The sequence below is a fragment of the Helicoverpa armigera genome, chromosome 17 (assembly GCF_030705265.1).
Source record: "Helicoverpa armigera isolate CAAS_96S chromosome 17, ASM3070526v1, whole genome shotgun sequence".
In the NCBI taxonomy this organism is placed as follows: domain Eukaryota; kingdom Metazoa; phylum Arthropoda; class Insecta; order Lepidoptera; family Noctuidae; genus Helicoverpa; species Helicoverpa armigera.
The window spans coordinates 614342-758520 of NC_087136.1; the positions used below are offsets into that span (position 1 = coordinate 614342).

Sequence of the window (144179 nt, forward strand, 5' to 3'; positions counted from 1 at the left end):
CATGGAGCACCTGACTATCGGCTGGCTAGTATAAAGGTACCTATCCCCAATATATCTTTTTTTGTATCTATATGTGCTTCTGCGTAAAAAATACGACTTGCTTCAATTGATAGAATCAAGTTGTTTCTAGATTTTATGTAGGTAATTCTACGCTTGTATTGAAATACCGAACTTACGTTTAGGGAGATAAGTACTGATCCAATAAAAAATTGCTGTCATATCAATATCACCTTCACTTCACTAGTTGGCATTTGACTTCATGATGATTTTTTTCTTTATTTAAAAAACTCTGGGAAAATCAATTAGTCTCTCCTATCACACACAGCGGGTGAAAATCTAAGTTATCCAAACATCATAGTGGAAATAAAACCTGGTCGTTATTTTTAACTATCTGCATAACCTGGTCACGTCTAGTTTCCAGGTCAGTTGCGCCACAGTTGTTCTGCGCCATTATCTCCTACTGATAAATTGATGTACACCTACTACATTCAATCTCTGATTATGTTCCCAAATTGTTTTTCAGCCTTATCGTAACATCAACCTTAATTGGGGGTACTACGTAATTGTTCCGTTATTTCTATGAGGCCTAAAATAATAGGAGGTGCCATACTATCTACCTTCGTAAACTTTTTTTTACAGATACCACTTCAGGCCTGGGTTAGGGGCAAGAAGGCAAGAGGTAAGTCATCAAAAGATGGTGGGTAGGTGTCCGCAGGCAAACACACACAGAATCCCAGTAAAGAGTCTCCATAACCATCACGTATCTAAGGCTTGTTCCAACGAACAACTGACTGTCTAATCTTAACTATAGTCTACATCACGTGCATCATTACTTAGTCTGTTGACAGCTACAAAAACTAGCTCATAACAAGCTGCCGGCTTGTTAGCACTGTGTACATTGTAATGATGAAGATTGGCTGCCATCAGCCGTCAGCCGCCCCCGCGGAACCGATGCACCTGGCAACACCCGTAGGTAGATCTTAAATAACCTACCTTATTTCTGATAAACTGTCAGATATTGCTACTGAAGATCCTGAGAATGAGAATTACAATTTACATTGTCTGTACTCAACTGAAATACAGCAAGTTGATCCGAAAATGTCTGAACCCTAAATGTCGGAAATTCTGTAAAGCGGTTGGAGACTAACCTCAGGGTTAAAACACAAATCTCAAGCGCTGGAGCCTTGCTAAGTGTACATATAATTACTGTAGAACTAAATCCACCACCTAGTCTTTAAGTAGTAAGTTTTCCTGTTTTTGAACGTTATCACTAAAACCGCAAAGTTTTTCAATTCGAGTTTTTTTTTTTCTAATGAATTGTAACAGCCCTGCATCTGCACAGTAGGGGCAGCCCTATTGACGACGGAGCGTAACTTATCAGCCTGATGCTATACTAATTTTACAATTTACCATGCTCTACAATTTGCTATACTTACACCTACGCACGATAAAAATATGTGATGGTTATGTCACTTGTGACTTGATGCTTATCGTCAGGATACTTAATCGACTCCTTGAGGAATTTCCTTTATTAACATCTAATATGATGGGTGTCAGCTCGACAATATGTAGCTAAAGTTAGTTAGAAAATATAAAGTAATTTTCCTCATCTGGTCATTATAAAGTTGAGTCCAGTTTCATGATTCCCGTAAGTCATTTTGTTATAGATTATAGTATTAAAAAGCTGGGTGATGAATTTTTGTGTGACTAATTTATACCTACTGGAAATCTTAAGCGATACCATAATCCTCCCATTCATTGCCGACAACTATCATCAGGCGCTTACATGAAAAAGACATTTAATTTAGTTACCTAAGTAGTATTGTTATGATTTTTTAGAAATTAGCATAAGTGCTAATATTCTTACGCTATAAGCTTTATTTAGAACTGTGTAGATTCGCAGTAAATGTGCCTAGATATCATATTGTGGTTTGGTTCTAATGCATTCTTTAACCGCAGCTGTATTGAAATGAAAATAATTCAGAGTTATGTATGATGTCATTCATTTTTTCATGTGAATTATAAAGGAACATCATGTTCCCTTCCTACTTATAAAATTGGATATTACATAGTCAAATGCTTTTTCGTAAGTATTGACTGTTGCAGATTTAAATACCAGAATAATTTAACTTCAACGAAGATTTGGATATATTCTGAAGTCTTCGATATTTCGTACCAAAATCTATGATAATATTATTAAACACAGCAAAATATATACCCGACGAACAAATCGTTGCAATACAAATGCATCCAGGCAAGCCTGGCCTAGTTATCGCGCACTTTGCCCATCCTAGACCCCAATGCAGACACCTGACGATCCGATCAACACTAATGATGATGGAATAGAAGCAGCTAGGATAATCTAACGCCTACGCTGTCACACTTACTACTTGTATAAATAGGCCTAGGTAAGTAAATCATACGAAAGGCTGCATTTGAAGACTTGTTTCTTTTTTTCTGCAGCGATGCTAAAGCACTGTCATGCAGTCTACAAACGAGTGAAAAGGGGAAACCAAAGCAAAAACAAGGTAGAAAGAGATACATAGAAAACTTAGGCTCTAAAAAAAGATTAGAATGAAACGAAATGAAGCGAAAATCTCTTGCTAATATTATTCGTTTGGTATATGATTTACTATGCGAGCCGTCAATTATTTTATTGCAGTTTCTAAAGAAGCACATACTCCTTAAGCGCAGTCAGTGTAACAGCATAGCTTCCTTTCAGAGAAGTATCCAACTAATAAACAAACATTGTTCAAGACATAAACGTTCCAAGGTTTCCCTCGATCGGCATAGTTGAGTCAATTACAAAGAAACGAATGCCCCACACGGCTTGATTCCGCAAGTGCCACAAATAACGAGACGGTGTGGGAACGCGCTATCTTGATTGGCCAATCAGCTGCTGATCTCAGATAAATGTATCAATCAGTCCAAACACGCAAAGGATGAGAGCCTGACGTCATCTGCACTACTCACACTTGGATACATGCATATACAATAGAGATTTTACCGCCTTCTATCAAAGGGGAGAGGGAGCATATGTAAGATGAATTATACTATTTTTATAACAGAAAATAAATATTTTAGGTGAGCGTCTGTAACACCAAAACACAAAATTAAAGAATAGGGAAAGGTAGGACGACGAAGTCTGTAAAGACGAAAACTCCTTATCTACCCTCCTTCTCTAACATCACCACTTATTTCATACGGATATATATATATATAATAGGCATTCACAGCTTGACACCCGAATAAAAACCAATACATTTGAAGATTTATTTTATTTTTTCATTCATAAAAAAACTCGATTTTACTTTTATCGATACAAAATCGGATATTCATCACAGGAAAATTATAAATTAAACTTACTTATAAATAGCTAACATTGGCAAAGGTCCTAAGGACCTTATTATTGAAATACGATATTACATTACTAGAGAGCAATACATATCATATTACCATTATAACCTTTAATTTTCAATCATGTTTGGGAATAAAACCAGACCCGTACATAGCGCAAAGAAAAAAAGTAGCACAGCCTAGCTAACTTTTATAACAAACAGTTAACAGCTACTTAGTCTCTTCCCTCAGCCTTTTTTAAAGATCGATTCCTTCTAAGAAGGTTCGGCCTAGCCTTTTCCTAAATTAATTACTTGCACCCGTAGTATGCTGCGGCACAGGACAGTATGTACCCTTGTTTCCACTTAATATTATAGTTACACTTTCATACATTTTTATCTTATATAAATAATAATGTATCATATGAATCTTACATATATAACGATTGGATATGTGATTATAATTATAATTTAAGGCATGCTTTGATTTCCTATAATTAAGGAAACAAGAAAAGTAAATATCTGTTCCTAAAACCTGTCTGTAATGTGTATTTCTTGTTGGAAATCCAAATAAATTAATAAATAAATAACATTATTAAAAAAATGGACTTCTACTTTTTTTTCAATTCTACTGGATAGTTCAATAAGGGACGAGTATATTAACAAGGTTTTGGAAGCGATTTGGAAGCGAAAGATTCACCTATTTAGAAAAGTTTCCTATAGTTAAAGATTTCAATTTTCATCTAGACACACGGCAGTGTCTCCGCCAAGTTCGAGCAAAAAAGGCGACACACCGGCCGTGGGTTATATTACACGAACCATTTCGGGCCAAATTCGACCCCCCTGTAACTCAAAATCTATTTTATTTACGCATATCAAATTTCTAGTATCTGTTGAGACCCCCTCACTTATCTAAAATACAAAATTTCATTAATATACCTATTGTAGGTCTTGAGATATTGACGTCAGAAAATCGCTATTTTTACTATACACTCACTGACTGATTCACTTATTCACTGATTCACTGATTCACTGACTCACTCATCAAAAACCTAGACCACTTCCAATGGTCGTATTGACTTGAAATTTGGCATGGAGGTAGGTCTTTATGTCAAGGTAAAGGGAAAAATCTGAAAATGGCCAAGTGTGAGTCGGTTTCAAAATAATGAAGGTGTTTTATACCCGGTGTAAATTTATACCCCTAAGGAACTAAAACGAACTAAATTTATCTATATTTATATAATATATCTTCGAATGGTACAAAGGTTTGTATTTAGTCAAAGTAAAGTAAAAATCTGAAAACGGCCAAGTGTGAATCACTTTTGAAAATAACGAATGTGTAACTTTGATCCACGAACATAATATATGATAACATGTCATGTCAGTCAGTTGGTAAATCTAGTCATAGTTAATCTAGTTCATTTCTTTGTAAGAAACATAGTGCATATTAAAAAATCTAAAAGATAGTATAAATGAGACATTTCTTTAACTAACTTCATCATAAGAAAAAAATAAAATAAACAACCTTACAAAAATAAATGAAATCCCACCCAAAACAAAAATGTGAAAGACTGCCAAGTTCGATAATATGGGAATGCTTCGCCTATAAAAGAAGTGAGATCTGAATAAGTACCAAGTTCCATACACATACCTCAGTTAAAAATAGTTACTTTTTAATGATGATTACTTGGCAAGTTTTAATAGAAAATTAAATACTTGATTCATTGCGTTTAGTAGGTTTATAACAAGGTGTATGAAAACTTGCCAAGTAACATCATTAAAAAGTAACTATTTTTAACTGAGGTATGTGTATGGAACTTGGTACTTATTCAGATCTCACTTCTTTTATAGGCGAAGCATTCCCATATTATCGAACTTGGCAGTCTTTCACATTTTTGTTTTGGGTGGGATATTGACTTACGCCCGGCTATAGCTATTGAGTCATTGCACATGAACTTTGTTCTACAAAATCAAGCTTTGCTCTTGAGCTAAAACTCATATACCGATACTGTTTTACAAGATAATACCAGAAGACAGACAATGCCTCACTTTATAAGTTTGTATAAAACCAGATTATGAGGAGGTTATGTGGTCAACTGACTTGTTTTATGAGTACTGAGACTGTCAGTCTATTCTCTCTCGCAGAGGCTCATTATAACCATACTCCGCAACCAGAGCGCCCCGTCATTGAGGTTTCAACACATTTAACGCGTTCCCCCTATACGAGTACGCTTTGAACTCCCCAATTTTCTGTCCGTCTTTGTATAAGTACTGTCTGAAGCAAGTTTCACAGAAGAATGCAGGATCGAAAGGTACTCTAGCGCACCCGACTACTATCCACTTAGCTGGGAATTCTGCGCAAGTGGTGCAGTAAACGGTTTGGTTCTGCGCAATGGCAGACGAACACGGGTAGTTGTACAAACGTGGCGGATCGCTTGGAGAAAGTAGGCGGATCTCGGAGAATAGGAATACATGTTCACAGTTACCTTGGTGGACGTACACCTGGAAGGAAAGTTTTTGGTCAATTAGAGGTTCTTGAAATAGTTAAAAACAAACTATTTCCCTCATCCTGAAAGAAGCAATTCATGCGCCCATAGAAAATCCTCCGAAATCCAATGAAAATCTCCTTTAATTGCAAAAATTATATAAACAAAAAACCAGTTCAGATTTTTTATTAACTTGAAATATTATGCCTTCCCAAAAAGTAGGTATCAAGACGTGAGAAATTAACAAGTTAAATAAAAGCTGTTAAGAACAAGTTGGTGATCAATTTTTCCTTATTTTATGTACCTCAGGATAGCCCAGCTTGAGCACGAGTTCTTCGAGCCGGACATCGCACATGTCGTACTTGGGGAAGGCGCCGATCTTCTTGCGCAGCGCCCACTCGCGGATGGGCGCGCTGTAGTCGATGCAGCCCTCGCGGCTGTCCACGTAGAACGCGTTGTTTATGAACAGGAAACCCGACGGGAACACTTCCTGGAAGGTGAAATATATTTTTGAACGCCAGAAGTAAAAAAAAATGTTTGTACTCTGCTAAAGCGGTTTTGCACTTGAACTGTGAATATCTTCTTCGGCTAAATAGGCAAAACAAACAATGTTTACTTTCAATGCGCTATGTACTGGATTTATTTGGAAAATTCTTACAGTGCCCATTTATGGAGGATGTATATTTTAATTGCGTAGGTATTTTCTAGATGCGTATGAAACCGCTGGTCATGAAAATAATATAATCCACAACTAAAATAAATTTTTGTTTTCAAACATGATACAAACCTTAGCCTTAGTATTAGGCAGCATATCAGGGTTGTTGGACACGTCCACTCGCATATCGAAGTCGTTGTGGCACACGAAGCGATCCCGCAGGTCTGACAGCTTGTGTCTGCCCGTCAGAATGATGTCGGAGCAGAACACCGAGTGACGGGTACGAGTCTGACAATCGAACAAAATCATAGGATTCTTAAATGTAACAGTGAAGTGAAGGTAAATTACTATTTTGTGCTATATATTGCATGGATTATATATTGTCTTCAACTTTTAAACTTTTTGGATTCTTATTACAAGTAGGTACTTTTAGTTTACAATGCATGTCAAATATACTTAAATTATTTTGTTACAACAGAAAACTATTAAAAAAATTGAAAATCACTTACAAATCTATCCCTAGCCAAGTTGTAGGTATAAGGCCTGTACACCCTCACTCGATACAGTATATCTTTGCCTGGCTCCAAGTCTACATCAGGACTTTCTTCAGTAGGAGTGCCGGGCTTCAGGTGATATACCTAGAAATAAAATAAAAAGGTTTTAAACTGAAATTGAAATTCATATTATACAAACTTAGAAAACAAAAGATAACATCAATATGCATGCTTAAAAGTCATACTTTGTTTTTGATGATTTCTCTGACATGTTATAACTAAAAAATACAGTGATTGCAATAATTATAACTGCTGCACAAGCAACATCTCGTACCTTAATCTTTTCCGAGATATCTGCTTACCTCCTGTGTAAATGGCAAGTTCCTCACACTCCTGTATTTGAGCTTCTTAACAAACAGTCCCTTGGTATCCTTGTCATTCCGCATCTTGTTCTTCTTGACGATGCAGAGGTCTGGCTGCTCATCGCGCTCAATCAAGTGATTGTCTTTGGGTATCATGCCCATTACCCCCATGAGCGGCACGTTTGTTCCCATAATAATTTCTTTTCCAGTTTTTAAGTGCTCTGGACTGAAAACATTAAAAAGATAATGTAATCCATAAGTCAAGAGTCAGAAACATGATAATACCTACATAACTCTAAGTTATTAAACAAACTCTTACCTGCAATAATCTTCCAATTGTTTAAACTCATAATCGCTCAAGCCACAGCCAACAAACTCTTTAATTTTATTAGAATAGTATTCTTTCAAGCTTTTACTTTCCTGTGGCTTGCCATGAATGGGCAAGTATTCAAAGACTTTAGGCAAATTCTTTGTGATTATTGGTGCTGTGACTAAATTACCTTTAAGATGGTACATTTGAGGACCTGTGTCCTCAGTGAACAACTGAACATTGCTATTGTGGAATAGTGGTGGTATTACAGGATCACCAGTGCAGGTGCCAGAGCAACCAGGAATCGGATCTGTTCTTTCAGTAACCACATTTTCTTGGCTTGCTTGATCCTTATTTTGTTCTGAATCTGAATTACAAGGTACATTGACTGTCATGGCATTTTGAGCTTCTTCTACTGAAGTATTAGGTGCATTTTCATTTGAAATTTTATCATCTATGGTTCCTTCATCTGAGTCTTCTTTATCAGCAGCAGTTATATCTAAAAACAGTTCACCATTTAGAGATTATATTATCTACAAGTAAAGTCATATCCCCTAATATGACCTGCAGACAGCATGTTGTTATATTAACTCTTTTTTTGCTTCGTTATTTTATTTACATGTTTGAGTTTATCACCAAGCTATGAGCAAGTTAAAACTTCCTCTTAAGGGTTTAGCTCGGGGTTGTGTCGTGATTTGTACGGGTTTCTCCGGATTTGTCCTCATTTGGAGGCTGTCCGGAGGCCTTCCGACTGGGTTTCAAGAAGCAAAATATCAAGGTGTAAGGAAGCACCTCTCATCGAATTTAAGTATATGGTTATATTAAGTATACTTAAACTAAATGGATTAAAAATGAGGTCTTGTTTTGTTTAAAAAAATCGGACTCATCTGGGAAAAAATTAGATTTAAGCCATTGTCCGGGTTTGGCGAAATTTGAGATGGCGGCCCTACTCAGAAGTTTGTAACTAACGTAAGAAATAAATGAAGGAGATAAGATAACATGACATACCTTCTTTTGAAGAGTTTAACATCTCCAATTCTATTTCTAACTTAATTTCCTCCTGTGATGTTACAATAGAATTATTACCGTTCGTGTTATCACTGCCTTCTTCAACATTTGGGTTTTCGTTGCACGACGGCGCCGGGTTTTCACTCGACGACGACATCGCTATCAAATTGTTATTACTACTACTAACTATTACATTTTAATTATATTCTTCTGGTTATCGCAATTCGTGACACATTTATTCTAAATAGATGCACAAATCAATCTAATATTGATTATTGTTATAAAAAGTCTCTAGAAAAGGGTTTAGATTTGACAATTGTGTGTGTGTGACATATTTTGAAAGTTTTTTTATGTTTTTTACTGACTTGTCCATAGATTTAAAATGTGTTCGCGCCATGCGTACATTATGTGTCTATGGATAGACTTGTCTGCAAAATGTCTCTGCAAACCGATGCTGCAAACCATCTGCAAACGTGCAAACTTGCTGTCATTTGTTTGCCGTTTCATAAAAACTTTTGGGCTGACAAAGTGTAGTTATATGACATACTATGACATATCATCGACACGAAAGAAGAAGAAACTTTTTTCCATACGAATAGGTCGCTCTCATCATCTCATACTATATCTATCATTAAGAGGATAATGAAATGAAATGAAAATATTTATTCGCCGATATATGGTTTACACATCATCATCCTTCGAGCCTTTTCCCAATCATGTTGGGGTCCGCTTCCAGTCTAACCGGATTCAGCTGAGTACCAGTGCTTTACAAGAAGCGACTGCCTATCCTGATCTCCTCAACCCAGTTACCCGGGCAACCCGATACCCCTTGGTTAGACTGGTGTCAGACTTACTGGCTTCTGACTACCCGTAACGACTGCCAAGGATGTTCAATGATATGATATGGTTTACACAAAAGGTGGTAAAAACAAAAAAAGTCGCTTAACATATCTCGCCTTCAGTAGGCATGCGAAAATTATAACATAAATTTTATTATGCTTAAACCTATAACGCTTATATATAAAAGCTAATTTCTATAATTAAAATATTCTTCTATTGTGTAGAAGCACCCTTCAATAAGCTAAGCTTTTAACTTCTTTTTAAATTTTACTTTAGGTAGCTCTCTAATTTCTCTAGGAATTTTATTATATTTTTAAGAACCAGAAGCAGGTTTATTTAACAAGGAAGTAACAAGAAAATAGTTTTAACATGAAAATCAACTATGATTGAACAAAAGTATTCAAAAACGCGGCAAAATCGTATCGCCGTCAAACTATAACATGTCTTGTCACAATGACGTTCGAAACTGGAATCCTCCACGCAGAGACGCAGAGATACACGACTGAATGGTGGGGTGTCGATGGTCGATCGTCCCTGCTGCCCTTTAGTTAACCACTGGCAGCTAACAATATATATATAAGGAAGGCTATTGCTATTGCCTGCTTCAGTTTGATATACGGGTTGAATTGACAATATTCAATAGCCATTATTTACGTTCCATGTCAAAAATCCTTTATTAATACTAACTTACACAGAAGTGTTTTTTGCGTAAAAAGGGGTGTAATGTATATCTGTCAGTGTCATTACTACGTCATCGCATCATACGTCTAACGTCAGTGCCGTTCTGTCAGTATTTATTAATACTACTGTCATAACAAAGCCGAGTAACTTTAATTTAATAAAAAATATTCATTTAAAACAATACGCAAAATGCTCACTTTGTGGAATTTGTTTGAAGCTTCATTGCTTTGCTTGAATGCTGTCTGCGTTCTGCACGAAGAAAGATTTATGCAAAAAAGTAAGTACTCATGATAACCTCTTTTTCTAATTAGCTTACAAAGTACACTATATATTATACTTGTTATTTTATAAATACTGCATTATTTTAGTGGGCTGGGGTGCCAATAATCAGAACCAAGGATTCGAAGACCAATCAACAGTGAAGTTCCAAATTTTAAACTTGGTCAGATCTATTAGGACAGTCACCAGAAGTAAGTGATACCAGCTTACTGGAATTTTTAGCTGCTTCTATGTTTTTTCAAGTTATGTTAATATTCTGATACTTTTTCTTTTCAGTTCCATTGATTATACTCAATATACTAACAATAATTTTTAAATTACTACTGGGATAAGAGAGGAACATATTTTGTACTTAGGCTTATATGAAGAAACCTGTACCAGGAATACGGAACAAGAACTCGTGAAGGACATTGTTTTTGCTGGTAATTACGAAGCTTTCAGATATTAAAAACTTATTTCTATGCTCTAGTTTATTTATTTTTTTCCCCTAAGAACTGTTAGGAATGTTAACTTTACCAAATGGAAGAGACTTGAAACCAATATTTTTCTTATCTTGGAGTGGTCAAGAATAGATACCTAAATTAATAAAGTTTTTACTCATGCAAAAAGTTAAAGGTTAATACCATTTTAATCCAAGCTTTTAGACTTATATTTGTTTACAACTTTTAAACTCTACTGCATGTTTTATGGGCAAAGATTAAAAAATGGGAAATTCAACAAGAAATCACATAAAATTCGGCAGTAAGAAAAGTTGGAGATGGGAGTGAATGTTGATATTTTAGTTTTAGTGACAGAGAGGGGTGCACAAAACATATTCGCATACTCTCAAATAAAATTGGAAACAGCAGGAAGAAGAATTTGTAAAATAATACAGAAATTAATCGGTATAACTTCGATTAATGAGGGTTTTTGAAATTTTTTCTGCCACCGGGTGGCGCCACGTATGCGTCTGGTCCAAACAGCTGTCAAATAGTATGGAATTGTAGGTGCCGAACTTATTGTTTATTGAAATTCTGTTATATTGGAAGTGTTATTGATTTTATTATGGACTACGGTCAGAATAAGGTTTCCGAACTAAAAATTGAGCTAAGAGAGAGGGTGCAAAAGTCACTGGTACTAAGGAAAAGCTTGTTGAAAAATTTGTTAACACAATATGATTTAGTTTTTTTTATTTACTCAACCTCAATAGTAAAACAATAATGCAGTGCTTTAATTATAAAATAAAAAAACCACTAAAATCGTTCACTATTCATAGTAAAGATAAGCACTTTGACAGTTACCTGGACCTGACGACTCAGTGCGCCACCTGGTGGACGCCATTTTAGAAAACCCTCATTTCTGTATTATTTATTTCATTTTATTAGATGAACGCAACCTAAATAATTTCGGATCTCATTATCTATGACAGCCTGTGTATCTATTTGATTCTGCATAAATACTCGAAAAAGTTGGAGATATTGCGATTGCAAAGTCTTGAACTATTCAAAAGCAGATTATTATAATTGCGCTCATCCAAACTTAAATTAGATTTGATTTAAAAAGCATACATTATTTGTAATAGTTTGAATCTTTTTTTTAATAATTGTAACATTTCCCGAAATATGTCGCATCCATGCATAAAAGTTTTTTTTTACTAGAAACATTGACTGGTCGATAAAATTGTGGCCGCCATATTTGTCAAAGACAACCAAAACGCCGGTCTTTTCCGCTTTGAAGCGTCTGTTGTTTCGACGCGGAAAATTGGTAAATGATGGCAGCAAATAATTATTTTGGGTTTACTCATGGAGGAACCCAATACGGGTAAGTTATTTTTGCAATATCCATAAAAAGTATGATGTAGTATATCTTATGAATGTGGTATGAGAGAATTGTGATGGATGTGCCTTGTGCTCATGTTTGTCCTAATCAAAATGGCGTCTGAAATGTATTGATCGTGGGATTTTGATAGTGAAATGTGATTTTATTTGTAATGTGAGTTTGGCGTGATTTTAGAGCGGCAACGGCTAGTGCAGCGTATGGCGGTCAGACTGGGTATGCTGTAGCACCGGCTGCGACTGCCGCTACGTACGGTACCCAGCGTGCGGCCGCTACTGGGTACGACACGGCATATCAAGCGGCAGCGGCCACGCAAGGTGAGTAAAAGCTTCCAAATATGAAATAAACATTGTGAAACGTGATTTGTTTACAAAATAAACAGGTACTGGTCCCTATCTTAGTTGTCTTCATCTCCATAACGACAGGCCGTATAATCGATAACACTTCGAGTAGATCGTGTAATGGAGCTATAAGCACTAATAGGAGCCCTGGTTACTGAAAAAGACATGAACTCTGTCCAGTGTTTTGCTCTTAACAAACAACTTCCTGTCAGTGACCTGTGATTCATTGGTTAGGCAAATGAATAACTGTACTTCTCTGGTTGGCTGACTACACTCAATAGATGTGAAGAGTATCTTATTCACATTACCATTTAAACACTGTTTTTGTTATTATCTTTTCCAATAATCTGCAACATGTTCTGTTCCTGTATAAACATCTATATAAATATTGCTGTACAAAGCAATAGAAGCACTGTTACTGCTTGTCAAAATCAGCTGTTACAGTATAATATCTCGGGTCCATTAATAATTACCACCAATAAACATTAATGTAAATACATATCATCTAGGCCCAAGTGCATCAACAACATAAACATCAGATTTTCATAAAACAAATGTTTACTTTGAATCTCCTATGTGAAAATTCATAATAAACTGTTGTATTAAGAATACTGATGTTTATGTTGTTGATGGACTTGAGCCTAGATTATATTTACATTAATGTTAATTTGTTGCTTTGTTTCTGTTCACCATATCATTGCATTATGTACACTTGCATTATGTAGATGTCATTTCAATTATTTCTTGATAAAACTCACTTTTAAAAAAATATACTATATTAATTTCACTAAAGTATTAGCATCAAGATGTTCAACGTGACATGTTGGCAAGCATAGAATGTGTAACGGATACCATGGTACTAGTAGTGGTAACAGGCATGGTTTTACCAGCAGCGGCTCACGCGCACGCACACGCGGCGGCCGCGGCGGCGTCGGCCTACGACGCCAGCAAGTCTGCCTACTACCAGCAGGCGGCGGCCGCGTACCCGGCGGCCGCGCCGCCGCAGCCCCAGCCCACCTACGACGCCACAGCCGCCAAGCCTGCCTACTCAACTCCTGCTACATACGCTCAGGTGAGATCATACTCACATTCTATTTCAAACATGCTGTCTGTCTTTTCAAGACCATTAGTCTGGAGATACAGTCAGTAATGTTGGTTACTGAGATCAGCTAATATATTTAATAATTTATTGACACGTTATTATAACAAACCATGTCTAAGCAGGAAACAAAGAAGCAATATTTTATTTCTTTCAAAAGAGACTATTTATTGTTTCTGGTGTTGACAAACAAGAGTTTATAACTTGTATATCTAAATAGTAATACTATGATTATTCCGTTCCATTACCACAGATCCATTTTCACTATATCTTGAAGTTTTTATATTACCTACTAGATTAAACATAGAATAATTGTTAGTTTTGGAGATTTGCCAGTTTTTTGAATACACATCTAGACAGGCTACTTGCTCCTTTGAATAGTTGTAAAAATTTCTTATGCCTGAAAATGAGTGATTGTAGGTTTATTTACTTGAATACATTTTATTAAGACTAGTGATTTTCTGAATATTAAACACATTCAATAGACCCAAGATTAGAGCTAACCCAGAAGCCATATTAACATTCAATTTCACCAGAAATGTATTGCAACCTTGGGGGTGGGACAAACACCAACCAATTTGTGCGATTGATTTATAATGAAGAAGCCCCACACCATCAAACAAGTAGAATTTGTGTCATGTTCAGAATCGATTCTCAATTGCTATATTGAACCCATCCAATTTATTATACCAGAGACATCCTCTATTATTAGTATTGTTCCTGGTACTTTGTTTGGTTAGCTTTATTGGTTCCTTCTTCAGATAGTCTCATACAGCCATTGGTAATAAACCTTCCTATTTGTAGATAGATATCTGCTCACTTCAAGTTATGATTTAAAAATTGATAGTCGAACGAGTTTAACATACATATTTTTTTTACAATGTCTGTATCCTCTGTGTAGGAGCTGCAACAAAATACAGTTTATTATTAATTGATGTTAGACCCACTTGTACCAGTGCTAATTACATACCATTTGAGTTAACATGGAGACAATGATATTTTAAAACACATGGAGGTGTAGCCATGTTCAGCAAGCAGTGGTGCAAGTGAGCCTCGGTGTGTGCTTTTTAGTGAGTTTGTCGGACGGTATAATGTGGGGCTGAAGTCCAATCCCATGTACCAGGGAGGCGCGCGCGCGGGCGGCGGCGGCGCCAAGGCGTACGGCGGCGTGTACACCGCCACCACGGCCGCGCCCTCCTACCCCAGCCAGGCCTACAGCGCCGCGCCCGCGCAGCCCGCCAAACGTCAGTATATACACGTCAACATAGGTACCGTACTCTTTGTACACTGCGCCGCGAGGCACTGCGGTTCCTTCTCCTAACGATACACGACTCTTTGCAACGAAAGGGACTAAACCTCCCTCTTGAGCCTTCTCTAAATTCCTTCTATAACCGCACTCCCTCGCGGGCGCGTACTGTACTTGTTTGTGTATCATAGCCACAGAAGCTGTAAGCAAATGGAGTGCAACGTAAATCACGACAACATTGCTCTAACAGACTTCTGTCCTGGAAACACTTGCAAATATAGTATAAGCACATTCACAATTCATTGTTACTCCACTTGCTTACTGATCTGTAATCTAAACCTTATAGTGTGAAAAAGACAACCTATTATACTATTTTCATTATTAATCATAAATTAGTTTTGCTTATACATAGTAACAGTAGCACATTAACAACAACTGAAATGAATTTAATAAATAATAAATAAAAGTAGCACATTGTTAGAATGGTGTTACTAAGCTTGTCTTGAAGAGTTGCATGTGAGCAATGAAGAAATCAGCCGATTTTTTTACGCTTTATAGTTGACCAAATGTGTGTGAAAACAAAAAAAAATAAGTTATGTAGGCAGTTGTATTTATTTTACTAAAGTTTAGAGAGTTAGTATTATTCTAAAGTTTCTTGTATATTACATAGCAGTCAACTTCATTGGCCTCTGTTTAATAGGTGTAATTCATACTATAAGGTTTCTGCTAATGCCCCTGCCTGTGCATTATTGATGCTTATCATCCGAGGTTGAGAAAGAAATGGAACAAACACATTGTTAATAGTCTGAATAATTCCTGGATCTGCTGATCCATGTTTATGCTTTATTGAATGTTGTTATTCTATCTGACATATCTATTTCTTGCAAAGCCTTGTAGAATTGTTATAATTCATGTCATCATATTACCATCATTCAAGATTTTCTATAAGAAGAACGAATGTCTTCTGACCTTTGCAAACCATATAGTGGAAGATTATCTACCGTTATCCTTTACTTTAACCAGTTATTGGTACTTTGGTTGCTGCATTTTACAATCAGACCAGACTTGCTTTGGTGATCATGACTTTCAAATTGATTCATTGATTCACAAAATGCATCAGCTATAATTTAGTTCAGTACATAGTATTTTTCCTACATATTTCTTAATGTTTTCTAAATGCCTTTGTAACATAGAATGCTGAAAGATCAAAGTTTAACAACTTAGCATGCTGTGTCCTCTGGTAATAGTTTCTTAGATGTAGATTCCAGCATTTCTATGTTACATGATTGTAGTATTAGCCATGTCAGCAACAAAGCTCCTAAGCAACAAACTGACCTTGTTATTGTTCCCTCATAGAGCCGACCAACAGAGGCAACACAGCGTATGACACAGCTCTCTACAACGCCGCCACCATGTACGTGGCTCAACAGAACAAGACTGGAGGTGGAACGTGAGTTACTCACACTTGCCATTTTCTGTCTGTTTACATATTCGAACTTGTTACCTTCAAAAACTTCTGTTTGCTAAATATATTGTCATCAAATAAGAGACACTAATATACTTGTTTTTGTCTTGAACATTGTAACAACTTGCTAATTACTTAGACTAAGCACTTGAAATGTATGTGTACAGTGGCTGGAAGAACTACAACAAGAGCGGCGTAGGCGCGGGACAGACGCGGCGCCCCAAGCCTCCGCCCAAAGCGCAACAGCTGCATTACTGCGACGTGTGTCGCATCTCTTGTGCCGGTCCACAGGTTACTACTATAAACGATCTTGTTTGTTATTCCACATAGTAAAAAAAAAACCATTATTGAAATTTATAAAAAAAAATCATGGTTATTTTAAAATATCCGTAGTTATTATTTCGAAATGACTGAAAGGATATGTTTTTGTAATGTCTCTGTTTAATCTAACGTAACGACGCAATCTAAAAATAAATGCTCACGTAGTCTGTTTTTACCAAAATAGACGCATAGAGAACAAGGTCATTGACACTAAACACTAATAAATATTCCACTGAAATATTGTTAGAACTGAGGAATTATTTGTTTGGTATTTAAGATTAGCTACATTATGAAGGTCACATAGTGTTTTGAAAGCATGGTGTATGTGTGCGTTGCGCAGACGTACAAGGAGCACCTGGAGGGGCAGAAGCACAAGAAGAAGGAAGCGGCCGTGAAGCTGGCGGCGGCGGGCGCGGCGGCGGCGGCGGGGCGCGGCGCGGGCGGCGGCGCGCTGCGCTGCGAGCTGTGCGACGTGACGTGCACGGGCGCCGACGCCTACGCGGCGCACGTGCGCGGCATCAAGCACCAGAAGGTCGTCAAGCTGCACACCATGCTGGGCAAGCCCATCCCCTCCACCGAGCCCACCAAGCTCGGACAAGGTATCTTACTCTACATGCTGCTTTACGTCGCTATTACAAACATTTCAACCAATATCTCAATCGATATTTTTGACTGAAAATTGAACTTCACGCTATTTCTTTTGAAAAAAAAAACAATAAAAATACGTCCAATTGAGATAGTAATAAAGACACCTGCTGTTAGTATAGTTTTTAAAATTAGATTGCTTTTCGATCATAAACTGTGCCTTATACTTGTAATGTTTGGTTTCGTAATTCAGTTTTGCTAATTTACATATGTTTTATAGTTTGGTTTTAACATCTTAATAAATTACAAAACTACTACTACTTATTTTTACATAATTGACATTTATATTTTTTAAAACATAATATACTTACAGAAAAGACAAACCGAATCTTAATATAATGTAATAGAAGCAACTCTGTATCCCTGTTTCATAATAAATGTGTTTTTGTATAGCTGTCATTTGTAAAATAGTGTCAACTGAAGTAGAAACTTCTGTGTATGATTGTTGTAACAAATCAGATATGCTCTCCAAGTACGACGCGAGTTGTACGGAGAACATATTTGTGGATGCCCCGCATCTGTGCTGACACCCGCATCGCCACAACGCCATATCTGTATAAGCGCGCGTCTAGTTGGCAGTTAGTATTGCAATAGTCAAATTTTCTCAGCGTTTACCATTTGGACACCCAGTACAGATATGTGGAGTGTGTAATATGGGCCTTTTTTATAACATTACAAAATTAACTTCAACAAAACGTAAGACAAAAACAAAAATAGAAAATAAATAAAAAACATGTAGAAAGGGCCCAAAAAGATCCTTTTCAAAACGAAACAATAAAATCTAGGGGCTAATGAGTAACGAGAGAAAATTTGACTTTTCCGATCTATCAGCCAAAAAGACGGTGGCCGGGGCGCCGAAGATCGCATTCGTTGCGTCCGGCGGGCTCAGTACCGTGGCGGGAACATCCACCAAACAAGCAATCCCTGCCCAAGGAGAGAAAGACAAGGAGGGCTCCGACAAGGACGACGACGCCGACGCCGAGCCCGAGGTGCAGCCCGTCGGCCAGGACTACATCGAGGAGATCCGCGGCGACGACGGCAAGGCGCTCAGCTTCAACTGCAAGCTCTGCGACTGCAAGTTCAACGACCCCAACGCCAAGGAGATGCACATGAAGGGCCGCCGCCACCGGCTGCAGTACAAGAAGAAGGTAAACCCCCCACATCACTACCTCACCTGCCATTCTGTCTCATTACACTTGACCCGATGATTACTTAGTAAAAGGTTTGAGTCGCGCGTAGAGCCTGGCGGGCTTCACGCTAGCCAAGAGCTCCGCGCGACGTATGATTACACTCGCGCATGAGGGTACACTCACTCTTTCACACTCACTAATGTACCCTGGCACATGCGCTGATGCGTCTCCGTGGTGCAGGTGCAGCCCGACCTGGAGGTGAAGGTGAAGCCGTCCATGCACCAGCGCAAGCTGGCGGAGGCCAAGGCGCAGCGCATGATGGTGCGCGACGAGATGTGGGCGCGGCGACGCATGCACGATGTACGTATCATTATTTGTTCATATTGTTGGTCCAGGCTTTACCTACAGATATTTATTCAAATTCCCTTTTCTCCTGGCTTAGTAATGTGTAAGTTTTATATACCAGAGCCATGTTGACTTGCTGTATTATAATAATAATCCTTTTGTACCAGGGTATGGAGGAGGAGGAACGCATGTACTGGGAGGGAGGCATGGAGCCGTGGTGGGGTCGCGGGCCAGTGCCGCCGCCTATGCACCATCATCATCATGTCAGTGACAATAACAATGACTAGACTTAAAATTTCACCGATTTAACTCTAGCTAAAAGAAATCGTATTTAAAATTGATTGTTTGCCTTGGGTGTGCACAGGGCATGGGCATGCCGTACGGGCCGGTGGGGCGGCGGCCGGAGACGTCGGACGACCGGCACGTGCTGGCCAAGCACGCGGAGATCTACCCCGCCGACCAGCAGCTGCAGGAGATACAGCGAGCTGTCTCGCACACTGAGAAGGCACTCAAGTCGCTCTCCGACGCGCTCGCAGAACAGGCCAAGCCCAAGGTACCCACTATATTACATCTCTTACTTATAGTCATGTAATGTGCCACAATTTTGCACCAAAGCAGGAAAGCAATCCTCCATTTTAATATTCAATTAAAACTTACATGTTGTTTTTTAGTGTTTATGTAATTGTAATTTTATCATGTTTTCCTTCAGCAGGGTGCTGCTAAACCTATTAAACCTGAAGACAAAAAAGATGATAAGCCCGAAGGAAAGGAAGACGGCAGGGATAATCAGTTGTGAGTAATCGTACTTTATTTAGTTTATGTATTTTGCTGTTACTGTATTTTTTTATAAGTGTAAATGTTCGTTTTAGTACATAGTTTATTTTTGTGTTATATTGTACAGTAAACATTGGTGGTGTGTCAGGTTCTCGTTCGTGTGCGAGGGCGAGGGCGGCGCGGCGGGCCCCGGGGCTCGGGCGCTGAAGGGCGTGATGCGCGTGGGGCTGCTGGCCAAGGGGCTGCTGCTCAAGGGCGACCGCGACGTGCGCCTCGTGGTGCTGTGCCACGACCGCCCCACCGTCACGCTGCTCAAGCGCGTCGCCACCGACCTGCCCGCGCACCTGGCGCGGCTCAAGGTGCGTGTGCTACTGCCGGCGCCGCCGTGCCGCCACACCCGCACTCACCACCACCTCCCTCCCGCAGGCCGGCGACGAGCCCAAGTACAAGGTGGAGCTGCTGGCGGCCGAGGGCGCCGTGTCGGTGTCGGACGGCGCCGTGTCGGTGCTGGTGAGCCTGACGTCGGCCGTGATGCGCGAGCCGCAGGGTGAGTGTGGCGCCGGCTGCGGCGATGTCGACCTCGCCAATTTCGCACACACACCTCTACTGTCACTTCTGATGCTGTCGGCCGTCTTATCTCTTCTAGACTTAACTTAGCGCTGACGATACTGACACGGACGAGTGGAAATTGGTAGTCGAAATCGTCACTTTTTACTCCACCGAACGGAGGACCGATCAGCTCAGAACAAACTATCTAGATTATGGTATCATATATTTTATATTCTTTGTATTATGTATTTTACTGAGTATTTTTGTTTTAAATCTCTTGTGTGATGATGAAAAAAAAAGATAATTTGTTCAAAGTTTACCGCCCGGCGCTTGTTGCGTCGGGCAATGTGTTGAATGCTTATTTTTAGGTGTGAGTAGGTAAGATGCGGCGAGAAGAAAAGGATTTTTGATCATCTATCACGATATATCACGTGCGTTGACGCCGCACTGGTATATAACTCTACTGAAACGGAGCAAACATTCATTGTATATCTATCCCTATATATTTATTATTTTCTTTATTTACGATTATGATATAATTATAATACTCGTTAACTGATTAGGACTAATTTAGTAGATTTCATCAATTGTTATTTAAACTATTGGCACATAACGTACGATCCATATAAGTAGTACTGGTGTAAGAGCGCAGGCCACTCGTCTCCAGCGCATGCCACTGGCCCCGAGCCGGTAGCAGGCGGTCCCGCAGGCTAGGGCTAGGGCTGCTCATGTTTGCCCCGTTTTTGTCGATGTTTTGATGGTCAAACACCCTTTGTGTTGTTGTCGCTAGACGGTGGCGACATAAAGCGAGACGACAAGGATGTGCTACCGCGGCAGAAGTGTTTGGACGCGTTGGCCGCCCTACGGCACGCCAAGTGGTTCCAGGTACAGCGCCTCATTCTACTGTGTGCGCACTCCACTGCTCCTGAGCCTCACTTTCCTAACTCTTTGTTGAGCTTTACATTTTTTATCATTTCAATGCGGGAGTGCGCACGTATTTTTTAGTCACATGTTTATTTATTTTTACCAAAGTAGTAGTCTTTTATTTTAAAATTCGAGTCGAGCGAACTCCCATGAACATGTGGCTACAAGTGCTTGTATGTGTGCCCAAGCTGCGTTTCCCCGCACTCTGTAGCCAATGGGAGGGTACACGCGAACAGGAAACGCAGTTTCTGTGAAGCGTCCCCACTGCGGCCGGTCCGTGGGCGACGCTCGCTCGCCCGCGGCGGCGCAGTAACCGCGTGTTGTGTGCAGGCTAGGGCGGCCACGCTGCAGTCCTGCGTCATCATCATCCGCATCATGCGCGACCTCTGCCGCCGCATCCCCAACTGGACGCCGCTCAACCCCTACGTACGTACCCCGCTACACACACACACCCAGCTTACACCATAACGTACAGACATGATGATACCTGATGACGAGTCGTAACGTGCTCTAACAGTGCGGTGATCTAGCGATAGTGTCGAGTTATTCGACGCTTCGCGATGTTCATCGCCGGTTGGGCATTTAATGACGACATGGCACTCTGATCCTACGTTATATCTTAAAGTACCTGCTATATTACATACATATTTACTAATAGACATTAGATTCAAAAGATATTTGGTAATTGGAAATTAAAAAAAAAAAACAAAAACAGACAAATTTATTTAGTATGAGTTTTTTTGAAGTAATTATTCGTTGTGGCAGTGTAGTGTATAGGGTGTGTCTCGCAGGCGATGGAGCTGCTGGTGGCGGGCGTGATGCAGTCGGCGGGCGCGGCGCTGTCGCCGGGCGAGGCGCTGCGCCGCGTCATGGAGGCGGTGGCGGGCGGCCTGCTGCTGGAGCACGGGCCCGGCCTCCGCGACCCCTGCGAGAAGGACCTCATCGTCAGTACACGCACATTCTCTATCCAATTCTGGTTCACTACCATTTACAGGGCTCCATATTTTATTAACTCTTTATGTATAAACAGCATTTTCTAATCACTAGAACACTTAAAAGTAATAATTAAACAAAATTACAATTTTAATAGGTGCCCATTTTTTGCAAATGTTTTGTAATATTTACTTATGAATCACACGAAATCTATTTCTGTTATTAGGATGCCCTCGGCAACCTCCCACCACAGAAACGTGAAGATCTGACTGCCTCTGCGCAACAATTCCTTAGACAAATTGCCTTCAGGCAAATACACAAGGTAAGATGGAATCTTTTTTGTACCTATGTATGTAAACTATTTAAATGGGGACCCTCAGAGATAATCGTAGCATCTGATAATGTACGATGTAAATGTATAGGTACTGGACATGGAGCCGCTGCCCAAGCTGAAGCACGCGACAGGCGCGTGGAAGTTCCCGCGCAAGCGCAGGCGCTCCAACACCGACACCGAGCCCGACACGCCCAACGGTACCTAGCTACGACATTATACTACTCTAGCTCTTTGAGAATATAACTATTTTTGTGAGAATTAAATATTTTAATTACTCTTGCAAAACTCAGCTATGAATGAGTCAATTGGATTAATTCCTCTAGTGAATATTTTCTGGACATGATGAGACTTGATGACGAGTCGTAAGATCCTCGACACTGCGGTGAGCTAGCGACAGCGTCGAGTCGTTCCACGCTCCGCAATGTTCACTGCCGGTCGAGTGTCTGATGACGACATGGCACCCTGATCCTAACAGTAACACTAGCATGTTCGACTAAACATCTTACAATTAAATGTATTTGGACTTATCTGTGGATGTACTCTTTCCTTAGGTGAAGGTAAGGTTGTTAAAACTGAAGAGAAGATGGACGCGTCAGAGAATCAAGCCAAGAAGTAACGCTCCCGGGCGCCGCGGCCGCCGCCGCCGCCGCTGCCGCCGCCGCAGCTGGAGTGGCGCTGGCTGCCTTGCGGCCTGCTGCTGCCGTGCTGTCGCTACACTCCTCGGAACATCTAGCGCGTACAGCGTTACTCTTATTCTATCGTATTAGTTAATATGTGCAAATCGATCCAATATTTTGTATTATCTGTGTATTTCATTACATGAAATTTATTTTATTGGTCACATGAACTTCGTGATGATGATCTGTCCATAAAAAGATATTCTAATACACAGAAATTAAATGCCGCGGTTTACAGTAGTGTTTAATATTAGTTAGGATTAGACTATTCTATATAATGTAAGTAGTTTTAGCGAACGCGAAGAGACAGGGATAGTCGAATTGACCAGATACTGATCGCTGTGAAGGAATTGTCATAGAGATGATTGCGATTAGACTATATGGATCTGCCTCAGGCTGGCGATACTCGGGGATCATATAATGGGGACGAGAGCTGAGACCGTTGTTAGAAACATTACACAGTGGAGCATCGTGTTGTGAAAGCCTGACACGAAGTCAGTCTCGCGTGTGGCCAGTCTGCGAGCAGTCGAGAGACGAGTGTAGGTTACAGTATTGACTTTATTCATATTTAGTTCCTTACCGGTCCAGCCTCGCTGGACCCGGTACGTTATCCTGCGACAATGCAGTTTATTTTTAATAAACTATTACCTATATTTATTAGTTTAGTAAGGTGTATATTTTTCGTGTATGTATTTTTAAGCTGCCTCTAAAGACGGCGATATGTGAAAGTATACATAGTAACCAAGGATTCGTGTAAAGAATTGCGTATTCGTTCTTCATTGGAATCAAAAATAATGTTGAGATATGTGGCAGTAGTGTGTCTAGTATCAAAATGGATACGTTAGGCTCGCGTCTATAGTTTTATGTCTTTTAGGAAGCAAAATATTTGGTGATAGACATAAAGGACAGTTTTTGATGTTCATCTCTTTATTCAGTGGTCTCTTAATTCAATGTAAAGCTCAAAATGCATTACTAGCGCGAGATCTAAGTTTGTACGATTAGTTTGATGCTAATCAATGTTAAGTTTTTCAACAGAGATACGCGAACACGATGTTTCCGGCAGGCACGAGTATTACATTTGGCTCGACTAAAACTCATATTGCACCATGTTATAATTAAAAATGAAAATTCGGTTTGATGTTTTTAATATATTGATTAATTTATAGGGTTATGATGAGACCCAATTTAGATAGATTTAACAAAGACTAGATTCTGTAAAACCTTTTTTATTTTTATTCTGTAAACTATGGGAGATTAATGTCAATAAAGATAATGACGTAACTTATTCATAGTTTTATTTCACGAACGTTAGCTCATTTATTTAAATTTTGAAATAAATAAAGTCGCAACCCTATCAAGAGTCAAGTCTCCTAGTGTTCCGTAGTCTGCGTGTTGAAACATATACAGTGAAAGTGAAACATGGTTAAGTGGGACCTGGATAAGTAAAATACCTCCATAATGGGAACTCATGCTGCAGTCCCGTCACTTTGGCATTGAATGACCTCTGTTAGTGAATATTTGTGCCAAGTGCCAAGTTTCATCAACATCCGGTTTTTGTTTCCATAACGAACATACAGACACACAAAAAATTTACAAGAATCGGGCTCTTATAAAAACGATATTTGAAATAAAGGATAAAAACGTTTATTTCAAAGAAAAAATAGCGGAATGCCACATACGCTTCAATCGTAATTGAGTCGAACGTGAATCGTATATCGCTTAAGTAAAATTAGGAGAATCGGGCCCCAGGTCCCTTGAAGTACCACTTAGCCAGGTTTCATCAGTACAAAGATATTGAGCACCTATTCAGATTTGGTATGATATTATCATGGCAGCTGTGGTTAAGACTCATGGTTTATTTCAGTAAAACACATTCGTTTGGCAGTTGTATATATTTAACTATTACAGAATATTTCTTTACAATAATTTCTTTGTACAATATGGAGATAAAAATCTTGCTTGTGTTCAATAAAAATAAAATGCAACACAAGGCTAAAGTTGTCAAAAACGCGACAAAATATATATCTTTACAAAAAAGAGGCCATTAAGAGACGAAAATATATTACATGGTCACACTATACAGATAATTACAATAGTATACTACTTTATATCATCAATACATATATTTTAACTAATGGAAACAAGTGATTGTAAATTCAGGACGATCAATTTGCATTTTATTCCTTTGAACCACAAATACAATTGAAAAGAATTAAGTACATGTAAGATATACAGTTAACTTAAATTTTGTAACAAATTCAACGGATCTAGGGCTAAGCGAGAATTTAGATTGGAAATACTGCCAAGGAGATCAAGATCAAATAACACCTTATAAATGAACAACATTATTATCTATTCAATCAATAAATATGGAACTGCCAATCTTTACAAATATAGGACGTGAACATGGCAGTGATGTTTACAATAGTCCAAATATAGCCCGTAGTATAACAATAGTGTGTGGTGACGCTGACCGTCGCGCCGACAATGCAGTGCCGAACAACTACCAGTCGGCATAAAGTTACATGTCTAAAGAAATGACTGAAACCTGCGTATAATCCGGAAAGTTAAGGTTTTTTAGTTAGTTTGTATCAGACTATTTAACGTAGGTTTCAATAAATCTTTAGGAAAATATACTAAGTTGGATTAACATAATTCTGATTCTTGTAGTGTTACATATGTAGGTGTTGATTCTACCTAGCGAGTTTCTACAGCCAAGAGTTATTAAAGAGGTAGATTAATGGTTATTTGCCATTAAATTCCAATTGGCATAACTCACAAAATCCACAATGTGTAACTAAGAGATTGAACAGCCTGTAACCATAAAATGTAAAAAAAAATATATAGCGTTAACTCCGCGAGAATCCGCAAAGTTATCTAACGGAATGAACGCTACACATATTTCTTAACATTTTAAGTTATGGATTTCTGCAAAGTAACGCCTGATTCCATAATTTATCAGTCTGTCACCATTTTACACAAGAGTTGCCTGGCGTGAAGGCTACGAAAGGGAACTTAAACTCTTGCGCAATTATTGGAATTATGAAATGATTCATTTTTATTTACAGCTTACATCAGATTTAGTGGCCAATTGTTTATTACTTTACTGCTTCGAAATAAATAATTGGGGTAAACTATTAGTATCTTCGGAAGTTAGTTTTTTTTCAAAACAACTCCAAAGGTAATGTTCTAGAAATATTTGAGAGAAATGCATAAAAATAATCATACATAAACATTGATTTAAACATGTTTAAAAACAGTTATAAGAGGCAGGTGGAAGCCAACTAAACATGCGATAAATTTAAATTGTCAAATAAAAATAATTTTTTCTCAGAATTTTACACTTTTTTATATTTTTTTTTCGTTTTTTTATAATTTTTTGTATTTTTTTGTTTTTTTTTTGGTTTTATTTTTTTGGGAGTTCAATTTTATATTTTTTTTGTTCTTTCAATTGAGTGTCGAATTTTTTTATAACTTTTCAAAAAATTAAACTGTTTTGAGAGACACTTTTATTTATAACTCTAATCAGTTTTCTTATATATAACTTGTTTTTAAAAATTATTTATTGTACTTTAATTATTCAGCTCGGCCAAGTGCCTCTTATGTAAAATCTTTATAAAACTTATACGTAACGCGATATAAAATGCCAGGTGTTTAGTAATACATCAAATTGTGAGTGCTTCGGGCTATGAGGGACAACGTCCTGATGGTGAAAATTTACAATTAAATAAAATTAAAAAACAAAACTTAACAATTTCTAGTCTAGATTTAATTCTAGGAGCTAGCTATTGTAAACATAACGAAACAATTATTACGAGGCATCGATGAAAACATATCGGTAGATGCCGAATCTTAACCAGAACAATAAGCTAACATGTGATCTAACGACTAATTTATTCGACTAAAATTATTTTTCAAAAATGTAGAAATATATGTACTTTAATAAACAACAGAATTTCGATTCGAGTTCATGCGTAAAATAAAAGGCTGTAAAACTGTGGCCCACATAAATAAAAAAAGTGAATTTCATAATAATAAAGTATGTTCAGTTCATCAATGTGATCTGGCGACGTCGCACCCCTCAGAGGGACAGAATTCCTAAGTGTGTAAGTTATATTTTATACAATCTTTTGTATTACTTTAAAGATATGCATTGTTAGTATCCTCACATATTATAATAGGAATTCTGCTAATCGCGTACAACTTTTATCAACAAGAAAGCATCAAAATACAATTTTACTCATTTCTATTCATTTTACGCGTGAAAAATGACAATAGTGAAATGGTAAAAACAATTTTGACGCAATCTAGTCGTAATGCTAGATATCTTTATATTTAACATTATACATACATAACAAAGAATAGTTTTCAAGCGTTTCTCAATTTGAGATAAGTTAACATGTCTAACAACATGTAAATAATTATTATAAGACTATGTGGCATGAAAGATTATAGAAGGCATATAGCAGTAATTTGACAAGACTTGGAAATATTCGTTGGACGTATGTGTGTTATTATTTCAGTCGAACGATCTTTATATTTGACACTCCTTATATTACAAGTCAAAAGCAAACAATGTGTAAATATATCGTATAAAACTTCTGTGTCCTCTTAGGAAAGCCTTCAATAATCTTATGGTATCTAGCAACTGTATCATCACATCGTATATAAAGCATAGCCCAGCGCCAAATATAAGGCAACACAATCTTATAGCACCATTATTTAAGTTTTACGCGTTCGTCTGAACTTGCAAACGAATCGATGTGGCTGCGCGAGCTCCGCTGCGGCGGACTGCCGAGCGGGGTCCGCGCAGCCGCGGCATTGAGCTGCAACCGTCGCCTCGGAGCGTAACATCTAATAGTAGCACCTTTAAACGATTACTTCAACATCAAACACTGTACACATTCACAATATAATTTAGTTTCGTATATTATCACAGGGAATTTGTCTTCTCCCATCGCACGCTCTCCCACATATGCGTCGCGTGGCCGGGTCCTGGCTCCCTCCACGCAAAGCATGCATATCGTTATATTACTCTATATAATATATATTTTTTTGTCATTTACTCTTTCCTCATCACAAAAATACTATTTACATAAAAACCATACACGACCCTAAAATGAATATTTATGTATTTTTTTATTTCTTACTATTTACATGTATTAAATAACTTATAAATAAACAATAATAAATATTTAAAAACGAATAGGACGCCTTTTTGTCGAGGCAGCGTAATGACTTGTATTGCGACGCTCGTATCGTGTAACAGAACTGAAGGACTATCGACTAGTGAACATGACTACTACACGGGTACTAGAGTCTAGGCTCAGTCTTGTCGGCGATGCCTGGCTACTGCTAATTTGTGTGGCGCCGGCCGCCGCCGCGACGCCGCGGCCGCCGAGCTGGCGTCACAGCGTCGCGGCGGCCTCGCTCAGCGCTCTTCCTTCGTCCAACATTAGTTTTGAGGTGCAATTTGTATTGTAACAACAAATACATTTACATGTGAGTACAAGTTTATAATAAATCTATTTTCACTTAACTTTGGTCCGAATTGAGCACTGGGCTTACAATAGAAGGCTATTACAAAGTGGCTAAAGAAATAATAACACTAGCTTGCACTATAACATAATAAAACAGAACTTTAAGTAATTGAGATCAATGAATAAGCAAATGAAAATGTCAAAAGCTGCATGTTGGCTTTTGTACATTGTGTAGGGCTGGGCGTCACGTTCGGCTGCAGAGCACTGGGCCGCCGGAGTCCGGCCGTGCTGGCTGAGCGGCACTTCGACATAAGCAGCGATACAACGGTCGTTTCAATAAAAAGTCCACCTCAAAACGAAGCGAAAATAACTAATAAATACAACATGGCACTATGGAATGTAAACATATAATTTTCATAGTGGCACATTTATAGTAGGCAGTAGGTCTAGGCGCCGGCGGCCGGTATCATCGCTGCGGCCAGGCGTCGGCCAGGCGCAGGCCGGCCGCCAGCCGCGCGGCCGACTCGCGGAACGTGCTGACGATCTTGTCGAAGGAGTCGGGGTCGTACACCGACCGCGCCGTGTTGGTGAGGTCGAAGGGCTCCTCCACGCACAGCAGCTTCCACTGGTGCGGGTCGTTCTTGTGGGCCCGCGCCGCCCGGCAGGCCGCCACCGGCACCCGGGCCCCCGCCCGCACCGACACCGCCATCTTGTCGTACGGGAAGTCCGCGTAGTAGCGCAGCATGTGCAGGAACAGCTCCGCCAGCGTCGTGCGGTTGTGCTGGCGCCGCGCCTCGCTCGCCTCGCTCGCGCGCGGCAGTATCGCGGGCTGCGTGCCGCCTGCGGGAGGAGGCAGGTCAGTACTAGCACAGTGGACACACACACTCACACAGGCAGCTACTCACACTGCAGGAAGTGGATGACCATGAGGGTGAGGGAGTAGGAGGACAGCGTGCGGTGGCGCGCGTCGTTGATGTCGTGCGCCTGCGCCCACAGCTTGGTCAGCGCCACCAGCGGCCGCACGCGCCAGTCCACTGCCACACACGAGATATAACGTTACTCGCTAGTTACATTCAACAAATAACAAAGTAGAAGGGAAATCGTATATGTCATACCCTATTTGATAAGTTTTAATGTCCCGTGGTAAAAAATCACCATGATGTTAATTGCTTGAAACAATATCGATACTCACGTCTTGAGTAACAGTGTAGCAGGTTAGTATTCCGGATGCCGACGACATTGTTGCAGTTGAGGTCCACTTGCAGGCCGTTACGCGAGTCGCGGAACTTCAGGATCGGGACCTTCGCCTGTATCAGCTCGGCATCTGGAAAACACAAAATTTACTCAATATCGTCTTTCAATTCCACAGGAACCAAGAAGAAGATCAATCTTTGACAGATTGGTTTTGATTTAAAAAGGAAGCCGAACGCCGACCGCACGTTACTTGAGCTACGAGAAGGCGGCTGACCTACCTTCCGTATGGCATCTCCGGCGATGTTTCGTTGGTCCGTGGTTAAAATACTCACTGGGATCGAAGCTGCGTATATAGCTGAGTATGTAGTTGAGGTGCAGCAGCGCATTGGAGCGTGGGTCGGGCTCGTCCATGGGCCGCACGTACAGGCACAGGTCCATGTCGGACGAGTCCAGCCCGAAGCCCGACATCGTCGACCCCACCACGTACAGCCCGTACCGAGGGAATATCGTCTGCACACAACGTTTAGTTATATCACTCGCATAATCAACATAATTAGTGCAAGTCAACTCACACTCTGTGTCATCAACAATTCATTGTTACAATAGTACCTCATGGATTTTATACAAAGTATTGAAGGTATCCAAAGGTACACTTTTCTACAGTAAAAATAATTAGTTGATTGTTCCCGGTAGAGGTGTAAATTCTACTGACATGAAATAGCGAAACATCAATAAAGAAAAACATAATTTATCAATCGGAAAGCTGCTAAACCTACCTTGATTGTGATGAAGAGATATCTCCAAAGGTTCATTTTCTTTCTGAAGGTTTCTTCTGTTTGTTGTGACTTTATGAACTTGTCCCAAATCTCTTGAGACAATGTGTCCCATTTTGAACCTAAACATATGAATTACTTAATTCCTGTCATACAAAGAAAATAATATATATTTTTTAAAGTGACTGGGTCAGAAAATTATGGTCCTCATCTGTTAATATTTTTAACATTATAAATCAAACGCCAGCCAATTAATAAAGATCCTTGAACCCAAACTGTCATGTCATTATCTTGTTTTGATCAACTTATCGCCAAGATCAAATATTATTATAACATACATATGCACCTCACCATAATACTTGCAATTAAACTTATTTGTACATACTATTATTTTCATTGTTTGCAACGCGTTTAAATTTACAATTTCAATACATTTGTGCAAATAACATCGTTTTATGAAATTAACAACCAAAATGCCTTGTGTCGATGGTATAAATTTTAAAAATCAGTTTTATCGCCATTTTGTTTTAGTATTTTAGACCTAATCGCTTTTGTCGCAGATCATCATCGACATTCATCAGTCACGAACAGTTCAGCTATATTTTTTGGCTAAAATAAAAATAGTACTTTTTATTTAGAAAATTAACCCTTACCCTCACATAAATATTTCATTTTACTCATCCAGTTCAGCTTAATTATCTACCTACTATGGGTAATCAAAAACTTTGAGTAATTTAAAGAAGTGTCAAATCTGTCAGAAAGCAATTAAAGGTTGCCTAGCAACGCTAGTGTAGTACTCACCATTGAGCAAGTCGTCGGGCGTGAACTTGACCTGGAAGGGGTAGGAGCCGTTGAGGTAGCGCTCGGGCGCGATGCGACGCTGCGGCCGCGCGTCCCGGCCGCGGCGCCCGCGCCACTCGCGCACCTGCCCGTACGCGCCGAACTGCGAGCCCGCCGCGCGCTCCGAGCTGCGGGACGACTCCTCACCTGCACGGAAACACACAACCTTACTTATTGTATTGGGAACTTATTGGATGTGTGACACGGGACTACTTGTCAGATTCCTTGCAATTTTGTTTAGTTCTGTTTTCAGTCTGTTTATGGTCAGCTCGCAGATGTACCTACAAACTTAATATGAACTCCTATACATAGCAGTTGCCCACCGTCAGAAATCTTGTTCGACAATTTGTTTATAAATTTGCTACCCTCGGGTAAGATTGCTTGACCTGCCATCTATAATGATGTTGCAGGGAGAGAGGAGGTAGTACATATTTGACAGTTGAAGCTTAAGGTACAATCTTACTCGCAAAGAATGTTGAAATTACCTGTTTATGAAAATGTTAACTGAGTCAACTGGTAATTGAATTACAAGAAATAGGATACCCTAATAACTACTAGTACCGTCTGGTTGAACCCTGACTAAGAATTGCCTCGCAAATTGCGCCAAGTAGGTAAAGTAGATGAGGCAGGCCTTTAAAAATATTTAGTTTAAGCTTGTTATATCGATGGCGATCGCCATAAGACCCATACAAGTATCATCATCATCTGCCTAGCCGTTACCCAACTACCAAGCGTTGCTTAGCATCATGATTGATCGATCTAGGTGGCTGTTACTTAGCCACGAGCTACAAGCATAATAGTAACATCAAGTCAACTGCAGAAATTCAAAAGTAGTCTGATCAAGATTTGTGCAAGAACAAAAAATTGTGGGACGATTTTTGCTTCTTCACATCAAACACATGCAATGTAATGCGCAATGTATAAAGAAAATATATTTTTGCTAATGGATTTAGTATAACCGAATAAAACCGGCCTGGTAACGGTAATTATTGAACGTTAGTGGAGTGGCGATAATCATGTTTGCTACGGATTTTTTCAGGTTTACGCTGACATCTATAATTTTATTTACACATATTACACTTTGTTCAGAATTGTCATGTAAAAAAGAAATAACTTGAGTAAAAGTATTGAAGGAACAAAAACAAACAGTAAACCAAGTGTTCGTTTGTCATTCACCTTAAATTTTTCTTACTATAAACACGGGGTCATACCTACCGTAGCATTATTTTGTATGTAATATAATTTAGCATGATTAAAATGCTCGAATGATTGAGTTCCTGTATAGCTCGAAAACGGACGGTGTTTCAACATCCATATTATTGCTGTGTGCTTACCTTTTGAGCTAACGTCTAATTCACAAGGCATCTTGGGGACTTCTCACTTTATATCAGCTGAGCGAGAATACTGCATATTTGATGCATTTGACGCATCAATGGTAATGCGCATTATTCGAGAACATTCGCAATTACAACATTATTTCAGTGTTCGCGTAATCTATGTGTCACACCAGGTACCTACTCACATTCTACGAGTAATCATTTCAAAATAGTCATACTATTCAATACGTCGTTTTATTTTGCCTATTTTTAGAGGGAAGACACAAGCTTTTGCGTAGTTGTATGCAATGTGTGAAAACCTTGAAAAGTTGTAGAGTCTATATTGTAAATCTTATTTTGAGCACTATTCTATATTTTAACCTTGACCGATAGATTCCTTGTGACAAAGCTTTTCAGCATTGTTATTACACGGATTATCTGGCAAATGATCGTGAAGTTTTGATGTTTTACAATTTAGTTCTGAAATTGAAATAATGACATTCTGGTACAGAACCGTACAGAAGTTATAACCACTCCAAATATGCATAGATAGATGTGCAATAAGAAATTCGGAATTTCGAATTGTTAGATTGCAGATTTGTGTAGAAAAGTGGTAATTTCGTATTTATAACAAGCACCCACGAAACGCCTGAAAATAATGTATAATTGTATTCGCGCACCACACGGATTAACGCCACTGTTTAGATTTTTATGCTAATTTGGAAATTGAACGGGCGATCCGTTCTATGAAAGCGGATACTTCGCAGCTGTTATTTGGGTCGTCAAGCGAAGTAATGATGTTTTCTCGTTCTATTTACCAACGAGAACAACTCAACTCCAGTCGAGGGAGCGTTCAATTCAATATCTTTTAGTTTTTCGAGTCTTACGTAAAATTATATCGCGATTGTAATGCGCAGTTGTTTCTTCAATAGTTTACGATATAGCTATGCATGCATATTTCTTTTGTTGAAACAAAACCTGTTTTCTCATTAAAGTCGTGATTTCCGACTTAAGTTTAGAATATAATCAAGATTGAGGGTAGTAAGGAAAACAGTTTTCTAAAGATAGCGTTTTAGGAGGACGATTAGCACAAAACGTGCTATAAAAACACCTTTTACGTCATAGAAATAAAATATAAGGTGTGCAAACGTAGGCATGCTTTAGATTTAGCGCGTCATTGCCCCAGTCGCTCATGAGTGCAAATGGAACGGGATAAACTGACTGCGCGCTATTTTTCTATTTCCCTCACATCGTATCTGTACCAACAGCTTCTCGAGAGATTCACACCGATCTATTTACTTATCTCTGACGTTCTCAAGGCGAAATCATTTAGATATTATTTACAATGTTATCTAATATTCAAAGTTAACGATAACTAAGCACACGGCAGACGATTGTCAACCTTTATGTATGTGCAATAAAGCATAAAGTGATAGCGTCGAGTTAAAAGTATTTCAAGCATCTAAATATAACGACGCACCAGAAAATGTGTCTACAATGGGTTTTTATTCTGGGTCTACGAAATGTAGGTGTAGATTTACGCGTGCGAAAGTGTAAACAGGAGCGCCTATGGTTACGACATCACAGCTTTATAAGAATGTTTTAGGCAACAATAAACTTGTTTACATGTTGTCCCCTTTATTTTTAAACGTGTGAGCGTAACTAGTGTGAACTGGTTGTTGTCATTTTCTCGCGCAATTTAGGAGAAGCTTACGTACAATCCGTGAGATATTAATTGCTCGCGAGGGAATAATATTTAAGTCTGTTATCAAATCACGTTTTTAGTTTGTAACTAAACTACGCATGTAGTTTTGGCGCCGGGAAATTGAGAAATAAAGATTAAAAATAAAATGTGTGGCGCGTGAGAAGTCGCGTGTTGCGACCAATTAGCAACAACTGGCCCACTTTGTGAAGGATACTCTTTAGTTAGACAATGTGCTTTAAAAACTGCACATATCTATCTATTCAGCTGTTTCCAACACCTACTGTCCTAAGAAGAAAATATACTTTTTGCCCATCCCAATTAACATGATTCTACAATATTCTACTACATAACTTCCTGTTTATTCACTTACTAATTTTCTATGGATTTGTTAATTTGAAATTAACAAATCCATAGAAAATATTTGAACATCCACAGCGTACTTAATAGATACAAGGCATGACTTTCCACTTTCATTTAACATTACTTGGTCACCTACCTTCATATCTTAACATCATGATAAAGTACTAGTGATAAATGTAGAAAAAAATAGCAGTTGCATATTTCAATACATTACTCATACCTTGGCAAATCACACAATACTATGAAATGTTCTAGCGTTTTAATTAACATGCTTAGTTTTATTTACTAATTTATAATCAGACTTACACATTTTTTTACCGTCACCCTCACTTCTAAAATAAATAACAAAAGGCAGAAAATAATGCTTTTTGCTATTTCAAAAATGATGCTTTGTTGATGAATGAAGTTTTTTAGCACTTGTAAGCCCAATATTTACATCTGACTATAATCTAAACTTAATTTACTGTTTACAATCACGTGTCCGGCTTATTAATTCTTAGCCATCTTAACAAATGTTTACACACAAATTGAAGGAAAGTGTTATCTGCATCACTTCACTTAACAAATTTTAGAACGTAACTGGTTTGGATTTGTGGGACATTGGTGGAGAATTTAGAAAATAATGTTATGACTTATGAGGGTAGTATAATAATAATATAAAAACTGTTACCCTTCCTGAAATTCAAATTGGATCAAGATTTTTGGGAGATATTTTTCCCACTACAATATAGGCGTTGAGGATACAGTAACTATGATTGTTATGGAAATAATTATGGGTCTTACCTTTCTCTCCGGACTTGTTGGAGCCAGAGGCATTGCTGGAGAGGCTGGAGTCATCCGAGTCATAGCCAAAGGCTGTGTTGTCCCCCGCGGCCTTGGCGCTGGGGTGGCGGTCGCGGCGAGGCTGCCAGCGGCGCGGCGTGGCGTGGGCGGCCGGCGAGCCCGCGCCCAGGCTCTGCAGCCCGTCCAGCGGGTAGTGGCGCGGGGCGCGCTCCTGCCCGCCCATCATGAACATCTGCCCCGGCCCCCCGAACGCCCCGCTCCCGTGATACATCATCGGCGCGCCCTCGTTCATGTCCGCCTCTATACCCTGCCGGCTGACCAGGTTATGTATGAGCGACGTTCACCGGCGAATTATAGACATAAGTTTTTAGCATACCGACCTGTATTTCGACCGTTAAATCCGATGGCGTCCGGCGTGGCGGGCGACTATTGCGTCATAGTAGGCGTAGTAAATTAATTAGAGTATGGTGCGACGTCGAAATCGAGTGATTCTATTTATCTTGAGTACGCCGAAATTCGAGACGATCGTCGAGTGGGAAGTTTTTTCCGATTCGATAGCTTCCGGCCTTCAATTGTGTCGATAATAACGTGTCGCTTGCCTCCCACTGTGTGAACAAAACTAGCTATAATTATTTCGACGCCGGTAATAATAAATCTACCCACGAATTATGGCAAATCTGTAAAATCTAATGAGGAAGATCCGCCATGACTTTAGGGAGCAACACTAGCGACATCTGACGGCTTTGAGTGAAGTAGTACACGTGATTTTACTTTTTTCTACTTCAAATTCTGATGTTCCATTTTAAGCCAGTCATAAAAATTTATAAATTATGTCTGCCGTCTTACCGCATTCACCTAATTACTGCTTATGTTACGAAAAAATTTAGACATGCAGAAAATAAATGATATCACAGAAATACTAAGTCACATGACGTTATTTCTTTTAATTTATTTTTTCCCTTTGCAATAATAATTTTTTGACAGTGACATTGCTTGCGTTCCATTCACAGAAAGTTATATCTTGAGGATTTTAGTTGTGTATCTCTGTCTCACAAGCACACATTGTATGATGCTATCTCTCTCTTTCAAAATAAATGTCTAAAGTATTTATTTTTATTATACTGTGCAAGCTGTTTGACATAAGAATTTGTGAGACACACGTAAAAATAATAAAATTACGCACAAAAATAATATATTTTCCCGTTAAAATTCGTGTGTAGTGATAATGGAAGGCATCTCGGAATCTGTGCAATTATTATACCTATCATAAAATCTATTTACTGAGTGATGACGTTGAATGGGGACTATGTAACCTTAAAAGTGTTAAAAGAAACAAACTCTGCTTTCTCATTGTTTGATAATCATCGTTATCTCGGCGGTGCAGTGCGTTGATATGTCACATTTCGGGGATTTTATGGACGGTGTGCCCGTTAAAATATCAGAAAAGTATAAACGACCGCTCCGATTTGATTTACCTTATACTGTAAACGAATGTCCAATTAGAGCACAGAATGTCGTGGACAGCGCTAATTACTCGTGTACGTTCGAGAAGAACGTCCTCGCTAAACTCAAAGAGCTTAGAACTGCAAAAGAGACGAAGAAGAATGAGAGGCGGCATCGTCTCCAGCTGCTGCAGGAGGCGGAGCAGAAGCGCCTGGACGCGATAGCCGCCGCAGAGGACGAGGAGCGTCTCAAGCAGCTCAGCGTGTCCGAGGTGTCCTACCCCAGCACTGACGAGATAAGCCCGCTCTCGCCCGACGAGAGAGCTGACAAACACTGTGATAACACTGCTAAAGTAAACACAGAGCAAGCTGATGCGTCTTGTAACATTAACTACCCCTCCACTAGCATCGCCACTGACTCACAGCTGAACATACTGCAGCCCATACAGGTGAAGGCTCATCACCAGGAGAACAGCCTGCTGGATGACCCTGACCCACTGCAGACATTGAAGTTACACACAAAGATTACTAGAATATCACACAACCCTAACATAGACACACTAACATTTAGAGATTTTGAGAATGATACATCCAGTCCATTTGATAATGTGGAGCTTAAGACTATAAATGACATGGAGTTGCTTGCACAAGTGTTGCAGGGTCAGAAGGATTCATCAACAAGCTGTCACCCCCAGCCTAGTTATGTTCCAGACCCAGGTTACACCATTCCTAACTGTGGATCCCAACAACTTGTAGATGGTGTCACATATTTACCTGCTACATATTTAGAACAGCCACTTCAGAATACCAATATGATGTATGGTTCTCCACAACATTATCCTGTATCAAATGGCTACTACATCCCCCCAGAGAATGATCCCAACAATATGTACATGCATAACTATCAATATTATGTTCCTCCTAACCCATACACGGGTGTAGAGCAGTATTATGGAACTCAATTGCCGACAACGTCAGGGGATATCAGTACTTTGTCAAATGGTTCTACATACATTCCACAGCCCTTCTATTACCAGTACTCTCACGTTCCTGTTCCGTACCAGCCTGGTAATGCCTCAGAACAATATCAAGCAGTTGTGCCCAATGAGGTCACAGAACAAACACCAGCACCGACTGGGCCACTACCTACTATAAAGTCTCGGTCTAGGAGTGTACCAGATATAGTTAGAGAACTAAATGAAGAGTTGACTAAACTGCGGATGAGTGAGAGGTCATATAATGCTAGTCCAGCTCCTAAGAACCAAAGTCCTCAGGTAGCAGTGCCAGCTACCAGTGATAGTAAGAAAGAAGAGAAGAGGACGAGGAGGAAAACAGAGAATTTGCCAAATCCGTTTGAAAAGCTGCCATTGAAGTTGCAGGATATGTGTAGGAAGATTCATGGAATGGGTTTTCCACTTGACAGGGTAGCTAGGGTATGTACCCTAGTAGGTGATAATGATAAGAAGGTGAGTTTTATTAAAAATATTTCTTCATGCAGTGAATTGACGTTAATGTCAAAACGTTTTTTATTCTGAATATTGCTTTAGCATTAGACTCTTTTCTAAATAATAAGATGTTTATACTTAGGGACAATTTCTCCAACAGTTGTTTACGTAATCGGCTGGTTTGTGAATCAATTGTTTAGGCACAAAAGTCCCAAATAATATCTTTAACTTCAACTGTGGGAGGTTTTATTTAAGACGAATAGCTGATAGTAAGTAAGTAGTTATTTATTTTCATGCATGTTAGTGCTATTCTAGTATGTAGCTACATAAAATAAATAATGTAGTATATAATGTAAATCTAAATAATATAGTTCGGCATCTTAGACCTTGATTTCAATGTTACTTCGATCGAGAGGTCGTATTTCTCAGTAGGTAATTAATTTGACTCACCCACTGCAGACAGATTTTGTCCGTCGCAGTCCAGACTTCGTTCAAATACAAGAATTGCGTTTTTCATACAGTGTCTAATAAAATATCTCTCTTCCTATAAAATAATAAAAGCCTGGCTTTATCAAAAGGAGCTCTTGAGGCGAACTTAATCTCATTTTCCTTCACTTTAAATCGCTCGATCGTTATTCCGATTTTCTGGACCCGTACTAGTCTAAATCAGTGGATAGATAAGATATTTTTGTATACCCTTAATCATTACATATTACACTCATGTTCATAAGACATACCTATTACATACAAAAAAATACTACACTGTAATCTAAACCTTAACTGAAGGGCACATGGTCGTCTAGCAAAGCCAGACTTAGTCAAAAAGCAGCTCGTTTTTGGGGCTTCCAGTCTGTGATTATAATTAGTGGCTAAGAAGTACTCCAATAGTTCCTAATAATTTAAGTTTGTTCCGAGCCTGATAGCAGTGTTTATCTTAACAAGTTAGTGGCTTGCAACGTCATTTGGTCAAATAATATGATGACAAGGAGTTATCTTTCCTATTACAATGCAATAGAGCTTGTTTTTGAATGTTTCCTGATGGATCCCTATTTCCCGATGCAGTGTGATCATAAAACAAAAGAGCGCGAATATAGTGAGGTGAAGCCTGCCCGATTCAATGGGAATTACGTGTTTGGTTGAAATCAATAAGAAAATTAAACAATTAAGTATAGTTTTGAAATTTTTGGGTGGCCCACGTGCTACCGCAAGCTTGTTTACCCTTTTCGTCAATCCATAGGTACTTTCGATGCCCTACTAAGATTTCCTGTAAGAATTTTAACTTATCCATATTTTTTTTTGTCAAATTCCAGGTGATCGAAAGTCTATTAATACTTGGCGACCTCATGGACCTTGGTTTCCCAGAGGGCAAGGTGTCCGCAGCGTTGGCTAAACACGAATTTAACAGGGACAAAGCTTTGGACGAGCTCGTACCGTAAGATATAACTCCCGAATATACGTAAGAAGACTCGAAAAGTCGTAAGAAAAATGTATTTTGTTCGAAATAATGCAAGGATAATTGCTTCGTTAAGTCAGGCTGTGGCTGGCAGAAAATGGCGGCTAAGCAAAGATTTGAACAGGATAATATGTGACTACTGACACTACATAGGTCATAGATTTATGCCGAATGTTTAAGAGATTCCAGAAGGTTATGGACCCTTAAAATGAGGTTGGTTGGATATACGCAAGAAGTTTTAATACTGGTTGGTCAACGTCAGTTAAAAGTGCTTGGACTATATGATGCATTTGAATATATCGTAGTTGATATAAATAAAACTCATAGTTTCTTGTAAAAGGTTAGCATTGTCTTCTAACATGGAAACTTGCCGTTATGAAACATGTTCCTAGCTTGACAGATTCCACACTTCAGAAATATATTGGTGGGACTGATGCAATTCATAAATAACATCACAATTCAATTTATCAATAAACTTTGTATTTATAAGTTTTATACAATATCTTCTTACTTCACTTACTTTGCAAAACTACAGACAGGTAGTATTTGTTAAATATAACAGTTCTTATGAATAAAAAGTAAGATTATCCGAGTCAATCTAAAAATTATTAATTTGCATAGTGTATTATTAAACTAAAAAAAATAAAAAAAATATTGTAGTGTTTTAAATGGTACACGAATTTACTATTGCCAACTTTGAATTGATATGTCGTTAATATATTAGAAGCAGTAAATAACGAATGATGAATATTCTATTGACTGGGCTGTTGCTTAGGATAAAAACGCCAGGCTCTTCCTTTTGAAATATTATGCCACGATAGCTGCACGCTGATCGTGTAGTCACTGTCACTTTTTGCATTTCTTTACTTATTCGAACTTTGTAGTAAAGCTTGTTTTAGATGGCACCTCCTCCGTCTGTGTGGCCTGTGTTCTACTTTGGACTAAACACGCAGTCTTACAAAAGTCTGGAGCACGTAAATGTACGAAGTTTTCGAATTATTTGATCAGATGGGCTTAGCACTTCTAAGTGATCGAGATTGAATATAGTTTTGGAAAATGTTAAGTCTGACTTACACTAATGCTTTTTTAATTTCGTTAAGACGTTTATGGAAAAGCTTTGGTGTGGGACTGACCATGCCGCGCAGGCAAATTATTTGTAAATACATTTTAGTAGCTTTGGAATTTTAATTATAATAAAAAATATTTTAAATAACAATTAATATCGATTTGTGATTGTCAAATGTGATTCAGCCTTCCTTTATTTGATAGCAGTTAGCAATTCTGCAGGTTATTTTGTAATTTTTAGATTGCTAAAATAATTGTTGTGCAATTTTAATTGAACATTCAAAGGATTTAATAATAACAATTAATGTAACTATTGTGTCTAGGTTATATAAAATTGCTGGCAATTAAGTTTGAAGCCTTTCTCTCAGTGATTATTAATAGTTATTTTTTTACTTTATTGAATAAACTAAGGGCAATATTTCAAACTGTGAAACCAAGTCTACCAATAGCCTGCCGAAAGCCAGAAAATGTAAACTGATGCGTTGCGGAAACGCAATCAAAAGCAATCATCATCCGCCCAAGGCGATCGAAATTATATGCACTAATGTCGTATGACATTACCGATTACTATCGAGATTGGCGGATAAAGAGACATCGTTTTACTATTAACCTGACAATTTTAATTTCCTTATATAATCATCAGGCACCAAAATATTTTTGTTGCATTTTATGTCCGGATTTTGCTACATTGCGATAAGCAGAAGTTTTGTTACAAATGTCTTTTAAATGTTTTTAGTTTAACATTAGTAGTCATAATATCAGTCAACCTAAGAAATTAAGAATCTATGTTATTTGTATGATTGCATCGACCCATCCTTGGACCAATGCTGACAAGAATTGTTTAACCTCTTATATCGAACAATTAACACTTAAAATAGTTCCGTATTGTAATGTCATTAAAAACAAATGTTTTTCCTTGTTGCCAATTTTTCTAAGTAATGCCACATATTATTGTACGGAAGTACTTATAAAAACATTGAACATGATATTTCTAAATCGTCTTATCATCTAAAAGCAATATATTGTGATCTAAGTAACGGAAATGTTCTATTTAGTTATTAGGACACGCCATTAAGATAGCAGATTGTGTTTATTTAATTGGTATTAACAATTTTCTAATAATACATTAAGTTTATTGTCGATTTAAATCTATTTATCTATCAGGCTCGATAGTAATCTGTTGTTATTGTTGTTAAGGGCGCGTTCAAATGTAGCTTTTAACTCTATTTACAGTGCAATGAGGCCTAAACTCTAACTACAGCGGAGAAGTTTTAAAACAACCATTACGTCATTAATTCGCTCAGGATACTACTGAGTTATTAAGGGATGTTTAAATAAGAAATTCTATTGGTTGTTAAAAACTTCTTCACTCCGCTGCGCTTTAGTGCAGTGTAAACCTGGCCTTGCGGCTAGGACATGTAACATTTCGGGATAGTATTTAATTTGAACGGTTAGCTACATGTGTTCTTGCCTTTACCAACTAGTAAATTGTACCATTAATACCATGCATTTATGTTCACGTGCGATATATTATATGATAACCATTTGTTGTGTGCCTATCGACCCGTGTACGTGTAATATCTGATTAGTTTTTATTACTTCTCGTTTGATAGATACCTACAAACAACGTCCTTTTAAATATATTACTCCATCAGGATTTTCAATAATGTATGTAGGTAGATATTGATGGTAATCTTAGTCTTTTCACACAGGCTTTTTAGTTTCTTATCAAAGTTTTTAAATAAAAAGTATTAGATACTTGTTATTGTAATATTCTTTAATAAGATCGGTCGCCATTTTCTGGCCCCTCTTCGAGTCTCAAATGCACTAGAAGCACTATGAGTTGTACTTTTCATGAATACTATGTTTATATTGTAAATATCACATGTGCAATTTTACCTTTTTTTTTGTATTTCAACCGCAATCACAATTTAATTAGCAAAAAAATAAGATTACTTATTAGATTCCTGTGATCTATGACTTTGATCATTACAACCGTAAATAATAAAAAAGGAACTTATATTTGATGTTAGCAAAGTATTTAGAAAATATGGGCATACTGGATATAAACCTATTTTGCTGTCAGTCGGTCCTGCTACAAGAATAAGTAGTTTTACTGTTCAGATCTAATTTAATTACTTAAGTAGACCTTATAAAATATTTTTTATTTCACACTGCACGCGTTGCAAAGATATCTGATACTTTTCGCGTTTTCATACAAAACTCTTTACGACGGCAAGAATAAAAATGTGATTTTGGATTAAAAGAGCTTTGTATGAAAATGTAATTTTAATATGCGGTTCACTAATAAAGCTTATAATATATTATTTTTGTATGTAGATAATAAAAATACTCTAGCGTAATGTAAATTGAATGGATATATCCTAGAGCGAAATCTATTGACGCGGTGCAGAATACTTCACAAAGAAATTTTCACTTGGGGACATCGCTTCGAATTTTTGGTATTTTTTTGAGATTATGAATAATTGTGAAATTGGATCATCATTGATGCTGACCGAATCATGGATAGGTAGGTACTTGGGTCCTGTTGCAATGAAACGTGTTTGGGTTGCTTATAAATGCTCCCTTGAAGCAATTGACCCGATACGACAGAAATATTTGCATATGATGGATTACAAGTACTGGGAAGCTAATTGTATATTATTGTAATTTGTTCTCATCGCCTCAATAGGTCTGCTCGAGTATGAAGAAGTTTATTTCAATCGAAGTTTTTTATTTATTTGTAGTATAAAGAGCGTTACTAGTAGTAAATTGTAAGTGAAGGCTTCGGTAGTACGGATGGAGATTTTATACATTACAGCTTCACAAACGAAATGTATAAATAAAAATTGTTATTTTCATTCTGTGGTTTTACTCAACTATCTTAAGGACCGTATCAAATAGTTTGAAACCACGTTCGAAACCTATGTTTATCATAAGATCTGTGCTTGGGTATACTTCCAAACTGCCAACCTAAGTTAGAGGGTAAGAAACTTATTATTGTAGGTATAACAATATATTCCTATATTGCACTTCTTTCCTACGAATGTGAAGACCAAATAATAAAAGTTGTGATGTGTGTGTAAGTAAATATTAACTGCTGTAATGCCAGATGTCAGATGCTCGGCGTCGCATCAATTGAGTCTTCAATTTATCAAAAAGATAGTCTGAATAGTTTATGTGCATAGCAAATTAGAATAACAAAACTAGACCCGCCAAATGCTACGAGTCAATGACCATTGTACTTTGTTGAAACCTGACCCGAATAAACTAGTGCTTGTCTTTCAACTCCCGACATATTCAGTAATTTGGTCTCAAACGTGCAGACTTCTTGCTACTGAACGTACAAAAACAGGAAGGGTTTTTATACAAAGTGCAGTGCCGACAGACAGAACCCATACGTTGCAAATGATCTACAAGTCAACACCACATCTGGTTTTAATTTTCTCACTATCTTTCATCCATCTGTTGCTCCAAAAAGACCCTTCTCACGTTGCGATAAGAGCGTTACCAAAGTGGGTTTTTGGTTATATTGTTCCATTTTGCGTAATAGGTCACTTGACACTATACTTGACATAAACTTGTGAACTTGGTGAAGAGCTAGTGGTCTAGAACGCAAATGGAAAAACTACTTTTGGCTGCTGAATATTGACATTGAAAGAACAATTTGCAACACTCGATTTACATTTTCAGGGGCACTGGAGCATAAATAAATTGCAACACTGCCATCAAGCGAATTTCTACAACCGGCTAAAGAAAAGGAACTATGCTTTTTTCAATTTGGCGTAGTTCCCGGACTTTTGCAAATAGGTCATAAAATGTAGTTTCCGCGAGCCGGTGACCCACCAGACAATGGGCGACCACCGCATTGTCTATTGTCATCACCGGCCAGACATGCCGCGATGAATGGGGCAAGTTCATTCCGATCCGGCCCACATTAGCCATCCGACTGAGACGCAGATACAGCGAGCCCGCGAGCGCGATAGAGAAGCAATGCAAGATACGGTCTGCGCGGACACTCGGAATTACCGCTGCTTGAGTTTTGTTTTGGAACGGTCCAGTTGGTTGGCGGGCGGCGCACGAGTCGAACTGTTCCCACGCGCGATACGATTTGCTCGCCGCGGTGTAACGTAACATGAACGGGTCGCATTTCTATACGCGCCGCGCCTCGCCGCGCTCGCACCGCCGATAACATCTGCGAAACCGATATTTAGGCCGGCGATATCGTGATAGGGTTCGAATTCGTGCGCGACATTTCGCCGGCTCCGCGCGGCCATGTGATCGCTCCCCGACCGATGGGAGCGAAAATCGAACAAAAAAGCCGCCTGCTAATGTCTACCCCTCCCGGCCGTAACAAAAAAGGGATAAAAAGGTTATTCCTGGAATGCACACATGTGGACGCCGGGTAATAGTGGGTGCTCGTATTGAATCCGCAGTGTTAGCACGATGCCTCGGAGGAGCAGGTGGATGCATCTGGCGGCGGGCGTCGCGCTCGGTGTCACCTTCGGCATATTCCTCAAGTTGTGTTTAAGGACCTCGTCCAGGACTACTATAGAGGCATGTCCGGAATCGGCCAAACTGGTAGCCGATCCCGACCCCCTCGCCCTGATAGGGCTGATGCCGAATGAGACTGTTCACAACTCGAACAGGACATTAGTGTTCGTGGGTGTTATGACAGCTGAACAATATTTAGGGTCGCGAGCGAAAGCAGTGTACGAAACTTGGAGCCAGGACTTGCCTGGTCGGATCGCGTTTTTCAGTTCTGAAGTGTCGCGTGCGCCGGGCTTACCTTTAGTTCCCTTGCGTAATGTGGACGACAGTTATCCTCCTCAGAAGAAGTCTTTCTTGATGTTGCTGTACATGTATGAGAAATATGGGGATGCGTTCGAGTGGTTCATGCGTGCGGACGACGACGTGTATGTGAGGGGTGATAAGTTAGAGGAGTTCTTGCGTTCGGTGGACAGTAGGAAGCCTCAGTTCATAGGGCAGGCTGGCCGAGGGACAAGTGACGAGCGGGATGCGTTGGCTCTGGACTACAACGAGAACTTCTGCATGGGCGGGCCTGGCGTGCTGTTCTCCCGGGAGACGCTGAAGCGGGTGGCGCCGCACGTGAAGTACTGCCTGAAGCACCTGTACACCACGCACGAGGACGTGGAGCTGGGCCGCTGCGTCGCCAAGTTCGCCGGGGTGTCGTGCACGTGGAGCTACGACGTGAGTACTCCATACTATATTGTAGTAGCCGCAGTAAACAACTCGCAAATGGCATCACCTATGACGAGTTCTCTTGCGATATTATCTCTGGAACATAAATAACGTGAATTATTAAACCGCATGCGAGTTTCGACATTCGGAGCTGTATCGTTATCGTATGATTTTAATTGATATGTGTGTAATTATAACATTTCAATGTTCGCATTTTTTGTACGAGCTTACACGAAATACGAATTTCGTGTCAGCATTTTGACTATTATCGAAGATATTTTCCGTTTACTTAGCCAATACTGCACAAAAATAATTGTGCACTATAGTTAACGATTTAACGCTAGGTACTTTTTTTTCTTGCTATAATATTAATACTATGTATAAAGACAAATACATAATCGACAAATTGACTTGCTTATTCGCAAAACAAATCCAGCTTTTTGCACAATAGGACTTTATGGCAAAATTTAACTGTAAGCAAGTTAACAAGTAATTGCGTCGTCTGACCCATTCAGATTGGAGACAATAAGCATTAAGTTGACGATTTCCTTATCGAACAGAATATCTCGGAAAGACAAAACGGCATCAGTTTTATTGCATCAGGGAAATGAAGCGATTTAGTTGCCTCGCAAGTAATTATTCGGCGATGAATTGAGCGTAAACTATTCTTAGTGGCCAGTGTTTTTCAGTTAGAGGATCACTGACCCCGGCTACATAGGCTGTTGGGCAGTCACTTGAATTTACGGTACATTTTAAAGACTTTTTAAAAAAAGTTTGACATTTGCGAAGCGATCCGCGCCTTTTGTCATGTTTCGTTGGAAGCAGAGTTTGAAACAGCTGGTTGCACAAACCGTGCGAAGTTCTTAATTGCCTGACTTGTTTGTTCATTTTAACTATCAGAAGTAAAAAGAAAAAAAAATTGAACTTTAAATTGCGGCAAAAATATGCTAGGTATAGTCTTTTGTGATATTATTTATGAATTAATTTGAATATCCCTGCTGTAGGTCTACTCAATTACAAAATATGAAAAACTTAACTTAATTTTCCGATACATTTAAATATGGTTGAAAACGGGATCAAGGGATTGATAAATTCAATTAAGATAAATTGACTTTAGTCCGTTTATAAATCAAATGGATTGATATCGTTTTAATAACCGTTATTAATGATAAAGTTACCAATTAAAATATGCGTGTACTCGAACATTCATGTATGTAGCTTGTTAATATTGAAATATTTGCGATTGAAACTATTTCGGAAAGCGATAAAACTTATTGGCGTCATTTCCTGTAGTGTTGGAAACATCAGTACCTATAGGTATACTTACCTACTTATGGGACATAAAATATGGCAATGATATTCTTAGCTAGCTGCATTTATTTGCACCTATGTTGTCTAATATCAAATTTTAGTGTACCAATTTATTGCTTTACCTAGGTTTCGTTGCTACTAGCTTCCGTTCGCTGCATTATTTTATGTTCCTTTAACAGTCCCGAGGATTCCTGCAGTCATTTCAATGTTCCCTGGTCGACTCTTGCCAGAAGGGTCCAGAATCCATTTCTGAAGGATCCTAATATTGAGTATGCTCATACATTCTCAAGTGATTACATTAAAAGCCGACTGTATCAAGAACATATGCGTGTAATGCAATAACGCCAACCGTTACATTTGCTCTTGTTTCCACGGCTCGAGTTAATTTGTGTTGCAGAATGAAAGTGTTACTATTTAATGCTCGATGCTCTTGTAATGTTTGTTTATAAGTCTCTTTTTATAGCGCTCTAAAGTGAAACTAAACTTTAGGATAATTATCATATCTACAGTACCTATTCTAGATTTTTTTAATTGTTTTAACTTTAATCAATGTTTTAATTTTTACTGAGGTTTTTACTCGTTGCTATTGTTACTGGCATGCGGGTGGGTAAAAAACAAAAGGCTATCAACAAGTTCCCAGAAAGACTTCTAGTTCAATGTCATCACACTCTAATAGACCAAAAACTGTTCCCCACCTTTCATCCTTTTACGTCAACTCATTACAAATGTCTGCTTAACTTCAGCGATGTCATTGACCTGCCGGTATTCTCGTCCAGCTTCCGCCTTTGGTCCTGGAGTCTTCGAGCCGGGGCTTGTTCCTTTGATCCGCGATTATTGAGTTTCTGCACGTACAACTGTCTGATCTTGATCTTTGTTGGCGGGGATTTGCTCTTGTTTGTTGGTTCCGTGTGTTAAAACTACTGTTTCTTCATGCATTATTGTTATTGCTGCTTTTTATCTTAATGGTTTAGGCAGAAGTGCATCAATATTCGAACCATTGTCTTCTCTAAAAGGTAACTCCTATTATTAGCTATTATCAACAAACTTTTGCAATCTAGATGCCGGTCATATGAGAACTTTCTACATTGTTATCCTCATAAAATTGAGACAAACCCGTGCAATCAAACCCAGCTCTTTATTCTTAGCACTTTATTGCTATCAGATCAAGGAGGTAGTATTTGTGTTAGTCAATAATTTAAATTCTTAATTTGTGTCGATCTATTGCCACATACTGCATCGTCATCCACAACCTTACGAGATCTGTCTAGTTAATATATCGATTTCTTCAACAAACATTAATTAACAGCAAAAAAACTTGTGTGTCAAGTAGTTTTTCCTATTAACAGTTGGTGTTGGAGCGCCTTCAAAACACTGTTACGTATGAACAGCAAAAACTAAACGTCGTTAAGGCTACATAAATGGAAGAAAAAACAATTATATTCTTAGTATGAACAAAGATGTAACGCATTATCTTTACATAACCCGAAGTTTTTAGATGCAGTGTAAGTGCCAATGCAACTTTAAATGTCAAAGTTCAAATTGTTTATTTGCCATTTCCTTGACCATATGATTGCTTTTAGATGTAGCCTTTTCGAAGCTGATAAATCCTCGTAATTTTCTTCAATTAGTCAAGTTATCGGAATTCTTGGAATGCGAAGGTAAAGTTCAGGCTATATAAAGTTTATTAGGCTTTTATGTTTTCACGGTAAAACGGCACCATTGATTAAAATGACAGTTAGGAATTCCAGTGACTTTTCCAATTCACCTGAAGCCGTTAATTAATTAAATAATATTGTACAGAACGTAAACAATTTTATAAATAGAAATTGAGACATTGAAGGATGACAAAAGGATTGTTTTGAAACTAAATAATCTTCGCATGAGGTGAAAAAACCATTTAAGGAAAAGCGTACATTTATTGTCGCTTGCCGGAGACTCTGTGGTTTTTATGACGCAAAGCTGTTAAAACAAACTATTTCAAGGGAGAGTAAAAAACTCGAGATTCAATTGACAATATTATTAATTTTCCTGTTACTTAAATCTCAATACAATATGGAAAATGCCCCACTTATTAAAAATAAAAACAAGCATAATTATAGAATGCTCGTTTACAATCTAGAACTGGCCTCAGCGTTAGACGTTAGAGTAAAACTGAGGCTAAATCTACGGCCGTAAAGTTCAAGGTAAATCACTGTTTATTTTAAACCGAGTTTCCGCGATACAGGTTTTACACGAGGCCTTAGAAAAAACATATGGTGTACAGATGATGGACTTGATGTACTGACTCTCATTTCAAAATTCCAGATTAGTTTTTTCAATTAAGACCTGTGCTTGAGAAATCGAAAGTTTGGCTTTGCTTTATGAGGCGTAAAAATATAAGATCGATGGTTTGCGGTTTTGAAATCAAAGCTTTTTTTATTCTTTTAAAAATATGGTCTTCAGCTAAGTGAAACTTTTCGGTCGTTAGATAAATGTTCTAATCTTAGATCAAATACTTAGTATTTTCGTGTGAGTCAAATGAACTAGAATAAATCTTTTACAAGTATCATGGCTGGAATCACGAACGTTGGCGAAGAACAGTTAGACTACATTAGTATGGTAATGACAAGGAGTCATGAATGTGTCTCAATTAAATTAAGTGGCGACATTAGCCGATACGGTAAAACAGTGAGTGCAAACAGTTCACGATCATCTGCATAACATGCTTTTCTCGTTACTGGTGCAGCATAAAATTTTGTTTATGGACTAAATTATCTACATCGACATTTTGGTTCGGTAATTACTTGCAGAGCTTTTACAATGTCATTTTTTGTGTTGTAAAATACGACGGAGTATTTTTATGCTTGTTTTTCAAGTCCTAATTAATAAAACAATACTCAACTCAAAGCATTATGAATACAGCTTCCTAAAAGTGAACTTAATTTTTGGTTTAGAATCTGATAACGGTGCAATCACCTCACTCACCTTAGGTATGCGTTGTAATACAAAAAACATATTTGTAACAAGTATTATTACATAGGTACAGTCAAGTCACGATTATCAATTCGTTAATCCATTTTATTGGGAACGACCGGTTTTTATCTCGGATAAAGATAAAGTGACGTTGGCACACTAAAAGACTGGTAGAAAGTAATATTTTTGGGCAAATTACACGCAGTTAGAACGGCAGAAATTTTAAGGAAGAGTTTAAGAAAGATTGCACTAAATTGTTAAATGCTTAATAAATTGAAAGATAGTGAGACAGATTATAGTTATGAAAATAGAAGTAGGAAGCAGGCTAAGCATTTGAATAAGATGACATAACACAGAAGACAGTTAACAGTAGCATACACAAACAAAAACAAAAACTTAACAGATGGTACGTAGGTAAGTTTAAATCTTCTAAGTAAGGCTAAATACATTTAAGTAATAACTTAGTATTAATTACCTCCTACAATATACTGAAATCCTTCAAATAATTCAAATGCACCTAAGTTTAGCATTAGCGCTATGTCCGTAACACTTACATCGGTCGTTGTTTTAAATTAATTTGTATTCAAAACATTGTTACAAGAGTTAGTGCGCAAGTATTTTATTGTAGCTCGGTGTTAGAACTTATGTGTCTGAGTGTAGGTAATTAGTTCTCCAATTGTTGGAAATATTGTCTAGCCTAAATGAGATATTTGGAACTTTAGTATTTTATTTGAGCGTTTTTCTTTCTTTGGTAATAAAATCTACTGCTTCTTTAATAATTATTTTGCTTCTTCTATAGGTACCTAGTGGTTCTTGTAGTTTTGTTTTTATCTCCGGTCGCCTCACAATTTTCTATGTAAAACATGGGTATACCAGATACTTATTTTTCTCTCGTTTATTGCTATAACTAACTTCACACCACCAAAGCGTCAATTACATGTAAAAATAGCATTACCATCTACATATTCAAGCCGACTTTTAAGAAGCCGAAGTATAAAAGCTACAATCCTGGTGGTGCAATAGCAACCGGTTTTTGTAACCGAGAGCGGTTTTTGCAACCACGTGATGTTAAGAGATACAAACAGTCATAGATGAGCGTCATTTGTGACGTAGATATGACACTTTTGGACTTTGTTTTATAGGTAGACATTAGCATAGTGTTTGATCGTGCCTATTTTGTAACCCATATAAGTAGTTCCTGAGGATGTTAGTGTTAAGGATGTTAAATTACAAAAAATATTAATTAAATAACGTACCCTAAAATTACTCTGCTTCCTCTTCAAGATCAGGAATCAAAATAGCAATGGCCAGAGTGATTAACTGTGAAAACCCAATTTTATGTTTTGTCTGCTCTGTTTTTATAATTTTTGGTCTTGATAATCACAGTTATGGCTTTGTTTAAACAGTTATGACGTTATCTGGGTCACTTTTCAGTGTCATGTACTTGACCAACAGACTGACAGCTATTTCCAAGTAACATAAAATGTATGAAGAACAAAGTTCTGTAATCTACCGGTTATGTTAATTATGATAATTGAAGCCCTTTCTAATGAAAGTTACGTCAAGTATTTCTGCGTCTGTAATTTCAGTATGTAAGTCAGCTAGCAACTGTAATTATGCAGTAATTGAGCAAACGCTGCAGTAGCTTCCTAAAACATTGATTTAACTACGCAAACACGTCACGGCTAGGCTAGATAAGATAGCCTGGATCTGCTCTGCAGTGCATGATATCTCACGATCAGCGTAACAACTGGGTGTGAAAGCGAGATCGGCTTATCATCTTGTCAACCGATTTGGCTTACAAGGACTTTTGACAATACTCTTAGTGACCTAGTGACAATCGCTACTGTTTTGTAGGCGGCTATCATCATCGCCAACGTTTTTATTATTCACTTTAAGGCACAGTCCTGTTCTCACACAGAGAAGGAATTTGCGTTAATCACCACGTGCGCTCAAGGCGGATTGGCAATTTTAGACTTTTAAATTCCAGGTTTCCTCAAGATTACCTTCAATGTCATTCAGTCAGTGGTGTCCAAGATATAGTAAGACAGAATATAATATATTCTGCAGACGCGACTATCTATCTAACTATATTAGTCTAGTTACATTGGTCGCGTTACATTGCGTTATCTACCTGGAATCGAACAGGTGCTTTAACCAGGAGACCACCATGATTCTAGGCGGATAGATTGATATGCGGCCAGATGAACTCAAATGTTACGTCTGGGAGTTCTGATTTGTGGCAGATGGGTCTAATATAATTACTCGTAATTCGCGAAATAATTAGCAAGCACGTGTTACTGTAATTATTTACACATTCGGCCTCGCTGCTTCTGACTGTCTGGCAGAGACATTGTTATCAAAAATGCAATAAAAATTCTTTAATACGTAGCTACTATCACGTAAATGTGGGTATTTGTATCTTATCTCTTTTTGGCCTGTAGAGAGATGAATTTCGGTCACGGTGTTTGATTTCAATGCCGCAGTTACTACAGATGCAGACAGATACACTCTCTTTACTCTTACTCTCATAGTTCTATAAAACCGAGAGAAACTAGGTGCATGACTAATGCTTTGCCCACCTGCATTCTAGTTCCTTGGTGTATTTTCGTATTACGGGAACCCTTCTCTGGACCAACTAGTGTAGCTTAACCTAGCTAATCTCTCGGTGGATAGGAGCCCTGTCTATCATGTGTAATATCGTATATATCTTATCTGCTAATGACGGTGTAGTAGGCCATCTGTTGATCTGCTAACAAAATATCACAAATGTGGATGATAAATGATCGGGACATTACCGTAGTAATTAACTGTCTTATTTTAGACACACTACACTGTATATGTATATTCTTTATTTGTGTTTCTATAAATAACACGTGCTGCATTCGGTACAAAATTGTAAGAGTTTTGTATTTCACTATTTACAGAATACTCGTGTTTATTTATGTGCGTGGAAAACGTTTAATGGGATGTTTTACATGTTGTATCCAGGCAGGAGTAGTAAGGCTATTCACTATCTAGTAATTGGAAGCCCGGAATGGTGATAATGCTCCCGGGAGAATGATAAACATCGCACATTCCCATAAAAATAAACACTCGTTGATGGCAAAAGTTTTAGTCATAAAAACTTTTATATCTTTTCTGCGTACACAGGTGCATATTGCAAACGTTAATTTGATAAAAATGAATGAGCATGTCTGTTACATTTACTGTTCTATGCCATTCCAGTCTGGGGCGAATAATACTAGTTTCGTACAAAATAAAAAAAAAATGATATCGTGTCGTATAAAAATATAAACGGACTTATTTCTGGTTTTGAACGTCTTTATCGCATTTATAGCTCAAATATAATGTGCTTGATAAAAGTTATCATTTTTATGTAACAAAAATGAGCGCAATTTTGATATGCTAAACATTTTCAAGTGAACTTTGTAATAAAGATGATAATAAATGACCTAAAGGTACCGTGTGTCCGTCTGCGTGCGCATCAACTAATGAATATTAAACAAGTTTCTTGAAAAAATAAATAATTAAGTACCATTGCAGGATGTGAGAAAGCAAAAAGATCAAAGAAAAACAGTTTCTATACTTCTATTTACCTTTGTGAGTGAACGTAATATTTGCACAAGGTGGATAATACTCGGTACAAATACATTATGCATTCGAAGCACCACTTTTTGTATGAGTGCAGATTTTGTTGCAATTGCAACGTAGGCAGCGCGGGCGCAGGTATTCGTGACAAGTCAAAGAAATCTATACAAATTGTGCAGCAGAAATGTTTGCAATGTCATTTTAGAATTGGATCGGATGCCATCTTGATTTCAATGATAGATTTTATAGCTGCAATTTTGAAATGATTCATCGACACAGCTACTGACAGTTTCGTCGATTCCCATGCAATTTGGCGGATTCCGATGTCTCGATATCTCACGATACTGGATTATGATTCTATAATCTAGCTGGTCATACGGAACACATAGTTTGGTATGCAAGAAGCTTCATGTACGATGGACACAGATAAGCATTCACTTAACCACGTAAATGGGTAGACTGGATGGATAACTATCTCTGTCCACCAACTATAAGAGACTGTACGAAGTTGATACGGAACACGTTTTCCAAACATCCAAGGGCCCAGTTATTACTATATCGGCGCTTGTTGCGACTCTTATCTCGAGTCGGCCGACTATCTCGCGAAGGGTTACGAGAACTTGCGAAATACATAAAGATATAGATAGGGTTACTGCTGGCTGGGAATGGTCAAAAGCAATTCTAGACATTGTAGGGTTTTATAAGGCTGTGAATCGTTTGATTGTGGCATTGTGCGAATGGAGTTTATAGTCTAATCTCAGTGCCTTTAAACAGCTTTGAATGCAAATTCTTTATAAGATGTTATGTAACACCTAACCCATAAAATATTTCCTCTTAGTTTTCAAATGATCTTACCGCTACAAGAATATTTCATAGAACCATCTTTGTTTGAAAAACCTCTTGTTTTTAGAATTTCTTACGTGAATCATCCTATGTTCTTAGATGTCTGGATGTTGTATGTTTCATCTTTCCGTTAAATATACTTTGTATTTTTTTCCAGTACATATTCCTGAGTTGTTGTGAACCATCTAATAGACGTCACCTATCAGTTTTGAATTTGATTTTATTCGGATATCCACCATAACTTGATGCTTTAATTTGAATTATTTTCGTAGCTTCAACAACCCTAAGTGTAGTGATAGTTAAGAGTACAATATCCAGTTGTATATTGTTGCATGTATTTACAATAGCAGTCGTTGATGTTTATGAAGACAGTGGTTTAGTGAGTCGCCAAGGACGGCGAATGTCCTCCGTGGCTCGCTACCAACGTTGCTACTTTTATATCTTTGGTTCTATAGTTAAGCTTCCTTTATTTTAATGTTATCTTTTCTTGAAATATTAATGAGTGTTTCGTGAGTTCAGAGGTTATGAGTCATGTGATAGATTTATTTATAATTCCAAATTTAATTCAGTGTAATGAATTCGATAATGATAAATATGGAGTGAAACGAATTCAGAGTTCTTGGAAATTAGGCCAAGTTTAGGTAGATTGCTGATTGAAGCTTTATTTAATTTCGACAACGGACAGTTATCTACTTATTAACATGTTGTCTATGAAAACTCATTTGCAGAAAATGAATCCTCCTGGCACTGTCGGATATAAACAAATGCAGCTAGACTGAAACATCGTTGTGAGTAAAACGACAACGACATTCATTTGTCACGTAGATTACATTTTTACACGAGACCTTTGTTCAATGCGCATGAGTGCGTCTCCTGTGACGTCACACGTCATATTGACGCGAATAGACCACGTCTAGTAGTTCTTGTTGAATAAACATTCGTAGCAAAACGTCGCTACAAAATACACCTATGTTTTTTTATTATAACTGTGCTAGATTGTAGGTGGTAAGTCTAAAAATACGTTGCTATGTAATCATAGTTGATACAATGTGTCACATTTATAAGGTAATGACGGTTTTCTGTTTTGCCTAATCTTACTCGGCATGATAAGACTGAGTTTCCGTGGATATTTGATATTCAAAATCTTTACCGAATGTTATGAATACTTATAAACTCGGTTGGTTGATTCTGTGGTTGAATTTGACCGCTGAAACGATAAACGAACCCATATGGTTCGTTAGTGGTCGGTTCTAAAATCTGGGGAAGGTCACGACAACAGCTAACCTAATAGGTGGGTGTGCGGAATTCCACAGCTAGTTTTACAGATAAAAAAAAAACAAATTATGATTTTTTTGCAATTTTGAAAGACTTTTTTAACAGCAAAAAAAGTTTTTGCAAGTACAATGGGTAGGTACTATCTTGTACCTCAACACGACACTATCAGTTCTGTAGAACAGAGCACACAGACGTGACTCACTGGTCTGATCGTCGAGTATTATCGGAGGACACTGAACTGACGACACGCCGGATTAAAACCTCACGATTCATTAACGATGATAATTGTTTTGTTGTCTATTTATAAATAGAGCTTGTTGGTAATCGATCAACTACCTCAATAGGTGATTTTAACAATGCCTTGTTAAATAGTAGCTTGTTTCCGGCAGCTTCTCCCGCATATTGGGGGCACTACTTCTAATACTATCTCCATTTAGGATGTCTGTGTTCAAAAATTATTTCAAAACGTACAAAAATCAGTGAAGAAGATTTGGTATAAGAGCCAGACAGACAGACTTTTACATTTATAATATTAGTAGATATCTGTAACTGTTGTTACATCTAGGGGCTTTTCGTTCTTGACATAATGCCATAGTTACATTGCACTGCAGTCATGAAAATACATAGGTAGTGAAGTATATGCAGAGTTATTGGTTGATTGGTTTTTATTTTTAGAAAGTACATAAAAATACAGGTTGGGAACAACCTGTATTTTTATTGTTGTGGCAAGTGCGTCTATTTTCCGAGTTGTTGAAATGCAACCAATTTTTATGAGCTGTACTGAAAGCAAAATAAAAAGTAGGTGTTAGAAAAATGTTCATAAAATTGGAGTGCGATGTATTCGCTTGTTTCATAAAAGACATATTGTGTCTATGAGGTGATTCGATATTTACACAAGTAGAAGAATCATGATAGTTTGTGTAACGTAGGCGTTTGGCACTATTTTGTGAAATCTTATATCTGTTTGTAGGTATTTCAGTTAACTGAATACGTCTCTTTTAGATCTTTTTAGATAAACAGTCAAAAGTTTTTCTTTTTAATTAATCATTTTGACGCATTCATTTCTAAGATTCACAAATTCTCTCCCTTTACGTAGTATTCGATTTTCCTATCTGTTTTCCTGGATAGAATAAATGTTAAACAATTTCCCTGAAATGTATTTCAGTATAAGGTTTCAGTATAATATCTTTAAATAATTTTACAGTAGGTATCGTGCAGAATAAGGTAAACACAGTAGGTATACCGAGTTACACACACATTCAAAGTTATTTGTGCAGCGGATTAGAGTGACAATGACTGGGTCACGATTTCACTGGACAACTTGCGAGTAATTGTCAGTTTGAGTGTTTGTCACAATTAATTAGACAAATACAGGAAGCTTGGGAAATCTGAAATGCATTTTGAAACCAAATCCGAACTTAAAAAAATCTTATCATAATATACTTACCTTGTGTATGTAAATCGAGTAAAATAAACAGGAATTGTAGATTAAGACAATCAATGTCAGCGGTAAAGACGCCAGCAAAAACTAAATCAATAAATAATTTATGAAAATATCATAAAAACGTAACCTGTTCCCCGTCGCGAATGGCGAGGAACAAGTCTCGCTTTTTTGCTATAAATTGGTAACTGCTTTTGATTTTATACGCGTGTTAAAAAAGATACTTACGCTGTTACAGCGATTTATTCTTTGACGTGCCGGCAAAACCTTTTTTCATTAGTAAGGTCTTACAGCTTTATTAAAAACTAAGGCTTCGTCTCATTATAAAAAGTTATAACTATAATAAAAATTGCTATTTTAGGCTCACATATTAAATCTACATTATGCGGTTAGTAATTGTGTAGGAAGCCTGTGTAGTATTTTCAAATTCTCTGTAAGTTAGGCCCTACAGGTCCATTCAATGTATTTTTAAACCCCGATAAAAATAATAAACAGGTATTGCGATGGCCTTAAGCTAAAAACATTATGCAATAAATTATCTACTTATATGCAAAATGCACTTGTAAAGACTACATTCGCTGACCACGTAACTATAACAACCTGCATTTTTTGCATGTCATGTAAATATAAATATTAATATAGACATCATTTATGAAGCAGTAAATAATAATATTTTTTAGAATATGTGACAACTGACACAGAGAAGTGAGGGAAGAGAAATCACGCAATGAAATTGGATACATTTGACGGGAAACATAAAAATACAGTGAACGTATTTTACGATTTTCGTAATAAATGCTCAAGCTGTAAAATTAGAGGACTTTCTATATGTGCATTAAAAAGTGTTATACTTCCCTTACAAAATTCCTCCTTATAAAATTTAGCTAAAGTACATGTTATAGGCTACATTGGTTTAAAAAAAATATATGCACAAGTTTTAGCATTAATGGGTATCAAACATATACTTGTCCATACATTCTTACTTTCGCATTTACAAAATTTAGTAGGCTGAGTTGAGTTCTTCATTTACTCGCTAATCCATGTCAATAAATGAATATACTCGTAGCACACCGCCTTTGAAGCTTTTAAATGATTATTAAACATTTTTATAGCTCCATAATATTATGCAAATAACTCGCTTACGTACGAATATTACTGTTCTAATTCTAGGCCAGTGCTGCAGGTATGTGCAAACAGTTATTATTGTTAATTAATATGTTTTGAATATCAGCAACTATTCCAGTGCACCATGTTACTAGGGCTCTTTGTTTTTTGTTTCATCATTCAAAGTTATCAGCTTTATATAACATTGAACGAGATCGTAAATTTTGTATTCAACTTCTGAAGGATGCTTATTCGCAAAGTTATTTATCATTATAATATCACTCCATATTTTCTTTTCCCCATCTCCGTAGATCGAAAACACAGATACAATTTTCGTATCGTAAATGCAAGGGTAAGAGATGTTATCAGTGTAACATCCCATTATTATAAATTGAATCGACCTGTTTTCGACATCCAATGAGTTGAATACAATGGAAATGTGTTTTTCACCCAAAAAAATAATTAAATACTTAATAAGAAATTATGGTATCCTATATCTTCAGTACCATACAGCAGTTCGTGGCTTCACATTTCTGAAGATAGTCATTTGACTCCTTGCACTGATTTTGGCAAGAAAGATTCTTGCCTCTCGTTTGGCAGAAGTTGGCTATAACTTTGATAGACGATGTCGTGGTCAGAAGCTAGTATTTAACGCTAATCGTTTCAATGCATTTACAGAATTAGAATAATAAAATAAATGATCATCACGCTACTACGATTTTCTTCACATTTACAGCCTTGAGCGTAATCTACTAAATGCATGTTTTAGAAACAACACAAGTTCAGTTAAGTGAGGTAAAATTACAGAGACGGTAACGAGCGCCGAGTATGTTAAGATTTCGTAACTGAGCTAGTGAGGAGAAAGATAATAACTGGTCACTCTTAATTAACTCCAGTAATATGCGTGTTAATCGCTAATTAGTACTAGAATAACTGCAGACTGACGACATGTTCTTCAAATTAAAGTTTTGCAAAAATGTGTGCCTAGTTTATTTAAATACGGCGAGTACATACGGAGCGATCTTATGTGTATATTTACTTAGTATAATTGACATACATTTTGTCCCATCTCATCTCCATCGTGTAAGAACAGGAAAATAAATAAAAGAGGCCTGTTTCTCGTTGACCATACTTATCTAGTGCATTATTTTAGTTTTCAGTTGTCTTCTCGAATGTTATCGCCTGGGAATATTTTAGCACTCAAGTACTACTTGGCCAAATATCTCTTAAACGTTAGTGATCTCCCATGACCCCAGATTGGGTCCTCCGTTCCGCCCCACCGCGCTCTGACTCAAACTGGGCGCTCTCAACTCCAAACAATTGAGTATTAAGATCTTGAACGTGATTTATGCTTCCTATGTCTAGATTGGCTTACAGTTCAGTATCACTGGCCGAATTGAGGAAAACCTAATTTTAATTTTCCCGGTCTCCTTGTTCTGAACAAAATCATCGTGGAATTCGAAGCCAGTGGCATTAATGACAATTACCTAAATGTGCCTACGGGTTGCGTGGTAGAAATAATTTTCCCTCCATATTATAACAGCGTTACCATCAGTTCGTGAGTAAAAGCCATTGAATCTGTTGTTATCTCACTAATATGTACTCACACGTACACTCCCTCGCTAGATACTCAAACAAAGATAGATAATGATGATTGGCTATTATCTGCCTGAGAATCTGTCAAGACTGTAACAGCGTGTACCATCTCCTAGGTAACTATAATAAGCATGTACTTTGAACCTGTATGCAAATCATTGCCCAATCTAGACGACCAGCTTGGTGATACATAAAAATTTATTCGCTCATTAGCAAACTGCAGTAGAACAATTAATTCATTGTTCTTCAATTAGGCGACCATTATGCAAAGGATGAAGAAGTTTGTAAGCATCTACGGATATCCGGCTGTGTCCAAAAGATTAATGAGTATTACAAAGTCGCTTGTCGCTTGTTTGGTAGACATAAAGACGACGTTGAGATTACAACCGCGTTACATATGTATGCTAAACATAACGTTAATATGTATCTGAAGCATCGGCTAACTGATAAATGATTTATGAGCCGCAGCAAATGATTTATGAGATAGCTCTCATACACATGATTAAATTACCACACTGATTTATAACGTTATAACCATTTCCACTGTTTAAGAAACAATATAACAGTGTCGGCAAAATAAATTAATGCGTAATTTAGATGAATTCGTTGCATTACTCATATCTTTATATTTTACTTTCCAATAAATCGTAATATTACAAAATTATTAACGTTACCGTTCTCATTGCTAACGATATCCGATCCAATTTGAATCCAATTCAATTGGAACTTTATTTCCATTTATTTATACGTCTATCGGAAATTGCAAGTATTAACGTTAAAGTAGAACGATGATTTTACGGTCGATCTGTGAATCGAGTTTATAATCAACAATGAACCACGGTATAAGTACTTAGTCGAGAACCGTGTCAACAGATTACAGTTGAGCTTGAAATATCATAAAGATAAATATTCAGTTTTAAATCTCCTAAAGAATTCGTTCCAATGTTAATTGCTACAAACAACATCCTTCAGCATTCCCTCCATATCCTTGCGATTGTTCCAAGTTATCAGTCTGATGTCTGTAGGATAACCAGCACAATGGGCCAACGGCCTCAAACGTAACATTCCACTGGGAAATTGAATGATGATATTCCTTAACGATCTTGTAATCGTAACCGTGACGTCTCCGTTTATCGTAACGTATACTTATGTCACTTTGTCATACCTTCCGTTTCTTATGACGATTTCAATGTCAACAAGCGTGAACTCTTTTGATTTCATATTCGCTTTTTTGGTTGCTCCGTCTATTTTTTACTCTTTCTTGCGGCCGTATCCACTTAATTGAATTCATCTCCATTACTAACTAATGATACATTAGAAAATCTGATTATGACATCTGTACCTATCTTAAAAAAGACCAGTAATGCGTTTCCTGTTTTTGTCTGTGCGTTGTTTCAAGACCATCAGCGTAATTATAAGTATCCCAATTTCCAGGAGTTATGACCGCCAGTATATGCGGTGAACATTAGATTTGTTCGTCGGCTAACCGCAACGGATCAACGTCCTTAGCGTCTGTCGTAACGTGATTCAGGCGATATCTAACACGGCTATGCAATCTTGTGTAATTGCTGCAATCTGGGAATAAAGGAGAAGCATGATTAGCATGGAATATTTCTGTGTGTTACATATTGTTGACTGATGGCTTTGTGGGGTAAACAGGGTGTGTCTGCCCATGTAGGCGATTTGTAGTGACATGATTTCAGCGTGTTCTAGATTTGTGGGACAAGTATTTGTTTGTGAAAGACAATATTTTTGTGTTATGAAATCCACGCTGATAATAATACCTACCACAGACACAAGTACAGACCACTTAACAGCTGCTTCAAATAAAGAAGAGCAACAACAAAAAGCCAATGATAATTTCATTTTCATTGACTCACTAACTCACAAACACAACGATAGCATAAATAACGCATATGTCTCAACAAGATCACAGCTTCATTTCTCAAACCATTCTCACGATGTATTGTAGTCTCCACAACTGGTTGTTGGCTACAATGGCTGAGAACGCACATGGACTTAAGTGGCATTGTTCGAAAGTGCCTTTTAAAGCTTTGTGGGGCACACCTGATAATAAACATGTTAGACTTGAAAATTATAGGATAAGGACTCGGAGTTTGTTGACAAATACGTAAAGTTCGGAATTGGTTCAAGATTTTGGAAATTATATGGAGTTAGATGTGTTTGAATGCAGAGCAGTGAAAATGGAGAAGTAGATCTAGGCTCTAGATTATTAAAAAAAATGCAAATATTTATGTGTATAATACCGCTTTTGTGACTTTTTGTAAAATATTGCATTGCAACAGAAATTTGAGCTTACTTAATCAAACGCTAGCGATGAATCATTTACTGCATTTTTATGAAACATTGTTTACCTGTAATGACTACATAAATTATATTATTTTCAAGTCTTTACCATAAGTTACCAACATTGTATAGTCACAGTAATAGCATTTACGATTCATAAAGATCAGGCACGTTCTATCTAGTTGGTATTCGTATAAAAGGACCAAGTTTCACAAGGGGTTTCGAATTCCTTCGAGAGTATTCTATTTATAGTGGCATAGAATGTTAATCGGTATTGCTATGGTTATATAACTACTACGGTCTTAGTACTCTTTTGTTGTGTACCTTGCGGCATTCCTTGAACATAACATCTGCCCAATCCTGATAGTTGAATTTTTGTATGTAGAACTTATCATAAATACTAGCAGTGTCTAGGTAATGAATACCCACCCAAAACAAAAATGTGAAAGACTGCCAAGTTCGATAATATGGGAATGCTTCGCCTATAAAAGAAGTGAGATCTGAATAAGTACCAAGTTCCATACACATACCTCAGTTAAAAATAGTTACTTTTTAATGATGTCACTTGGCAAGTTTTCATACACCTTGTTATAAACCTACTAAACGCAATGAATCAAGTATTTAATTTTCTATTAAAACTTGCCAAGTAACATCATTAAAAAGTAACTATTTTTAACTGAGGTATGTGTATGGAACTTGGTACTTATTCAGATCTCACTTCTTTTATAGGCGAAGCATTCCCATATTATCGAACTTGGCAGTCTTTCACATTTTTGTTTTGGGTGGGATTTCATTTATTTTTGTAAGGTTGTTTATTTTTTTTTTCTTATGATGAAGTTAGTTAAAGAAATGTCTCATTTATACTATCTTTTAGATTTTTTAATATGCACTATGTTTCTTACAAAGAAATGAACTAGATTAACTAAATGGACTAGATTTACCAACTGACTGACATGACATGTTATCATATATTATGTTCGTTTTCGGAAGTGATTCACACTTGGCCGTTTTCAGATTTTTACTTTACTTTGACTAAATACAAACCTTTGTACCATTAGAAGATATATTTTATAAATATAGATCAATTTAGTTCGTTTTAGTTCCTTAGGGGTATAAATTTACACCAGGTATAAAACACCTTCATTATTTTGAAACCGACTCACACTTGGCCATTTTCAGATTTTTCCCTTTATCTTGACATAAAGACCTACCTCCATGCCAAATTTCAAGTCAATACGACCATTGGAAGTGGTCTAGGTTTTTGATGAGTGAGTCAGTCAGTCAGTCAGTCAGTGAGTGTATAGTAAAAATAGCGATTTTCTGACGTCAATATCTCAAGACCTACAATAGGTATATTAATGAAATTTTGTATTTTAGATAAGTGAGGGGGTCTCAACAGATACTAGAAATTTGATATGCGTAAATAAAATAGATTTTGAGTTACAGGGGGGTCGAATTTGGCCCGAAATGGTTCGTGTAATATAACCCACGGCCGGTGTGTCGCTTTTTTTGCTCGAACTTGGCGGACACACTGCCGTGTGTCTAGATCACTCACTCAGCAAATTTAAATAGAACCAAACATCAATTTATTATATTCCACATAACATTAGGTGTCATCATTTCATTAACTAGGCTGAATATTTAGCACGTGTCCAACACTACTGCGAGTGTCCAAAGAAGCAAAATTAGCTAGAAAATATTACATAATTAGAAATAGGTACTTAGAATTACCCCTTAGCCAGCACATTGCATCATTTCGCAGACGACATTTATTTTCTATTGTTCGCAAACATATTCCTTGCGTCACTTGATAATGAATTGGCAGTAACTCCTTATACTAATGTCATGTTAACGCTTACCAGTCGACAGGTCTTCTTACACTGGTTATTCTCAGAATATAAAGGATTAACCAGTGGATCCTGAATCTCGGCTAGAAGATTGTGTAGTCTAGAAGGAAGCAGGATATTTTGTAATAACTTTGTTGCAAGGAGGGTTTGTGTCCGAAAATCATAAATTGATTTTTGTATATTTGTTTATCACACTTGAAGAATATTAAACTTGCTACTGGGTTCCACATTTTGAGACAAAGACACATCAATCTTACGCTATAAGTGTTTCGTCTCTTAGAAGCGTCTTATCTAGTTATTGCTATACGGTGCAAGTAAGTGCATCACCGAGACTGCATATTATGTCCAGAATGCAGCCAAACAATTGTCGGCGCAGTTACCAACTTGATTTAAACAGCACGTCACATATTTTATTCCCGAAGGCCTTTTCAATAATTGGCCATATAAACACCAAATAAATTGTAATGCGGTTCGATGATTGTCCCTAATAAGAGACCTACATTGCTAAATATTTGCAACAATATAGATTGCCTGGTATAGATATTTCGACATTTCAGAAATGGCGCAAGTTGACATGTCAACTCCTAAGAAAATATGGGCGTTCTGTAAATATTAATGAAGATGTGCAATTATTATTGTTACATCTCCCACGGCGATATTGGAATGTATTGATCGATGCTTTTTAATCATATTATACCATTTGTGATCATTTATTATGCATTAGATTTCACTTTTTATTACCACAGCCGCAAAGCATTTACACTCTCTCATAGTGCAAAGAAGCATTAAATTGATGAAGAAGAACTTTAATTACTGGTGTTTATTACAACCGACGCTAGTAAATTTCAAGTGCATTTTTTATCGTGCACATTAAATAACGCTAAAGGGCAGGTTACGTCTTAATTGCAATTAAAGTCTGACAACTTAACTCCTTACTACGACCTTATAAAGGATGTTTATGTCCAAGTGAAACATGAAGGTCATTTTCATATGATACAGATAAAAAATGAAATTGACCCTCGGGACCAGGATGATAAAGGACCATAAAATTTCAATGACCTCCCACCTTCCTGCTTAAAAAAGGAGGATGGACAGAAGTTACTCAAAGTAAGGATGGAACCCGCTGAGTGAAAAAACTGACGCGATTATTTGTCATCATCAAGTCAGGAATTCGTTTTCACGGTAAAATGGTTTGAGGTAAATGAAAATTGCCATGGTTATAGATTTTAATGTGGGAAAGTGTAAGTGGTAAAAATCTATAGGACTTAAAATTTAACGTAGTGAAGAAATCTGCAGATAAAATTTTCAGTGCGTTTGCATTATTAATTTAAATATCCCGTGCAATGTCCTGTTTGCGTGCACCCAGAAAAACACAGTTTATGTCCATTCTTCGCCATAATAAGTACTTTACGGTTTGCTGAGCAAAAAGTTAATAACATACACTCTTTATAGTAATTCCGGAGTCCAGCCTTTGGCGCCAAAAAAAGACTTGAAGTTAGCTCCTGCAGCGTCATGGGAGTTTACTGCAGGGGTCAATGAACCTATTATTATGATATTTTTATTTAAACAGTTTTAAATTAATGCTTTCTGGACATAATTGACCATTTATAAGGCGATTTGTCAATGTGCGTGTTGAAATATGAATGTGTTAAATCTTTTCTATTATTATATGAGTAATAATGATATATGTATGTATGATTCAACATCATATTAAGAAGACATAGTGATGAAGAAAGATTAAGCGTCAAATCGGTAAATCACTAAATTGAGAACATTATAGCTGCGGTGGTCTACTAGTCTCTGATAGTTTATTGGTCTAGTTTCCAGTCATTCAATTTAATTGGTCAACTAAAAAAACTGGAAGTCGATCCATTATAATTAAAAGAATAGCCCAGAATTTGTGTAACTACATCCTGCTCTTAGTGGAATTATTTTGACTCTCAAAATTTTTTTGACGTCTTGGTATCCATATTAGCAGTTCATTCAGAACTAAAAAAAATATGCACTTTTACCATGTCAAGTGTAAAACAGAATAGCTGATGCAGACCGGTCATCGTATCTTTCCTCAAGGAAAGGCAATTCCGACTTATAATGGCAGCACTGCCATCACCCACCTCCGGGCCAATGACCGCTGCCAATCAAGTTTGCCAAATATACTGCCAGAGAGCTACTTGTGCGATTCAAAAATCGAAAGTGTTGTCTTTTTTATTGCATTTTATGGCACCTTAAAAATAACGATGACTATTTCAATAAATACTTTTTAGTTGCATTTTATTGGCAACCTTGAATCATTGAGTTGTAAGTTCGTTGAAAAGCGATGAGGAAAATATCAATGCGAAATGTTTTATCACATTTTGTACCATTTTGCACGTGCTATTGTTTAATTCAACCGCGTATTTTCGTTTAATTAATGTGAAAATAACTGGCAATAATCTGAATCTCGGTCAACTTCCAGACTATAATCAACTCATTGAGGTTAGGTATTTAATGCTATACTTTTCTAGTACGGGACCGGACGGGACGGTACTTAAAAAAGTTTAATTTTACGATCACTGTATAGGTACATTAAAAAACAATTAATACGTAAGAGATGCGGTATGCTGTATCCGCTTAGGTGCCGTCCCTGAATTAGGTAAAGCTTATTATTTTTTATTAACCACGTTTATTCCGTAATATCTGAGGTCGCTACGTCAGAGTAGAGTACCTAATCTAGCATCTACCTGGATATCAGTCCGGTTTTAACATGAGAAATTATAAGCTATACAGGTACATTTCCTCTTAAACTCTCACAAGAGAATCCAGCATAAAGTAGAATATTTTATTTATTTCCATATCGACTGCAAACTATTTTTTATGCACATATTTTGATGATCAATAAGTAGATACTGCTACGCGGTATAATCTCCTGATAATATCTAGCAGACAGAGCTATATAATAGCAGCGTTTTACCTGAAATAAAACGCATATTAAATACTTACCTTATTTGAAGCTTACTAGTTTGAGATAGGCACCTACGTGTTTTCCGCTTTTATCTCCGTCCTTTTCTACCCCATATCTTGCATCTCTCTCGCACATCGACCAGTTTCACTCCCCACCAGGCAGGAGGCGACGAGTGTTCTCGGCGGCCACAGTTCGTCATTGAGTCGAAAACACCAGGCAGAAATTCAAGTGTAAGCTTCAAATAAGGTAAGTATTTAATATGCGTTTTATTTCAGGTAAAACGCTGCTATTAAATTCTTGACCGTTATTTGAAGCTTACTAGTTTGAGACGTGTTTGTTATCGCCTGGTGGAAGTGGACGCCAATGTGAGCAAAAGCACAATGAAATTGTGTATGCAAATAGGTACTTAGGTACACGAGTAATCACATCAGTAAGTATGTGTATTGCGTCCTGGAATACTAATGTAATAAAAGTTAACTGGTACTGGTACTCAGCTACATCCTGTTAGACTGGAAGCCGACCCCAACATAGTTGGGAAAGGGGCTCGGAGGATGAGTAATAAAAATTAAAAGAGAGATGCAAGAACAAAAGCAAAATTGATTTCATTTTCTAATAGTAATTAACAAAAATATTGCGATACTTCTTAATAACAATAGTAACAAAAATATAGACATTAATCAGCTGGATTAATTAAATAATCGAGATAACTTGCTACTTCTATTTAGTGGGTATCTTTCTCTTCTGTAAAAATGGGCAAATGTATTGCCTGATCGCCAATTACCCTTGGCTAATATATCGTCCAAAGGTATATTGTCAACACAGATTTTGACGCTACCGCCGAGTGGAAGCTTCCTGGGGTTGTAGTTATTCCTGCCTCTTTTAACAATGTCTTAATCCAAATATATTATAATCCGCAATCATCGTTCGGGTGCCTGCCTTTGGTTGGCCTCTAACGGATATAAATAAATTTAAGGAATTAGCCGATGTCCGTCTATCTTCTAACAAGGCTTTAGTCTTTCTGACCCAATACACTGGACTTAGATTTATATTTTCCTGATTATCCATCAAACAACAACCCGACTGCCTATGACTAGAACTGTCGGTCTTAGAGCCAAAGACTGGCCATAAGATTAAATTATCTTTGTTGTTTTTGAAATGTTCTGCGTCTATTGCAAGCAAGGAAAGATCATGGACTCGCCTTTCCGAAACAAGCTAGCAAAAGAAAGAGCAGCAGTGTGCCTGGAAGTTGCAAAAGGATTATTCTTGTCTACGTTTACTGCACTTAAGTAGGTTACCAATTGGTCAATATTCCAGATGGACGGCTTCCCGGGGAACAGGTTTGCTCAGCGCTATTGATTTTAAAATGTGTCCGACTAGAACGTGTGAACCTAGCTCTCCAGTGGTTTCTGCATTGCATAGTGTAGCTATAACTGACTTGTGTAATAAAATAGTATTGTATGCTAGTTTATTTACTATGTGTAAGTCCGCAAAAAATTGGGTAAGTATAGGTCCAAATAGGGATTCAAGGATTCATAGGATCCAATTTCATACTTTTCGCCCCAATTTAACCATCGACTCCAAGCTGATTGATAAGTCTTGCGTGTGGATTGAAGAAGACTTCAGTCGGAGAGACTCCTTGTCCCTCCCCCCCCCTCCCCATTTCCTTGACCTTGGCAGGGGGTATCCCCGTTGCTGTGTCTATCGGTTTCTGCTCGAGGTTCATCAGTGTGTAGGGTACTGCTAATGATCGGGACTTCAAATCTGCTCGCCAAAATACCTGGTGCCACCGAAGGAACTACTATGAGATTAACTCCCGTTCCTGAATTGAGATGACTGAGGACCTACGGTATAAGGTAAGGTGGCGGTAATACCCATGCTAGCGGGTAAGTCCAAACTTGAGAAAAGGGCATCGTGGAACCCCGCTTTCGGGTCCTTCAGATCTAGGGGCACGTAGTACACAACTATGTATCCCTGGGCTCGCTTCGAGGCAAATAGGTCCACTGCTGATACAAGATGCCCCTCCGGTGGAGGTTTGTGTCGGGAGAGATGGTCTGCATGACTGTTGAATAGGGCTGGTATATGATTCACGACGTGATAGATTTGATACAGCTCGAGATAACTGAATACTTTGTACGTCAAGTTCGGTAGGCTCCTTGATCGGGTGCCACCTTGATTTCTTAGATATGACACTACAGTCCCATTTTGCATTGAAAAATGGCTGTTGATCTCCTTAGCAACTCGCCGTGATTATCCAGTTAATACTGCAAGCATCTCTTTCAGATCGCAGTGAAAGCCTTTTTCTCTCTTGTTCCATGAACCCATTACGGGCGTTCCGTTCAGTTGTGCCCCCATCCTACATCGGAGGCGTCCGTGGTTATAAGGTGACAGGGAAGTGGCGTATGAATATCCAAGGTTTGGTGGCAGCTGACCAGCCACCACTTTAGATCTGCTAAGGCATCTGCTGGTAGGTTCAACATTGCTATACTCCATTCACCGAGCCGTGAGCCCACAATTTAACCAAAGAATGACACTTTTCAAAATGGTGGGTATAACCCGACCGATGACAAAAACGTCACATTTTTATGTAAAATGTTCTTAGTATCTGTGGTCTTCAATTAAGTAGGGTTCTATGTATGACAGTCAAGACTTCTAGGTTCCTTTTACATGTAAACGATTTACTACATATTTAATTAAAATTAAGAAAACAATTTACGGAACTTATTATATTTGATTTCAAATAAGTTTGAAAAGATTGCATTGCAAGATTAGACATCGTTCTAAAATATAATTTCTAATGTTGTCAGTATATTACTTTCGTAGTTATTTTTATAAAATATGATCATTACTTCAATCGTGACTTATAAGAACCCTTTTTATGGTTTGTTCACCGTTTGGCTCACGGTTCCATGAATAGGGTAGGTATAGATTGCTGTTCAACACTGCATTGAGGAAAATGAGGAGAGCCCGGTAATGCAGTCTGCCGTATGGGACAACAAAAACTTGCGAAGTTTAAAAGTCCGATCAAGCTATGCAGGTCTTCTAAGTTTGTCGTGCTGTTTGTCACGTAGTGCGTTTTGTCATTATCTTGTTGATAATGCTTGCGATTTATTCACTTGCCATCCAAAACGTGGTGCAAATGATCCCAAAGTAGGTGAATATATCTTGGTGAGCCACCAGAAAATCGAGGTACACAATTATAAGTAACCCTTGAGTTTTCAAAGTTTGAGCCACCCAATTGGTCACTGTGGCGAAGGTCTTGGGTGCCGTGCTTAAGCCAAATGGTAGGCACGTAATCTGAAGCAGTCTTCTTCTGTAAACTAGTCGAAGAACATGTCTGTGACCTTCGGCTAACGGAAGGTAGAAGAAAGCTTGGGCGAGATCCACTTGCACAGTCATTCGTCTTTCTGAAGAAACTTTAGCACGCGAAAAACATTTATTAAACTGAAGGGTTCCGTAATTATGAACTTGTTGAGAACCTTGAGATTGAGTATTGGACGGTTCTTTCCGTCGCCTTTCGGGCACAAGAAACATATTGGAAAGAAAGCTGGCAGAATTTGCAGCTATCAATAGAATTTTTTGTTTTATCATTTGGGATATGACAACATCCATCTCTTTGGACTCTCTGGTCAAATCTGGCATTATCTATCAAAGGTGGCTTTTGGCCAATGGTATCCGATACCCAGTTATTATTTTTGACAAGAAAGGCGGAGCTCCCATCTCTTTCCACTGGTCTTGATATAATGTTAGGCAACCCTCCTCGAAAGTCATAACTTACGTGCCTTGTTGGACGCATCAAAGTCCGCCTGCGGTCCTGGACGCTTTGTTTCGTCTGTTGGACATGGTTCTTATTGTAATTTACTCGTGATGTCCCAAGGGTGCCTTTAGAGTTTTGCGTCACACGCCATTCAGCGTGAGTGTGATTACCATTTCCCTTCGAGGGAAGGTTATAATGGCGACTCTTCGAAAGTCGATCCAAATAGCCACCCTGCGAGGGTAGATTGCAATGATGGTACGACCCGCAACATGCATGATTGGTACCCTGCGAGGGTCCGTGATAATGAGCCGACCCCTGCGGGGGGTGGCTAGTATACTTACTGGCCCCTGCTTTGTAATGATGCTGCGACACGCAAAATGCAAGATTGGTACTCTGCGCGGGTCCGTGATAATGAAACGACCCCTGTGGGGGGTGGCTAGTATACTTACTGGTCCCCACTTTGTAATGATGCTGCGTCTCGCAACATGCAAGATTGGTACTCTGCGCGGGTCCGTGAAAATGAGCCAACCCCTGCGGGGGGTGGCTAACATACTTACTGGCAGTCCTAGGCGGAGCGTACCAAGTCTTTCAAGGCCGAAAAGCATCACACGCCGAGATAATGAGCCGACCCCTATGGGGGTGGCTAACAGACTTACTGGCAGTCCGAGGGGAGCGTACCAAGTCTTTCAAGGCCGAAAAGCATCACACGCCGAGATAATGAGCCGACCCCTACGGGGGGTGGCTAACATACTTACTGGCAGTCCTAGGCGGAGCGTACCAAGTCTTTCAAGGCCGAAAAGCATCACACGCCGAGATAATGAGCCGACCCCTACGGGGGGTAGCTAACAGACTTACTGGCAGTCCGAAGGGAGCGTACCAAGTCTTTCAAGGCCGAAAACCATCACACGCCGTGATAATGAGCCGACCCCCATGGGGGGTGGCTAACAGACTTACTGGTAGTCCGAGGGAGCGTACCAAGTCTTTCAAGGCCGAAAAGCTTTCTTGACACCATCAGCCCTCTTCAAGTGCGGTAGTGATCAGTCCGAACTAAGGAGATGCTGGTTGGACCGCACCTCACACCATTCTTTTTTGTCAAACCGTTGAACGCCTTGCAGGATTGAACTAGGGCCACAGGTGCCTTAGGAACTTCGGGCTTGCTTTCTTTTCCATAGTCACGTGCACGGGCTGTGGTGCTTTATTATTTACCGCATCTGTATTTGCTTTATAAGTCACTTATTCTGAAAACAAATTACTGAAAAAAAAAGTACACGGAAGAAACTCGTGACAAAAAAGGGGTAGATGTACAAAATATTAACACTTGATTTCGCAAAATCGAATATCGAACGGTAAAACCGTTAACAAATTGTATAAAATATTATAAACTCACCTGTGTTCTGCGAGAGCACTGAGTTTATTTTTCAACGAAATACTACAGCGGTTGGTTAGACCAACCTTCTCGGGCGGAAAACAAGACGCCAATGACGAACTGTGGCCGCCGAGAACACTCGTCGCCTCCTGCCTGGTGGGGAGTGAAACTGGTCGATGTGCGAGAGAGATGCAAGATATGGGGTAGAAAAGGACGGAGATAAAAGCGGAAAACACGTAGGTGCCTATCTCAAACTAGTAAGCTTCAAATAACGGTCAAGAATTTAATATTGATATGATAATGGAATATTAATCATTGCAAAAATCTTGCAAACTGCATTTACCATTTTCCTAATATTTCTTACGAACTTAACCCGCATATCAGTGTCACGCGAGCTACTGGGTACATTCCATCACCAGATCAGGTTTAGTATAAAAATATTTTGCTCAATAAAGCTCCCTTTTCATAAGGCCATCAACCCGCAAATTGAAAAAGGACTAAGATTTTGATCGCTCGTGTACCATATAACGACCAATTACTGGAGGGTAGTAATTTTGAGGTACCAGGGGATCATAAAAAAGAGGGGCCATGTTTGTCGGCACCAATTCCGCGAATTAGAGACAGTTGAGACTTTAATCAATGTGCATGTGTTATGGATCATACAGACAACATAATGTGTGACGCACATTGCTTGGTATCGATCAAGGATTCTGGGTTTTTTGAGCTGCATTTCAAACAGTTCGGTTTTACCGTAACATTCATATTTTAGAAGGCGTAGTTGGACGATATTAATCTTAATAGATTTATTTATGATGGTATAATGAATTGAGCTGTCAAAAATATAGATAATTGAAATGAATGAGACAAACATGGTGCTGGTACATTGGCCTCAACTGTAGAGGTGTAAAGTTTTTATAAAGTCTTAGCTACCGTAATGTTGACTACCTACTTAATTACCATACTTATACACAAGTATCTCTTGGTTTGTTTCAAACAAAAATGCCAACAAGATTACCGTTACAAGTCCCCTTTACCGGTGGATGTACCCGGCTAAATATTACGGCAAACAACTAAACTGCCTTGAGGATGCCTAGCTGTTCTTGAGAGTTTCTCTAACTATAGTTCAAGTGTATCTAAAACTAATATTGGAAATACTTCCTTAACCCGCGTAATACCTGGTAAACGTTATTAGACACACGTATTGTTATCCTCACCGCACCGAATTTCAGTTACGGTAGTCAAGACAAGGGCACTCCGTGCCTAATAAAATTGCACAATCGTATGCGCAGACATTGAAGTACCTACACCACTATAGATATAAAAGAATTCCGAAGGTTTTTGCTGCCACCGAAATTCGCTAGCTTAGAAGGTAGACAAAAATCGATAAAAAAAGCTAACAGTATTTTCAGGCACGTTGCTACGATCGTGTCGTGTCGTAAACCAGCAGACAAACAGACGAGTCAATGAGCTCCAAATAATACAATTAATGTACGATGAGATGTGACTGAGTTTTTCTGGCTGTGCAAAAAGTGATGATAAAACCCGGTAGTATCCGCAGTTGGTACTATTAATAGATAACATATTAACTTAACGTTCTTCGAGATCGATGTATTCATGGTTCAATAACATCTAACGTTAAGTTAGTTTTCTCTGAAGGATTACGTCTAGAATTCCCCCCCAATATACAAAAAATATGTTGTGACTAACAGGACTGTCACAGTTGCGTAACTAGATTTTGAATTCGAGAGCATTTTGCCTCTCGGCGATTCCACCAAAAAATAAAGAAACTGCAAAATAAAAGGAAAATTTATTTGACATGCAGAATAAAATACACCTGTTTATACATACTTACCGGTTTGAAGGATTTTCGCAAAAATCAGACTCAATATTGAGACTAATTTGAATTGAGACCAATTAATTTTATAAAAATAGCATTAAATATTTTATTGCATTTTGATGCAGAATAACAGCACAGAACCTTAATTAACTTTTATTATCTTAATGAAGCATCTCAGATCGTTCACCGATTTCAAAATACGTTTTGGTAAAAACACATATTGCTATATGTAAACTTAGAGAAATCTATTAACAAAGAAACCTCTTAGTTTTTGCAACCCTTGGTCCTACTGAAGTTAAAAGGAACATAGGGATAAAACTGCTAGCCGATCACTAGATACCTGAGAATCGACAGATTGGCTTGACTATTTACAAAGATTTACATTATTGCCTATCGTGGGAGTTACTTAAATGCACACATGTCTTTACTATACTAAAAGCCAATTTCTGATCGCCACAAATTGAGTCATAATATTTTAGTATGCAACTGCAATAACTATACATGTAAATCTTGCTGCAACTGGTTAAGTGCGTATATAGGGTTGCCACTTGGTATAACTTGTCACCTTATTTTCTAAGCCCCGCCTCGAGAGTCAAACGAGTTCCTATTCAAGGAGGTTTCTCTGCGCCTGCGCCCACCGTATGCAAACAGAGCCTAGCTGATTATGTGACTGAGCTCCCGAGCCCTGGTTTAGCTGAATATTTGAATACATCGAGATCTCAGTTATGATGGATGAGGTGTTGTTAGATGATCTGTTGTAATTCGAGTTTCTATTGCATGTTGAAAGTATTTTGAGTGGAAGGATAAAGACCTATCTACTGTTCATGCTTGAGGAGTCATAAATACATGAATACCAACAGATATAAAGAGTTATTTATATTAATGACATATTAAGATTATAAAATACCCGAGTAATACTCATAAGATTGCTTCAAATGAGTCAACAGCACAGATAAGCCAAGAGATCAAACTTTTAATTGATTCTTATTAATAAACATTATCAATAATAGCCGAGCAATTTGCTAGACTGGCTGATGTCTGGATCAAATGTCTCTGGTTAATAGAAAACATGTCAATATCTACTTTGTATAGCGGTCGAACAATGACAAACGATTTGGAGTCAATTGCCTGGTTGTGTCTGAACTTTTTCGACGCTTGCGCATTATGTACAATTGAATGCGATGTATTAAAAAAATTACAATATGCACTTCATCTTTAACAAAAAAATAAGCACAAGTAATCGTTTCGCATTTTTTTTTCAGTTGAATATTTCCATTATTTTTCATAAATATTATTTACAGGTGTTTTAATAGTTTCATACTTACCAAATTTTTTTTATAAAGTTCGTGTCATGTTTTCTAAGTGATTTGGATGTTTTAATCATAGCTGTTGGTATCATAGAGTTATTTATGTGTTTAGGCATTTATAATATTTATGCTAGTTCAATTTCCTACTTATATCATAATTAATTAATTGATGTCAATAGATTAATAAAATGGGCTTTTGATGTACCGGAACTGTGATGTCATAAAAACTAATTTTCAAGGTAATCGTAATCAGTTATTTACCTATTTACTGACGTAAAAATTATCGATATTTTAATGTGATATTAAATGTCTATTAGTTATTGCATAATTTCCCTATTAGATACTATTTAATTGCAATTATTTTATTATTTAAAATAACCTTTCTGTAGATACAACTTATACGTACTTGCAAAGTTTTTGTAGATACTAATATTTTACAAGTGAATTAATATCAACGACAACTCTTTAGTATCTACTTACAGTATTTAAATCCAATAAAACTAAAGTCCAAAGCAAAATGTAAATGCTTAGAATAATTCTTTGAAATATTTCGCATCGTGAACTCGTGATCTTCAATCGTTAAACAATTTCCAGCTTCTTCAACGTAACTATTGCCACAAAACATGACGTGTGAATGGGCCCTACGTAGTTTGAGCTAAATGGGGTAAACTGTCTACTTAGCAGTGTTAACTGCCGATGATTCAGCAGCTTGTGAAGGTAATTTTAGCTCAAATGGTGCAGCCGTACATCGCGGAAGCTTTCCAAGTACCCGTTTTTGAGTGGTCTGGGTAAATAGGATCGAAGGGTGGTAGGAACCAGGGTAGGGAGTTTGATTTTCAGTTTTAGGTTGGTAGGAATAGAGTCTATTTTGTATCTGTTACAACTGTATGTCATAGGTGTGAGTTGTTCGTGGTGGTATGGACACATTGAATTCCAAAATATTAAAGGCCCTAATGGTGGTTAAGCTTGAATATATCTATCTATATCCCAAAAAGAAATGGTCAACACAATTTATAAATACGGTCAAACAAAATGATTAAAGGAGAGACGCTCGCTCGACTGATTTGGTGATACATTTCCGTAAATTATAAAACCACATTTCAGTTAGTAAAGACTTATCTTGTATCACTACTTCACTATTACATACTTACAGCATAACTTATCTTTGAAATGTTGCCTAGCGCGCATCTAGATTCCGCGTTTTAATGGTTTAAAAACTATCCTCCTATTTTCTGCGTTTTAACTACTCATCTTCGTAGTTTGTCGGGTCATTGATTGGAGTGAGTGACCGATTAGTTAATTAATCTCTTACAAGTGAAACAAGTGCCTACTTAGTAAAAACACTTAGCGGCACTTACAACCGCTTAACACGTACTTGAAATAATCACTTGAAGAAACTTCGTGTATACAGATTACAGAAATTATCTGCTGTTGAAGAGTTTTTTCATCTTTAGAAAAGCTGAATGAAAACACCTTTCTGTAAAATTCTGTATATTACTGAAGATGATAACAAGACAACGTAACACTTCAAATTGAAATAGTTACTTCCTTTTCCTAATTTCTTCGAGCACGCGATACCGAATTATGTCAAGATGTCCGTCATCCTTGGCAATCGGGAAGCGAAGACAGTTCTCCTGGTAAGATTGACGTATCCTTGCGTGTAGTCGCAGGCGCAGGGGGCCAAATGGGTGCTTCCTTTATACCGTTGTTCTTTCATTGCCCACAAATTGCAGACAGCTTAACTAGCGAACGTGAGGTGACCTTCCGACATGCGGGATTTTAAACTGTTGTTAAGGATTCTTAAAGGATCGATTTTAGAGCCATTTTGTGTGACTTGACAAGTAAAAAAATGGTTATGTTCAAAACGTGTGACAAAGTGTGGTTTGCTTTGAACGCGAGCTATTTCCTTAGAATCTTATCAAATCTTATGACAGAGGTGCATTTGGGTATGTTAGGGTTTTCGCAAAACATACTTTAGGTATATCAGTGTTGGAACATCATTTAATTTGGGGTTATTCAGTTTGAACTAAGGTTTTGTTTGCAATGCCAATGACTGTTCGAAAGCATTAGGTACCAAACCCAAAATATCGTATTTTTTCATTGTCATCTTTGCATTATAATGAAGTGCTAAGTATATTTATCTTAGCATGATAGAGTGGTTATGATTTTTATTCTCTTATTTTGGTGTGTTCAAAGTTTTTGGTCTTTATTTTAAAACTTGTTTTGTTCATACTTTCACACTGACCGGTTTAGTGTTAAGATTTTGCATAATCTTGTCTGCAGTTTGCATTCACAATGTCTTGTGCAAATATATTTTAACAAGTCATTAAACTAATAAAATCAACCTTTTCTCCCAAAGCCAAGACTTTATGATCAGCTTATATCCATTTACCTTACATAATTATAGACTACCCTTGTTCTAAGAATCCTCGGGTGGAAAACCCGAATATCAAATTGCCCAACCTTGTCAAACCTTATTAGTTTTAGGTCTACAATCCCATAAATTACTTGTACCTTTCTTAAACTGTGCATTTACCTTGCTCTGATATAAATCAATCACGGCTAAGGCATGTGAAATAATTCTTGGATTTTATTACCAGATGACTTAATCTCCCATTGTTCGTGGACATTTGTATTCTTCACATTGCTTGATGCCAAAGTTTTCACACGGAAATCTCTTCTTGGTCGTGATAGTTTTCTGTATGTATTACTTGTATAACACCTGGTATGTTGTGACCTTTAAGTAAGGAATCCTTAATGACTTTTTTGAATTTCAGAATAGGTTTAAAAAGATTTCTTGAGATACTTATTTCTCTTTTCCGCTTTGAACATCATTATGAATGTTTTTAAGGTTTTGAAGAGTGTAACCTGTGCAGCCTTCTTAATTACAGTACCATAACTTATCTGTCGTCCCATCGGGCTATGAGAGTGAAGGAATAGTGAGTGCACCTGTGTCTGCGCAAATGCTTGTGCACTATAAATGTCCTGCGCAGTTGGCTAATCTCCTTACATGAGAACAGCCGCCGTAGCCGATAATCGGCTAGGATGACATCAACTTAACCGATAGGAATTTGACCTAACTTATATGGAGCCAATGTCAAAATTCTATTTCTAAATTGTATCTCCCGTAAAAACATCAACAGACAGGTTATTGAAATCCGTAGCTTGTAACGATTTGTATTAGCGCCACATTTTGCACACACACACTTATCGATAGATAAGATATGTATTACAGTCAAGGATGTCGGTGATTTGATATAAAATAACTGGCTGATCGAAAACGAAAGGTTTGGAGATAACTGTTAACAACTGAACTATGGCACGAGTTTTATGTAACATGATATCCATGTCAATTTATATAATAGCAACTTTAACATATCAATGAGCTGTGATGAATCATCAAGATTTGTTCGTTATTTCATACCTACAGTGAGTGTTAAACTATCTATATGTTGCTTACAAAAGATAGAATTTTGACATAAGACCACGGACATAAGGCATTTGACATAACACCACGGATAGATTAAATATTGAGAATGGCCTTTGGTAGTTCGATAATGATAGGTTATCCAGTTTAAACTGAAACAGTCTTCACAAGCAAGTGCTAATTTTGTTGTTTCAGTTATCCTACAATTAACACCCAATTACCCAGTTGTCATCACCCACTAACTCAGTAATGACAGCTGTCTTTGTGACGTCACCAATCGCATAGACAAAAAGAGTGCGCATGCGATCGATCGGAATATAGATCACAGCGATTAGCGCTGTATAGCGATGCTTATCAGTTTTATAATATTGAACAGTACAGTGATATTATCTGAGTAACAAAATATGTATGAATTGTGTTATCTTTTCTGTCATGTGGAATTTACGATTCTTTTTCCTTTTTTTTCAGATAAATTATATTCGGTTATTGTTAATGAGATTATTTATATTTAGGTAAAGGAAAATTGATAAGAAGTTAAATATAATTCCACGTTTGCTGTTTTTGTGTTTTGAAAATTAGTGCAGTTTATGAAAACAATTATCAGACCTCAGTTATAAATAGGTAGAAAACAAGAACCTATGTGGAAATGGAAATATCTAATTAAAACTTAAACTTAGCTTAGACCACACAAAACTACATGAATTATTCACAGAAGGAGACGATATAACAACAGCAATCGATTCAAAACATAATTTAGCAAAAATGAAATTCTCGAGCACAGGCGAGGCCGGCAGTCGCGACTAGTTTTTGTCCCGGCATTGTGTGCTAATAAGATTGTCAGTCTTTGTCGGCGATTGTAAGGAACCCACTTTCTTTGGGAATAACTGTTTTATTGTCTAGATTTTTTGCGTCTTTAAGCAAGGGGTGCTCTAACTTGTGCTAGGTCAAGTATTTTTATTATATGAAAAAGTGTCAGCTAACAGATGCATCTACTTTTGAAATATGTTACCGAGAACTGAGAGATCTATTGTTGAGTCAGTTTGCAGATACGAAAGATAAACTTAGAGGAACGGGTGGATCTATTCTTGAACCCCTGATACCAGTGACTCCACAAGACAGTAAATGAATTGTTTGATCGAAAACAATTGCTAACTAAGTTCCGTACTCGGCACGATAGATGTCCAGTAATCCAGTTGACCCATTAATTGCGTTGTGAAGTTCTGCGAATGACTACAATGAACCCTTGATTGCTGTGACATGAGATCAACGACTTCCTTTAACTCAACTAAATAATCAGTGTTTGTGCCACATTCAATTAGAATTTATGATCAATGACCTGAGGACGATTGGGGATACAGAAACTGCGAAAGAAGTGGAAGATTCAAGGTTAGAATGAAATGAAACAAAATGCAAGAAAAATAGGCTGAAGTATTGAGGATTGAACACTTTAGGGACGGTTTAATCACATAGATCAGCAGTAGCTACAAATGATTTCATACAATTTTATTATGTTCTCCCGGGACCACACGGAGATTTTAACAGCGTTATTCAGTACCCTTTTTTATTTTCATCAAGAGTTACGTGTATCATTAAACTTATTAGAAACTCGCGTTCATCATGTCTGATGCATTTGCTAATAGAATCTCGTGACGATAAAAACGAGAGAAGTAGTGAAGTTAGCGCACTTTCTCGCGGCGGTCGACAACCGGTCCTGCCGCCCTATATCTTAGTACACATGCTGAGATATAACTTATAAGATATGACTTTATAACCAGACTGCGAAGGACGAGTATGACTCCTATTTTATCAAGTTTTTGTTAAAGGTATTAAGTAAATTGGACAAAATTCCTAGACTTTAGAAACAATCCATTTAACAATGAGCCAACTAGGTAGTACAATATTAGCAAATTAGCAGACAGATGAAAGCTGAGTTTCATCAGCGAATGTCACGGCCAATGTCTACGTAAATCATGAACATCCATTGCCAGATCACTTTAAAACCGATAAAGCTATTACCAATACTCAATAAATGACACCACAATCAAATCCTATCGGTGGACATTTAACAACCGTGTGTGCAGTTTAATGACCCCTTAAACTAACAGAACGGTACACTATCCATCAATTTACTTAATAAAAACTCCTTTATATCCAATAAAATCGTTTGCTGAATGACGCGATTCTGCAAACGTACAGATGTGACCCGATTTGTTTAGGCTGTGAAATTACGAGCATTGTCCTCTTGTGACCTTACTTGTGACTGCGTCTTGTCTGCCCAGTGTGATGGGAGGAATAAAATAAATTGAGTTGTATGTGCATTACAATGAACAGCAGTGGCGTAAGGGTGTCATTAGACAGTCGTCACGAGCGAGATGATACTTGGGAGAGCTTCGCATACTTTAAGGCTGTTAATGTTGCAGACTAGGTGAAGCTGTCATTATGAGCGAAATTAACTGCCTCCAGCAGAATTTCGACGATAAGAATGCGACATTTTTCCTCCATTGATGCCTCTGCCAGGATTTATAAAGTGACCATTAACATTAGGCTGTCCAACTTTTCATAAAAAAATTCATTCATTGATTCTTAAACTTCCATCCCGCATCACTGGTCGCCAAGATGCCACTTACAACATCCCAAAATTGCTTCTTATCCTTATCTACATCTAATCAATCTGTTACTGTTATTATCACATTATACTCAGCAAGTGTATAATCAAGAATGTACCGCATTGATACGTTTAATTCAATTACTTGAACTGTTAGTTTCTTGTTCTCAGCGCACTTTCGCTCAGCGGTTACAGCAATTTGTTCTAGTTGCACATCTGCTTGACAACACTTTCCTCCTAGTTTAATTTCTATGGAATTAATGTATGTTCCTGTTTCGCAACAAATCTAATCAATAGCATTGGGATTTGGAGTATTTTCTTTTTCTCTTAATCTATTGGTTTCTGAGGCAATTTCTAAGTTTAAGAAGACAAGTCAATAAGATAAGAAGAAATATACAAACATTTCTTTAGTGAAGAAAAAACAGAGCTCCTTAAGAAGTTGTACCTTTTTTGTTTCAAGTATGAATGCGGACATAAGAAATTGTTTAGTCTTAAAATCCTGAATAACTTGTTTTCTCATTGTAGCATAAATAATTGATGCTACTTATTCAATAGTTTTTATGTCAAGTTATTTAAAATCTTTGATTGTTAAATTAGTTCCTCAACAAGTCTTTAATTGATTTTATACAGACACTTTTAATGTAATCGTATGTGTGTCACTTGCTAGTTTTTGGTACCGTTATTTTCTGCTAGTGTGGGTGATTAGTTTCGAGCACAATGGTCTATCTTGTCTAGAATGACGCAGCTCTCTTGCGCATCCCGCGGGAGGTGACTTACTACCAGTGGCTTACGTGACATACTCCACGTCCTAATGCCTTGATCTTGTGTCTGAGTATGTAGTTTTTCTTATTTAAATGGAATTTCATGTTAGGCTTTTTGATTTTGCCTGCCTTCATGTGTCAATTGGTATTGCCTTTGTTTTTTGGCAAAGATACTTCCAAAGCATAATCCGATTACCGCAACAGTAAAATGTATAGACTAAATAACGTAATGTGAAAAAATGTGGATTACTCAATGTTTAAAATTAACACAGCTTTATCTCCATTCACAACCTCCGCGCAATCAATGGTTTCTAAGTTGTCGGCACCTACTGGAACAAATATCGTCGTAGGAGTGATTTACGCACATACCACGCGATCTAGGCCATAGTATCTTACCTAGACATAAAACAGACTCAGCCATTTTATTGCATAATACAACAACGAAAAATAATTTACTAGACCAGTAATAACTAAAGAGATGCATTGACGTAAGAACAACCCAAAGGATTTTACAACCGTTATGTTTGTAAATATTTTGAGCGCTTCGTACATTTACTTTATTTATTTTTTGAGCTGGCAATGAGAGAAATATCCAGTGTTTAGAATGCAGTGTAAAGTTTTCGCGGTTTTTTGAAATATTTACACGGGGAAGTGGTTTGTCTTGATTTTGTTTTAGTATGCACCCACTGTAGTGCGATTTATGACTGCAGTTTGCAAGTTATCGTGGGCCTTGTCTTAAACTCGTAAATACATTATATTATCATCTGTTATTTTACCTGGGAGATAAATATTTCTGAGAAACTTTGTGGAAAAGCGGCCATTTTTATCTAGTTTAATAAAATCTGAATTGGTATAGTGCGGTAATAGAGTCCTCATAAATTATGATTAATCAAAAGTTGATGACATTGTTGGGAAAAGGCTAGGCAGATGATGTAAAAATCTGTAAAGTTCTGTTGACTGGAGTAGTATGTTCGTATTCGAATTTGTTTATTAAAATGGCGCCAATAATTTTATCTAGATATTCTGACACGAGTTTTTTTTTGGCACTTACCTTATCGCTTGCCGATAATTATGTTTAGTTTAATTAATTCGAATATATATATTTTAATTTTTCAAAGTATATATGTAGTGTTTTTGTTATCAACGTTTTATGATTACCTACATAATTTTTCGCGGTCTGTTTCACAAAAGGTTTTAGGCTTAGATTTTAAATTGATTATGTTAAACAATTTATTATCTGATTTAAAATTTTAATTACTCCGATACTGATCTACAATTACAAATATTTTAATAAGGAACTGATGAATAATTTGGAAATTACTGTTCTCTTCAATGGCGCATCGCAATATTAAAGAAAAATACAAAAAAAAAAGGTTTGGTTTGAATTTGTTTTGAAATGATAAATACAAATAAATATTTGAAGCAGATACGTTAAACAATGTATGCTGAAAAAGAAACCAGGTATATTGATGAACCCTACTATTATCTAAGATGTTATTGTGTTCTTGAACTATGTGTATTTAATTAGATAGTTCTTATCGCAGGTCACTTGGTCTTTAACCCGTTTCGTTAAACTTGTGGTTAAACGTGCTTCTGATTGAAGCCGATGCGCAGTTTCACACATTTTCACGAATTTGATCTTATAAATAGCAAAATGTACGTACTTAAATCAGTTTGAATAACAAGTGATTGTACCGAAAACTAGAACATATTTAAAATAGGTAAAGGGAAATCAAAATTAGACGTTTTTTTATGAAGTCAGATTTTGAAAAATCAAAATCAAAAGTCATTTATTCAAAGTAGGCTGCAAATCAGCACTTTTTGATCGTCAAATCTACAAAAGACAGCCCCCAAAACGCGCCCTTCACTTCAATTCAAAAGAGTTTTGTAAGCTGCAACTGATTTTATTTTTTATAGGTACCTTTTTCTTTAATCATTTGTACTGGCAATAAAATGACTATTGGTATTTATTCTTTACTTCATTACATATATTTTCAACTTTAGCAGTATCTCATAAAGTAAACATAGAATCGGTCAGTTTGTACAACGGATTATCTCGAAGAGAAGGCTGTTTGGCGCTAACCTGTGCCTGAGGTATTTGACGTTTTCAAGGCCCGCCTAAACAATCGGTCGTATGAATTTAGAATCGAGATTTGTTTTATTGACAATTTAGCACTATTTTAACTTATGTAAGCAGATTTGCGAAATATATTAACGTTTTTGTTAGCATTTTATTTTTTATTTATAAAAATGAAGTTTCAGCTCATATTATTATCACAACTCTTTGTTTGAAAACTTATTAATTATGTTGATAGCTTGACTATTGCTTGAATTATAGGAAAAAGGATAAAAAAAATAATGAGCAAATAATCACGCTCACTAAAAGAAGACAATATTAATAATACAAATTAAGAAGACAATATAATTAGTATATTGACACCGTCTCTTACTTTTAACAGAAATGTTAATGATTTTACCCTGCATTTTCCAGATGCAAACGATCCTGCACCACAACGGCAGCGGCGCGCTAGCTTACACAGGCCGGCTCAAGAACAGGGAGGTGCATCGAGCCATCACGCTACATCCTGTGAAGGATCACCGTCAGATGTATAGGATACACTCGTATTTTAAGGTGAGAGTTTTGTACGCGATGGTAGATCTAAGTTAAAAGTATTTCATTAGCTGAACTGTTGTCGCTTTAGGCGGCTTGGCGATTGTATAGACTTTAAAGTCTAAGATATAAAATACAATTCATTTATTTCAGTTAAACCCGTAGAAAAAAAAATTGCTACAGAGAATATTCCATTAACATAGAAAGTATATTTTATAAAAACTTAAAAAAAGTTACACTGGTACTTGCCTGTCTTGAAATCGAGTTTACTGTTTACATACTCAGATTTAAATAAGTACCTGGGATGGGTAGATAGAACTGTCGTTATACTTAGGTCCTATGGGTTGATTGACATGTGAAAAATCTTTTTTACACATATAATCCAAAAAGCACAGATTTTGAATAAAAATGATTCACCAACATGTGATGTGCGATGACTCCCGTTTAAAAAAATAAACATTACAGAAGTAGCCCAATGATTTATTTTAACACATGGACAGTGACTTTAATAGTTTCAGTCCAGAACATATGTTCAGATTTAGTACTACCAAACTTGCTGTGTCCCGCGGTTTTATGCACCCGTAAGTCACCCGAAGTCTGATATCCACCCTTCCGTACTATTTGGATTTAGTATGATTCAGGTTTTATGGGGTGTGTGGTTGTAGTCAAACAATAAATAAATGTGCTTACTTATTGTAAACACTCTAGAAGTTTACCTAGTTACTTTTCAAGAACTCATTATGAGGTAGGGTACGTCAAAAGTAGGCACACCTCCATTCTATTTCTACAGGTAGCTATCGGTTTTATTACGTATTTTGTGGTGTAAGCGTAATATACAAACGCACATTCCCATTAATGAGTAGGGACTTACTATTTAGCTTTATGTTTACAATATTATGTTTAAAAACATCTCATTTCCTGAAGTTCGATGTTCCCGGACATTGTATCCACGTGTTAAGATATTATTGTGTTAGTTTATTTTCAATACTTTTCTTAGTAATTGCTGGAGTGGAGATGATTTAGCTTTAGAATACATAGTTTTGTTACGTTTGTTTAGTTTCTGTGAGATATCCAATTGCTTGGTAACTTTGTTGTTTATGCTCTCATATTTTTTGCTGAAGATAACAAGGGCTGACTTGTCCTCACAATATGCAAATATTAAATAATTTATTTCGTCAGACATCTTTGTTAATATAATAGTTTATTTAAAATAGATCGTAAAATTAAAGGTTCTCCTTTGATTTTAACATTATTAATTTAACTTAGTTAATTGTTAACTTTAATAAAAGCCTACTGTTAAAGCATTTCGTAATAAAGTTTTTTTATATGTTAGTAGGTAATGTCAAGTCACACTTAACAAGTTATGATGTCAGCTGATGTCAAGTTTGTCTGGTTATTTGGCCATGAGTGTAATACATTCGGCGTGATTCGGATGCCGAGTTAATGGCTATTTTTGGTGTTTATTATTATTGTTGATTTTACCTCTAGTATTAGCAGTTATGAAATGGAATGTTGTTCTGATATGAGTACCTAATTTGGTATATATAGAAACCACTAGTAGGAGGTGTAGTATTTTCGTAAGATGATATGCTTGACAAACTTTTTTCCATGCCAACCATGCTACTTATTTGACAAATAAAAAGCTTAATTATAAATATAGTTTTAATTAAGTTGTCTAAGATTTTCCTTTAATCAAGTTATTACATCCTTTTACATAGATTGATCGATTACAATCAACCTACTATTAATAAAGTCATCGTTTATGTATGTATAAGGTATTTATTAATCAACTACATAGGACCGAGGAACCAGATCTATGTGGAAGCTATAAATCTGCGCGTACGCACTAAGCAAGCCTTTGATCTTTAATGTTCATCTGTGTCTGTGCGTATTGATCATACCAGCCTTAGTTTTTTTTAAGCTCTAGTATAACTTCTTCAAATTGTTCCTAACAAAAAGATAGCATAATATGCTATCTTGAATTGACTGTTTATGGTACTCAGATCGAATGGTTTTATTTTCAAAGACAACCTGTTCTTTGCCTCTTTTAACGTCTGGTTTAACTGAAATGCTTTGATACAAGGTGCTCAAAGGATCACCTATAGTGATTCATACGTTGTAACATTCATACTCCCATTCAAAGGGTTTTCCAGTGTTATTTTATTTTTAGCAAAACCCACTTCGTTATTGTTTATGATACTTTGATTACACAGATGAGCTGTAGGTATTCGCCATTTTTTTATCTATTTGTTCTTCAGCCGTAAACTGTGTGTTTAATGGCTGAGAATTTAGTACAGGATGCAGGTTTATTGTGATTATTTCGAAGAAACTTGAGCAGCTGCCTGTTGGGCCGACTTACTTTCTGATGTTACATGTATACAACCTTATTGACTTAGTCTTTGTGTTGATATCTTTAACACATAAAAGGTAGGGCAGGTTTTAAGCTTAGTACAGTGTTATTGATAAAAAGTATAGTTAGTTACAGCCTATTTATCGTCCCACTGCTGGGCACAGGCCTCCTCTCACAGGGAGAAGGATTTTATTCTCATAAAACTCGCCAGATCAAGTCGTACGTTTAACTCCGAGTCTCCCTATCGAAAGCTAATTGATATAAATATATAAATATTGAATGAACATTATAGGATAACGGATGTAAACAAGATAATACGGGTGCAATAAACGCATTAACATTTGCACGAGCCTTATCAACTTGGTTATCATGAAGTTTTAGCCAATCTTTGTTATCTTTACCTTTATTCTGAACTTTTGGTCTGTCTTTTTATCAGCCAACAGGTCAAATATGTGGTACCTAATAATTTTGGTTACAGAAATCTTCGTTGTGTAATCTTTATTTATGTTTAGGTACCACATTTACTGATTAGGTACGTGACTGCCGAATATAGTGCAAAAAATCTTATCACTGTAGGTATGTCTGAGAATTGGTTGCTAACTACAGTCTTGATTACTTAAGATACTTGATTTTCATCTGCAATATTTAGAGGGATATGTTAATGTCATAAAGTAAATTTCTTCTAAGAACACGACTCACCGCTGCGGGCCGGGGGACGCGGCATAATCCGCGGCTACTATTGGTCAGTTCAAGGTCGAGTTGCATGAGTACGCTCAGCAAGGGATTGCTCTCTTTCAATTAAAAAATATCGATAAAATGTTTTTCATCGTAGTAATAAATAGTCAATAAAAATCATGTATGAATATTTAATAAAAATCAGTCTATTATAAAAAAGAACTCCGTACAAGAAAATTATTAATTCTTAAAATGTATTAATTTAGTTATGACTGCCTCGTTGGTCTAGTTGTCGCAAGTGCGGCTGCTGAGCACGAGGTCTCGGGTTCGATTCCCGAGTCGGGCCGAAATCGCTTTGTGGGTTTTAGAAGACTTTCACTAAGCAGCCCGTAGTCTGGAAGTTGGTGATTGATTCACCCGTGCATCGGAGAGCACGTAAATGTCGGTCCTGCGCCTGATCTCTCTCCGGTCGTGTCGGATTGCCGTCCCATCGGATTATGAGAGTGAAGGAATAGGGAGTGCACCTGTGTCTGCGCAAATGCTCGTGCACTATAATATGTCCTGCGCAGTTGGCTGATCTCCTTACATGAGAACAGCCGCCGTAGCCGATAATCGGCTAGGAGGACATCATTAATTTAGTATAAGTTTTTAGAATTAATGTTTTAGGGTCCTGATTGTTTTTGGTAAGAAACGATAATCGAAGGTCTACATATTTCTTGATATATTTTAAATAGGTACACGATGTAATTATTCCAAAATTATGAGGTTTATAAAAACTTACTAAGATATGGCAAAAACATTGTTGGAATCGCTGAACTAAATAAACGTCGGCATTGTTTTAAATATTCAAAACAATTGGGAGTGAAGTGCCTCGAGCAAACAACACTGTATTTTGTTGGGGACCAATTTTTCATATTTCTGGAATCTTAAAAAATCTAAAATGAAAATATATTATTTTTTATTAGGGTTCCGTAGCCAAAATGGCAAAAACGGAACCCTTATAGTTTCGTCATGTCCGTCTGTCCGTCTGTCCGTCTGTCCGTCTGTCACAGCCGATTTACTCGGAAACTATAAGTACTACAGTGATGAAATTTGATGGGAATATGTGTTGTATGAACCGCTACAAAAATATGACACTAAATAGTAAAAAAAAGAATTGGGGGTGGGGCCCCCCATACATGTAACTGAGGGATGAAATTTTTTTTTTCGATGTACATACCCGTGTGGGGTATCAATGGAAAGGTCTTTTAAAATGATATAAAGTTTTCTAAAAAACATTTTTCTTAAAGTGAACGGTTTTTGAGATATCAGCTCTCAAAGTCGTAAAAAGTATGTCCCCCCCCCTCTATTTTTATAACTACGGGGTATAAAATTCTAAAAAAAATAGAGGTGATGCATGCTAATTAACTCTTTCAACGATTTTTGGTTTGATCAAAGTATCTCTTATAGTTTTTGAGATAGGTTGATTTAACTGTAATTTACGGAACCCTTCGTGCACGAGTCCGACTCGCACTTGGCCGGTTTTTATTACATTAAAAGTAATTTGTGGAGGCACCAGGAACAGCTACCTCTAACGTCGCCATGGTCAGTTAATTAACTCATTAGCCTAAATAAAACATATTTTTTTAATTAATGTAAATTTACTATTATCGATATCCACTTAATCCGTAAAGGTAACAGCCCAAATTTCATCGATAGGAATACATAGGGCAAGAAAGAGATGGACGTATTAGAATTTCTTAATTAAAGAAACTTTCCCAAAAGACATCAACGAGCGTGAGCGCGGTTCACCAACCACCAATTTAAATAGACCCCTGTGGTATTTCGTAATATAATTAAATCGAAGCCAAATTTTGATATTGATACTTGCCGATGTCATCCTTTTTATAAGTTTAAATGTCCTGGATTGTTACCCGCACCATTTCATCGCGCATGTAGGCATTTTTTTATTTTTTACTAAATAAAATCCTCAATAATTTAGCGTGTTCGCAGGTTCAAGGATCGTACTGATCGTAGCCTTATAGTACGCGCAAAATCACTAACGTTTGGCGAGCGTCGGGGCACTGTATGCGCAGTCAAGTGGTTTTATAGTCTTTGGTTAATGTATTTTGTAAGTTGCCAGACCAATCCTAGGGCCTAACATCCCCTAAGCGTGATTAAAATATCGTATATGTATTCCTATACATTTTAGTACTAATGAAGAAAAAAGCACTTCCCGTGCCTGTTGACTACGTATTAAATTTCACTTTTCAAGTAAGCATATTCAAAAAGTCCTTTACCTGATTCCAGAATCTTCGAATCCAAGAGCTTCGAGAACGTTCCCTGGACTTGCACCGAGACATCGCGTCTGCCATGCGCGAGCTGGACGTGCCTGAAGACCTGGTGGCGAACTACCAGCTGCAGGAGGGGGTGCCGCTATTTCCTGCCAAGATCGGGGAGACGGATTACTTGGGGAATAATAAGATATTGGGTAAGGACTGAATATTACTGAGCTAGCTTAACGTATGAGGTGACTAGGCATATAGGTACTATATCGGCCTTGGTTAGTAGGAAGGTTTGATGTAAGGAGAATTTAACGACAAAAATCGAGCTTTTTATATCTCAGCAATGAGGGATTGGCGTAGCATTTATCGTTTCTGTACCTAAATGTTGCGAATGAAAATTGAAAGCTACATGTATTTTCCCGCTAATTTACATTAACTGAAGATCCTCATGTATACTATATAAAAATCTTTAGCAAATAATGAATATCTCTCCTTGATTCTGATTCTAAGAAATAACTTTGAGGCAAAATAGAACATCGACGAGAACTATTCCCAGAAAATACTGTACCTAATACTTTAATGTGTGATTCCAGGAGCACCAATAGACATGAACCGCTACAAGGCGAACACGGTGGAGGACATCGTGCCGTTCGAGTTCATCAGCAAGTCGCTGTACTCCGCCGCGCACTCCAACCCCAAGCGCCGCATCGAGGGCCCGCTGCGGGAGGCGCTCGATGATGTCATTAGAGAGGTCACTACAGGTTTTAGTATATAGTATACCCTAATTACATGCAAGAGGCTAACTTTGGGATAGCCAAGTTTTATGACAGGTACTGTAGCAAAAACCGAAGTAAAACTAAAACAGCCGGTATGCCAGTGTTCTAAGACGTCACAATAAAACACTTTTCTGAGAACGGTGCCTTTTGTTCACAGAAAAGTTAACGTACGTTAAGTAATTTGTTACTTATTTGTCTTTTTGTCCTCAATATAAGATCAGTCATAAAATGTCTGAGTCAAAATTGCACACTGGGAGATCCATCTTGGACCACCCTTCTGGGTGTATCGGTTTTAATGGATTCAGACTCATTTTCATCAAATATAAAACGTCAATTTTACAAAACAAAACTTAAACGTGAAAATTTATTGAAAACAGTGGTGTTACGAAACTTGAAAGTTTATGTTGTCGATGATTGTTGCCCACACAACACATAAGATCATCCACATACACACATCAATAAAGTTCTACAACGATTTAAACAAACATCTCTCCAAATTCCAGGTGATGGAGATAATAAACGCGCCGTCCCGTCAGCGCGGGCGCGTGATCGACTTCAACGAGCTCCTGTACGGCTACACGCGCCTGCAGCCGCTGCACGGCGCCGACCACGTGCTCGACCTGCTGCTCAAGTACAGGAGGTACCGGGGGAGGAAGATGACGGCTGCCGTCAGGAGACATGCCTATCTGCAGCAGAGTTTCACTGGTAATGTACTTTTGAGGATTTTGCAAGTTGAACAGGTAGCTTCGTCACAGTCAAAACGTTTGGACCATGGGCTAGCGGTAGCCATCGCAGGGTATAGCAACTGGTTCCACCAACGGCCCAGTTGCTACGTAGTAAGAATGTTTGAGTACCAGTTTTAGTTGGGCCGTGAAGGTTTTCCCAGTACCTCAACAATAAAATAATTAGCTAAATTGACCCTAAAAAATTATTATCTTCTTAAAATAAATAATTCGAATGAAGCAACATATATTATTTTTCATATAAAATTACACTTTTCATATAACATTACATTCATATAACATTACATTTTTCATATAACAACACGTACTTACATAAGTTTATCGTATTTTTTCAGGTATGGAGATCAGAGAACTGCCAATGGGAGATCCGCCTCCTTTCGAGGATCCAGAAGTTTTAGAAAAGGCTGATATTAACCTTAACCCAGAGTACGAAGACTTCGACGAATCACGACAACAACAAGACGGTATCTTAGACAAGCTAAACGTCAGAGAGGCTCTCGAGAGCGGACTCATGAAGCTACAGAACTTGCCTAATGTACTGAAGTGGAGCGATGATGGCGCTGAAGATTACCCCGTCTACGACAGACGAATACATTTCATACTACCTCTGTCCGGCAGACAAGAAACTTTCGGAAGATTCATGAGAAATTACGAAGATATCGTACTCAAAACCAATGAGGCTGTGTCTTTGATAGTTGTAGTGTACCTAGATACTAACAACCCACTAGACTATAAGAACACAGAAAACTTAGTCAAATACTACGTCGACTTGTACGGTAAAGACATAAGAGTTGTGTCGATGGGCGCAGAAACTTTCTCAAGAGGTGCAGCGCTAACAGAAGGACTCAAGTTATGCTCGGATGACGATTTAGTATTTTTCATCGATGTCGACATGATGTTTAATTTCGATACTCTTAGGAGAATAAGGATACACACTATTAAATATCACCAAGTATATTTCCCAGTAGTGTTTAGTGAGTACAATAATGAAGTGGTGAACAGTGATGATTATAACAAACTAATAGGTGACACTGTTGCGGAGGAACCTACTTTTGACGAAATGGACGAAAATGAAGAGATAGTAGAAGAAGAAATTAAATCTGAGAGGGAATTGATTAACTTAAAGTACACTAAAGAAATAAGCAATGAAAATGGTTACTTTAGACAGTATGGATTTGGTATTCTAGCTATGTACAAATGCGATTTCGAACGAGTTGGTGGATTCGATTTGAAAATCAAAGGTTGGGGAATGGAAGATGTTCAAATGTTCGAAACATTAATCAAATCGAATTTATCTGTATTCAGAACGGCAGACGATAGTCTAATACATATTTTCCACGCTGTCAGCTGTGATAAGACTTTGGAAAGGCCTCAATTTTTAATGTGCCTCGGTACGAAAGCCTCTACTTACGGTAGTGAGAAGCAGATGATTTACTATATGCTGAATCATCCTGAGGTGTTGTGGCCTGAGGAGAGTGAGATAGATGAGAAAAAGATTGAGGAAGAGAAGAAAGCTGAGGAATTGAAGAAAGAAGAGGAACAGAAGAAGATAGAAGCTGAGAAGAAGGCTGAGGCAGAGAAAAAAGCTAAAGCTGAGGCTGACAAGAAAGCTGAACAAGATAAAAAGTCTGAAGCAGATAAGAAGGCTTCGGCGGAAAAGAAAGTCGAAGCCGATAAAAAGTCAGATACAGAAAATAAAGCCTCAGCTGAAAAGAAAGTCGAAGAAGAGAAAAAAGGTGCTAGATAGTACAGGGTTTAAATATGAACTAGATATTCGGTGCAAGTGAACTAAGTGATTTGTATAAATATGAGTACGAATTCTAGTATTTTTTAAATAGTTTTTGTTGTCCTTTTCTGTACATATTAAGCTAGAAAAGGGAGTCCTGTTTTTTATAAGATGTAAATTATAAGAAACTTTTATAATTTTTGTCTTAGGAGATTGAGACGTGAACGAATTGACGCAACAAAATCGCAAATCCGATTTCGAACGATAAATTACTTTTTTGCTATTAAATGTGATTTTAGTATTAAGAAATAGTTCTTGTATAAAGTTATATATCTTTATATTATTGTTACTCTAGCTTGCGTCAACATATCAATTGTATATTTTAATCCTATGTTTATTGAAGATTCCATATTGAAATGATGCATTTAAATCTATTATATTTAATTTACTCTCTACGCTATTTATTTATTTATATATATTTTTGTTTCGTCCCTGTAGCCTAATTTATAATAACCACTATGTTATTCCAATCCAACTGAAAATGTAATTAATCAAAGTATCCAATTTATAACTTACTATAAGCATTTACACTTTAGCCTCATTGTCCATTATTTCGTTATTTATTCGTTAAAACTTAGTAGACGAATTCGCCAAATTATATTTGTTCTATAGTTGTTTTTATAACAAACAGAATTTTCGATTAATGTAAGAGATTTTTAGGAATTGTAGAATTTAAAATCCCATGCCAGTTTTTTTTTTAACAGTAAAGTTTAGGAAAACAAAAACATAATTTGCAAAAGTTTGCAAGAGTCAAAACATTATTATTATAAGTCATTTATATTTTATATCAGTAAATTGTCAATTTGGGCAGAATATACACAATGTTACGGTACGTTTTAGTGGACAAACGGCCTTAGAATATTTTAGAGTAAAATAATATTTTTGTTCCTATTGCAAACAAATTAAATATAACGATTATTTAGTTTATATACAACATAATCTATACCTGCTTACAGGTGTTGCTCTTTAATATTTTATTTATATTGTTAATCTTCTCTATTATATTATAAACTATTAAAATTATACAAAAAATATTTTAGTCTAATGACATCAATACCTAACCGAAACATATATTTATTGAATTACATAGCTATGAAAAAATATTAAGGCGGATAGGATTGGTATAAAATAAAAAGGTACATATTGGAACTTAAACTTGGCTCAAAGCAGCCAAAGTCGGGCTTAAAATTACTAGCCTGTACATAGCATAATAAAGTAGAATAATATTTCACTGCCACAAACAAGCCTCAAGCATATTCAATAGTTATTATTTCCAAAATATTTAAAAATATCTTTAATTTTTATCTTTTGTATAAAATCCTTCTTGTGTCATCTACAGTCCATGTCATACAGAATACTCGAAACTTTGGTTGTGACAAAGCTTATTTATGAAAAACTATAAATAAGCTCGTTCGGAATAGGCAATACCACTTAAAAGGCAATATTACTTACTTTACTATTATTAAGGAGAAATATTGTGGATGATGTCAGGTTTAATCGATAATTTTGAAAATAATATTTAAAGGTGCAATTGTCTTTGCATAATCACGAAATTAAGTTTTGGCAAGAAAATTACGCTTCACTTGTCTTATTTATGCGTCGTCCAACATAATTTTAGTTTTCTTTTTAGGAAAATCGACAACCTAAATACGTACCTATACATATAGAGGTATAATGAATATCGAACTGACAGTTTTAATCCCATTGAAACGCATGACAATCAATAAAAAATAATGGGTAAAAAAAACAGAAGCATGGTGGAGTATCGCAATAAATTGCCATCTAGTTACGTGATATGGGTGTAAGTATAAAATCGGTCGTCGTACATTTAAACCTGGCATCATCCTACGAACTAGTGATCCGTCTTTGTCTCCAACCCAGTGCTCTATCATAATACGTAAAACTAAGTATTATTTTTAAATAAATGTAAATAATCATGTACATTTTTATTATTGTGCTCACTAAGTGCCAATCCCTAGTATTATAAGTAGAACAATGAACTATAAACAACACATGTGTACTATATTGAAATTATTTCATGTCGATATTAGAAAAACTAAATTTGAAATTGCATTGTGATTTGAAAGTGATGAAATTAATTGAAATAGTACCTATGGAAAATAAATATATTTTGTGATGAATTATTTTATGGATTTTTATTTTTTATTTACCCACTGGTGTCATATTTTCCTTAGTACAGCTCTTCTATTATGAAATATATCAAGCCAATATTGTGCGATCAAAAATACCAAATCAATATAGGTGTCTGGTTTGCATAGAAAGTATATTCTGTGAAATCATTAGAATCTAGTAAAAAATATTGATCTACGCAATATTGAAGAGATCGTTAGGCCATACAAAAAATCAATGTTTAAGTTACACTTAAAGTCTAGTGGCACTTGAGAAATACGCGTTTTCTAAAGCACTCAATACCGAGACTAGAAAGTCCATGCTTTACTATGTCACTTGTACTATCGAAAACTGCAAGCCTATACCAGTAAAGAAATAACGAAAGAGAAAATGCTTTTAGCCTTCTAAAACAGGACCATCATAAAATAGTTGTGGCATTTGTTCTTTCAATTTCTGTTAATATAATATCTGAAAAACCAACACGAATTTTAAAAACATTTCAGAAACATTGATTTATTTTCTTCTGTCATCAGTCATTATTTCACTTTCCCATCATGAACTGTGTTATAACTGAAGCATTAGCGATATTGTCTCAAGTGAAGTCATCAATCACTTTGTATCTATATAAATTCATCGCGTACATTACAATTACTTGTCTCTTCGTGTTACGAGGTAAAGAATCTGTGTTATCTAGCAGACACATCATTTAGCCTACATAGCGTAAAGCCTACATAAAAAGGTAATTATCCACGATGATTGATAACTGTCCCACAGTCGCGTTATTGTGCAAAGACATAGGTGTACCTACATATTTTATATTTTGCCGAAGAGTTTGTGCGTTCTACGATTCCACCAAAAATGTTAACGTACAAAAAGGACGCGTCGAGGGTAGTCCACTGGCATGGTTGTTCTCACGTGCATAGTTTGCAATGTCGCTATCATTTATGAAATGTTCACATGCAACTAACTACTAGTGCAAATTACACTGCGTGTGACACTGTGTCTCACATCGGTGTCACGTCGTCTTAAGGCTCGCAACGCATTTGCAACTCATCTGGGATGGTCTATGGGAGGCGATAATCCCTTTCCAATCAGCTTCAGGTTATATTCAGGTCTTATTTTCATTTGTCTTTTCAAATGCTCTCACTGAAAAACGGCTTACTCGGAATTAGGTCATAATGTCTGTATAGTTGTTTTAAAGATCCCTGAGAAGTAAAACCGCGGGAAAGATTTAGTAATAGATGTCTAAACTCTAAACATCCCACAGTCATTGTGCAAACCTGTGATAGATCGTGAGATGTATGGAAGATGAGCTTCTTACATAAAACGCTTTCAATTAATTCTGTAGGCAAATAAAGAATCGATTTCACTTCAAGTATTAATCCCGTGTTTGGTTAAATTCTGTTTTTGTTACTTTTACTTTAGGCAGTTTGTTTAGCTCTTTACTGATTGGCGACTGGTTTTAAATAGCGGATAAAAGCAGCATTATGTATCTTTAAGAAACTATTTTTACTATTAACACTGTCATTTGGCTAATCAATATTATACATACTTTCTTTCAATGGACCGACATTGCAAATATGTATGGATATGCATGTGTTTAAGCAAACTATATTTCTATTCTAAGATCCTGAGTCTCCGAGCTATAGGTACACTAATGTTATGATGCCTAGCTCGTTTTAGCACTTTCTAGTACTTAACCATCTTCCTTGTGTGGTCCTAACAGGGGTTCAAAAGAATTTAAATGGAAATGTTGTGTTACGGTATTTATTTTGCGAATTAACATCTGCAGAATAAGTATGTTTTGTCGAATCGTGCGGGAAAGTGGTATTCAATGTTAGAAATACTTGTTTTGGTAAATTCCCAGCTGTTGAATCAATCGGGGACATAATTACTTAATCAAGCTTTGTTTGCTTTAATAATTTGACTTGACTTTAATAATTTGACAAAGACAATATCATCGCTTTTTTCCGGTTGTTCTATGTGGTCTTTTTTGACGCTTTTGTTCACAGCTGCAATTCTAAGTTGGACCACACTTACCTCTATTAATATGAATTGATTAACATATCTTAAAATAATGATTTGGTACTTCTAGTAGTATTCTATTCTCTTTCTAGTACTTACTGGTCTGACCAAACTAGACTAGATTACAGAATAAGATAAGCTCTGCATAAGATCTGACACAAAATCAGTTTCGTTAATTTCGGAATCTACATTTTAAACTAACGTACAATGGGCATTTGTTAATCTTACCAACCACAAATCAACCTTAACGAGAGCCCCCTGGCGTTAACAAAGCGTCTGAGCACAACAGTAATTAGCAATTAAACAAACAATGGTCACGCAACTGAAGAGTCGGCATCGCCATCAGCGTGCCATTGCAAAAGGAATGCGATTACATTGCGTATGGCTTAGATGAGGCGCCGATTGTGTCTCTGTAACTATTTCATATTTGATACTTAACCACATATTGCTAAGTTTCCCATGATTTGGAGTAATATTCTTCGTTGGTACGGAAATTATATTCAATCAAAGATTTTGGGTAAAGTGTGAATTTGAGATCTCAGGTTTGTAGTCGGGTATAAGGACCAAAAAGTACTCGTCATCTTATGCCTTTCACATTTCGATTAGATATTGCAATGATGGTCATTCTAAAATAAATTTGGATTCAGTTGATAAAGAAGGCTTATTTTTACTGATGTTATCACAACCAGATCAATGATCAAGACAATGTAGACTAAAGTTTTATCAGATGGTCACCTAACAAATATATTATGCGTTCTCTTCAGAGAAATTGTCCATGTAGATTTGAAGTCCTAACTAGAGGACACTTAGTATTCGCTAGCCAATTTGTTAGACTACCTGTTGACATCGCCTTCATAGCTTCCCAGAAGTTTACTACTTCTCGCACGGCTAGAATTATAAGTTGATTGCAATGGTTTGTTTAATTTGCTACTCCTAGAATATGGAGAGGACACTAAAGTTACGACGCTCGTAAGAAAAAAGATTTTAGGACTATTTACTTTTTCCCAAAATGACTACCAGTTTTCGAATATGCATGCATATGATTAAGGAGTAATATGCAGAACAATTAATTTTAAAATCGTTTAAAGTGAAGTGTGAGCTACATAATTGATGTATGAGGTAAATTCATTAGCCAGCTTCAGGAAGCGTTGAATTTTCATTGACCCGAATGACATCGTTCGTTTCACAACATCATCATCCATGTCTGGCCGCAGTCGCCGCCGGGTGATGACCATTGTCTTCTAACTCGCATTGGATGACGTAATTTTATGTAACGTGCATTACGCCCGCAATTTTAGAGAGATTAGCCGTGGGATTGCCATGTTTCTCAACTATTGATGGTACTCGCCGATTGGGATCGCGCTTGCCCACATGAACAGAGGTTTCCATTGAGATGTCATCACTAACGACTTTATGCTGCCCTGGTACATCGAATTTGGGTGAATATGAAATGTTACCAAATATTGTGTATGGTTGGTTATTAACTTATTATTTACGCAATAGGTTTGTTTGGCGTTTGTTTTGATTAATAGATTGTTTATGTAACTTCTGTGTGGATAATTCGGCTATATACTTCTTATGGTGTATAAGAAAAGGCGTATATAGCGTGTATAAGTAACATAAAATACGCTATTTACTGCATGCGAGCAATTTGTCTTTGTAGTTCTTTAGTATCTCAAGCACTAACAAACACATAAGGTGTTTCTATGATAGGATGATAGACTTTAAAAAGTTGTATTTGTATAGATATATGAACTTGTGAACTAGTTTGCTCTATTTCTTAAGTATTTTATTCTACTTCTTCGTCGACAGAACCAGTTATGCATTTACGTCAGCTCAACGTTTATATCAGTGGTTCCCAAACTTATTTTGTCTAATGCCCACTTTGAGAATAAAAATTTTTTTAGCGCCCCCATATTTTAGGGTTCCGTACCCAAGGGGTAAAACGGGACCCTATTTTTTTCGCTCCTCTGTCCATCCGTGCATCCGTCCGTCTGTCACCAGGCGGTATCTCATGAACATCATTAGAGAGTTGAAATTTTCACAGATGATGTATTCAATGCCGGTTTTAACTCTACCAGCGCCCTGGGCATGATTTCTATGGCGCCCTCCAACTGCAATTCAAACCCATACGAGACATAACATGTAGTTACCGAAAGTGCGAGCGAAGCGAGCGCGATTGTTTTTTTATAGTTAACAAGTCAAAGCAAAAATTACGTAAAATGTAGCCCAATCGTACATAAGTTATTGCTGGTTGGCGAATGCAAAAACACGGGAACACAGCTTCTGATTGCGCGAGCGAAGCGAGCGTGAATTTTTTTGTTACATTTTAGAACTCAAAACAAAAATTAATTAAAATGTAGCCCAAACGTACATAACTCTTTGTTGGTGTTGGCGCCTATGTATAAAAATTTTAGGACTTAAAGTAGTACCGTAAATAAGAAAGCTCATATGGAAACTAGAAGTTTCTTTCTTATTAATAAAAGGACTTAAAAACGACGTTACCTTTTTGCCAGGGTAGACAAAAAAAAAATTTTTATAAAAACAACTGTAAAGTGAAGCAAACCCGAAAATTTTTGAGTTTTGGATCACTAAAAGTCCTAAATATATAAAAAAGGCAACTTTGAAATGAAGAAGCCGTGAGCGAAGGGAGCGCGAATTTTTTGAGTAATGGGACATTAAAAGTAGCTATATGTGATAAAAAAATCAAGTAAATAAAATTACAAATGACCCCCCAGGCCTCTACACAACGCCCCCATTTTCTTTCTGGGTCTCTTACCGCCCCCCTTGAGACTTGCAGCGCCCACAAGGGGGCGTTATCGCCCACTTTGGGAAAGACTGGTTTATATGTAGTCGTGCCTAATCCTAAAGGACCACTTTGGGGCCATCCGTTCACTTTCTTGTCGAAAACTAAGCATTTAAACATAATATAAAGTTTACATTATACTGAGGTAAGTACCCTTCACTCCACGACATCTTCACGGATAAGTCATCAAAAGTTTCAGTATAGGCTTGCACCATTGCTTACTAAATTGTTTTTAAACGATCTTAAGTATTTTTTGGATTGTCACGGACAAACAGCAGCCGTTGTCCAAAGATTCATAACAGTGCAATACAGCTAACTATTATTGATAATATTGATAGTATCGACTTAGCCTTAACAAGTTACATGAGCCTACTTTTCCTTGTATTCATAAGCTGTTTTGATAAAGCTTTTTTATACAACTTAAGGTATGTTCTTGTGATGAGAAGCTTTCACAGAAAACTTCGCTATTTTCGAGACTGTGGTTGACCTTCATTCACCTTTGATTTACATCTCAATGTTTCTCATAGAGTACACATATTGCAGATACATTCTAAATTATTAAGGAAAGGTATCTTCATGATGCCATCAGCAGGCCCGTGGTCATTTGTGATGAAACTCGATATTGCCAAGCAATGAACTTTTCCTATAATTCTGTAAATTGAACTATCACGATCTGTATAAGATGGCACGATTGTTCATTTATAGATGTTTTGTAATGTTATTGATCGCTTACTGATGTTATGCATCGCTTTATTTGCTGTGGTCAATTCACAAGTACATTTGCTGACGGTTATTTGCATTTGTTTGGTTTGTCTATTTTAAGACGACGGTAGCTACCTACAGGATGTTGGGGTTTCTGAGACGCGAGGTGAGATGAAGTAAATAGTCAGTTTACGGTGTCAAAATGTATTTATTTTCTCTTTTTTGTAAAATAAAAACATAAACTTAATAATAAAAATAAGCTAACCTTACGATAAACTTTATACAAGATGTGATCCAAACCCAGCGGCTATCCACTTCACGCTTCGCAGCATGACGTGCCAGTTGTCAACCTGTCAGCGTGACAGGAGTGACAGCTGTCACAGTCCGCCGCCAGTGACTGGTTAGCCGCTGGGACATGTTCACCCGTGTGCGTGCACAGTCGCAAGCGTTGGCCAGGGCGGTGACGAGGGCCAGGCCGGCACCACCTACATTGTACGTGACCGCCGGCCGATTCGAATACACATTCGAGCTGCTCGGGGATGTTGCGAGCCAGCCCGAATAACGTCGACCATCCGAACTTTATGTGACTACGGCATCTAGACGCCTCCTAAGTTTTTAATCTTTGATGTTGCTGCACGTCTAAATGTACTTGACAAGTTCGGATATTTTAGTTAATTTAGTAAGGAGCGCCGTAGCTGCCGGAGGGGATGGCCGCGGGGTAGCCGCCGCCGGAGGATGACTGCTGCTCGTATTGCGCGACCTGGATGGCCTGGCGGACTCCCTCAAGCACGACTCCGACGACGCGGGCAGATGGGACGCCGTAGCTGGTGGATGGGGCTCCGTAGGAAGATGAGGGCACTCCGTAGGATGAGGAGGGGGCACCGCCTCCGTGTCCTCCGTGACCGCCACCGATGGAACCACCACCGGAGGAGGCCTCTTCTCTGAGGAGGATGGAGCGGATTTGCTCAAGGAGTTGGGGGTCGACGTTCTGTCCCTCGGAGGTCTGGTAGCCGGTGGAGACGGCCTGGTAGCCGCCGCCGCCGCTGAGTCCGCCGGAGAAACCGCCGTGTCCGCCGCCGGATGGCCGGTTGTAGTTGTAGCCGCCCGGGGCTTCACCGCTGGCACACGCCACCAACGCGAGGGCTATGCACTGCGGGAAAATATACTCTATTAGTTTCTTGTCGGATTTTAATTTACGATTTAAGTTTATTGTTTTCTTTTGGTTATAAGTGACAAGTGCGTGCAACAGTTATTTTTTGATTAGCTCAGGTGTCAATGAACCAATAGGTTAATGAAGCCTAAGTTTTTCAAAATATTTTCGTCTCTAAACCAGTAACGTTTTTACAGCTGAAACATTTACGAACTCGACAATAATGTTGCTTTCTGTTTGCCCTCCCATTAACGCGTGCGCATCAGAAGGTGTGCAAAAAATTATACCTATGTTACGCAAGCGACCATTCAGCATACAGCGGCACCATTTTAGATCTTTGGGTTAATTGCGTGTGAAGTGCTTTTCAGATGTCAACTCAGATTTATGTAATAGTTTTTTGGTTCAGGAACCTCGAACTGTGACATTTATGACGTAAGAAACTGTCTATTGGTAGAAAGGTGGTATTTATTTAAAAGGAGCAAAGGATCAAGTTATTGAATTGGCCTTTTAGGTCACAAAGCTCAGTGGCAATTAACAATCTTTTCCAATACGAGAGATTTCTTCCAAGAATCAATTAATACCGATTAAGAAAAAATGATAATCATTAAGTTGTGAACTAGGAACAATAGTTGGCCAGTGAAAGCGAGGTCAAATGAGAAGCAAAGGCAACGTTACATCACAAGCTAAGCTATACGAGCGATTTATGTGAGAACATGAACTTTGACTTGCGAACAGGAAGGCGAGATGCTTCGATTTATGCGAATCTTGTTTACCTTTCGCCAAAGGATTGGAGGTTTTGATCCTACTTCATTTCATATTGCGTAAGGCCTGTCTTATCGTATGCTGTGAGGCGTGGGAATGTCTAGATGTCTGTCTGTTTTTAGAGAATAGTGTAGAATGTCTTTTATAAAATATATCAAGGAATTAGCATAGCTGTTTGCTTTTAGTGTGATCTTATCCTTAATTTCTTACAGTTCATTCTTATGAATAAACAACATTAACAGAAAGATAATTAATATTGTGCAATATGATGGTCTGCGCAAGAGTGGATTCTTTACAAAAGTAGTTTCGCCGACCGCGGAAGATGCGCGGGTCATGCCATAATGACCAGCTCATATTTCCTCAGAATGCTTTCTAATGTTAGATCGGTAATGTGCTGAAATACCAGACAGTTTTATGACAAGTTTTTTTTTTATCTAAAAAGTATTTGTTATTATCTGTTTGTCAGTGATTATGTGATCATCCAGCCAGGCTTTAATTTTCGAACTCAATTTGAAATCTGAATCCAATTCTTTTGTTACATAAAATACATTGTTCAACCAGTTATATATTTTGACGCATTGTTCCATTTTGTTTGCTCATTAAGCTCAGATTTCTCCGCGCGATATTGTCTATTGCACTTTGACATGCGCGGGTTGCGTCACAAGATGGCGCCAGTTCCGCCGGAAGGCACGGAGCCTACATTATGGAGCTTTCGACTGATCACAATCGTGCTTACTGACATAATGACTTTATATTTTATGGACGCAAATTATGGAGCACATGATACATAGATGAAAGGGCCATTTGTCATGATAATCGGTCTGGTGACTTTTAGAATAACCTGCTTCATGTATGTAGAATGGAAAGATTCCATATTTGACATGGTGGTGGTAGCCCGAAATGTGTAGAAGAATTCAGACATAATAAAAAACAAAAGAATAACTTTAGTAGATATAGGTCAGTTTAGTCATAATTGCTAAGGCTATACTAAGCTATGAGATGCTATTTTACTTTTCGAGAAAACTATTATAAAATATCCATACAATAATGATGATCTTCTAAAATAAAAGATACATTGTTAGAAACTGCTATTATGTATTTAATTTTATGGATTCAACACATTCACATTAGAATTTCTATCGTTAGGTACCTTTCATTTCTACAAAGTTATGACCGTAAAATATAATGGTCTTTTATTATGACAGTAAAAGTGTTTGCGTCTTATTCAAGATCATAAAACAACGCTTTTATTTTGAAGATAATAGAATATGTATTATTTTCTTTTTAATCATTTATATTCGTAATTATGCAGGTTGTTTTTGTTCGAGATTTATGAAAATTTAAAAACTAGAAATCGTAAGTTTTACTATCTTGCGAATATCTTATGGCTTTCACTATAAAAATGCTTACCTATAAACGTGGGACATTGTGCATTAATTGTTTTATGGGCTGTTACTTTTATTGACACTTAATTTTTATGCGTTTTATATTGATAGTTTTAAAGACTATGCTGTGGTTTTTATTACTATTGTTTAAACAATGGACATTTTGAATTCCTGAGGTGGTTTTTATTGATTGCTATTTCTATTCTTTAAGATTTGTTTCAGATCCTTTTACTTTTGTAGAAAACTACCATACTTATTTCATAAAAAAATGATTTTGTATCTTCTTTCTTTCAAAACAAGGAAATAAAAATGTCAAATTCAAAAATCGAAACACGTTCGAATCTACATCTCGAAGTCATGTGGTTTTAGAATCCTGATGAGAATTAAATCAGTTACGGCACGGTTTGTGTTTGAATTTAGAATAAGATTCGAACGTATCAGTGTCAAACCGTATATGGTCATACGAACAGCTGGTGATGCACCATATTTGCATTTATTTATGGCCAGTAACGGTTTTAAATCATCGCCATTTTTAAATGGGATGATCTCGATTTTTATTTAAGGCTTGATATCGCCCAAAAGGCAGCGGTTTCAATTGGTTTAAACGTTTTATTTATTTTTCGATGCAAAAAATATTACTTAAATATTTTTTTATAGTCGTAAATAATATTTTATCTATCTTTGTTCGAATGTAATATTGATTGTAAATCAACTTATGTTATGACAAACACATGTAATCAGCTGTTGAATTAATTAACGTCACAATAATTTATAATAAACTTTAGAAAGTGAAACCTCCAATTAATCAGATTCTTTGTTAAACGAACAAACATCTATGATAATTCATAAAGTTTTATAATATGCAAATGATTTCAATTTTTCACTTGGCTTTTTTTAGGATTTCTCCATGATAATCGATAGATAGAAAGAAGTCAAAAGTTCTAGAATCTAGAAGAAAAGTCAACCTTACATATTCTAAAATATTGAAGCTGGAAATGGGCCGAGAGAGAATATAAAAGAGGAGCATTTTAACGATTACCAAAAGCAAAACTACAAGCACTAAAACCTATCATCTTCAAATAGTGTTTGCTAACAGCTTAAGCTAAACTATAAAAGCGCTTATAAGCGATCGTAAATCGCTTGATTACATTACAAGTATCAGTAGCTGCTTGACATATGACCCGTCTCCTTGCGTAACGTTCTACGCTGCAATGTGCACGCGTAAATTATCACTCTTGCGCATAGCTATTACTGTATGTGCGTCTTTGTAGTAAAAGATGTATGGGGGTCTAAACTGGGGTAAGAAATGAGAAGAGGAACTGTCATTAGTAATGCAAAATTGTGGGAATCTGTCTGGGCTGGTTTTTGTTTAAGTTTGGCAAGATCTTAGCAATTTTTATCTTAGCAATCATGGGAGTTTGGATTTTCTGTACTAGTAGTCTCTAATACAGTTGTAGGTCTGGAGGTTCTGATCTGGATTTTACTATGTTTTCCAAAAGAAAATTCTCAAAACTTTCTACTAATTTTATCAAAGTTTTTTTGCTAAATTTGAGTAAATTAAAGCGATTTTGCAGTTGTGTCAACAAACCCAGCTTTTATTAGTTATGGGAACATTCTCTTGTTACATAACACCAAAGAAACGAAACTCCGGTATTCTAATGAGAATGACAAAAGTGATGCGACAAAAACTGTAAACTTAAACACAATGGCGCGGCAAACGTGTGAAAATCATTTAAAATGTATGCGTTTTGACATTTGAATCGCTTTTCGTGACGCTTCAAGATTTATCATATCGATATTTAATTGTTTGGGAAAATTGTGAAGTGACTTTCACTGTTTTTTTTTTGTTTGCAGAGGAAAGTTTTTGCAAGAAAGGTTAAAGGTCGTCGCAAGTCAATCTGTGGTTGGTTTAATTGTTTTAGAACAAAATGGGTAGAGACTTAGAAATTTTTTTGCTCGGTCGATTTTGAGCAGTAATTTTTGAATAGAAGAATTTAAATGGAATATATTTTTAACTGCTTTAGCTAAAATATTGAATGATTGATTGCTAAGAGCGTGAAACCCTAAAAATCACAGATCTTATCGATAAGCGTAAAAGTTTATTTGAAAAAGCGGTGGAGATCAGATTACGATCGTGTCTTCAATACAAAACAACATTTACGTTTTTATGTGGGTTTCGGAAACAAGCAGTAAGTCTCCGAATTAATTTGACTCTACATAATGTTATAAAGTCGTAATTACTAATAACATCTTTCTAGATGTTCTTTTGTTTAACCCTTTTGCTGATCAAGCAAGGATCAAAGGACTAACATTGGCCTTTTTAATTGACGCTGTTAATCAAATCCACGATCGTAATCCAATTCGCATGAAACTGTAAAGTTCAGAAATCAACACGAGTGCATAGTCTGGATCACATTCCAAAAACTAAAAAAAAAACGAACACACGCGATTGATGCACTGTTTGATTTCGGAACGACACGGCACTTGTCACTTTGTTTTTTTTTCTTCACAAGCACAGGCACTGCACTGGACTTACCGCTACGAAGGCTTTCATGATGTTTAGTGATGGGTCACTTCGGTACGTAGCGAAGTAATGTGATGTGTTTGGATTCTGTCTGGTGATATATACTAAACTATGGCCGCGGTGGGGCGGAGAAAGGATAGCTTCGGTTGTGTAAGCACGGGAGATGCTACCATCCGAATAGGAAGTTTTGGTTAATTGGAGGGCGTCATGCAATTTTTTTTTTGAGATTTTTTCTATGATTGATCGGCGAGGTCAAGGGTTTGGAGTGACTCTTTGAGGTTAGAGGCAATTTTTGGTCTTCTTTGAGAATACTAAGATGCTTTTGACCTTAGAAAATGTTTGCGGTTTTGTTAGTTAAAACTTGCTTCGAAGCTAGATTTCATTGAATTAATTCGCTCCTATGTAATTGACACTTAGATTAGGTACACGTAGTTCCATCCAATTTAAAAATAACCTCGGAAATTTTGATACGAATTCATGAACGTGATAAGTAAAGGACTCGATAATTATAAAATCCTTAATATATTTAAGTCTAGTTATTCAAATACTTAGAATAGCAAAATGCAGTTGGCCTAGAGGCAGGCAGTTAGACCCGTAACTAAGACATATACCTACCGTAGACGGAGTCTAAAAACTCCGAGATTCCCGTAGTCAAAATGAACTTATGAACCAAATGCGTCTGCACGAGGAGTCACTTGGGTAACAAAGTTACGTGACATTGATAGAAAGTTTACTTTTTTGGTTTCATGAACTTTTCAAAAACTGGTAATAGGTATTTGACTGGCCCTTAGGTTCACAGAAGTAGGTAATCGTCACTTAGTAAGGTAAGGTGAAAGGTCACTTGGGTGACAAAGTCACATAATCTACACGATATTGCGAGGAATTACTTAAATAAGTAATAACTATTTGTATTCCAATAGCTTATCGGGCACGACATTCAATTGATATTTACAAATAACCAATAAAACTGTTTGAAAAGATTTCATTGCTATGCTATTGCTCAAAGCGGATTTTTTTTAAACTGAAACATACCTGAATCCGGTTAGATTAGAAGCTGGATAATATAGCTGCATGGTTGGTAAAAAAGCTAGGCTAGGGATGATCAACAAACATTGATTACACACCTAGTTTTTTTGTTTTTCAAAACAATATGCAAAAGCTTTCAGACAGGTGCATCTTATACAATCTCGCAATGTAGTTTTTATATGAGCCTATATATGAAAATTCAGCAACATATTCCTACAAGATTCCTACCGGTAGAAATCTATGTAAATAATATAAAAGACAAACACATATTGTCTCAAAGTAAATAAATAGGTAAAAGTTACAGCATGTGAGTCAGCCAACTGGTTGTAGGACCACGTAACTTAGTGATAATTGTTAGACAAGGATATAAACCTGCGTGAGATTGTAAATCATGCTTGAGTATCTAAACTTAGTTGCATGATTCATTAGTTTGTTAAATATAGCTAAGGGCATAAAAATAGCTTAGAACTTTAATAGAAATAAAAATGTTTGCTTGTTGTAAGTTGAATTGATTCAGATACTGGAAACATTCTTCATCATCTGCCTAGCCTTTTCCCAATTAGGTTGGGGTCGGCTTTCAGTCTAACCGAATGAGAACTAGTGTTTTAAACGGAGCGACTGCCTAACTGATCTCCAAAATCCGGTTTAACCGGCCAACCTGATACCCTAGGTAAGACTGGTTGTCAGAATTTCTACCTTCTGATTACCCAAAGATGTTCAAATGACAGCCAGGACCCACCAGTTTATAAGGCACGATAAACGGTTTTTTTATTTTTTTATAATTTATATGCCAAATGTTTTTTTCAATAGACATGCACATTAAATGTGCAATTTAATTTATAAGCGGTTATTAACTGTCACTCTGTCGCTTAAATTAATTGACGGCGATAGCGTGACATTTAAGCGCCGTTTAATTGATTGGCGTTTCAGAGATTTTGAAGACAGTCATTAAAAGCAATTATCTTATTACGTAGGATATTATAAAGTTTATATTGTTTACTATTAAGAATTTTCAAAGGTTGTCACCCAGTGTATTAGGTAAATGTGCCTACACTCTTCTCAAAGAGGGTACTAAAACGCAAGATTTCACGGAGTACAACTAGTATTTAAATAGTATGTTAAATGCCTCGCCTCTAGGTCAATAATGAGAACTGTTGATGACTTTGTGTTACCATATAAGTAAAAATAATTGATAGCCACACGGTTGCAGCTGAGTCCCATGAAACGACTGCCTATCTAACATACTCAACTTAGACTAAGTATTTCAGACGTTCTTACTTCTGTCACTGATCTAAAAAAAAAGACAGAGGGATTCCTTCGAAACACAAAGGAACTCTTTTTGACATAAATGGATCACCCATCCACGGACTGACCTACGCTACGAGGGATCAAGCGTTGCTTACCTTTGATCGGTCGACCAGTGCGGCTGTAACTTAGCTACAAGCTCTTATGAACCCAGTTCCTAATCACCTCACGTAGAAGTGAAGCGGCGGAAATGAGATAGTTATGTACTAGACGACAAACTGACAAACCGATGAGGAAGTAATATACATAAAGCATTAGTATAAAAACCCTTGCCTGAAGTGTATTGTGTAATATTATTGTAACAGGTCATCGGCGTCCGTGGACGTCATTGCTGCATGAATTATGTATTATGTATTAAGATTATATGCAACTTAGGTAATTATACGCGTGTTTTAAAGACAATATATCTCTTTCATACTTACGTAAGTTAAAATTATTTTACAGCTTTTTAGGGAAGTTTAGCTTAACTTACCTATATTTTAAACTTCATCGGGTTGAAATATTTCTAGTTTTATGTCAGTTTTTAAATACTCTACTTTTGATCAACTTGGCCTTAAAAATATTAAAAATACGCAATATTGGAAAAATTTATAATAAATGAGTACCTTTAATGATTCGGATGGCTCGCATGCTAATGACTGTTTTACTATACAAAATATTTCGTTGCAAAATATTGACGATGAAGGAATCGTAGTGGTCTTGACTTTAACCTTCGATTCTGTTATAAGCGTCATTAGGCCTATGTTGTAAACAAAACACAAGCTTCAAATTTTTGCATGTAGTCTACAGGTTTCCTAAGCTAACCTAAGTAGAGTTTTGTTTTCCAAATTCAACTTAGTAAGTTAGGTAACGTCCCCGACTCTACAGAGAAAAATATAATACGGGCAATCTTTTTAATAAGAATAGGTACCTTAAATTATCCCAAGACCCTAAATAACCCAGACAACCGATTTGTGTATAAGTACTTAGTCATCTTATTTGTTTACAAATCTGTCAGGTTTGTTTCAGGCAGGTCGAAATTAGAATTCTAGGAACTTTCACCAAGTAAAGTATTAGACCTAAGACCATATTTCATTGGTTAAGAAGGGAAGATCTGCGGTCACAAAGATGGCGATGATGACCCAATGACTTCTTTAAACATATTTAATTATTATTTTCATTTCTAAATCGACATTAATTAATTAGCACTTTAGCGCTAATTTGTCAAACTTATCTATTACGTAGTAGCAGCATATAATTTCGTCGACGCTACCTTTTTCCTACTTTTTAGTTAACGATATTTTACAATAAATGAAAGAATGTGAAATCCTGACCCCCATTAGTGTTAATATTCAAATTAATTCACGATTAACAAATAATATACTTACGTAGGTATTGTAGAAATTAAAATACTAGTTTTAAGGAAAAAATGTATAGGAATTTAAACTTTTACTTTCTTTTCTATTATGGAATTATGGAACTGTGATTGTGAACGTTTCGGCATTCGTAACTAGTAAAAAGTTTATGCAAAATAAAATTATGTAAATGATAAAACAATAAACATCTTTGGTGGTTCTAAAATAAAAGACTGGTGCATTTATGAGTGTGACTTAAAAAAACCATCGGTTCAATGCATCTCAATTTATTAAAATTGTATATCGAAGGATATATACATTTTGTTTTTTTTTCTATCAATATAGTAGGTTCTGTACTTAACATAACTGGCAAAATGTAAATGTACTATTTGCTGGAAAAGAATTGACGGCACATCTTAAAATGCGTTTCTTAAACAAATGCACAACTAAGACAACAGTAGACTAGATCTACATAAAACGAGCCTTAACTAAGCAGCTGTGCTATTAACTAACGAGACCTCGCACTAACCGACAAATCTGAAAAGGACCTATCTCTAACTATGGTACGAATAACATAAGACCTTTTTACTTTTTAGTGGTAACATAAGGCAGCTGTATAGACGAAGATGCGTCTATTGAATTTGTGCAACACTAGAATTACGTACTTAGGTATAGTAATTAACTTTGCTAGACCAGTTGCACTTAGATATGTGAGTGGGATGCCCGAGGTCGACACGTCTCGAATAGGTACTTACTTTGTTTCTAGACGAAGATTGCTTTGGTTTACATCAATTAGTCGTAGGTAGTAGACGTTCATTAGTTAGATTTTATAGTTACATAGTAGAGATACAATGGGTAGACTGACTGAAACTAACTCTGACGCCAAAACTACCGAACTGATGCAAATAAACCTACATACAGTTTAGATCCAGAGAAAATTCATTGGCTTCTTATCTGGGTGCGGGAATTTGTTCCCTCGGGATACGGGCGGAACTACGGGAAACAGCTAGTAGTTAGCTTTCAGAAAAACATTTTCTGTAGGCGTCGGGAGCACCCTGAATCCTAAGCAACCAGTAAGACCAAGACCTTTCAGAATGAAAAATAAAAAAATGAGTGAACATTTTATACTCTTTTTGAAGCCGAAAAGGCTGCCGAAAAATACAAGGATGTATTAAAATAAATTTGCGGTTTTTTAGAAACCGAACATAATGGATGTGATTCAAAAACTATGCCAAGATTTCACATAGCCATGTGAAATGGGACTTTAGGTAACTGGAATAATGATCTATGAATTGCATAGACTACGTTAAGATTGACTTGAATAGGCTCACTCTACTTTGGAGAATAAAGCACCGACCGGAGTAATAGAATCAACATAACCAGAATTTGAGACCTTATTAGAAAATCAGAAATATTTAAATTAACGCCGTTTTACCATAATTTAGAGATCACGCTCTTAATCTTAATAAACGCATTATTCTGCAATTATCTTTGGGATCTTTACAAGTAGTCGCAAATGCCCAGACAAGGATATCTCTTTGGCCGTTTTTTAAGGTGTTATGTTCTAAAGTGCGATTAAAAGATTATGATGCATAACTATTATTAGAATCTACGCGATATCTGCAAATAGGTATGAAGTCAAATAAGAAAGGCTTTGCTAATACAAACGGTAAAGTGTGAGATCTTTTAGCAGACGTGAGAATAACTTACATAATTATTAACTTTGGCGCTTTTATCCAAGAACTTATGACGTTCATACAGCCTTCCAAGAAACTTAATATTGAAATTAATAAAATAACTCGTTAGATTAATGCTGTGTTAATGCGGTCTGAAATGACTTTAGTTCTATTGGTCATAATTGCACTCAAATCTACAGTTCTGAGAAAGGTATAATGGATCTGCACATATACTTACGTTTCCGAACTAAGCAATAAAACTTTGATGAATAATGAAACATTTCTAAGGTATGCTCCCAAACTGAACTCATCCTCATCCTCCGAGCCTTTTTCCCCACTATGTTGGGGTCGGCTTCCAGTCTAACCGGATGTAGCTGACTACCAGTGCTTTACAAACTGAACTGTATGATAATAAGTTAAAGAACAAAAAAAAAAAGAGATAGTTACTCAAATACTATAAATAAAAATAAACCGAAGAGTACAGATCATTTTCAAGGGTAAACCACATTTAATGTAACTTTTATTGATCCTTCGGTACTCGTTATAATAAATCGATAGTTACATAAGGAGCTGGTTTATATTCCTTAGGCGTGGGGACATTGACCTAGTCTGTATCAAGGTCGAAGCATCATCAGAAAGTCAGTAAACTGCATAGGTAATGTATGCCAAGTTCAGTTCAACCAATATTTCAGGTGTAGGCACTTGACATTCAATTGTTCGTGCGAGATTGGTCTAGATATCTAGCTACAAAAAATATTGATGGAAATTATTTTAGTTTTTAGTTAGAACCCATAGAACCGTGATATTTTGGAAGAGGTTGTTTTTAGCGATAATATTGCCCATGATATCATCTACTTTAACTGGCTTTCAGATCTAAATTGGGGAACTTAATTAAGTAAATTAAATTGACAAAACAATCAAATATTACTTACGATGAATAAACCTTATGAAGTGGAAAACCGAACTAGAATTACAGACTTATATGGAAGATCATTGTATTGGTATTGATTCCTAAGATCAAGTAGTAGTACTAGTAGAGAAAATTGCGTCCGATCTATGCCAAGTTCACATCAAAAGAAACACAGGAATTAAGGTTAATTCTCTCATAACGATGATTGACAACTTAATGAAATGAAATTAGAAAATAGCCGGTGACTAAGACGTTGTCTTGGGAACGGTCTAGACTTTAAGCTTTTCGCGTTAAGATTAAATTTTTCAACCCATTGTTTCGGGACCATTGTAGTCAAAGGATTAGTATAAAATAAAAGAATAAACGTATGAAAGAATCGGGGGGATTCTTTTGGGCCACCATTTCCATTCAATTCAAGCATGCGCAATAGTTTTTTGTCCATATATGTGACACTACCTTCACAGTAGGCAACTTCATATATATAGTGGCAAAATTATTTGACGTTATAAGTTTAACGTTTTATGACGTATAAAATCCTTACTTTCTGTCTCAATCATTATATCAACAGTCATTTGAAATAACTAGGCGTTAACAGCATTTCGCAACTGTCAGTAATTTCTGTAGCAATTGAGAATAGCACCGTGGGATGGTCACACGCTCCTTACTTACGCGTTTCATACTTACTTACAAATACTCCGTTATGTAGGCACGAACCATTTGTAACTGAATTAAATGCAATTCTAATTAATGGTTAAAGGTCGAAGTGAGAATGAAAAAGGTTAAAATTATTTCTGACATTTTCATAGTTTTTATGTGTTGTGGATTTAAGTTATAAGCTGGTGGGTAAAATCTAGCGTACACATTTCGAGCGTAGAAAATCTGTCACGCATATAAAAATCTGCCAGTGTGAAAGCACCGTTCGGATTAAATACATATTTTGTAATTATTTCATCTTATAATATAAGAGGTGTGCTGACTGACTTATTGACTCATGTTATACATACTGACTACAGAAATACTTTTCAAGAATTCTGTGTTTATCACTGTGTTGTCTGTGGGTATTCTTTGTACCCGAATACTGTATTTCGTTTTGTAAGGCTAGGAACATTGCTAATGGATAAATATTGATAGGAATGAAATCGTTTATTATTCTTCAACTTTCGATTGAAACATAAACGTTAAAGTGCGAGATTTATCTACGACGATGTTATCTACAACTTTTGTGTGGTAACAAAAATTATAAGCAAGAAAAAGAATAGAAGTGAAAGGAGGGCAAAAAAGCTCTGTTCATATCAGATCATCCATAAATTGCTTAATCATCATCGTTAGCTACTGTTTTGCTGTGTCTTTAATTTATGTTTTGTGGGCGGGATCCATTGAAACAAATGTAGATTTGTAAACATCAATTTAAAGAAACTAAGCATGCAAAGTTAATTAATGTTTATGTATTACAATAAACTTATAGATAACGTCTTCAAATTGGAACAATTTATTATTTCTTACCGTATTAACATACTGAAGGAAATAATGTTGTTAAATAAACATAGGTATCAATAATTATCCTTATTTTTTTCTGAAAATAAGATATTATAACAATATTATTTTTAAAGATTTCTTTATTAATTTAAGATTTCGCTTATAACTTGTACCACATACCAACCTGCAAAACCCATCACTTATTTTTGCACTCATCTTGCAAAATGTCGGCTACGTTTCATAGACGATGCGATTAACTTTTCTTTTTATACAGTTTGACATTTGATCTATTGTAAAACGGTCAAGCGTGAACCTGTGGCTTATTGTTTAGTACAAACTCTTACTATTGGTTTGTATTTATATAACGGATAAATGTATGGTTGTACGATATAGGAAGACCAAGAAAGCGATGGATTACTTATGCGAAAATGATGTGAACTAAAAGGGGTGAAGAGATGCTGGCTCGTATAAACAACTCTAAATGGTAATTCCTACGTATTACTCTTTTCAGAATAAATGAAGGCCTTTTATGGAAATGGGAAATTATCAAAGACTGTGGGTGCAGCGAAGGGGAGTGTCAGACTAAACCTACATCTGATCCTTCTTGCTAGCCTTTTGTGTACCAGGGCCGCGGTAAATCTTTCGAACAATCCCACAGGCCGCAATGTTGAGAGTTATCTCGAACTATTAGACAGATATATTAGAAGCAATCGAAAGACGCAATTACACGTAAACAAGTTGCCTCAATGCTGTTTAACTAACGCTATCAGAATATTTATCGCCTAAACAGTTATTTTTCTACAGTCAAACATTGAATACGAATATATTGCACAATGACCTTCACTCCTCCAGGGCCGGTCGTTTTTAGAAATGTCTGATTCACCACACGCGCGGCGGCTTCCATTGTGCCGTAACATGGCTGCTAATGAATTTCTAATGATTTTGTTTTGACCTTACAGTGCTGCTTAGATTCAGATGTACTAGATTTTTGGGACGTGAGCTAAATGGGTAATGGTTTTGAGCCGGATGCTGCCAGTCTAAGGCAGGTGCTAGCTTATCGTAGCGTCGTATGGATGCAATCACATGACTATTGGTTTACGTTTGGTTCAGCAGACAGGTGGTTCCAGACGTAATATGAGAAGGTTCCAGGTATATGATAAGTCTCTATTTACATTGGATCAAAGAGTAAGCAGTAGGTATCCTTCAAATTAGAACATACCAGCCCAGGACCACTTATGTATCGGAAATAACCGCAACTCCTTTTATACGGCTAAAGAAAATATCACAGTATAATTTCTCAATCATGAAGCAATGATCAATACAAGTAAATTAGCCTCTATAAAGCAGGAATAGCTACCAGATATAATAATAGTTTTTAACAATCAATAGATATTATCATTACCATTCTGACGCGTATTTCTAAACCAGCATTAACACACTTATAGAGACATATTCGTTATAGTGTTGCAACGGTAAAAAATAATTTAAGGAATTAATTTTAACGATCATAGCTTAATGCTTACAATGGAGTTGAGAAATGTTTTTATTTACTGTTCTATCCTTGTATTGTATTGGATTAGAGGCATTATTGACTGTTGGTTAGTAGATTTGGTAATGTGGTTCGTTTTAGTAATCTATGTAGATCGGACTCAGTGAAAAGTCTAGTTTGGCACTGATTGTCTTCCCATTTTCAGAAAAGGTCACCCATGTTTGACCTAATTAAAAAAATTAGGTTAAGGGCAGAAGAATGATGATGATCGTCTTTATGAATGCATTTAATTTAAAGTACCTAAAAAATTCAATATTCGATGACTGCATTTATTGTACCAGGAAAGTAAAACAAACTCTTAATACTTGGTACTTGACACCCTAGCAACATACAGCAATCACATATCGGGTGCATGCAACCCAAGCAATCCAATGCAGCCCAAGTAATGACGAGTGGCATCATCAGATTCATGTTGCGATACCGACGCTTCTAAATGTTCTTGTAACTTAATATGTTGGCGCGTTTCCGTGATGACGTTCTATGTAAATAGCGGGCCAATCTGTGTGACAGGTTAGGTAAAGAATAGGAGTAAGGGAACTGGGAAAATGTTACCTACTGTTTTGAAAATTTAAGGTGAAGGATCTACGATGGTCTTTATTGGTAAAAGGGAACAAATATAATGACCACCATAAAATGCTTTGATACCCTTAGTTTTGCAACCAGAAAAATCTACTGAACACCAGAAAAATAAAGTCTAAAAATGTAATAGTACCAGCTATTTTAGTCACGGCTTCACTTTAAATTGTATTCGACCACCAAATTTAGTAAATGATCACCAACTCTTGACGACCAAATTAATGTATTATTTTTGCCTAAATAAGTCACTGTGATTGCCATAAAATGTAGGCTTATTATCAAATAAAGTATTATGATGCCATATTAAGTTATGTGTCCGGCTTGCAATGCATGCGTGAGTGTCAGTATGACGAGTGACAGGGGAAAATGGAAGAAAATGACATATTGCGCCGACCCCAAGTAAAATTGGGAACAGGGCAGGAGAAAGAAGAAGAAGAATGTGTTTCTCAATACACTCCCTCGAAAACACACTCTTATCGCACTGTTTAGAGGCATGCAATAGACAATTTTCCACCCTAGTGCAGGAAAAGGGTCCCCATAATGTTATTACATTTATTGTATCAGGCCGAACTTATTTTTTTGGAGTCAGTTTAGACAGGATAGCAAGATGTAAAAACTTTGATTATCATTTTATATTAAAACGCTGGTATAATTTTGATGATCATTCACTACTTTTGGTGATCATTTACTACTTTTGGGATAACAATGATTTATTTGGACTCATTTTGCTTAAATAGGATAGCAGAATGTAAAAACTTTGGTTATCATTTTACTTTAAAATGGTGGTTTAATTTTGGTGATCATTTACTATTTTTGGCTTGCGCATGATTTATTTTGGAGTAATTTCACTTAAATAGGATAGCAAAGTGTTAAAACTTTGGTTATCATTTTACAATAAAATGCGAGTTCCATTTTGGTGATCATTTACTATTTTTGTCTGCTATTTGTTACTATTTCTGGTGATCAGTTAAACATAAGCCTTGGTAAAAGTTAAGAATGGGTCTATAAAGATCATCATCATCAGCCTATCGCAGTCCACTGCTGGACATAGGCCTCTCCAAGTGCACGCCACTGTGATCGATTTATAAAGATCATATAAAGATAAGCGACCATAACTTCCACTTTGACACTTTTCTGCTTAGTAAAACACGTCTTTTTGGATTCGAAGATTATACCTATAAACCTTCCACTTGTTTTTGCATTTGTGAAAAACAAAATACAAAATTCCTACAACAAAGAGGTCATGGTAGTATGTAAGGTACTAAGCCTATGATTGAAGACTCCAATATTTTTTCATTTTCGAAAGTAAGTATTGCTTACAAATTGCGGTAACTTAGTAAGTATTGATGTGTACTTGAATAATTTCATAACTATTGCCTAATGTACGTACAAACTTTAGAGTGACAGTTAATGTTCTTGCATTGAATATTAGAAGAATGTGTTTGAAATAAGTGGCATTTGCGAAAGTGCAATATGCATTTTGCGGTTTTGGATTCCGTGAAGGCAATTTACAGGTTTTTGTGAAAATTTTGTGACCTTTACTAAATTGCAGAATTGTTTTAGAATCTGTCAAAACAACAGCAATGTATGCACTTTTAATTTACATACATCCTGAGGAAGTATCTTCAGAGTCCTGTGGGAAAATTATGTAATTTCCTCAACTTTTTTAAATTCAGGAAAATTGGTTCAGCTATTTAATATAGAAACCATAACAGATTTGTAGATACAATAAGTTACTTCCGCATGAAGAGTAGATAAGGATTACTTTCCACTATTGGTAGGAACTTGGTTTACTAGGCAAATGGGAGTTTACTTAAAGATTGCGTATATTTCAGGTTCAAAGATCACAATGCCGCATAGTTACGAACTGGTTGCTAGCCGCGCCTGATAACCAACCAGTATGATATTGTGCAGGTGAAAGGTAAATGAAGGATCTTCATGTTAACAACCTATTTCATTTTATTCCGAAACATGGAGTTCCGAAGTAAAATATAAGTTTTTGTCAACATGTGTGTTTATGATGAGAGTAGAACAAAGAAATAGTGTATGAAAATTATAGATGGACGGCAAACGCAGCAACGGGCCCTTTTGACAATCAATGGTAAATGCCTAGTTTTAGCAGTAGACGTTCTACGGCTGAAATGTTGGTGATGAAAAATATAGTTCATGAAGTAACCTGAATAGTACATACATTCTCTCCGGTGCGTTGTTTTTTCATTACTGCGGCCGTGATGTGTTTCTGTGGAATGTCAACAAAACAATCATGTGTGTTCCAGTAAGATTTCTATTGCGTTATAATACGCATTAAACATGTAAATTAATTAATTAATTGCTATTTTATTAATGTTCACGCCTACTAAAATATTCGGTGTCGTATTTTTTAAATCTAATTTATGCATCAGATGTCATAAAAAAGCGAAGCTTATGAGATTGGATCGCTATGCGTACAATAAACCCTTGAATACATTATGTATTATATATAACGCTGTATGAGCAATTTTCTATTCCTTTATATGGAATTAAAAGCTTTTATACTTTCTTCTATCAAAAACTTTTTATGTTTGGAAATCAAAATTAAGTCACTTTCACTGTATAAGGAGATAAAATTTCTTATCGGTGGGCCTGTTAATACACCGATGATTATCATGTTCTATGGTCTTCTGCAGTCAGTTGTTGCCAAATAGCGATTATAAAGAGATAATTAATAGCATTATAAACTCTTATATTTACAACTCTTATGCTTAGAAAGTGTTTTTCATTGAGTTATTGTTTGTTTGAACTAAGTACCTTTTGTTTTGCTGAAATATGAAAATAAATGTTACATCTGAACACTGATATTAGCTAATGCTTCTGTGTTTAAAATTATCTTTGCAGCAAGTCATAATTTAACATCATTATACATAATAAAGATATGAATACAAAATCTAATATTATGCATGCATTTTGCAATTTTTTTATAAATAAAATGTTCTGTATGTCCTACTTGTTCGTGCTTTGCTATAATAAGATAGCTATAAAGATATTATCTGCCGAAGCTAAGCATTATTTTCAATTTTTTAAACAATTTATACATACTTAGTTTAAGTATTCCTTGGGTGGTCAAACCTCGGATGGTTAGAAAAATCTGTACTTATATTTTTGTAACCTTTTTGGCTGTTGTCTATCAAATATGCAATTCAGTTGGTTAGCTAAAGATGATCAATCGACCTCGTAAGTGATTTACCTTGGATTGCTCTTATTAAATACGTGGGCAGTTTAGAATGTTTGGTACACTTATGTCTTTTAACTTAGAATTATAAAGATACGCTTCATTTTAAAATAACGTTTGCCAATCAGCACTTAAGTCTATCGTCCAGTGTCTGTTAAAAGCAAAAGCTATTAACTTTTAAATAAAAGTACTTATTTATTAAATATGCATTTGTAAGATACGTTAATAATTCGATAAGTGAGACAAATAGAATAAATTGCACGGTCTACTTCTCACAAAAATAAAGTTCTTCTTCTTCAAAATATCTTAGCACGACACATCATATAGGACATAATCCGAAATGAATACAATCTCTACTCAACGGCCATTTCGTCTATTGCAGACGATTTATGTGGTGGTGTCTGTGATACAACGCCTTTCGTGACTGAACAGACCGATACGAGAGCGACATCTCTTACCACAGGCTTGACAAGAGAAGTAACTGGACATTAGTGTCGAACTATGTTCATGTCTTTTCTGTCTCTTGTCAGCAAGCACTCCGAACCAGGCTTCATCGCAAAATTTGCGACCCTCTGCGACACGTTTGTATAATATTATGATTTGCATATGTTATTAGCGTATTATAATAAGATTTTCTCCTATCCCAATGTGATGGTCACCCGTAGAGTTTCATTGTAAACAAAATAGTTAAGCAGATTTTGTTACCTATATGGATACTTTGGTAAGCGGAAGCGAATAAATTAATATTGAAATAGTAGACGGGAAAATGTTAGCAAAACACTATAAGACCAGATTTTAGGGTTCGGTTCGGTTTTGTTCTATTTTTCTTCTTGTCTGTGTAGTGTGTGTGTATGTGGTATAACTGGTGTTCATAAACAATTAAATAAATAATTAAAATTCGAAATGAATACATAAACACATCGCATCATTTAATCAAACGATAAATAAACACCACCAAGCCTAGAAACATCCTTGATCTTGTTACATTACCAACTCATTAGATTCACCCTTTTAGAGTAAAACAACTTTTTCAAATGCGTCAATTTACCCAATACCGCTTTACCCAATACCGCCCGCTTTAGCACTATGGTATGACCCTAACCGGCCCAAGGCTGTGGCCAGAGAAACGCCGATCTTTCCCGCTCACTTCTAACGTAAATATGACATGGTTACAAATGTATAGAGGTTAAGTTTTTAATAGTAGACGTAGTAATTTGTGTTGTTATATTGAGCGTGCGGTGAAGTTTGGTAAGAGTGGCATACTGCAGACTAAACAGTCGGCCGACAGTTGACTCGATCATCATCTGCCTAGTCATTTCCTAACTGTGTTGGGGTCGGCTTCCAGTCTAACTGTATGCAACTGAGATACTGGTAGTATTTTACAGGGCGACTTTTAAGAAAATCATGGTTCCAGTTCTCGGTCGGTCTGATACCGGCTAAATACCTGATCTTTGTAATGTTCCATGTGCGTAGTATCTTCATAATGATTCATAAGCCCAAACAAACTATCGGCCGACTAAAAATTTGCAGTGTGCATACTATGTTTGACGGAGTCGGTTGAATTAGCTTAGATAGGTATGAGCTGCTGAAAAAGTATGGAAGCTGAAATAGAGATTATTATCTTGCACATTAATTTGCAGATAAATTACACTTTAAACTTCAAAATGTTAAAAGTGAGAGATGAGGTTGCCCCTGTACTACATAAAGCTTAGATAAGTAGGTAACTATACCAAGCTAAGTCGAATAGTTAAAATGTTGTACAAAGATCATCATAAGACATTTCAAATTATGTTGTGTTTAGGGATGCAAATAGGCTGTCTTTCATTGAATTAAAGATTTTCATATCATCAGTAGTAAGATAATTATGTATCGTAAACAATTAAATCTAATTTAATTATGTTAATTCGCGATTCATAAGCAATTGACCCTGATGTTATCGAAATAGTTTTTGAGAAAAGCAAGTCTATATTTTGTCGATGGTGTATTTAAAATCAATGCCAAAATGCAATAATATTATGTTGAGTAATTAAATATCTAATAAATAATTAACTTAGAGTTTAATACAGTTTGAGGTTACCGGTCAAGGTTTTGGTTGCATCATAGGTCACTTTGATAGGTCTAGTTTTTTTATTCAAGTATAATCACTGTCTCTAGGTCATAGAGTAATGTAGGTTTAATTCTTGTTGTGGTGACCTAGGTTTATAAATCCTGCAAATTAAAAGCAGGTTCTGATACTAGAAATGTAAATAAATGTGTGATCAATCAAATCTGTGGTGATTGTGTAGGTATACTAGGTATATGAAAGACCCTAGCCCTAACTTTAAAAAAACGTAAACCTTTTTGGCAGTCGGGTAAAATCTTATGAACGCTGAAATAAATTATGGGTGACCAGAGATGAAAGATTGTGTTATACATGGTTATGCTTTGTTATAAATTATGATTAAGTATGATCATAATACATAATTTATGGTTAATAAATAATAAAAAATGTGTAAATTATACATCTAATGAAATGTATTTTGGTTACTACAAGATGTTTAACAATGTCTCCTAAGCATCTATTTCTTGCTTCATATTATAATGAAGTAATCGGCAAGCATGTAAATAATAACATTTATCAAGATCAAAATAAAGATAAAATATTTAATTAAGTTTTATTTATAGAACCAAATTCTTTAGAGTCTGGTTTTCTAATTGTTTAGAAATTCAATCAAGATAATCTAACGTCATTTTCCATTCGTTGTTGGTGAGCGGAGTCATCATCATCTCCCGAGCCTTTTCTCAACTATGTTGGGGTCGGCTTCCAGTCTAACCGTATGCAGCTGAGTACCAGTGTGCCACAAGGAGCGACTGCCTATCTGATCTCCTCAACCCAGTTATCCGGGCAACCCAATACTCCTTGATAAGGCTAGTTGTCATACTTACTAGCTTCTGGCAACCCGCAACGGCTGCCAAGGATGTTCAATGATAGCCAGAGCGAGACAGGGTGAGCGGAGTGTGGGATATTTTCCATAATCCGGGATACCTATAGATCATATCGCAGACGGGGTCAAAAATATGACAACACACTACTTTTAGCATAAGCGGGAACATTATTTTTGACCATCATATTCACGTAATAACCACATTACCGTAAGTCTGTTCGAGTTCCGGGTCAGGTTTTCCCTAGGTCTTAGGTCAGCCTAGGCTCAGTAAGTAGGTTTATTGGTGTGTTTTATTTGTTATGCAATCTTTATTGAAGCACATCTGCCTTTACTGCTGACCCCGCTTGAATTATAAGCGTGATGTTATGTATGTGTGTACGTAATGTTTCCATTACACGGTTCATTTACAAGAGACCCTTGTAAATGTGCTTGGTTTATTGGTTTAAGTGCGATTGCTTATAAATGGGATGTTTGATTATTTTATATAATTTAGATCAGCCCGTATAAAATTCCTAGTGCATGTTAAGGGCACGTTCAAGGCTGCCTCAGAGACCCTGCAGACTAAACAGTCGGGCGACAGTTGACACAATGGTTGGCAAATATGTTTTTTTCAAAGAAAGTCTTGATTCCCATCAACATTTGCAGTCGATCTCATATCGGTTAAATACCTGATCTGAAATATGCGTAATATGCGTAGGCACTGCCACTTATCTTCATACTGACTGAAAATACTTACACTCTATTATTAGAATACACCATGGTTTAATAGTGAGGCCACAATATCGCTGTCATATGAATCTACTCCATAACAAACCCTTCAGGGCCTACGCCACATATTGTATCTGTTTCATAATACACATAGTAATTAGTCCTGCCTATAGGCATACTCTATCTTAAATTATCTTCAAATTCGACAAGTCTTGGGACATCATTATTGGCTCTAACAGTACGAAGATATAGCCTCAAGCTGAAAAGAAATCTTTAGTTTCTCAAGTACGAATTAGTTTGACCTGAAGATAATTTTATACCATCATGCTGTCTAAAAGGAAATGGATATTATAAAGGTCATTATTTTAAGATTGTAGACAGAAAAGGTTGCAGGTGAAATTTTAATTCGCATTGAAGTTCAAGATTTGCATATTTTTTGGAGTGGGTTTTGGTTTTGTATAAATAAATCAGAAATAATAAAACATCGTAATTACTACATTATATTATTTTGATAGACATTAAACATACAAATAACTTAATAAAACATTATAGAGCAGCTAATTAAAAGTAATGTTTGTAATTACAACACTTGAGCCTGATGTTTGCTCACGACATACTTTCTATCACGACTTAATACACACTTAATAGATTAATAATATAAGTCTATAAACAAACTTATAAAAAACATATGTTCACCAATTAGCTTTTAATTAAAAGTTGTGGATGAGCCACACCGTAAAAATATGTTTTAGAACATACGACACGGACCCGATACGATCAAACGATTAATCTTTACTGAATGTAGAGTGTGGTATGTAAAGCTCAAGATTTATCTACAGCCGTACGGGTCGATTAACCAAAGCTTTGCGCGATCGTCCAGTTGATAGGTGACCATCTTGTCATGAAAAGTTCTTCTGTGTTTCGGAAATTCGAAATCATCATCGCAGTTGTTATGGGTAGTCAGAAGCCAGAAAGCCTGATAGACTGTAGAAGGTCAGATGAGCACATAAAGCGACTATGTAAAACACTAGTACTCAGCTGCATGGGCTGAGGTAGACTGAAGCCGACCCATTTAGGCAATGTATATTGATAGGCTGAAAAAGTAGAAGAATGTTTTGGCAGATACAAAACCACACAAGATAAATAGATGAAATTCATACGATTGATAAACAGAAGATTAATTCATAAAAAATACATTAAACTATGAACACCATTCGAATCCACTCAATTTAAAAGTATAATAATCGTGCAGTATAAAGGACTCTAAGCAATGTTAATAGATGCAGTACGGCGCGTGATTGCCGTTTTGAGTCGCAAGTAACACACGTCTACGGCCTATCGAATATTCTGGTTTGGTCTAAGTTACAAACGTATGACCATCAACCTATTTGTCATATGTCTGTTGGTGTTGAGGTCGTAGATGTGATTGGATTGTTTCCTGGTATTGCATTGTTGGTTTTATGCATCAAATTAACTGTGAATTAAATCAGCAAATTGTGTAGAGAATGAAAAAAAAAACTTGGTTAATTTTGAAAGCAACATCAGATCTTTAATATTCTCAGAAATAAAAAGGTATGTGGAATAAAAATATACACATATATAAAGGAAATAACTCAAAACTTACTACAGGTACTAAACGTAGTAAACGACAAAGATTTGGAATATATTGATTCTACAAATACATACAATAGTCGCACGCTCGTCGCTTATAACTTGCGTATTCGTGAGAAGTGAAGATTGTGATATATGACGCGGCCTTCCAGTACACCTTTCATTTTTACACTAACTCCAGTAGAAGACTATAAAAGCGTATGTTAACTTGTAAGCGATTTGCATTTAGACGCGGTTTGGATACGTCGGAATTTGTACACATATTTCATTATTTTTACTTGGAATTTATCTCGTAGTATTTACTGCAGATTTTTAAGGACGCACTCACACACAAAGTCCTCAATTATACTCACGCTTATGGCATCGAAGATTTCTTTTTAATGATTTTCATGTTACTTTACTTTTCCATTCCTGTTCAACTTGGACTTTAATGCATAGATCTTTCTTCCTGCTAGCTGCTATCATAGCCCTACAAATATCGTAGTCACTGACGAAAAACGTCCACTGGGACACAGGGACACAGGGACACGGGACACAGGTCTCCCGAAGCTGCGTGTTGGTGCAGTATGGGATATTTCGGGCTTCAGAGATGCTGCTGCCCATCTCCGATCAAGTATAATAAACATTAAATTACGAAATTACCTTACGCAGTTCTAGCGAAGCAAACCATTTTAATCCACGTTCAAAGGTTAATTTTTATGAATTGTCGAAAGCCATCACGCTATGTCGAATGTCGAAAGGAGGGCAGAGTAAGGAGTAATTTAGCAATTGTGAGCGTGAATTATAGTGATTGTCAGAAATAGTGTTTGGACCACGGAGTAAAGAAAGATGAGATGCCATAATGCAGGTAGGTCAGGCGCCATATCCTAGGTCAAATTCGTAGTTATGACCAAAGCTGATCGATTTACAAGAGGCGTTCGGGTTCTTTGAGGCATCTGTTAACAATTATTGGTATTATAAAAAATGGGCAGGTCCAAAGAAGGAGTATGAGGGCGGAACTAGTAATGTTTCTCGTCCTCCGAACAACCGCATTTTGGCGCGCTATCTTAGGGTATTTTCCGTTATGGCACCTCCGCGGGTCTTTTTGTTCTTCATTGTTTGAACCTTTCGGACACAATGAGCTATGGTGATTTTTATTGCTATAATTTATAATAGCCTGATCATTAGTTAGGTACTTTCTGTTATGCGACTATTGTCTACATGTTATAAAGAAAGGTTTATTGTGTATTTATGTAACTTAGTATTTTAACGACTGTGTAAATCAATAGGAGGTGTTCATTATATTAAAATTTTACACTAGCAGCAGTTGGTTGTTGAAGAAGGCTTAGGTAGGTATCAACTATTAGAAAAAGGTTACCTAGTATAAAATAAAAGAAAGCACATGATTACGGACAAAGTAACAAAAGCAAATATATGAGTTGTTATGTATTGATAAGGAAAATGATGAAGAAAACATCAAAGGGAAAGCTGTGAAATTATTTGATGAACGCGAAATTGAAAGTGGTTATTGGTCACGTAGACATTATTATGTAGCCACGGGACGCGAGTGGAACTGCGGGTCATCATCATCATCTCAGCCATAGGATGTCCACTGCTGAACATAGGCTTCCCCCTTAGATCTCCACAGATACCTGTTGCATCCAGCGACTTTTACCACTTCTGGCTGTACTATCTATCTATATGTCTATCTGTCCACCTTGTTGGTGGACGTCCTCCGCTGCCGTGGTCACTACTCCAGCATTTTTCAGCCTCAACCGCGGGTTACAACTAGTTTTATCATAAAACTGTACTGTAAGTTAGTCCACTTTATAGTTAGTACATTAGTAGAATGTTAGATGTGCATTGTATGTAATTGCGACAAAGACTGGGTGCAATAGAGCACTATTGTGCTATTGTCACATAGTTTACATAGAGTTTTGTAAGTGAAGTAGCGTCATTAATATTACGATAGCTGAGACGATTCGCTTTTGTTTGTGTGTTTGTCAATCGGTCGAAAAAGAGTTGGGTTCTTTTGTTTTTTTGTTGTGGAATGAGTGCCAGATTTTACTTATTTATTTATTATAGCGTGCACCTGAATCTCCGTCTTTTACATGCCCTATCTTATGAAATCTGTGTGCTAAGTACTTGAAACTATAGGTATAATATTGACTCAATAGTCACTCAGAAAGATGAACACAGATTTTACTTTCGAGGAAAAGACACAATCAGGCAGCTTAAATCCGGTAGTTTTCAATTATTCTAAAACGAAACTAAAAATACTTGTAAGTTCGTAGGTCAATCAAAAAATCTGCGAAAAAAAAGTTTGCAACATATGCAAAAAAACACGAAAGAAAGTATTTGTACAATTTGTATACAATCAGGTATATCATTAGTGGCGATGAATATTCATCTGGTATCATTCCGTAATGTCCGCTCGCTTGCGCCTGCGTCTGTACTGGTGCCATAACCTTTGCCTCTTACTTTCCAATGACCTGCGTGGAGCTTAGGGATGGGCAGTGGTGACTGTCGTGTCGATTTTTTTGCTGGGGTATCGATAGTTTGGGTAGGTGTTTTTTTGTGATTTTATTTTTATAACTTAATATTTCAATTATCCACCAAGTTTAGAGTTAATACGTTATATAATTGAAGTTAACTATTTTTAAAAAGTATCGCTAACTTGGCAATTGGCATATCGGATCCCTGATGTCAGTAACCTGATTTTTCTTTTTCATGCTCTGTTCCTAATTTATTTTGCGATCGGTGCAGTCCTGCTCTTATGCCAGTAGCATTAACCTAATTATCGTATATGAAGTATTCTTCAAACAATATCAATATACGATCAAATTCACATTTTACAGTTATTCGAAGTGAGCACTTCATCGATGCAAGCCACATCACTAGTTGTTAACCCATGATAGTTATTATGTCACCACATACATAGCAAAGAAATAAAATAATTGTGCGGCCGACCGGCATTGCATGATTTAGGAAACAAAATAACTGTTTGATTGTAACGGTACGATATTTCACAAGGAAAACGTATTTTTTATAACGTGTTAGGAATTCGCAATACTTGTTTATATTGTATAGTGATGACCCAATGTTACGATGTGAGTTCACAAGACTAATAAAATAAGTGAACTTTATTACTATAATAATCCTAACTAATGATAATTAAGATTATTAGTTTGTTTTAATGCTGGTTCCGTTAATGGTAGTATTTAGGTATACTTAGACGCTTAATCATCAGCTGTCTAACCTATAACGAACTATGTTTTCTTAAGCTTCCAGTGTAACCGGGTGCTGCTGAGTACCCGTCTTCTGCTACATCTTGATTTGCACATATTTTTCCTCAACATTATTATAGAACTACACCCTATGATTTTGGGACGTTTAAATATGTAGATAAATAGCATTATACTACAACAATAACAATTTGCTGACATCGATACATTTATGAACATCACTATAGAATCTAGAATGAGATGCGCCAGAAGCTAGTCGTTTAATATTATGTGCAACAGTAGCCTGATTGCACTCTACATATTATGTCACACTCGTCTGTGACCACTGGCACGTTCGAACGAGGCATGCGAGTGCATTGTCTATTCTAAACGCACTGGCTTTCTTCACTTTGATGAGGAAGATAAATAGTGATGACTAAGTTGTTCTAAGAAAGGATGAAACTAGGTCAAACACCTTAAATAGGGCGAGTACTCTCATGCTCGAACTACTTAAGTTTTTGTATAAGCGCAGGTTATGTACCTTATAAGCAGCGGCGGCCCTAGCCATTGCGAGGCTACGTGCGGCAGGTCTATGCGAGGCCCTTTGTCCTACGTAAAAAGTCTGTTGTGAGCTAGGAGTTATTTTCTTGTTAATAGAAGGACTTACAAGCGGCGCTACCTTCTAGGTTCGGCAAAAAAAGGATGAAAAAAAAAAGAAGTGGAAAATAAAGAACCCGCGAGCGTAGCGAGCGCAAAAATTTTTGAGATTTGGGTCACTAAAGCACCTAAACTTGTATATTAAAGGACGGTGCAAGGTGAAGTCGCGAGCGCAGCGAGCGCGAAAATTTTAGAGTTTTGGGACATAAAAGTACTCTAATCATGTTAGAATGAACGGTACTGACAAGCGAACAGCCGCGAGCGTAGCGAGCGCGAAAATTTTAGAGTTTTGGGACATAAAAGTAGTCTAATCATGTTAGAATGAACGGTACTGACAAGCGAACAGCCGCGAGCGTAGCGAGCCCGAAAATTTTTGAGTTTTGGGACATAAAAGTACTCTAATCATGTTAGAATGAACGGTACTGACAAGCGAACAGCCGCGAGCGAAGCGAGCGCGAAAATTTTAGAGTTTTGGGACATAAAAGTAGTCTAATCATGTTAGAATGAACGGTACTGACAAGCGAACAGCCGCGAGCGTAGCGCGCGCGAAAATTTTTGAGTTTTGGGACATAAAAGTAGTCTAATCATGTTAAAATGAACGGTACTGACAAGCGAACAGCCGCGAGCGTAGCGAGCGCGAAAATTTTCGAGTTTTGGGACATAAAAGTACCCTAAGCATGTTAGAATGAACTGTATTGACAAGTGAACAGCCTCGAGCGTAGCGAGCGCGAATTTTTTAAAATTGTTTGTTTAAGGACTCTCAAATTAAACTCGGAATTAAGCACAAATAAAAAGAATCCGTGACTGGATCGAGAGCCAGTTATTTTTGTTACGTTGGTGTTCCAATTTTTTTGTTAAATTGAGAACTCAAAAAGTAAACGCAGAATGAATAAGAAATAAATAAAGAAAAATATTTGTTTTCTTGGACCAGATATATATGTATTTTTTAATTATTTTTTTTTTATATTAGCGCGAGGCCCCCCCAAGCGCGAGGCCCTGTGCGAAGGCACAGTTCGCACACCCCTAGGGCCGCCACTGCTTATAAGCTTATCTATCCTATTTTCATTGGCAGCAGGCTCTTGAAGGCTACTTATAAAGTTGCACCAGAAGACCAGCCATTGAGCTCTCTGAAAATTGGAGGTACATTTTGGCTTGTGTTACAGAACTTAAAATGGGCTACTAATCTGCCGCAAAAAATAGGCTGGAAATATTTTGATCCGGATTAAGCCGGGTAAAAGAAGACAATTAAGTGAAACCACGAGGCCAAGGTATACTAATATAATATAGAGAAATCATTTTTTTGTACCCTAAAGACTCCGAAACTACAGAACCGATTTGAAAACTTCTTTCACTCATGAAAAGCTACACTCTCCCCGAGTAACATTAGGCTACATTTTACCTCGGCACGGGGAGCAAATTCCAAATCAGCTAGTAAAATAATAAATCGACCGACGGACATAAACACTTACGTGACGACACAGAAACTCCATAAACAACAGTTTTCCCATCAATCTCAATAACAAAATTGTTAAATAACCGCCGTTGTCAGGTAAGATGGGAGTGTAGGTCATAACATAATCTATCATAATTCAATTCGACATCTCTATTCGTAACGTGGTGGGCTCAGGCTTGTGGGAAAGGGCACGCTTTGCACCTATTGGATCTTATGTAACAATGACAAGGCGGTGTTCTGGTGATGAAGATTTAATTAGGTTTTTGATTGAACAAGCAAGACTGTTTTTTAAAATTGGTTTCAAAAGTCAGTAGTAAGGTGTTGTTCTGTGGGTCGTAGATTGAGCAATTTATTACAATTGACTGACTGACTTACTGATCTAATATTCCAAAAAAACTTAGGTATAGCAGAAAAGAGCACATATTATAGGTACCAACAATGTTCCTTTCGAAGAAAATTTAGACTCGAGGCCGCTACTGTTTATGATCCTCGTAAACCTTGTATTAAGAGCGTGTACGCTCGGCGCGCGATGTCAACTTTAGGTAATTCAACGCAAAAAACCGCGCAGACTAGCGTCGCGGCTGTGTGCGTGCCTATCATACTTCACGTATAGTCACACAAACCATTTTGATCCTTTCGAGTGAAATTGGTAGAACAAAAAATATATTATTTAGAAAATAGTTAATAGCGGGAAAATAGTGTAAGTCTATGGATGTCTAAAATATAAAAGCATGAAAATAAGTCGTTAATACTTACACTCTTTTGCAAAAAAATCGGGCACCTATGAAAACCTTGGTTTTGAGGACTTTCTGTATATTACATACAATTTTCAACAGTACTAAATAGTCGACTGATGATTAATGACAATGTTAAGAGTTTCTGTATTTTAACCGATTTCAAAAAAAGAAAGGAGGAGGTTTCAATTAGATTGTTTTGTGATTGTTCTCAATTTGATTGTTCTCGATTTCTCAAAGACGCCTGGACCGATTTGAAAAATTGATTGTTTATATGAATGGTCCAGTCCATCCAGACCGAAAAATTGTGGTCAAATAACAACAATTGCCGGAAAGCCAAATATTGGTGAAGAGCTTGGGTTTACCATTGCAAATAAAGTTTTAAGTTATCTATCCTATATGCTTCAAAAGTTATTCGAGATCAAAAGTCAAAATTTGGGTACATCGAAAATGAAAAAAAAAAATTATAGCTCGATTGGTAACAGACATCTGCAATAAGTGATTTCTAGCCTAAGGAGTCCGCCATATTGGATTTAGACTCGCGACACATTTTTTTTCGAGTTATTCATAGCAAGCCCTTTCATTTGATACCCATATCGTAGGAATGCATTAAAAACATTTTTTTCTCCATCTTGGGTATACCGCCATATTGGATATAGAATCATACATTGTCATTAAAACTGAACATTCAAACAAAATTTCAACTCAATCGATAAAAAAAATATAGCTTTAAATAAAATAGTATTGTATCAAGATTTGTTGGTCGCGTTTGAAATGTACTCTATTCTCGGTATCCACGGCAGAGGTTATTCACCCTACGCGATGTGACGGAGCGACACGTCCTCTCTCTGTGAAGCCTTGCGGCGGTCTGGTTTGAGTTGACTCGCGTGCAGCGTTTTATAGTAGTTTTTAAATAATTTATAAAAAAATTAAAACGAGAGATTAAATTATAATATAAAGTTTATGTTTTAAAGAAAGAGTTATATTACTATAGTAAATAATTGTTATATTAAATTAAGTAAGATAGATAGGTAAAAAAAGCATTTGAAATTCACAATTTTTCACATTGTTAAAATATTTTTTTCTGAAAGATAGAGACCTAAATCAAAAAATGTTTTCAACTAACTATAGGCATGGGGATTTCGTCTATGAGTAAAAAAATAAATATGATTAGATTTGCCACTGTTTTCACATGAATTTAAGCTTCGAAATAGACGCTGAACGGGAATTTTATAAAACATCTGTTACGTTATAGGAGTTTTAAGTATTTAAACTACACAAATTGAAATTTATGTTCAATTAACTATATAGACAGTGAAATTACCTTGCGTTATTAAAAAATAACATAGTTACAGGATAAGTAGTTACTGAGAAACAGTGGTTTGAAAAGTACCATTTTAGGCCAAATGGCGCGCGGTTGACGTACACGCTCTTAACGACAAGTTACAACCACAGTTTATCTCATAACTTCGCCTCTCTGCAGATATACCTACTCGTATCTCCAAAGATTTTACGTACGAGCGTGGGCAATGTAGCATTTTATTCCTAAAAGATTATCGTGAGGTCATAGAAACCAACATCAGAGCAGCAAAGTTATTTGATGAGAACGATACATCACCTGAAAGACAACATAAAGCATGTGAGTCATCGTCCTCAATATAACCACTTAATTTTTTTCTTCCCATTCACTTTTCAGTAGCTGAAGGCTTCATTGTCTAGTCTGTAGTGTCGTGCAATTATACATAATTATGGTTATAATAGAGAGCTACTGTGCTAAGTGTACTTGGTTAGAAGTAATGTGGCGTGACCTGTAGTGCTGACTTTGTTTTTTTTGTAAGTGCTGAAACGGATTCGACTGTTTTAAAATTTGGGAAATGAAGAGAGAGATGATGATTCTTTTTTTATGGTTAATATTGCAATTAACAAAATATAGGTTGTAGTTATATAGACAGTAACTCTTTGTAAAACACTGGTATTCAGCTACATTCGGTTAGAATCCAACATAACAGGAAAAAGGCTAGGCAGATGATTGCAATTATTGATACGAGCTGTGGTGTTAACATCTACAAATGTTTTGTACGTTCTTTGTCTGTGTGAATCAGGTACCTAAAACCTTAAGTATCCTGCAAAAATGTCACAAGTCTACAGCTAATCTCCTACATATCTGTAATACATACTCACTTCCTCATTCTCGAGCCATTGCATCACTCCACAAAGTGTTCGTTTGTATTTGTGCCGCGTATCTCCTAATGGTGCAGGCTTCAAACTGTTTACAAATACAAAATACTTAATAATAGGTGTGTTCCTACGTGAGGCCTCGCTTTTAAGCCAACTATGGTTATTTGGAATATTCGGTAGCATAGAAAGCTAATTTCGGTATCATATAATATTTGAAGCCTAATAGTTACCGTTCGACATTCTCATTTTACTTAAGTACCTGTCTACAGAGAAAATACTTTATTGATTTCTTCAGGAAATAATATGATCGTTAAGTGCTATTATATTAATGCATCCGGAAAGGTGGGCCACTATTTTCACCCAGTGGCCACCCCAGGATGGACACCGCAGGCGGGGTAGGCCCCGGAAGAGATGGCGTGACGAATTAGACGCCTACTGTCGAGACTGGTGGACTCGGTCGAGGGATCGGGAAGTGTGGAAGCGAGATGGGGAGGCCTTTGCCCAGCAGTGGGACATTATAGGCTAGAAATAATAAAATAATAAGTGCTATTAAATTCTTGTAGGCGTATATTTGAGGTCTTATCACATGCCCAGTTTTTCCTTTGGGAAGAACAGTATAACGTAATTGTACCTACTTTTACTGGAAGCCAACCCCTGCATAGATGGTAAAAGGCTAAGCAGATGATGATGTCATAGAAACGCACTATACAAAACATTGTTACTGACAATTGAGAAGGTTTTCTCAGTGCAAACAAACTGTATAATGCTTGTCATAAATCTGAAGACACGTACAAACGTCATAACACGGCTTGTGTGCGCAGAATGTTAGAGACGCGCCACTCAGTGGGAAAACACTTTCCCACTTGACCGCAGAATCCTTCTGGGGTAGCGGTGTAAGTAACAAGCAAAAGAGCTGTTGGTAGTGATCAAATTTGATTTAACTACTGTTCACGGGTCGGGATGTCGAATGGCTGACTTCAGAAGTATGCAGTTGTGTGATCAAATGAATAATAATTTGGTGGATTATTAGTTGCATACTACATAGTTATCTGCAAGTTAGAAACTCAAGAATCCTAATGTGCCAAATGTAAAAATACTACATAAATTGCAAGCGGCAGAATAAACGTTAAAGCAATTTCATATTTAAACACGTTGCGTGTATAAAATAGTCAGGCGCTTTTGTGTGTGGCGTATCTGACCGTAGTGGGCAATGTATGTACCCATAACTTCCTACTAATATTATAAACGCGAAAGTTTGTATGTATGGATGTATGGATGTTTGTTACTCTTTCACGCAAAAACTACTGAATGGATTTTAATGAAACTTTACAATAATATAGCTTATACATCAGAATAACACATAGGCTACAATTTGTAAACATATTGTTCGAAATACTAAACCTGCGCAGACGAAGTCGCGGGCACCAGCTAGTATACCATAACATAAGTTAAATGTGTCGTCATTCCTCTTTCATGGCCTGTTGAGAATTTGAGATCGACAGGTTGATGATCCACCTATTCCCAAATGAAAAAGGGAACGTGCTGTACTCCTCTTATAAGCACTTTTATGTACGCAATACCCTTATACTTATACTCCCTTATTCATTCCCTTTTAAAGTTCTCCGCCTATGTATGTAAGTACATTGTACATCCTTGTGTACTCGTCCTTGCAGACGTCATCGCGTTAGCTTCGGCTCTCGCTGAAAATCAGCGCTGAGGCTTTTGTCCTGTACAGGGTCTCAGCATTATGCTGAGCAAGGGCCGTTTCACGTGGGGTGTGACACATATTTCCCATTACTGTTTTTTTAATTGTAATTCGTCTTTTCTTGTTTCTAACGACTGTTGTTTTCTTTTTAATATTATTTTATTGTTTGTAAGGGTGTGTCATGTGTGAATAAACGTATTTTCTTTCTTTCTTTCTTCTTTCTTACTCCTCCTAAGCATACCTTTTTCAATTCCCTAATTTAATCGATGTATTTTACCTTAATATTTTACAACTAATTTTTACCCGTTTATGACATGAACCACCGCCACATTTGCGTAATTCACACGGAAGCCAGGAGAGTGTGACTGACATAATAATAAGCGTATTACATTGCCGAACGCTATGCATTGATATTTGATGCTTTGTAATCAATCTGTACTTGTGTTACTCGTTTGATTCTTCATAAAATGTATGCCAGTAAGTATTAGAAATACATAACTGCTCGGAAGGTAATATGTCGTCTGCACGCATGACGTATGCATGTGGAAAGGCCCTAAGGATGTTATCGAACTGAACAATTTCCTATTTTTATTTTAATAAAAAACACACCAAAGATTACATAAGTCCGCATTTAATAGAACGACAACAGTAACACGTACGATTTAGCTACCTATTCTTATCATTTGTATGTGGGTTTATGCGAAAAAAGGCCTTGGAAAAATTAACACACAGCATGAAATAAATAAAATATATTCTACTTTAAATAACGCGCATTAAACAACTGCCTCTCATAAATAATTGCAATGACATTTGAATTAAAAAGTATGCGTATGGCAACGTATGGTTGTGAAACATTTCGCACGCATATCATTCGAATAAACTAAAAAAATACCTACATTGTTTGAGGTAAATTCGAGTGTGATGATCATCGAAACAAACACCTTCAATAGAAAGCATCCCAATCTTCTTCACTTGTTATTCTCACGAGGCGCTTAGTTTCCTTCCAAACATTTCTCGTCAACACTGTATCATTCGCGTACCAACTGCTGTAGAACTCATGACAGTCTCTATAGTGCTTCCCACTTTCACTATCAAACTTTGGGTCCACTGCTAAAAACACTGCCATAGTAGCCACTCTATGCAAAGGCCTCCCGAACACCAATAACGCAGTATTGAACCCGTTCCAAATTATGTCGTTGTCGAAATTACGGAAAAATTCCGACTTTCCCAACCCTGGATCCATACTGTAAACACTGACACCAGTACCTCTGATCCTTTTCTCCATCTCCGCTGTGAAGAGCACGTCAGCCAACTTTGCGTTGCAGTAGTATCCAAAGTTCGAGTACTTTCCAACGTCGTTCCAGTTATCCAGGTCTATAGTGCCCAAGATCAACGCCAAAGATGAGACATTGACGATCCTGGCCGGCGCTGAAGCTCTTAATATGGGGAACAGGAGGTATGTGAGAAGAAACGTCCCGAAGTAGTTGACCTGCATCATCAGCTGCAGACCATCCTCCGTCATCCTGTCTTCCAAACCGATCGCTCCGATATTGTTGATCAAGATGTCCAACCGCGGTTCCGTCTTCATCGTTGTATCAGCAAATCTTCTGACTGAAGATAAAGATTCCAAATCCATTTGTCTGGTGACAACATTCCTGTTTCCTGAAGATTCTATGATGGTTCTTCTTGCATCATCAAGCTTTTTGGGGTTTCTGCTAGCTATTATGACTTTGGCTCCTCTCCTGGCTAAGTTTTTGGCTATTTCTAGACCGGTTCCTGCTGTGGCGCCTGTGACAAGCGCCACTTTCCCTTCGAGTCGTGCACTGGTTTCACAATCCGTGAAGTCGTCTCTAACAACCATTATGCGTGTGATATGCGTCTATTATGTTAAAAAGTTTTGCTACTAATGAATACCGGTTGTATAGTAAATTTGAGTCAAGGCACAGCAACCAACTGACAAGGTCTTCATATTCGAGGTACATGAACACAATATATTTAAATAAGTAACAGTATTCACAGCCGGGTCTGAAAATAAGCCTTACATATTGATACTAAGCTATGTAGAACATATTAGTTGTTCGTTACGTGTGTTTAATTTTTCTATACAGAATTGCAGATATCTACTTATATCTTGTAGGTAAGAACCTACAAGAGATTATTGTTCCTACTTCATCAGTCATCTCCATCTACTAATCTCCAATAGTTTAGCTGGACTAGTTGCATCATAGATTACTACTTACCCTTTAACTGGTGCTCTTCAAGCATAGTTTCCCAACTTCCTGGATTCTAAAAAGCGTGGTGACAATAGATGCGACGAGGGCCGTGAGATATGTGCGGGCAAACACGCAGAGCACAACTAGTTTACGCAACAGCTGCAGTTGTTGGGGTACCGTAAGATAATACTTAATTAATTTATTTAAAATATATGACAAATATATTATTTATGACTAGCTTCCCGCGTCCCAATATAATTGTTTCCAGTAACAGATGGAGATAAAAACTATCCTATGTCCATTTCTTGGGTCTAAGGTACCTCCCCTCTGCTGTTTAGCTTAAACGATTCAGCGGCGTGATCAAGGGGATATTGGGATTCATTTGTATAGAAGATACGAGTAACTTCAAGTCGTAGTAAATTGTTTTGAACATGAATTGTAACTGAAATGTGAAACAATTTTGATGATGAAAAACAAAAGAAAAATGACAGAAATATTTCAATTATTGCTTTTATACAGAACCCTCACATAATATCAGGATATTAAATTCTGAACTGATAGATTACTCGTGCTTAATCGGAATCGATTATTAAAAATTAAATATTTTAATATTTGGGGGTTTTATATGCCTCACGGCTAACAAGGTTATTTTAAATTACTGACATAACCTGATTGCTGGTAAGCTTGTTACACGAGTTATGTTTCCATCAAAACATTTTGAAAGATGATGATGCAGAGGGCAATGTTCAACAAGAATAAAAATTAATCTCCAAGTTCACCGACAACATGAACACCAGTTTTATTAAAACAACTGTTTTCTTATAAAATGGAACGTGAACATTCACAGTAAACAGTAGTTGGAATAAAAGTGACTCTTATGTTCATGGTGAACTTGGGCCAATTCTCTTATTCCAAATTGATGGTTTAACAATGATTTTCATAGATAGCCCTAGTCATACCACAGCCTATAGGTAAGTTTAAAAAAACTTTCATCCCTTACAATACTTACTTATATTACAAACTTCCACCAGCGGTTTCGGCTAGGAAGTGCTTCACGCACCTGGATGAAAACTTTTCTATTGCCTTAACCTATTGAATGCCGCTAATTAGAGAACAATAGAAAATTAATTGTGTCTCGCGTGGATCCACGTCTAAAACACACGAAAGGTTAATGGATAGCGAGTTTTTCTAATCACCATATGAGGTGATAGTAAGTCCTATATTATAATTCATACATGTTAGGCTTAGTTACGGCTTATCAATATTTATACGCTACAAGTACAATATGACTTATAAATATTAAACGATCTCTCCTTTGTAGGCTAACTACAAATGGTCAGATTGATGGAACAGCAACTCAATGCATTGTGTCCCAGTTGTCATAACAATACGGTTTGTTTGTTTATTGTTTGCGAAATTGTATAGGGTTTATCCATTGTCAAACTAGCGGTTTTTCATAGTTCCAATCACATACTAAGTTATCAACTATTTCAATGAATCGCACCGCACATGAAACATCCCTGGGGAACTAATTCCTGTACCTACCAAGTTGAAATAAAGCCTGTGACTCACACAAGTACTGTAGATCCAGGTAAAATATTATAGTAGGGATTATCTATCTTTACTTTATCTAAGTGATCCCCCATCACTCAACACAAGACACACAGACAGACAGATGTCTCAATAAAGTTATACAAAGTAAGGCAAGGTAAAGTATTCTTCATTTGTTTTTGTAATCAACACAATACTTATTCATAATAACAATACAATGACTTTATGTCATCCTTCCGAGATTAATAAAGTTATCATGATTAATCGAGATGGCGTAAAAACAAAAGGTCATAATATACACAATGCCAATGTCGAGGATGCAGCAATACATCTGACGATGAAAACAATAACATCTAGGTACAGGTACAGTTACATAAATCAAACAACAATTTTTGCAAGATTTGCTTTTAATATAAAAGAGAAAATAATACAAAATATGCATGTTGACAGTGAATACCTAGAATAAAATATTTCAGTCATTTTTGTTTATTTATTTCGTGGATTATAAATAGAAAAGTAAAATGATTAAATAATAACTACACCTACATTTCTTATTTCTATTTAAATTTTGACTCGATGTAGAGATCTACATGTTATTACTACACTTTTCCTTGTATTTACTGAAGACAGTTAAGCACTTCTTACTATTCTAGACCGCATTGCTCATTTCCCAGTCTTCCTTCTCACTGATCTTCACAGCTTTCTTGGATTCCTCCCACAGACGCTTGGTGAACTGACGGTTATGCACCAGCCAATGATTAGGAAACTGGTGACAGAACTTGAAGAGTCTTCCACTAACTCCTTCTAACTCTGGTGCCGCAGCCAAGTACGCTATCTGCTCTCCCACATCTTCTTTCCTTTGTCCAACAATGTTAAGGAAGAATTGGGACACGCTCTGTAAGCCTTGTGGAATATTCGATAGCAAATTCGTATCTTTCACTAAGAAGGGATCGTAGCTATTAGCGGTCACTCCGGTATTCTTCAATCTGTTATCCAGTTCTGTGCTAAACAGAGCAACTGCCAGCTTAGATGTTCCTAATGCAGTTATAACATTGTAGCGGCCAAGATCGTTCCAGTGGTCGAAATCAATATCACCAACATACATCGTCGCGGCAACTCCATTCACGATCCTGCTGGGTGCTGATGCTCGTAGCTTAGGCAGCAATAGAAACGTAAGCAAGAATGCTCCGAGGTAATTCACTTGCATTGTGAGGTTCAAATCATCTGCTGTCAGTTTATCAGGTAAAGCAACGGCTCCTGCATTGTTTATTAACACATTTACTTTATCTTCCGTATTGATTTCGTTTGCTAAATTCCTCACTGAACTTAGTGATCCTAGATCGACAGTTTTGTAAGAAACGTTAGGATTGCCTGTTTCTGATATTATTTGTTTCGTAGCTTCTTCGAGTTTAGCTGCGTTTCTACTTGCGATGATAACTCTAGCTCCATGATTAGCCAGATTCTTTGCAGCTTCGTAACCCATACCAGAACTGCCACCGGTCACTACAGCCACTTTGCCGTTCAGTTTCACGCTAGTGTAACACGACATTGTCAGGACTAAGCGCACTGAAGTCGGTCTACAAACTAAAGCATCAGAGGAAAAATATATTCCTTGCAGACGTCAGACAACACGTTTTATATTATTTTTAATTCAAGGCAAGAAGGGTCCTGAGTACCAATGAGATCTCGTTTGATTTCCGCGTCGACAGCTATAAAAAACTAACCAAACAAAATGATTTGATTCGTACAAAAACCCAGGTAATCACATATGAAATTTACGTAATGACTCATACATTATATAGCATCTGCAGGATATGTTGCATCCTTCTAAGCCTTGTTTTATAAAAAAGTTTTCCTACTTCCGAGAATTGGATCAATTTCAATCTCCTTAAGCTATACTGACTTATATTATGAAGCTGAATTGTTTGTGCAAGATAATCTCAGGACTACTGGCCAAATAAAACTACTTTCAGTTCTAGACAATCCATTTATGATGTAAGGCTATAAGCAATTTTTTTTAATTTTTTCATACGAGTTCCATTGGTTCTTCTCTTCGAGTGAAAGAAAGCGATATAGTTATATTTAGTGCAGTATAATGCTCATTATTGAGAGCAGTTTTACAATCTATAAGAAAAAAACGGTTGCATTTATTACGAGTGTCGGTTTATTTGCCTGCATTTTAATGTCTTTTTATGAAGATTCTTGTACGAGTAAAATGTCACTGGTCGATTAATGATTTTATTGACCCATATTATATAATTTTTTTTTTCTATTTATTAAACGAGTTCTTCGCTATGTGAGTCTACATATAAGTGGTGGAGTTAAACTGGATTTCGAAATCATACGTTTTTATTAGGATTTAAGCCTAGTTCCTTTGATCTCAGTTTGCAATACCTGATGAAAATTAATTATTGGCCTATGTTCCTCAAAATCAGATTTTCATGTTTTTTGTTTAGACATACCACCTGGTTATACCTATATAGAATTGCTAAAATTATTCCTAGTATCAAAATATTACATCTCTTTATTATCATTGATGATCCAAAAATACCCTTTGTACTTAAATAATTATGATTGTTTAAATAAGTTATTATATCGACCTTAAATGAATTGGTTCCGTAGCGAACTGTAGGTATTACTCATGGACCTACATATATTTTGTAACCCTTGAAACAAAGTTTGGTGAAACAAAGTTTGGTTGTTATACGTAACATTATTGAATTCACAAAAGTTGCTATTTCCTGATCTTCAATAATAATTGTCCTGATGACGACATATATGTAGATTCACGATATACAGACAAGGAATGAGCGTAAAGATGATAAAGATTTCGAGATCGGATTGTTAAGTCAAAGAAAGTAGATACATATTTACCTATAAGACTACAAGTTGAATTGGTTCTCACTGAAAATTCACACACACATTTGTGCTAGAGAGGGTGTTGCTTTTATCCTCTAGGTTGCCAACATTGAAAGGTTTTCTGTAGAGATTAATACGGACCCCTAAAACCAACAAGCGACTAATAACTCGGACTGATGTCTAAATTACCAGAACATAGTTCTACATCCAACCTCAATTTGGGAAAAAATAACATTAGTTTTAATGATATAAATGGAAGTTAACCAGCCTGGTATATTGAATATTTAAAGCGGTTATATTATATTTTTTTAATAAGAAAGAAATGAACCGAATCTTTCTAATTGTGTACATTATATCAATGCTTGTTTTTGGTTATTGGGCAGCTGTAAGTGTTAATATTTCCTGTATTGTGACGTATTGAACATAAATGTGTGGGGAAAACGGGGAAGACATTGAACAGAAAAGAAAAGGATGTATGGCTTAAAGGGTGCCATGATTGATAAAGGAAAGAATATTTTAGAATGTTGACGGAAGAATAAATATGGTTTAAAAACAGGGCCATCACCTACCCGGATAGTTTTAATATAATTTTGTCCCCAGGAATCTTTCCGGCAAGAACGAGCGAAGATGAAGTACTCCAACCCGAAGTACATAAGGGACGTGACCGTGTTCACAGGAAGGAAGAGTCGCAACGACCCTTACCTGACCAACATGACTGGCACCATACTTAAGCCGTATGGAAATAATGTCACTGTAAGTGGCTTGAAGGAACTCGTGGATAAGTATCAGCCAAGGGTAGATAAGTCGAGAAGCGAAGCATCGCTAAATACGATCCATGGATAGGTAACCATGCATGTTGCGGAAGGCCGTTAAATTTTGCAGTCATTACGAGCAGTGAGAAGAATCAACGTCTGGCAACCAGTGTTATCATTTGGTATCGGGTTGTACTGGTAACTTCTTTTAAGAAAGGGGAACTCCCTAAATGGGACACACTTTTATTAGAGTGAAAACTGACACTAACATAGTTGGGAAAAGGCCAAGCAGATGATGAAGTGATTAAGTGTTGTGAAATAAGAGTGTACCTAATTTAGCAATGGGCTTGCTTACTATGTTTCTCTTTAACTCCTGATCTTTGAATCAAGATGTTTGAATAGAAACGCCCATCTAGAGTATTTTATTCCAGGTAGCTGTAGTCCTGACCCTGAAGTCTGGCGGCGACTTCAAGTTTGCAAACAAAGTGTGTGACAGCTTCAAGAATAAATGGATGAATGAGTTCATGAGCTCTTTCACCAACTTGACCTTCAATAAATGTCCTTTGCCCGTTGTGAGTACTAGTATTAGTAGCCTCACTTAGTATATGCGATAGTGATTAGTTCGTTGGTATATTTTGCTGGTATTTAACGAGAACTGTATCCGCAAAATTTTAGTCCACCAAATATTCTTTTCGTCTATCAAGTACCAATGATTTCTCCTTTCTCCTCAGGCACGTTACACGTACATCAACATGGAACTTCCTCCGAAGAACATCCCGGTGCCCATAGCTGACGGTGACCACCTCATCAGGTTCCAACTGTATATCACGTCTAACAAGGAGCCGATCCTGGAGATTGAGACCTTGCTGCACTTCGACCATAATGCTAGGAAAACTAAAGCTAAAAAAGGCAAGAAAAATTAAATGTATTCTTGAAGAGACGAGTTGTTTTATTTTTTGAAAATGCTGAAAGAGTCTGCGAATCGGCTTTGGAAAAGTTCACTTACACTCACTTACTTCTTCTTCTTTCGTGTCGATGACATATCTTACACTTTGTCAGCCCAATATGCCGCCACAGCGAGAGCACGGCCGGATGCGCTCATGAGATCCTGCCGCGAGCAAGTTTCAGGCACTCACTTACTTTAGGCAAATGACCTAAATGACCTTTTTTGCATGCAATTTATGAATAAAATGTTTGAAAAAAAGTGGTTCCATGCACTAGTGATTATGTAACCGGTTGAAATGACAATAATTTGAATATTTACTATTCCAATCATAGCAAGTCTGCCATATTTATTTGTATAAATATGACCTAAAGTCATGCCAAATATCGTAATAAAAGTTTCCATTGAGTTCTATACGGAGGTATATGTTTGATTTCAAAAGTTGATTCTGAAACTTACACCTACATAAAGCTGAAACGTTTGCTTAAACGCGCTAATCTCTGGAAGTACTGGAGCGACTTATTTCTGATGAAGGCTAATAGTCTACGGAGAAGTTTCCATGGCACGC

The 144179-nt window shown here is 36.9% G+C and overlaps 9 protein-coding genes across 17 annotated transcripts; 4 read left to right on the top strand and 5 right to left on the bottom strand.

The window, feature by feature from the left end:
* Positions 1-3263: 3263 nt before the first annotated feature.
* Positions 3264-9006, bottom strand: Pbp49 (PSEA-binding protein 49kD). 2 transcript variants are annotated; one of them, XM_049846130.2, is made up of 7 exons: positions 8729-9006; positions 7652-8141; positions 7333-7558; positions 6986-7114; positions 6609-6764; positions 6126-6311; positions 3264-5837 (listed from the first exon to the last, which is right to left on the bottom strand). In XM_049846130.2, the coding sequence occupies exons 1-7, from the start codon at positions 8805-8807 to the stop codon at positions 5520-5522; spliced, it is 1584 nt and encodes a 527-aa protein (XP_049702087.2). In that variant the 5' UTR covers positions 8808-9006; the 3' UTR covers positions 3264-5519. The 2 variants fall into 2 exon arrangements, with proteins under 2 accessions (XP_049702087.2, XP_021191720.2); XM_021336045.3 differs by having other exon boundaries at positions 8651-9002.
* Positions 9007-10256: 1250 nt separating this feature from the next.
* On the top strand, positions 10257-10911 carry LOC110377234 (immediate early response 3-interacting protein 1). Its single transcript, XM_021336029.3, has 3 exons — positions 10257-10448; positions 10540-10641; positions 10727-10911. Exons 1-3 carry the CDS (start codon positions 10361-10363, stop codon positions 10780-10782), a joined length of 246 nt encoding a protein of 81 aa, XP_021191704.1. The 5' UTR covers positions 10257-10360; the 3' UTR covers positions 10783-10911.
* A 1178-nt stretch (positions 10912-12089) lies between these two features.
* Positions 12090-24333, top strand: Zn72d (Zinc-finger protein at 72D). 7 transcript variants are annotated; one of them, XM_049846120.2, is made up of 20 exons: positions 12090-12250; positions 12443-12582; positions 13497-13678; positions 14811-14973; positions 16308-16401; positions 16584-16707; positions 17078-17336; positions 18214-18530; positions 18753-18872; positions 19025-19120; positions 19222-19410; positions 19567-19649; positions 19780-19990; positions 20058-20178; positions 20971-21065; positions 21435-21530; positions 21896-22048; positions 22264-22359; positions 22460-22568; positions 22923-24333. In XM_049846120.2, the coding sequence occupies exons 1-20, from the start codon at positions 12198-12200 to the stop codon at positions 22985-22987; spliced, it is 2766 nt and encodes a 921-aa protein (XP_049702077.1). In that variant the 5' UTR covers positions 12090-12197; the 3' UTR covers positions 22988-24333. The 7 variants fall into 7 exon arrangements, with proteins under 7 accessions (XP_049702077.1, XP_049702078.1, XP_049702084.1 ...); XM_049846121.2 differs by having other exon boundaries at positions 19570-19649; XM_049846127.2 differs by having other exon boundaries at positions 18316-18530.
* Positions 24334-24925: 592 nt separating this feature from the next.
* Positions 24926-36277, bottom strand: LOC110381971 (poly(A) RNA polymerase gld-2 homolog A). 2 transcript variants are annotated; one of them, XM_021342416.3, is made up of 8 exons: positions 35880-36277; positions 35500-35806; positions 31297-31482; positions 30499-30617; positions 30055-30232; positions 29721-29852; positions 29434-29562; positions 24926-29368 (listed from the first exon to the last, which is right to left on the bottom strand). In XM_021342416.3, exons 2-8 carry the CDS (start codon positions 35789-35791, stop codon positions 28995-28997), a joined length of 1410 nt encoding a protein of 469 aa, XP_021198091.1. In that variant the 5' UTR covers positions 35792-35806; positions 35880-36277; the 3' UTR covers positions 24926-28994. The 2 variants fall into 2 exon arrangements, with proteins under 2 accessions (XP_021198091.1, XP_049702089.1); XM_049846132.2 differs by lacking the exons at positions 35500-35806; positions 35880-36277 and adding an exon at positions 32670-32978.
* Positions 36278-36593: 316 nt separating this feature from the next.
* LOC110381970 (uncharacterized) lies at positions 36594-43765 on the top strand. The gene is made up of 2 exons (XM_021342414.3): positions 36594-38407; positions 39697-43765. Exons 1-2 carry the CDS (start codon positions 36893-36895, stop codon positions 39820-39822), a joined length of 1641 nt encoding a protein of 546 aa, XP_021198089.3. The 5' UTR covers positions 36594-36892; the 3' UTR covers positions 39823-43765.
* Positions 43766-44947: 1182 nt separating this feature from the next.
* On the top strand, positions 44948-95720 carry LOC110381968 (chondroitin sulfate synthase 1). The gene is made up of 6 exons (XM_021342412.3): positions 44948-46115; positions 84863-85003; positions 90297-90477; positions 90865-91022; positions 91551-91752; positions 92126-95720. The coding sequence occupies exons 1-6, from the start codon at positions 45351-45353 to the stop codon at positions 93535-93537; spliced, it is 2859 nt and encodes a 952-aa protein (XP_021198087.3). The 5' UTR covers positions 44948-45350; the 3' UTR covers positions 93538-95720.
* A 5707-nt stretch (positions 95721-101427) lies between these two features.
* On the bottom strand, positions 101428-107231 carry LOC110381977 (pro-resilin). Its single transcript, XM_021342423.3, has 2 exons — positions 107073-107231; positions 101428-102389 (listed from the first exon to the last, which is right to left on the bottom strand). The coding sequence occupies exons 1-2, from the start codon at positions 107088-107090 to the stop codon at positions 101916-101918; spliced, it is 492 nt and encodes a 163-aa protein (XP_021198098.1). The 5' UTR covers positions 107091-107231; the 3' UTR covers positions 101428-101915.
* Positions 107232-135972: 28741 nt separating this feature from the next.
* Positions 135973-137210, bottom strand: LOC110381972 (retinol dehydrogenase 13). The gene has a single exon (XM_021342417.3). The coding sequence runs from the start codon at positions 137152-137154 to the stop codon at positions 136237-136239; it is 918 nt and encodes a 305-aa protein (XP_021198092.3). The 5' UTR covers positions 137155-137210; the 3' UTR covers positions 135973-136236.
* Positions 137211-139462: 2252 nt separating this feature from the next.
* LOC110381973 (retinol dehydrogenase 13) lies at positions 139463-140629 on the bottom strand. Its single transcript, XM_021342418.3, has one exon. It carries the CDS (start codon positions 140604-140606, stop codon positions 139707-139709), a length of 900 nt encoding a protein of 299 aa, XP_021198093.3. The 5' UTR covers positions 140607-140629; the 3' UTR covers positions 139463-139706.
* Positions 140630-144179: the final 3550 nt, after the last annotated feature.

Bases quoted from the DNA above. Each gene is read 5' to 3' on its own strand.
- LOC110381971 (XM_021342416.3), bottom strand. From the start codon at position 35,791: ATGAACGAGGGCGCGCCGATGATGTATCACGGGAGCGGGGCGTTCGGG. The intron at 30,233-30,498 runs GTAGGTTTAGCA...CGTTGTGTGCAG, and splicing joins ATCTCTTCATCACAATCAAG to ACGATATTCCCTCGGTACGG. The intron at 29,369-29,433 runs GTGAGTAGCTGC...CTCCTCCCGCAG, and splicing joins GGTCATCCACTTCCTGCAGT to GCGGCACGCAGCCCGCGATA.
- Zn72d (XM_049846120.2), top strand. From the start codon at position 12,198: ATGATGGCAGCAAATAATTATTTTGGGTTTACTCATGGAGGAACCCAA. The intron at 14,974-16,307 runs GTACCGTACTCT...GTTCCCTCATAG, and splicing joins GTATATACACGTCAACATAG to AGCCGACCAACAGAGGCAAC. The intron at 22,049-22,263 runs GTCAGTACACGC...TTCTGTTATTAG, and splicing joins CCTGCGAGAAGGACCTCATC to GATGCCCTCGGCAACCTCCC.
- LOC110381973 (XM_021342418.3), bottom strand. From the start codon at position 140,606: ATGTCGTGTTACACTAGCGTGAAACTGAACGGCAAAGTGGCTGTAGTG.
- LOC110381968 (XM_021342412.3), top strand. From the start codon at position 45,351: ATGCCTCGGAGGAGCAGGTGGATGCATCTGGCGGCGGGCGTCGCGCTC. The intron at 90,478-90,864 runs GTAAGGACTGAA...GTGTGATTCCAG, and splicing joins GGGGAATAATAAGATATTGG to GAGCACCAATAGACATGAAC. The intron at 91,023-91,550 runs GTCACTACAGGT...TCCAAATTCCAG, and splicing joins TCGATGATGTCATTAGAGAG to GTGATGGAGATAATAAACGC.
- Pbp49 (XM_021336045.3), bottom strand. From the start codon at position 8,807: ATGTCGTCGTCGAGTGAAAACCCGGCGCCGTCGTGCAACGAAAACCCA. The intron at 6,312-6,608 runs GTTTGTATCATG...TTCACCTTCCAG, and splicing joins TGCCTAATACTAAGGCTAAG to GAAGTGTTCCCGTCGGGTTT. The intron at 5,838-6,125 runs GTACATAAAATA...CTTTCCTTCCAG, and splicing joins TCAAGCTGGGCTATCCTGAG to GTGTACGTCCACCAAGGTAA.
- LOC110381970 (XM_021342414.3), top strand. From the start codon at position 36,893: ATGTCACATTTCGGGGATTTTATGGACGGTGTGCCCGTTAAAATATCA. The intron at 38,408-39,696 runs GTGAGTTTTATT...GTCAAATTCCAG, and splicing joins TAGGTGATAATGATAAGAAG to GTGATCGAAAGTCTATTAAT.
- LOC110381972 (XM_021342417.3), bottom strand. From the start codon at position 137,154: ATGGTTGTTAGAGACGACTTCACGGATTGTGAAACCAGTGCACGACTC.
- LOC110377234 (XM_021336029.3), top strand. From the start codon at position 10,361: ATGCTCACTTTGTGGAATTTGTTTGAAGCTTCATTGCTTTGCTTGAAT. The intron at 10,449-10,539 runs GTAAGTACTCAT...GCATTATTTTAG, and splicing joins AGAAAGATTTATGCAAAAAA to TGGGCTGGGGTGCCAATAAT. The intron at 10,642-10,726 runs GTAAGTGATACC...TTTTCTTTTCAG, and splicing joins TATTAGGACAGTCACCAGAA to TTCCATTGATTATACTCAAT.